Below are 144,179 nucleotides of genomic sequence, written 5' to 3'. Positions count from 1 at the left end.
CTTTACGGCGATAGCGTTGTAGTGCGGCCGTTTGACGTTGATGAAAACGTTGAATTACAGTTGATTGGGTGCAAAACCGCACAGCGATTTATTTTTCGTAAATTAATATTAATGTTAAATATTTTCAAAACAACTCATTTAGTACTATATTGTATCACCGAACTCGTTATGCAACATTTCTGAGTAAAGGAAATTGCTGCTTTGTTTGGTCGTTCCTATAAATAACATCAGATGGTTGTGCTTTCGAAATGACTTTCCCGGTATTTAAAATACTGCTTTCGTGCTGCAGCTGGAAGCACCTTGATTGACCTAATCCATGTTCGATTGACGCAAAGTAGAATGTTCCATCCGCCCGCTGTGGCTTGGAATCGATCCATTGTTTGCAAGAAACGGAACACAATATTTGCATCGTTTCCTCACCCACCGCCCACCCTGCCACATGCCTCACCTGCGGTCAGCATTTCTGTTTAGCTATCGACTGTAGTTGATGAAGTGTCCAAGGGTACGAGGGTACCATCATCGTCGAGAAAACGGAACTCATCACATACAAACCGTGCACCGGTTCTTATTCTGCGGGATCGAGCGCAAAACCGATGATTGCGCAACCGAGCAATCGTATCTACTCCAACCCATCCACCACATCGTTTAGGATCGGATAGTGCGCACGGCGGGAATTAAATTATTCAACGGGTAGCACGGGAATGGCGAACTCCATCCGTACGTCGGGGCACAGTTGAATGTTTGGGGGGAAAGAAGGGGGGGAGGAGTTGTGCATCGGGAACGTTTCGTTTCCCACACGTAGGATACGCTTGCATCGCTTCATCTGATGCAACTTTCGATGATTATTGGCACAATTTGTGTTGGGTTTTGTTTGGAAAACTCGAACGAACTGCGACGCATTCCAGGCGCGAAAGATAAACACGTGGCGACGTGCCGCCGGGCAGGGTTTTTCGAATTATTGCGACGCAAGCTGAAGCGTAATAGCCCACGGGGCTTTGGTTTTGGAATATATCTCCGAACCGGAGCAAGAATACTTCTGGTACTGGTGCAATGCTTGCACCCGGCACCGGCCACAATATTATAAAGTTAAAGTTCTAACCCCTCTAATGCAATAAACTATGCAATGAAACCAATTTTAACGCTCATCCGATTATGCTATTTAAACGGAGCATTTCCACGAGCCAACGAGCTGCTAAATATTCTGCGCAATTAGCCTACCGATAGGTAGCCCCGGGGCATTCCCTCATTCTATTAAAACTTTCAAAAGTACATTCACACCGCGCGCGCCCGGCCCCGGAAGTTAGCGACTGTAGCGGTGGAACCGTTTAAATTTTCGCGTCACGGGTACTCCGGGCACACAACTTGCCATTCCGCCGCCGTCAGAAACAGCAACTCCCATCCGCTATCAAACCGTACCGTTTTGCAGCTGCATCGGGGGTTGACCAGTCGGCTTCAAACCCCCGTTTCGATTAGCCTAATTGTTATTCAATTTAATCACCCCGAGGAGAAATGTTCCGAGAGCGGGGGTGGGGTGGAACAGAACGGATTATTGGGGGAGCGATAACACGCTTATCGCAAGTCAAACCACTCGACCGAGGTGAGGATTTAAGGGGTTGAGTCCTGGCAGGTCCTCGATTTGGTTGGTTTTTCGTGGGAATTGAATGTCTAACACATAGCGGGATGTTCTCTCTCTCTTTTTCCCACACACACATGCTATTGCATGATTGATTTGATTGATCGAGTGGAGTACAGCGTGGCTTTAATTTGCATAAACCACGCAAACCGACTCGTGGCCACCATTAAATTGCCACCAACCGGGAGGACACAAACGTGAGGCGGGAGTTGCATCGAACGGTGCATTTAACGACCGAACGAGAACGCTCTTCATCATGAGTCGATAAGCCAGAATAGATGGACGGAAGTGACCTTTTTTTTTTGTAATAAACACATGTCTGAGGAACTGGTAGCGAGTTGTAGACAGACTAGATGCGCACATGTGTTGCACCGAGCTCAAACCGAACTTATGATCACCATCATCATCAGCAGCACCAACAGCCGGACCGCAATTGGAGAACATAATTTTAACGCAATTGACCGAACTGAACTCGCTGGAACACGAAACCGGAACCGAACGGTGCCGGGAGGGTTGCTCCAGTTTGCAGTGAAATTGAATTATTAACTACAGTTCAGTAGCCCCAGCCTGTCGTGTTCGGTAATTAAAACGATACCATCGGCAACGGAAAAAGTTAACGCACTCCCGGTAAAGTTTTGTCCCGCTTCCGGGGCGCACTTTGCTTCGTGACCTTTGTTTCGTGAGCACGCTAAAACCATAGTTCGGAAATGGCCCCAAATTGCACAGGGGCTAACCGGTAACCGGCGAGGGAGTTTTGGAATTTGGAGAACTTTTTCTTGGACAGCAGACGCGAGAGGTGGAAAAATCCGGAATGGTGAAGGGGAAGAGAGTATGTGGAATAGTTTTCGTACATTGGGTCGACAACATGCAAAGTACCAATGTCATGTTCTACGGCGGACCGCACAGTAATAAACTAGAGTTAGAAACAATGCCTTCGAGCCTGTCAAGTAGATAACTCCTAAATATTTGTTGGTGATTGTTATGAACAAAATAGATACAGCTTTTTGGTCCTATAACCTAGTATTTCTCAGGTAGAATCGACGTTTTCTCCTTGATTCTTTTTAGAAATGTCTGGAGGACGTGTTCCTATGTCGTATTATAGTAACCTAATCAATTGAAATTTAAGAGACTCTTGGACACTCGGAATTAAGGTCAGCAATCAGGACGTATTTTAAGTCTGTTCGAAAATATTTCATGCTCAGCTCTCACAATCAATTCCGACGATATGTCTATATCAATATCAATTCTGCAGATAAAACTACCCATGGCCTCCAAAGTCAGCTCAAATCCACTCCAATGCATCATAAGAAACTTTCAAAAGTAGTTCCCCCTCCTGTACAGTCGATGCTGGTTGCGTGATGTCTCGCTTCCCAAGACAAGACAACGAGGCATTGAACTAAGAGTAAAACCAAGCACCTGAAGGTTATCAACGTGTCCTACCTACCCATCGACTCAAGTGCGAATCGTAATCTTCACCTCTTTCAAACCAACCTTGGTCGTGCACAAGAAGGACAGGTAAAGGTGGTTCACGAAAAAAAAGAAACAATTGCCCACCTACCGATGGCCGCGAAACCACAATGCTTCACCTCTCACGAATGATGATCTCTTGATGATTTATGATCGAGTGCCACTTAAAAGAATTGACGAAACAAAAGCCCCCCAAAAATACACTTGTTTAATATTGAAAAAGAGATAAAAAAAACGTTACTTTTATTTTCATCTTAAAATCGACGAATCTTTTGTAGCCTTGCGTGTGCTGACCGTTTGCTGGTCCACTACGCGCGGGGGGGTGTGCTAGTGACGCGGCACAAAATCTCTTACATGCTTACTCTTCGACACGTGGAACACTTAAACCAACTCTATAGCCTATAGTCTTGAAAAAAATGGAGGGGGGAGGGGGTGCACCATTGTTGCTACACAGCGCTTGGTAAAGTTCGACAGCCAGGTGTAATCTAACCACTGCATGCGAGCCCATCACGCTCGAAGGACGAGTCCAGCTCGAAGAACTTCTCTTTGATCTCGCGCAGGGAATAGGGATGGAAGTCGCGTTCGCGCGACGGTTGACTCTCTTTGGTGTCCCGCCGATGGTCCGGACCGCGCAGGATAACATCCCGCGTGTGCTCCAGCTGCTGGTGGACGCGCCGGCTTGTCGGCATCAGTTGGCGGGCCAGCTCGAGTGCGGTTTCAGCATGCCGCAGCGCCATATCGAATCGACCGGTCGTGTGCGAACGCAGATACAGACAGTGCGCCAGATAGCCCTCGAGGACGACGGCGTGCGGGCAGAGCAGTCCGTACACACGCCCAGTTATATCGAGACACTCGGTGAACGCGGTGATGGCGGGCAGGATGGCATTCATGCGCAGCAGCACGAACCCGTACTGCTGAAGGACGTCCGCGTACTTGCGATGGAGACTTCCGTACACGGTGCGCGCCCGTTGCACCGCCTGGCTGATCAGCATGTTGCCAAGGTCGTGGCGCTCCTTCGCGATGCAGAAGAGCGCTATCAGCTGCAGCACGTCGATGACGTCACCTTGTGCCGGGGCGTCACCGTCCGCTGCGGAGGCGAGCGCACGCAGTGCCCACTGATGGCAGCGGTCGTAATCCCGCACATGGTAGTAGTAACTGCCGAGCTGCAGGTAAGCCTTGACTAGAGGGAGAGGCGGTGCACCGGACACGCCGGCCGGCATCTCGACGAACGTAAGCAGCCGTTGTACGGTGAGTGCTGCCCGGGAGGTCAGACAGGCGCCGATCTGCGCACGCAACAGCCTCACCAGACACTCCATCTGCAGTGCCCGGCCCGGTTGGGGTAGCAGCGCGACCAACTCGTTCGTGAGCGTTAGCACCTCTGCGCCACATCGACACCAGCCCGCCTCGTACAGGTAGTCACCGAAGCGAAGCGATTCCAGCACCCGGGCCCTGATCTTCGACTGATTCTGCGGATCACCTTTGTGCAACACCAACCGCAGCTCGGTGCGCAACATATCACAGTAGTTGTTGGCAAGGTCCCGTAGGACCGCCGGCCGGCCACGGGAGTGGGCGGCCTCCCGCAGACACTTCTCCAGCGTATCATAGTCCGGGACGTAGCCGTTGAACAGCTTCATAAACACCACCGGATCGGTGAGCTCATCACGCAGCATGTCCCGCAACTCCGGATAGCGGCACATGCGATCGAGAATGGGTGTTAGCAACGGTGCCGGTAGAAACTGCAGCTGCATCAACCGGTCCGCACTGTCACCGTTGTTCGTCTTCCGCACACCCTCCACAAACGCTCGTACGCACGATTGCTGCAGAGAGGGCGAGTTTTCCGGCACAATCCGGATGCCGCTGAAGCGGGCCTTGTGCATCGTTTGAAACAGTTCCGAAATCATACTTTGTGTTTGGTGCTTCACTTTTCTTTAACGTTTATCATGTACACACATACACACACAGAACACACGCACACGGGACGGAATTTATCACGTGACGTCCAACTTCCTTTTGACGCTTAACCTCAATATCGGATCGGTCTATCAGTGGGATGCTGTGTCTCTTTCACTCCACCAGGAACAACGCATCGAATGGTCGTGATTTAACTTTTACAAAAACGTACGTTGCGACCGTGTGCAACCTTCAGCTCTTGGAATTCAGCGTACAACTAACCTTTAGTGCGACGCTGGTACAACGCTTTATACTGACGCGTCGTCTGACGGGATCACGCTCACCCGCGACTCGATCATACCCACACACATGCACACACCGTCCCAGGAACGAAGTTGTTTACACGAAGCGGTCCAGCAGGTCGCGATCATCGTGCCGCTGTGCGTATCTATTTGTTAGCCGGTGACGCGCCTCCGCTCATGCCATCTCGTTCGCTCGTAAGCGATCCTGGTCCGGGTCTGCTTGTTGCGTTCTACCTGCGGCGATCGTGTAAACAACTGCACCGTACGCACACATACACACACCACCGTACCGTAACGTTGCGCTGCGACACGCACATTTACGCCGCGGCAACGATCTCGATCTCCTCCGCAGTGCGGATGTCCAGTGTAGGTGAGCCCACATGGATGGCCCACAATCTAGTTTCTGCTCTGCCTTTTGTTTTCCGTTCTCTTTCGATCGTTCGCGCAGTGTTCGCTTGCTGTGTTTGTGTGTGTGTGTGTGCGTGAGGTGTTTGTTTATTGTTGCTGCGTGGTACAAAAGGCTCATGGTGGAATTTTTTTCGGACCATGCCAATCGGTAAACAAAATACCCCATGCCGGGAGGGTCAAAGCACCGTAGCCCAAAACCGTGGCCCTGACTTAGTGCAAAAGTCACGAATAGCGTCGACGTTTCCCTGCAGATTCGTTTAATCATTCGTTATGAAATGCAATGCGTTGATCACCATCACTGTGTAAACACTCGGTCTAACTTTCCTTTTCAAAAGACATTCCAGTGAAAGCGAAATCGATTTATATTTGCGTTTTTAGTTGACTGGTTACGCCTCTGCTTAAAAAATGTACACAAATTGGCTTACAGTGGAAGTACAAATCTTTGTCAAACTTACTGTCAAACTCCTGGCACGATGACTTTGGCCAGGTTATGACGTCCGAGGTCAAAGACACTGTAAAGCGTGGTAAAACCAATATTGAATTTCAGCAGGCCACAAAAGATCGCAATAAAATGTCGCAGGATCCGATTCCGAACCACCTTTAGGGGGTCACTTTCACGTAACCTCAATAAGCGACATTGAGAACGGCGTACCGCCAACGGAACTGCTTGGCCAGCTTTCCCATCACCACACGCAGTTGATAAGTTTAAATCAGCAGGAAAGAAGCTTTGCAATCATTGCAATGGCGCATTACGCCTGTTGATTTGGGTTAATTTATAGCCAGTAACTTCAGATCCGAAAGTAAAGCTAATGAGCAAAAACGGAACTTGTTTTTTTTACGAACAACAAAACAACAAAACTTTGTTTACGCGTCTTTTTACTGAATCATTGGTTGTTTTTGAATTTCCAACGGTCCTGCAGAGGGAGCAAAAAAGAAGACCACTCCACAACAAACCGGGTGGCAAACAACAGTTGGGTCGCTTTTACTGCCCACTGTTCGCCTGTTCGCTTCCATGCCACCACATGGTTCCGGTCTGCGAGAAACACCCGCACACGGGCCAGGTCCAGCGTAATGCTGCGTCACGTCCAAAATGTCTCGCAAAACAAAAGGAAGGGCAAAAAAAAAGGTAAACAAACCAAACGGCCTAACGCGAATAGTACGCCCGAACACGCAAAAAGCGAACCAGTTTGAGCCGGTTGGTAGTGTTGTTGTTCGCCTACCTTCGCCTCGCTTATTTATACTGGGCGCCACGTGGATTCGTGTGATTAATTGATCGGAAATCGTGCTAGTGTGGCGTCTTGTGGGAGTGGGGGGGAGGAAGGAAAAAATATAAACAAAGAGAGCCCCCTACAATTATCGTCGCGATCCGCACGAGCGCCAGACACAGGTGGTCGGGTTCGGTGCTTCCTCACCGGTGGCGCTAGTGTATCGTGTTGATCGTTTGCTCTAATCTCCCGCCCCAGCTCCGTCCGGTTCTTTGATGGATGGCCATTATTCGCATGGTTCGAACGGTGGGGTGGGTTTTCCCTTCCGATAAAGTGACAAGAACTGGGTAGAATGCATGACGACACATTGCCTGGCTGTGGCATCAGCGACAAAACCAAAACCCATTTCTAAGCCGCTCGCCACGTGATAACGGAAGATTGTAGTTCAAACTGGATGTTGCGGCGAAGGGGCAAGTGCTTCCTACTGTGTGACATGTGCCGGTCGTGCAGCAAACTACGGTGCATTTCTAACCCGCAGTTTCAAGCACGGAATAGTCGATGGCATGCTGTGTGCGGTGCGAACGGAGGAGGTGCAACTGTCAAACGACCCGGTCTATGTCTATGTAACTGACCGGTTCTAACAGACCCTGCACCATTTATCACACAAGGGTGGCGATGGGGGCAAGATTAGACATCACGATTTGTGCACACACGAGTGCGAGAAAGAAACGATCGTATTGCAAGCCTTTTTTTTTGTTCCCACCGGTGAGCAGGAGCTTGAGAGTCGCATCGGTGACGTCATGAAGCTGTTAATTCTGACATCTTTTCTAGCTTAGAAGGCAGACGCATTGAAGTTTTTTTTTATCAAGGCATTCATCCAAACGGTAACGGTAAATGAGGTGGTCAAGTGGTTTTGCTATGCAGTATGCTGTCAGGCTTCGTTTGTGGAGACTCAAGAGGTACTTCTAGCAAAGCCCCGTTTGAAACGTCTTCCGCCCATTAGGCATGTAAAATGGTTGCATAAAAAGTGTTCCACGAGATAATTTGTGGATGGAAAGGAAACCCATTTATGATTCTAATAAAGCCTATTCAATTGATTAATATGCCTGTTTGTTGGTTATCCATTAAAAGCTTTGGAAAGGGATGAATAAATACATCTCTGCAATTTACTTAAACCTTTCGAAGATGTGCTATTTCGAATAATATCTGGCAGCTTTGAGTTTTTTGAGGCAATACTTCTATTAATATGCAACTGCTGTAGTAGCTCTCAAGAACTATTCAATCAATAGTTGACATTTTATGAGTACTGCTTGGAATTAACTCTTATAAACCTTGAAAAAAATGCCGACGATCTTCATCGGAGAAGGAGATCATAATATCGCGGAATAGTTTGTCAGAAGAGCCCTTTTTGGTAATGTAGACCTTAGACAGGCTTTGCCGACAGAAGGCTAAACATATTCCAAAGTTGGTTTTTTATCTGCTTAATCTTATTACATCAAGACAAGATTCGTAACAATCATACGTCAAGAAACAGTTTCATTAGAAAAAGCTAGTTTAATCGACCATACGTCATAGGACCTTTTATGGGCACATCTCGCTCGCGATCGGGACGCGAATCAGATCAACTCCGGCCCCCATAAGATCAACCATCGTACAAACAACACCGCCAACTCGTTAACGATGACGCACTGCTGCGAGCAAACGAATGACAATAGACGACACCGGCGTCTAAGAACCGCGTTCGAGATGCGGGCAGTCGCGACAACGAAGGTCAAAAGGTGCTCCGCCACACGAGTTCGCAACTTGCTGGGGATCAAACAATGACGTACTTTCAGCGGAGGCACTGTGGTTAGCGGCGATAGATTCAGCGCGGATTATCGCTGATGGCCTTCGTTGGCTCTGCCCGGGCAGACAACCAGGAATTAAAAGCCGACGCTGTCAGTGTTCAGTTCGTGAGTGGAATATTAACAACGGTTGTTCTTTCCACGGAGATACCACGGAGGTCTAACAAATTTATAGACGTTGATCGGCCACTTTTACACGATCGTTTGTTTCTAGTGATCGATTATTTTTTTTGCCGATGATCGTAGTATTCTGAGTAGACTGTTACTCACAGGGTGTCTCTGCCCGGTGGCTTTAGGTATGTAATGGAGTATATTTTATTCAAGAGTTGTAACTTTAAGATTTAAGAGATCATCTGATTGAAGGGTTCTAACAGACATCAGGCTTCTCAACATTAAAGGACGCGATTTGATACTATTATGAGGCATCTTCGGAACAGTACCTCCAAATAGTAAGCCTCGGTTTCCGTGTTTTTACTTTAGACGCCTAATTTGTAATCGTTACCATGTCCAATTCCACGTGGACACCCAGCAAGGAAACTGGTTCTGGGTGCCAGCAAAACAGCTAGCAATTGATAAATAAAATTACATCAGCCAATCCAGGATTTAACCGGTTCAACAATGGAAGTTTAGGTTCGGTTAGCTTTACATTAAGCAAGGTTAGGTTTGGTACGGTAAAACCCACGGTCCACTCAAACCATCTATAGGAATAGGTCATGAGAGAGTGGATGATTTGCATTGCAGATCAACAGGGAGGGTAAAAAAAAGGTTATGGTTGATTAAAAGGTTAGTTTAACTTCTAAACGAGCCGCACAATTGTGACATGCATTACAAATTGTTGACAGCTGACGACGGGGAGTGTGTGATTTTGTATCATTTTTTTCCTTTGATGCGGTGAGAGTAAATATTGCCGCTAGATTGTGGCGTTTAGGATGGTAGCTAATCAAAACGTTCTATAGTGCGCGAGTGTTAATTTGCATCTGTAAAGATGGTGATTATTACTCGAACAGGTTGTATCAGTACACCGTCATTGACAATGTTAATGAGTCTATCAATTAATGTCATCTTAAGCTCTTATAATTCTGCTAATACGTTATTTTTTTAAACTTTTTTGTTATGAACCTTTAGTCAATACAATAATGAACAACACTCGTGACCTGAGTTCAAATCCCGGAAGAAGCGAGGGCTCTCTTTCTGGGTTAGGCATAGTGTTGTGCTTAATGAATCTTTTGAGAAGAGCTGTTCTATGATGGGGTTTAACATATGTAGCGGCGTCAATCTTCACACAACAGGACTGGGCTATAATCCCATCCGGACCTATCTTCCGTACGCAGGACTGACTCTCCAGCTACGGGTAATAAAATCACAGAAAGCCTGAAATGAGAGGCCTAAGACCTCTTGAAGTTACTTACTTACTTATCCGGCGTTAAAACCGCGCTTCGCGGTCTTGGCCTGCTTCAGGAATGCTCCAAACCGCTCCCGGTTGTTCGTCGTCGTCGGCCAATTTAATATTTCCTCATCCTGGCAGATGCCTCAATGCCATCACTCTATCTCAATTTGGGCCTACCACACCTCCTCTGTCCATGTGGACGATCTAAAATAACTTTACGGGTTGGGTCGTCCGATGTCATTCCCATGACATGACCAGCCTACAGGAGCTTGGTGAGTCTAATCCCGACAGTAAGTTCGCTGTACAGCTCATAGAGCTCGTCATTGTAGGGGTTCCTGCATTGTACATCAACACATATCCTTCTGAGCATCTTCCTGACGAAGGCTGCTAAGAGGGTTTCGTCCGTTTTGGACAAAGTCCATGTGTCCTCTTGAGGTTGGTGTGCCGCAGATTCATATGAATCTTTAGTGAGGAGTCTTTCAAATCAGGAATAGACTCTCAAAAGAAACATGAATCTTCATACCAGTGGTGGTTCATGGTGTGGATTGACGGACAAGCCGGACATATGGGTAAATATCATCTATCTTGGATGGTTTATAAACCTTAAAGAATTCATGAATCTTTAAGGTACAGATACAAACTCTTTTCGTTCAAAGAATCAATCAGATTCATGCATCTGAATCAGCTTCACCCAACACTTGTTTGCCAAGTCAAAAAAAAGGGCTAGCGAAGAATCATTCTGGAATCAAATGGCAATATTCCGGCTGTTAACAATGTTAAAAGACACCAGCAATTATGTACCAATTTCTGTTGCACGTTTGCCTTTTTTCCAGGCAACTGCTCTGGAGGCCTTGTGCAATTGCAATATTGTGCCAGTTGAAGGTAATTGCGCGTCCATTAATGAAAACAAAACAAAATTTCCGGGATTGCCGACCGCTTCCTGGTTGGTTTTCCGTTGTTGTTTTTGCAATGTTGCCACCGCCAGACGACACCAAAACCCAACATGTACCGGGGACACGCTAATTCTATCCGATCCAGTTTTCGGTCAAAATGGCAAATCATTGACCTTTTCCGGGAGTGCAGATAAAAGCGTAATGCGAAAAATAGGTCTACGTGCCATCGGGCAGGGGCGCTCACGTCCCGAAGCACTTTAAGCACGGAGCCCTCAGTCACGTAATTGATGTGCAGGTAGGTTCGGGTTTTTGGGCAAACCAGTTCCGGCTCGCATCCCTCTTCCTGTTGTTTGGCCATATTAGGCGAACTGTCCGTGTCCAACCAATCATGGTGCTCGTGGGGGGGGGGGGGGGGGGGGAGGGGGCAGAAACAGCAAACAGCAAACGCCAAATGACGACCATTGCAAATCAATTAGCTACACACCGTTTTGGCGTACGTGATAAAGTACGCGCACCGACATTTCGTGGATCGTCCAATTTCGCTAATCTAATCTGGCGCGATACCGGGTGGACCAAAACTCGTCCACCGGTAATCGGTGGTGCAGGGTTTGCAATTTTACATACACGGGACCGTACAGGACCGTATGGACCCGTTATGAATTTTACAGTTTTTTTTCTAACCTTACTTTTTTTCCTCCGTTTGTTTGTTTGTTTGACAGGCACTGCAGCATTGAATGAATTACCACGGGATAGAACCACGGCCCAGCGCTCCACAAACCGACGACAGTTTTGGCACACACCATCCCATTCCGACGCTCTGTGTGATTTAATAAAGCTGCCCCGAACCGTACGGGATTGTCAGACCATTTAGAGACCGGACCAACACCAGCGGCCACACAGGCACACGACTCACCCGCAAGCGAGCGTCCTCGAGCAGGACACGTTTGGTACACGCGCGATGGCGATGGCATCCGGCCATGTTCGGTATCTGATGCTTCTGGTGGTTCTCCTGCTCGGCGATGCAGGCCAAGCAGCCGATCCCGTGGGTAAGTCAATTGCTTACTTCGTTAAATATTTATTATCCACAACGCCTGCGGAGGTGGAACTTGTGTGGAGTACGGTGCGAACTCCGTAACTTTCAACTTCCTGCGCGTGTGCTACATCCCTGTGGTGCGTTGTGTCCTGCAAATCCATGCCACCGGTGATGGTGAATCAATCTAAAATTAGCAATTTCCGGCCAGTTCACTCGAGCGAAGGCTGGGAGGCTGTGAGGCAACTGGGCCGGATCGTTACCCGGTGACACTTGGCTTCTTCAGACGGACCATGCACACCGTTGGGCAAAAGTTTGATGAAACCGCGATAACGTGACCGCCCTAGCCCCGGGGATGCTGTTCGGCGTGCTGTTCCGCGAAGAGCGCGATAACAAACGGCACACGTGAAAGTTTTAAGCATCGTGGGAAGCATCCAACACTGTGAGTTGGTGTCCGATGGTGAGGAGAATCTTTTGCCACGGAAAAGTCGTCAACCATGTTAGACGAAGGGCGTTGAAGATATTTCAAACTGCCTAATTATAATCTCCTTTCGGATGGGGCTTGATTGGTTCGCGAAAATTCACTTTAATCATAATTACATTACGCGCTTGAGATTTTCCATACAGCCGATAGTCTTTGTAGGGGTTAGTGGGCTAGTGCTCTGGACCACAATCCACGAATTCCTGGTGAATGATCCGCACTTGTTGGAAAGGACGTTCTGGAAGATTTTCAGCCTTGCACAGTTTGGCTCCTGGGTTCTCATGTTTGGAGGGGTAAATTCTATCAAACAAAAGGGATCAATACCTACCGTAGGTAGATAGATTGCACATTCAAACACTCGGGAAAACCTTCCAATTACCGCACTACGCTACCGTGTATCTTACCGCCTATATATGATCCTGTTTAAACTTTCTCAATTACCAAATGTTCATTTGTGTTAAAAACCATTCCACCGAAAGCACCCGTTTGAAGTTGTCCCTTTTTTTTTGTATTCAAACTGCCAGCATATCATCGAGCATAGAAGTTTCCTTTCCGCACCATTAAAACAGGGGTATCATCCCTTCATATCAACCCCCGGGTCCTGGTAGTATCAGCCAATCAAAAAGTCACTCGTTTCGCGTGCATTGTTCTGTTGCGCCCCACCGTCACACCATCGTTCGATCCGTGGGGTGATGCGCGCACGGTGGAAAAGTTTCCCATTTTACAACGCAATCATTAGGCGACCCGGGACGGATAAACCGTCCACGATGTGCTTTACGATCGTGCCGGAACTGCGTGTAGGAAATTAAAAAACTTTCCTCCCTGCTGAACACTGCTGGCGGTGGGTTCGGGTTAAACAAGTTGTCCACACCTGTGCAGGGTTGGACGGTCAGATTCGGGATGGACAAGAGTCGTCAGACAGCATCAGGAAGGACGTGTCTTGTACCGATCCGATGTTGCATTGTAACCGGAAGTTTACAACAACAGCAGTTTGGTTGGTACGCGTTCACAATCGAATTGATCCAGCGTTGGCACATGCCGCGTATTGCAAAGAGCAGCAGCTTTCTCAGAAGATATTGTAATACACTGACACCACATTCCGGGTGGGTGTCATGTCTCATACAGAAGCTTACTTTTAGGCGAGCCTATCCTGAGAAATAGCGCACATACCGCCCCGTGATATGCACACCCGATTCGTTGCTGTGGGTATTTTTAGTTAACAACTATAATCCCACTTTAGGTGTCTGCTGGACATGTTAAGCTTTGCCATTTTTATACCTTCCCCTCCGCAGCCATAGGTGGCATGGGTGGCATGAACGCATGTTGACTTTGAATGTACACCCTAATTTCCTCGGAACTGTTTGGATAAATTGACCCTCGTCAGAACTGAAATCCCAAACCCACCCGGTCGACACTGTTGTCGACACATGTCCGACGCTGTGGGACTAACGATAGTCTTAATTGAAAGTCCAGAAGTACAGATCTTTCGATATGCCAACCTTAGAAAGATGTTTTAGAAGTGTTTTTTTTTTTTGTGGGTGTGTGGGTGGGAATTTCATATCGTGACGCATCCAAGCGGCTAACCTGGCAAGCATTACTATCGGCGCGTCCTATCAGACGCTCGTCTTTGTAGTTTCAACAAAAAAAAAATCTTGATCGAATAAATCCTGCCGTAGAAAAACAATCCCCACCGGGTCGCTTTCCTTAATGTACAGCCGCTGTACCGTTTGCCAGGTTTATTATGAAGGGAAAACAGATTATCCGGTAGACACACACGTACTGAGAGGCCGCCGGAAAGGGCCCCTCTTCGGGGGAATGCGACTCGAGCCCTCTTCCGGTGTGGAACAATTCGTCCCGAAACGTGGGGGGCGACACAAGCGGGTGAAGCTATTTATGTAAATTGGATTGTTCCCGGGGTCGAACACCCTCAGGATAGTCACACTTACGGCACGCAGATCCTTCGTTATGCGGTGTTGGTGTAAGATCCCTTCGGTCATATGTTAGTTTTTTTTGTACTTCCCCGTCCTTTTGCGGATGTGCGGAGGGTTTATGAAATAGTAATTTGTACTCGTTACTACTTGAATCTCAGCATTTGACTGGCAGCCGTCCCCAGTGGGATACGAAGCCCTCGCGGCGGGGCTTTTGGTGGTCGATTCACAAGTTGGGCGTTACATGTGAAGGGCGCATGTAAACTATTAAAGTGTGGAGATAAAATTATCACGCCCTAAGGGAGCCCGATGCCGTTGTGCCGTTATTTAAATTAGGTTTTGATACTTTTAAATATGTTTTACATAATTTTGTTTATGTAAATCATTTGCTTTCGGTCTTTTACCAATGCTTAGCCGAACGCATATTTTTGGGAAAACGATTTAAAACTTACAGTTTGCTGGCTGTGGTAGGCAATTGGTATAGAAAAGAGGAATAAGTGCAAAGGGAAAAGTAAAGTAAGCTAGAAAGAGAACAAAATAAGAACCAGAAAAACTACAGCAGAGGTAGGTGTGAAATGGAGCAGGTAACAGCAGAGGTAAACTAAACATGAACATAAAAGAAACGACAAGGGAAGGTATCGAAATAGTTTATGTGTACCGCATGCCGTTTTTACCCTGCTTCTGGAGCAGTGGAAAAATACGGAAATTTTTCCATACCAATTGCCACAGGTACGTCAATATTGACTTTTCGTAATAAATCCCCGTTGAGGGGCGTTTTCTTGTGTTACGACCTCTGCCGTCGCTTGCAGGTTTCGTTTGTTTTAATTCCCCTTTTTTCGCAGGGGATGGGTTTTGCAATTGTAATTTCGTTAGAAGATAGTATGGCTTTGTAAATAGTTGCTAAGGTATGGAATAGGGGAAACGATTGCCTGGAAGGACCTAGCATGAGAATATCCCCGGCTAGAAGTCAAATAATTGAACAGAGGAGGCATATTAAGAATTATCTTAATATGCTCGATGGTTATGACATGTTATTCATGGGATTATAATCAAACGATGAAATTATGAACTCACTGAAGTCTGTATCATGCGGTAGATCGAAAGAGATTTGATAAGAGCACTTCTCCAGTTCCTGCAGAGTTCTTAAGGAATTCTGACCTTCTGACATTGTGGTGAGCTTAAGAAGAAATGCAAATTGAAAATGGAAGTATAAATTTCCCAGAGACAGAGAGAGAGAGAGAGCTCTATCTCTGGTATCATCCAAAGTTTACTTCATGCACTCTGACTTCTACTTGAGCTGGGAATTTCATAGACGTCATAAAAATCCAGAACCTGAAGAATAGAACTCCAAAACGTCAGAGATATATTGATAATACAGCTGTTCTTGTGATTCTTGCCGCGGATAATCATATCCTATCGAGCAGGTGTTCTAGAGTTCTTGAATAATGAAGAACAGAGTCTCTTGAAGAATGGTCCGTGTCCAGTTGTCTATTCTCCGGAAACATTAGGTTTTGATGAGTTTATCGTGCGGCAATTCTCAACGCTGGTACTAATAGTTATCTAAGCAAATGAATTCTAATAGACTTGCATCTTACTGTTTCGAGTTTATTTGCTGTCTTTTAATGTTTCTCATTTGGCAATATTCTTCTTTTTTATCGGAACAACAACCTCATGAGGTTTAGACCCGTAGCTGGTTAGTCGGTCCTCCGTACAGGGGGTTCTTCTTGAGGGTTTTGGACCGGTCCTGTCCTGTGGCGCCCCTATCAATACACCTTCGGTCCGCTCCGGGGTAATCTAATAAACCAAAGCATCTATCAATATTCCAATACCCCGGGTTTATTTACTTTTGATCGATAAAAGCTAATGTCGGAGAGGTGACTAGAAATCCTTCAATTGCCTTTTCTTCTCCAACTACGAGAACGAACCTCCTCCAAGCTAATTAACCCACGTTGATGGCAAACATCTTGAGCGATACAACAATAAAACGTTTTATTGGTCACGGGTCGGCTGTTCCCCACATCGTTCCCAATACTCTGACTAATCGCTCGCAAATGATCTTATCTGTTATCGGCGCCTATCCGCAACACTTCCCAGGAAAGGCACCGTGAAGCAGCAAACCCATTACATCATCTAGCGAACCCACGGATTGGCGGAAAATTCAACTGAAGAAAAATCGTTTTCCGGTTTATCACGTACCAGCGTCTTGCGATGGAAATGTGAAAATCTTTAGCAACGGGGCCTTTTACTGCGAACGAATCATTGACGCCCTTGATAGGATCGTTTGATTCGTTTCCGTAATTAGAATGATTGAAAATAACAATTTTCTCTTTTGCGCCACCGCCCTTTATCCTGTTCGTGCACGGTGGCGAGTGGCAGATGAAGGAAATTAGCTGTATTTTCACTTCATTTCCTGGACTTCCGCTAGGGTTGGAAGCTTTGCGGGGGCAGGTTGGTGTATCACATCCGTCCACTGCCCTCCATGTCCCTGCGTTTCCGTTGTTTTCCGCGTCCAAAGTGGATCTTCATCACCGGAACACCAAAGTGGGTAGCGTTCCATTCGGTTGGATATTATTTATGTTCACTCATTTTTCAGTCTGTTCGGTGAGATAAGATTTAATTTGTTATGCCACTCCGACACCGCAACAGCAACGACACCGTCAGATCGGTTCGGTGATGGTGGCCGCCCTTATCCTTCTTTTTTTTGCTGCGCCAAAAACCGGCGATCCTTTTTCCACTTGGCTCGCACTTCAGTTGGCAGGAATGACAATTTCCTTTGCCTGCTCGTTGCGTTTTCCCCCCCGTTGAGGGAACGTCAAGCGATCAGATGAGGCGATGAGATGACAGGGACATGGTGGTGTAAATTTTTAACCAAAAACACTGCTCCGTGTTCGGTTTCAAGCTAGCGGCCGCTACCGGCAGAGGGTGTTGTTTGTAGAAAATGAAAATAAAACATTCGAAACATTTGATTTGGAAGGCAAACAGTGGCGAGGGAGAGAAGGCGACGTAGAAGAAAAACAATGTACATCAAATGGAAAAGTTTCACAGTACGCTTGCCTTGCGCCTCAGTCCCACAGCGAACGTCAATCTTGCGAGAAACAACTGAGTATGCGAAGGGTGCCTTTACAGTTTCCACCGAACGGTGGTACACGTTCGCTCGCGCGTCTTATCAACGGTACGGTAAACCCGTGCGGTGTGTCAGGGATGATATTACAACAACTGTTCCGACTTACTAATCGCTTTAATTTTCTCACAACGCAAACAACGCATTCGTTTGGCTTTTATTGCAAGTGATTTGTATGGCAACCACAAAACGCTCCCGCTTTCTTCACTGTATGACAGCGACATTATGAGGAAAATATTGTTCACTTATGATGTCGCATCAAACTAATGACGGTGATCAATCGTACGATGAGTGTAGCTTTAAAGGGATTAATATTATTATACCGCTGTGGTTTGTTCTTGTACGGACGCACATTCTAAAGAACTCTTTGGACTGTTTAAAGCCAATCTTGGCGAAAATTGTTGGTTGCCCTAGAAAATATACAATTGTTTATGTAAATAGGAATGGAAATACTGTATGTTATACAATGTTTTTTCATTGCAACTATTATAGTTTAATACGGTGACTTCTTAGGAAACCTCAATAACCTAAAATGGAGCATTAAAAATGAGAAGAATCCAGGCGGTTTCTTGGTATCTATTTGCAATTAATTTATTATAGATTAAAGTAATATTTAATATTTTTCAATGTTTCTATTACTATTATTATTGTTTCGCGTATTTTTTTAAATACTTAATTTAATCTTTTTCTTCTGCTACTTCTAATCCTTATTCCTATTTTTCTTCTTTTCTCGCTTCTTCTTATTATTGTTTTGATTTTGTTTTACTCTTCTTGGTTTATCGTTACGACATGTATCTTAAAAATATACGCCTAAATGTATGCAATATACTTTTGTGTCTGTAGTTAAGCGATTTTTCCAGAGGATCCGAGTAACCCGACTCAAAAAGTGTTTCTAAAAGAATTATGCTTATTTTATTTGAAAATTTAAGAAAAAAAAAGATTAAATTGAAATAATCTTAATAGTTCCTTCCTGATGCGGACATCAAATAAAGAAGAAAATGCATCTTGATCTTGCAGATTGTAGGTGTTTGCAGCGTGACCTCTTCTGCACTCAATACTGGGTTTTGGTTGGGAATGAAGGGAAGCAAAGTACGAGCAGCCCCGTGGACAATGTTGACAAGGCCTGCCGATCCAGGGAAAAGGATTTGTGGATTGGTCTGGTGCAATCGGGCCGAGATTCTGGACCTGGTTAGTATTTGACTATGCCGAGGTACTCATGAACCAAGGAACAAGAGGAAAACAAAAATTAAATTAAATTGTTACACAATAGCTACCAGTAACGGACTCTTGGGTGATCATAACGCTGGACGAATCGGGGATATGAACTTGTCGACTCCAAACCGTTTGCCTTAGTCATTTATTTCTTTATTTTTGCTATATTATAGAAAAATACAACTCAATTTAGTTAGCGATACATTCCATTTCCGCGAATTGGGCATCGCAAGTAACGAGTACTAATCGTAATATATACCCAAATGGTAAATACAAGCTTCCAACATTTACATACATTTAGGCGCATTGCCAAAGGTTTTGATTTGATTCCGACAAAGATAATGAAAGCACCCCTGAAATATACTTATGATGTTGGCCTATTACTACTTTTATTATTAGGTAGGGAAGCTACTAGAAATTGCTTTTACCACAAATCTGGAGAAATGAGGCCTTTCTGAGAAGGCCACCGCTAGACACGACCCTTTGTTGTGCTGAAGCTATCTCCAGCATCTCTAAAGTGTCTCAATTTGTTTTAGTACTTTGCAAAATCTTCACAATCGTATAATTTATTGTCTACCGTTCATTCTAAGGTGTACCAAGGTGTATATATTAAATCACGATTTCTTCATTACACCAATTTATTGTCTCATGCGGTATCAAAATATCAACCCGTAAAAAAAAGAACACTGTACGAAGCATATTTCTTTCGTCGCTCGACTCAAAGTACCGTGATGATAGTGCGTGATAGTCAAGAGCATTATTTTCGACGGGAAAGAAGCAAAAACGTACGTGCAAACGTACGGGCAAGTGATTTATGAACTCGTGGCGCGGCGTACGAGAACGCTTTCGTCCCCATAGCAGAGCGGAAATCAACCGAAAGTACTTTTACGCATCAACTCGTTTCGTCGAGTTTTGTCAAAAGTTAGGTTGAGACGGTTTGGCCAAATCAACTTACTTCGCTGTTCGGTGCACGTGTGCGGGGGTTTGCTTTTTTCTCCACACAACAACCGTAAACAGTGCAGCTGTACTTGCGACCGCTTACATCTGCTAAACTTTATCGTTCGGTATGGGCGAACGAAAGCAATTGCGCGCACAAAATACGCTCACACACAAGTCGAAACGGCAAAGCCTTTATCGTTCGTTCGACATTGAGTGAAATATTTCGACAGCTTTGAAAGCGAGCTACCACCTAAAACAGATTTCTACAACATCGACACACGAGAACATGCCCACGAAGTGAATGGTGCCGAAGGCCTCCAATCGTTTCGTCCCGATGGCATTCCTTTGGCACTTCAAATTCCTACAACCCATGCAGGGTTGCCAGCAAGGGGGGAGAAAAAGACGTTCACATATTTCGACGGTAGGCTTTTTGCGCTTGTGGCGAAAGAATTACAGCCTTCTAAACGTCATTCTTTCTGTACCGCGCCGGGACCACTCTCACCACACGTCTGCTTCTCGCAAACCGGGGAAAATAATAATCCTATCAAACGCCGCTACCACACCCCGACGAGAGGAAGACATTTTCCGATCGGGTGTCAGGAGACGGAGCAAAAAAAAACCTTCGAATCATCACCTCCCACAAATGGGATACGGGGTGGATGATGTTGATGCGCAACGGTTCTGGAGCTGGGCACGAATGAAGCGATACACCGAATGCCGATGATTGCCGGATGGTTACACACGGGAAATAAAAAATGTGAACATTTTTGTAGCCCGCTTTCAGCACACGGGGGTTTTTTTTTTCAAATCGTTCGACGATCGACTCCAAATCGGACCGGACCTGTCAGCAGAAGCTTTAGACTGAAGCGTTCTTAAAGCTGTCCGACACTCGAATAGTTGTTCGCTGGAGAAGGCTTTTTGTGCTGCTTTGTGTTCCCGGGTCCTCCTTGGTCTATTTTATTTTCAGCCTGGATCTCTTTCCTTGGCTCGTTATTTTTATAACAGACGTTAGTTGTTCCCAATTTTATTGAGCCTCCGTTTTGTCCAACCATTGTAGGTCTTGGGTAGTAGTTCCGAAAATCATGTTATCATTTTCCACACCTTGACGAACACGGTACCGAGAGGGATCACCAGGTTCGTGACGAGTAAAAAAAAAGGAAAATTACAAACAAACAACCAGAAATACTGCCCAAGACACTGTCCCATGGCTTGGAATTCCCCAACAAAGCTACCACAAAGACAGGCACCCGCCGGTAAGACTCTGTCTGGATTTCAAATACTTCCATCACAGGCCACCGTCACCACCAAGAGCTCAGACAGATCCGATATTAAGGACACTACTGCCGACGGATGCGAACCGTTTTAGCCTTCCGGGCTACCGGGCTCTGGCTGGTGGTAACGAGGAAACTTTGCCAATTTCACGGTAAACATTAATTTTGGAATCAATTTCTCAAACGGCACAGCGAGTGTTTGCCGGTGCCGGAGGGATACGGTTCCGTCGTGGCCGTGTTTGCCGGTATGATAAATCTGGCCGTAAGTTTGGTGAAATTGGTGGTGTCTACACCAATTCCTATTTGTTTCCAAATGGGCCGAGAGCAATGATCGGCCCATTCTTAATCATTTGTTCGGTAAAGATTTTAACTGGAACAGGCGCGTTATGGTTAATATCTGGTCAAAGGAGAGCCTTTGTTTGTTTTAAATAGAAGCGGAACTGTTTCATTTATAGTCTGGTAATCTGCAACTGTTTCAACTAATTGTACCGAAGAGGAACATAAAACGTAATAAGCCGCGTATGGCAATCTGTTGCATATTTCGTTCAAGTTCAAGCAATGTAACTATTTTAAATGTGAGGCTCTATTGTAAACAAAACTTCAACTTACATTTATAAACGTATAAAGTGTATAAAGTTTTCTCCACAAATGCTTAGAGTCACTCAGAAGTAACTCAGGTGTGATTTCAATCACTGCGAGTATTTCTTGTAGATCAAGGTTAATTCATAGGTAGAAGGTAGAGCTTGGATTACTCTACCTTCTACCTATGAATTAACCTTGATCTACAAGAAATACTCGCAGTAAACTGACGTCTAACGAGCAAGATTTTGGGGTTCTAATTTCTTTCCGTAGTAATAAGGAACCTTCTTTATTTTCTTTCACATTCCTTTTCTTGGATGGTTCATACAATTCTCAGCATAGAGAGACAATCATTACGTGTTTGGCGCATTTTTGACAAACTGATGCATGCTATTCGAAGTTTTATAAATCCAACCATTTTGTTACCAAGGTTTGAATTATACGTTCATGTGCACAAGCTAAACCTACTTTAAATGAATAACGTGACATGCCAGAACCAAAAAACAAAGACCAATCGACCAAACTACAACTACCAAAGTGGATAAAAATTCACAATGTATAAAAACCTTGGTAGAGCATTAGATTTACTAAATCTATATGTTCAGTTTGTTGCTTCGAGGTCTTGGTCTGTTGCAGGAGTCCTCCAAACTGCTTACGGTTGTTCGTCGTCGTTGGCCAATCTAATCTTCCGGACATCCTGGCAGATGCATCAACGCCATCACTCCATCTCAATTTGGGTCTACCACGCCTGCTCTGTCCATGTGGACGACCTAAAAAGACTTTATGGGCTGGGTCGTCCAGTGTCATTCGCATGGCGTGACCAGCCTACAGGAGCTTGGCGAGTCTAATTCATTTCTTCTTTATCGGCCCAACAATCTCAAGAGGTCTAGGCCTGCCATTTCTAGCTTTCTGTGACCAGTAGCCGGATAGACAGTCCTGAGTACGGAGGATTGGTCCGGATGGAATTTTGGTCCGGTCGGTTCGTGTGAAGACATATGAAGACACGCATAAGGGGCCAAAAATCCTTCTGAGCATCTTTTTTTTGAACGCGTCTAAGAGTTTTTCGTTAGTTTTGGACAAATTCCATATCTCAGAGGCGTATGTGAGTACTGAAACTATATAAGTTCAGTGTAGTTCCAGCTTCGTTCGTCGAGAAGTTGACCGAAGATGGATGACATTTTGGACCCATCGCTAATCTGAACTGTCAAATATATCCGCATCTCACAAGTTGGGCACTCACTCGAAGAACGAGCACTCATGCTTGGTTTGCATTAAACAATGCTTCAGATGTGATGTGAGCTGAAACCAATTTCATCAACAACAAATACGTTTGTTTTGTTTAGTAAATAGTTTGTCATATCAAATGAATCTTGAAGAGGCGTGAAACAAAAGCTTTACTCTATTTACATCAATTTTGAATTTTCTCTGACCGCCTTCCAATTTCTTAGCACAATAACAATGAAACATTAATGAGAACCCCCCAAGGAGCGATTTCTGGTTGTAGAAACGCAATATTAGCACCCATTAAAAATCGGACACCCGGTCCACTCAGTGCCCCCGGTACTCACGTAGTCTCGCAACCATTTTAACGGTCCTTGAGCAGCCCTGCTTTTGGGAAATTTCGATGAGCCACTGTTAGCCCCGAAGTTTACACCAAACTTTACATAGATCCAAATCACCTCCGCGCAAAGAAAATGGCTGTTCGAGCAAAAATGCCTCCCGAGAAGGTGAATACATTCCCTAGCGGTGGCCCCTAGCCAGGCACGGTGTATACCCAAGCGGGGCGCGGAATGTTGTTCTGTGCGCACAATAAACATTTAGCTTTATAGTGATTGCCGACATTTTTCAGCCATTCAATTCCAGCAACGCTTTGACCCCATTTTTCTGCGTCCGTTCGGTAGCAAAACGTCTAATTATGGTGCACCCCTTCCGATCGTTGACATTGATGTCCTGGTTTTTGTCCCCCCCCCCCCCCCCCCCCCCCTTCCCCTTGTCAGCCAGTTTCACTAATTTCACTTCTCTCTCTCTTGCTTTCGTTCTCTTTTTTCCAGGCACGGGAGGACCCTCGATGGTGCACGTCGGTGAGGACGCACTGCTAACGTGCGTGGTGATGACACCGTTCAACAACGACACCGTCCTGTGGCGCAAAGGACCACACGAGATCCTGTCGGCCGGCATGAACCGGGTTACCGGCGACAAGCGGATCAGCGTGCTGCACGATGACTGTAAGTACGACCATCACCCCGTGGTGGAAAGGAATTTTCCACCCCCATCGAAAGGGTGGTACATTGGGTGAAAACATTGAAAACATTTTTGTCGCTCATTTACGGGAGTGATTATTTCGGTAATAATCGCTTCTCATTATCAGTCACCTTCTTTCGGTGGGCGGGTTTGTGCTGGATTCCACCGAACGACACTGTCGATAAAGCAGGTTAACGAGTGTGCCACAAAGCCCCCCCTCCCCTCCTCGAGCAGGTCCTCTTTAATTCTTTTGTCCCCCCCCGGTTTCTACCCCTCTACGCTTCCCTTCGGGCGCTTCGCTATTGGCAACACTTCCTTCGCCCATTCTCAATAATTCAGCAATTTAATTAAGAAACAGTAGAATACCTGACCCGGGAGCACCGAAAAAAAAACTCGGCTCGGCTGTCTCCGTTGTCTGGAGACGTCTTGGCAGCCGGATTCAAAGGCATTCCAAACAGCTGGAATGTGCTCGCGTACACCTCGGTGTGCGGTCCCTGAACGTGAAGAGTTGGCAGAGGGCAATCAACGTCAAACGATGGAACCCGTTTTTCACAATGAATGGAAAAATATTTTCTTTTACCTTTTCCAACACCCTTCTCTTTCTCACTGTCAGTGCTGTTTCTTTTTTTTGTTTTTGTTTCAGCGAACGCCCAAGTGTTTGTTGCCGGGTGAATTTAGGGAATTTGGCCACATTCCACACTCACTCGGTCGACAAAAAAGGGTTTTCTCCACGGTGGAACGTTTCATTCCTGGGTGTTATGGTATGGATGGAGTGGCGACCATACACACACACACACACACACTCGGCAACTTTTCCTTCATTATGCTGGCAGTCCCAGTGTCTGCTCGGGAGTTGTTGTACGGTGCGCCAGGACATACCGCGTGCGTGCAGTCACACCCACGCCATTGACACGAAACGAGCCAGATCATCTTTCCACCTGCAAAACAACTTACCCCGAAAGAGTAAATAAAGTGAAAACAATTGAATTTAAAATTGTTTCCCAAACCCCGGCAGCCGCCCCGAAACGGATGAATCCTTCGTCAACTATCCGGCATGGGTAGCGAAACACTCCTGGCTGTGTGTCCTGCTTCGCTGGTGAGCGCAAAAGGAACAGTGGTTTGTTTCACTTTCCCGGATGGGGCGGGGAGTGGTGGGCGAAACCCGGTCACATACTCTTAGGCGGGTGTATGCTGTGTGTGTCGCCGGGTAGCATCGTTCCTAATTTTAATTAGAAAGTTTCGAGTAATTTATGCTACGCTCACTTATTAGGGCGTACGAAACTCGTAAGCACAAAAGTTAAAGATACTTCCCCGAGCGTGTTCCCCAAGAAACGGGCACACACTATCGCACACGCATTCGCAAGTGTTGGGAACAAAGCGAAGAAAAAAAAAACCAAACAAACACAAACACCCACCAAAATGGCAAAACGGCACCAGATCCTTCCGGCCATCGGTACCAATTTCGTGAATGTGCTAGATTTGAAGTCGTTGGTATATCCCCCACATTTGCAAACGCACCCAGTGCTGCGCTCCCGTAAGCTTTTGCGTATTCGGTTTGCGAAGGTAAAATTTATGTTCAACTTGCCCGCTTTTGGTGCCAGCGTTTGCGAGCGGTTGCGTATGTGCGATGCAGGGGGAGAATATGGAGTTTCGTTGGATACACGCACGGCATCCTTGGGCCGATCCAGCTGCGATCGATTTCGGGGCTTCGGAGTTGCTCTTGAAAATAGAACCCAATTCATTACGCTTCATTAGGGGGAGGCCACTGGAAATAGTTTTGTTTCGGTGTAATAATTGCAGCAGCAGTGAAAGGGTTCGAAAGTTTCACTGCGCTATAAATTCTGTAACGTACCAATGAGGCACGGACACTGGCGTATTTGTTTGGATCGTAAATATTGCATGGAAGCTGTTCCTAATTGTGCGTTGTGTGTGTGTGTTACTTTAAAGAACTTTAAAACAACATTTATTGCACTACAGATGAATTATAATGGGTACGCTGCACAAAGCTAAGTTTATTCCGCCCAAATGTATGCAACTACTTGGCATCCAATTTTATGAGCATGAAATGTATAAAGGTGTTATTGCATAGCTTCAGGCGTCATGACTCACGTGTTGTATGAACTACCATCAGGAGTAATACTTTAAAAGTTTTTTGAAAAACAAAAAGGTATGAGCAAGCACGAATGGATGCCCTCTCAAAGTGATATAAATTGCAGGAAAATTCGTTTTAGTACATCATTTTGTACCATAGTTTTAAAAACGGGCGCCCGGTGGCATGAGCGGCGCCGGTTTTTACACGAACGTACCGGACCAATACGCTTGGATAATTTATAAGAAAATGTTAGCAAACGCCTTACGATATTACCTATTTTATGGGTGTATCACCTCATCTGGAGTATCTGGCCCGCAGTTTCAGAATTGTTTTTACTATCTGATCCTATTCGTGAATGGTGTGCCGATCCCTGTCCTAGAGAGTAAACTTTTACGTTACGTTCACTAGAGATTTTGGTGGTGTAAATGTAAGACATAATGACATAAAGTAGGCACTTACGTTAAATAATACTTTGAAAATGGCACAAAACGATCACAAAATGTCTTATTCGCCAAAACGTCTTGATTTGTTGTTATGTTACTGTGATTGCATACTTTCAGGCGTTTTGCCGAAAAAAGTAATGTCAACCGGCAAGTTGAGAAGCGTGACGTACAAGAAAAGAAGATTTTGTTATTTAAAACTTTATAATATTATACTAAAATTAGAAACTTTAAAATTTCAAAACCATTAATTGCTGATTTCTAGAAACGATCTCATTGGCATTTTCTTTTATTCTTGTCTCGTTTCAAGTAACGTAACGTTACTCTTATTGGTTAAACGCTATGTAAGCATTGCGCCTGTAAATAGTAACCATGAGGCGGCCGTATCTGAAATCGCTCAAGTGTTTCAATTAATGTTACATCTGCAATGCACACATTTACGCAGCATTCCGCTCCGTACCGAAACGCATAATTTAGTGTCACTTTGAGCAAGTGTAACGACCATTTTACGTTTCAACTCTTCTTTTGCCCATTTTCCACGCCGGCGTGAGATGTTCTGTGGGTGTTTTTTTTGTTCCTATTTCGCCGTACTTCACTTACTCACTGGAAATCACTCATCACTCACTTGAAAGTTTGTCCACCGTCCGCTGCGAGCGACAACTCCACACCCGAACAGATCAAAGGCATCTCCAGCCGTCTAGTCCGGCAATGGGCGGAGAAATGGTGCAACAAACAACAGCAAAAAAAAAAATAATCGACAAAGTTCCTTTTACTCCCCTGGTTGCTTCTCGGTTGGTTACGCTTTGTGTCATTTGCACGGCTTCCGGGCCACCGTTACGGAAAACGATTTCCCGAACTCCGAGCACCGAGCGGCCGTTCCGTTGGTGGGACGGATGATGGTCGGTTGGATGGATTTTACAGGGTTGGGAAGACCCGTTTTGCAACACTGTCCGGTATCGCTCGGTAAATCAACACGTAAGACAGACGGACAAACAGAACGGCGTTAGTAGCGTTTCTGTCCGAGCATGTCCACCACCGGCCGGCGCAGGGCCAGCCTCCAGTGATAGCAACGTAGCAACTGTCAGTGCACGCTACGCATCTGCCCCGGGTTTGTTTATCTTTTGCTTCGCAGCAACGGCTGTAACATGCATGGAAAAGTATAAAAGTTTGCCACCGGTGTCGGACCATCTCTAAGCCAGTCCTCTTTTGTGTCTTGCGAACGTAGCGAGTTCAAACGAAGCTTTTCATTTCCCCCCCCATTGTTTTCATGCACGACCCGTTTCCAATCCTGGGTTGGTTGCATTGTACGGATTTCCCCCCCCCCCCACCTCAGCTGCGTTTTGCGTAGTTACAGTTATGCTTTCGGTGGAAATGAATGAACATAACCGATTGCACAATTCTCGCAGCGCCCAACGCGCTGTTTGTTGCTTTCATTGTGCGCATTGATATTGTTGCTGGGCAGAATACGCAAAAACTAAACAATGTGTAGGAAAATTAGAATTGGTTATTCACAGTACTGGATGCTTTGTGAGCAATTACCGGGGTGGGTTTTATTTCCATTGATTCCTGCAAAAAAAAACCTAAGTGACAAAACAGACTGTTTCAATAGTTTTTCTTTCCATTAAAAATTGTATCTACCATTCAACAATATCAATTTCGCTTAACAGAATTTTCATCCGATCTGTAAAAAATTCTTTAAAAAAAGACAATGCCTCAATTTCATTGAGGGCTTTGTAGGAGTATTAGGAACTGGATATGTTTATACATTTATATTAGATTAACGTAGTAGCCGCACACGACAATAAATACATAAATACCTCATAGACAAAATAGAACCTTCACAAACTCCATCTAATTAAGAAACGAATAGCTTTTACTGGAAAGCTCTAAATCTTCCGCATTAAAACCCATCTTGAATTTGCATCTCAATTTAGACATAACACGTCACTCTCTATTCATTGTCTAGACGAACTTTACTGACAAACTACTAAAAACATGATTCAGTCATGTGATCATCACAATTTTTTGTGACATGATCAGCAGGTCAGACCAGAACTTGCTACAATTTAGGGACACCTCCACAGTCCTTCCAAACACGGGATCCCAAAAACCCTTCTGTGATTGAAGTACATCAGTTTGCGAGTAAAGATAAGACATCATACAACCAGTTTTTTAAGAAGTCCAAGTAAGTTCCAGACATCCAATTCCCAAACCTCATCAGATCCGCATTCTACTGCTTGGGAGTGCCTTGAGAAACGCTTCACGGATTGATTCCATCATATGCTTCCTAATGTGTATTCGTCTGTGCCACTAAACCTTTTTATTTCTGAGCTGAACACGTCATGTTGACTTTGCCAAGTTACCAAGTTACTCGGCCTGGACTCCAATACGATCTGCGACAGGTTGAGCTGGACATGATCTCGCCAAGTAGCTTGCTGTTCTGCTCTTAGCTTCGTGCCGTATGAGTCGCCGACAAGCATCTTCCTAGTAGGACAATGAGTTCAGTATCCTCATCCCGTCTTCCAGTCACTTCAGGACTTCAGGACATCGTTAGGGGTTCTACTCCGGCAAACAGTTTAGTTAGCCCGCAGCTTATTAAAAAATGGTCTGAGCACTAATGTCCATCATCAATATCGTCCAAGAACCAAACAGGTCAGAGTCATACAGCTATTCTGATATTAGTTCTATAATCTTTGATATGTTTTCTTGTGAAAATAAGAGAGGGTTTTCTGAAGTTAAGTCATCAAGGGAAAATAAGAGCAGGTTTTCGGAAATTAAGTCACATCAAGGCTTAGAGTAGTTACATGATTTCGTTGTTCGTGAATCAATATACTAAACATCGAGAATCGATCCTTATCTAGACTAGCCTACATAATAAGAGTTGACCACTTCGCTAGGTCTAGGAATCTATTACGGAAAAGTCATTACCAAATAGACCATTTAGCCAAGAAGCTTTGAGATCTGCGAGCGGGACATAGTGTAAGTCATGAAACAATGGTGTACAAAGCGGATAATAACGAAATGACAACATCCAAATGTTTCGCATTTCACGCACTATTGCAGGGTGGGAAACAACTTTGAAAGAAGGATAAAATTAAATTTCATCCCCATCGCACATTATGTGATTTGCCACGCATTTGCTGCACGTTTCATTGCTCGCTTCCGCCGGCGAACAGTCGTTGTACATCTTCCACGTGAAACCCCCCGAAGAAGTTGAGGTCACCAGTGAGCCGTAAGCCACCGAAACCGGCTAAAAGTTACAAGACGGTGATTAAAAAGCATAACAACATCAACAGCATCAGCAGCAAACATGGAACGGTCGGACCAGCGAAAACCCATGCTTCGTTTCCGTTCATTTTGCTGCAAGAATGTTGTCTACCTTTCGACCAAAGGATCTTAGGCGCAACCTTCGCTGGCGCCGCCTTGTCTGGGTTCGCTAATTATTTTCCTCCGTTTCGGTGAGTTGCTCACTGCACGGTGTGACGGAAACCATAAGCGGACTACCCCGCATGCCTAGTCGTACCTGTCGCCTGTACCTTTCGCATACGAACGACGGTTGACGGTTGGTCGGTTCTCTCAAGCAGCAACAGCGCCATAACAAGCACCTCCGGTGAAGTGATACTTTCATTTCCCACAACAGCTTCAGCACTTGGAAAGCGCTCGCAGCACTGCGAAAGCAAACGAGCCAGAGAGTCAGAGTTTTAGTGAAGCACCGCGTGCGTCCGCTTGCTTCACAGTTTGCCTCTGCTGCTGGGTGCTGGGGACGCAGCACTTCGCGAACCGGGGCCAGTGCTACCGGTGGTTTGCTCTTAAGAACAGAGAAGCGCAACACTGCACTGCCAACTGCCATTACCGTCGAGATGCAGCACTCGAGTTGCTTTTCTGTGAAAAACCGCGAAAAATCTTCCATACTTTAATTTGCCGGTTGAAAATCGTTCACCGTTTTATGTACGTGCCCGGCGAAACGTTTGTAAGGCAGAAGTGAAAGTTAAAATTTTCTTCCTTTGATGTTGTGGTTTTGGGGAGCTTTTTTCTCGGATACTTTAGTTTTTTTTTCCAGTTTTGTTCATGAAGGAAATTGAACAGGGAAGTGTAGCTGTATGTGAATATGTGTTACGTATTTATATCATTTTTCATGATGGACAATTTTTTTCTCGTATATTATGTGGTTATATGCGGTTCTTAATGTCCTTTAACACTAGAACTACCGCACCAGTCACACTGACGGAAACGCTTTACTTTCAGTACGTCAATTTTTAGAGTACAATTCTGCCGTAGTTTATGAGAAAATATTTATTCAGTAGTATGAACTCCCTACCACTAAACTTATCTAAACACAATTCAGGTCTTCGAAAATGTTTGTAAACGCTTGGTAGTTCTAGTGTTGTCAAATGATGTGTCAAATAGTGTTATCAATGTGTTGGTTTCATACAGCTTTAACATATGAAATTAAGGAAATTTATAAAGTTTAAAAAAATAATGAAACAAAATAAGACAAAAGTTACAGTTGTTGTCGAGAGATAAATTATAAATAAATCAATACAAAAATTAATCAATTAATTATGTACGCGTAAGGATGGTTGCTTACCAGTAATGCAATGAATGATTGAAACAATGAAATAATATGATATGATGGTACCAACTCAAAGATGCGTTGGTAGCTTCCAAGTGTTACTTGTTATAACAGCTTTGTGTAGTGCATTGCATACCAACAGGCGTTAAACTATTTATTTATACTTACGGATTGTTGTACTAGCAAAGCATTGAATGAATGCTACAAATAACGAGATAACATGACGCAATGTTACTATTTTCTCAAACTCCTGAAAGTATGCAATTTATGCAAAAAGGCGTTGTATGTATTGCATGTATTGCATACCAACAGGCGCTTTCCAACTGAATCGTCCCGAAGAGTAAAATCTTTAAGAACATGTAACAAAAGAATGAAAGCTGATTTATTATGAAACATTACCTTTTCCATTTTGCATTTAAAATATCATTTTTTAGAATAATCCCATGCTACGAAACATTAAGCCTGAATATATAAATGACGAGATATTTTTAATTACGAGTCGCTAATGTTTTGCGTGGGTTGGAAAAAAATAAAAACAAAACAATGGCACATTTACAATACGCATATGCATCCTGAAGCTAGTTTCTCATTATTGTTTGCTTGTTTTCCCCCCCTGTTTTTCTTTTCTTTCAGCGCCCAAAGGCAGAACTGCACTCGGTGGCGATGTATGGGTGCTTCTCATCAAGGAAACCCGTTTGAACGATTCCGACGTGTATGTGTGCGAGGTGAACAGTGACCCGATTGTAAGGAGCTTCCATCCGCTAACAGGTAATTATGCAACGCCAACCGTGCCCACACACAATGGCGGGAGTACAATTTTGCCACGAGCGAAAGAAAACACAAGGTCGGTGTTTTTATTGTTGCATTATTAGAAGCTTATTACACTGAGCTGTTTGCTCTAGTGGTTGTGGAGGGTGGAACATTATTCCTCAATAGAACTAAAGGAAAGGTGATGCGTTTTTGCTCCCCTGGTTGGCTCGGCCAAAAGCAACCCCCAAAGTGGAAGCTGCAGATAGTGTTTAAACAAGCCGCTTTTAAGCGATAAAAAGGATGTTAATCTATGCATCGAGAGCAGCGCCAGAGTCTCGTGCAGAGCAAGCGCAAACAATCATAGAGAGGAAGGCCATTACCGGCACATAAGTACATCTTAGCTCCACCAGCACATCTTCCCCAGCTCCTTAGGTGTCTAGCTCAAAAATTGCCTCGTAACATACAACGATAAAGTTTTGTTCCAGCGCGGATATGAACTGCTCTCTGCTCCATCATCCAATGTCACGACCCACCGCGGCTCTAAGACGACCACCAAACGCTGACAACTTTTTCCATTAAAACATGCTTTTTTTTTGTTTTCGCGGAACTATCGCGAGATTGCTTGCCGAACACTAATCCTTATACGCCTTTCCCACTTGCAGTTCGGCAGCCGAAGAAGAAGGCGACCACCAGTCGGAACACGACCGATTCCCCGTTCACCACCGCCTCCCCATCATCCGCATCACCCGGCCAGTCAACGTCGCCGGAAACCGTCACCTCGGAGGAGGACGAATCGTCCGACATGTACACCGACTCGGAGGAGGAAGTGAGCCAGGACGGTGTGCCGCTGGTGACGCACGATTTCACCGACTGCTGTCACGCGAACAACGTGTCCGAAGGGTGCATGGGGTTCTGCGTGCTGCACAACATACTGGACGGATCGGCCGGTGCGGAACCGGAGCAGTGCGAGCGAGACTTCCCCAACATTGTGCGCTGCATGGCGGACGGCCGGAATCATGTGCCGTGCTGTGTGGAGAAGGGCATACCGGACCTCTGTCAGGATATGTGCCGCGGCGAGTATACGCCCTTCACCGATCTGCTCAAGTCGCGCGTATCCTGCGTACAGCATACGCTACCGGGGCTGCAGTGCATTCTGGACAACATCCAGCGGCTACCGTCCGAACCACAATCCGTCTCGGTGGAACCGCTGACGGAGCGTTCGCTGCAGGTTAGCTGGCAGGCACCGGAAAAATTGTCCGCCAGCGTAAAGTACTACCAGCTCAATGCTACCCGGCTGCACGCGTTCGATCAGGACTTTCTGGCGAACGCGACGGACGCGAAAGATGGATTGGTCACGCTGCAAGTTTCAGCCGATCAGACGACGGCCGTTCTGTCCAACCTGTCGCCCTTCACGATGTACACCGTCACTGTGAGTGCGCACAATGATCACGGGTCCAGCTTGCCCAGCATGCGCATTCGTGCCCTTACGCTGGAGGGTGGCGTCGTCAGCAAGCAGACCAGTGTCGCCGTCGTACCGGTACTTCCAGGTAAGGCGATACAATTTTAAGCATTCGATCGAACTCCATGGCGGCTGTTGTGCCTAATCTGATCTATTTTGGAGCATCATCCAAGCGTTCCAAGCGTGCGGTGGTACTGAAATTCATAAATGAAGTTGTAGGAAAAAGAGGCTAACAAGGTCGCACTAACTGCTTCAATTACTTGGAACAACTTGGCACTAATGGTAGAGTCATGTTCCGGGCGTGTACGTGAGATTTGACGATGTAAAAAAGCAGGAGGCAAAAGACAAACCACCATCAATATTACTGGTCACTGCTCCCGTAACTCCATCATGTGAACTAGCGAACGGAACGGCACCATCACACTCCATGTCTCCGTGAACACCAACGAACGAAACCATCAAATCACAGCCCAAGGAACCCATTCCTCCACTGTCTTACTTCGCTCTATATAAACTGTGAAACATTTTATTTCACCCACAAAAAAACCTCGTAACCGTCCCTACCAAAGGCACGTATTGACGGGATGGACGACATGACTTTTGCATTCTAGCGTACTGTGCCACAAGTCGGGTGCGAAACCGGACGATAAACATGCGAAAGATATAGGGCGCTCGTCGAATGCAGCGGCAAAGGGTCGATCGATTATTTATCCATTTTTAAGCGTTCGTCCACTTTACTCTGGTTTGCTGTAGCGAGTTTCCCCTACGAGCCTGCTGTCGTTAGTGGGCTCACCCCGAGCTACCGATGATTAGCAATCGATAAGTTAGGTTCCGAAGGAAAATATATTTCCCCTCTTCTGCCGCGTTGTTGATACACAATTTATGCTTTAATAAGTTTTGTATGAATTTCATCCTCTTTTTGGGGAGGTTTTTTTTTGCTCGCTACTGATCCTAATAGACTTTTTTATCCTTTAGAGGGAGGATTTCATTAACGAGTCGTCCTACTTCTAAACAACATTTTAAATTTCATAAACTCATGAAACGAAGATGGAAAATGGGATCAGAAAAAAAATCAATAAATAATCAGCTTTAACAGCGATATTGATTGATGGAAAATGGAAGCTAAAGAAAACTTTTTATTTTGACAAATTTGTTCCAATTCCTTTGTGTATTTGCATGCACCGAAACTTCGGCACTAAAAAGTTGTTCTATTGTTAAAACAACAAGCTTGACAAAGTTGCTATTAAATATTATTTATCGATCGATTCGATTGCGATTGGCTTCGAGCGTTTGACCGTTGAATCGAACCGAGGATAGCCGAGCTAAGAGGACCGGGAGCAAGCGGACTCGATATAGCTAACCCGACCCAACCAGGACTTCATTTTTTTTTTGCTCCTCTACACCGCTAAATCGATTCGGCAAATAAAGATGTGTATTTAGTATCTCCGTGTAGTTAATGTTTTATTGTAATAGTAAGAACGTTGTTGCAACAGTTACCCTACTGAAGTTTTGTTCCTATATTCCAGATGTTCGTGGTTGTTGCATGAAGAAAGGAATCACACATCGCACCTGTCTCGAGAAGATGTGCGATCCGGTGAAGGCCGACTTTACCGAGGTACCGGATCTGATGGTTTGTGCACCGTGGGCTAACATCACCTTTGCCTGTTTGGCCAACAACATTGACCATACGCCGTGTTGCAAGAGCCGTGGAATACCGGAGGGATGTCTTTCGTTCTGTTCCGGCACGGTCAAAGCGATCAACTTCAACTACTTCAAATGTCTGCAGTACATGTCCGAGTACAGCAGCTGTCTGCTGCAGGGGTACGGTGTGCTTTCCGGACCTCCGTCAAAGCTGAAAGCCCCACTGATCGCTAGCCATTTTGTGGTGCTGGAATGGAAACCGCCAAAGATACTACCGGATACGGTCACCGCGTACCATCTGCACTACCGCAAGCTGGGCAGCGGCGAGGAGTACACCGTGCTGGAGAAGGATCAGGCACCGGTGATTGTGGAGGATCTGGAAGCGTTCACCTACTACGAAGCGTTCGTTGTGGCAGTGAATGCCCACGGCAAGGGTGGTCCCTCGCCTCGCTTAGTGTTCCAAACGAAGCGTGACATGCGGATGGAACCGGCCCACACACACTACAACATATCGGCATGTTGCCACGCATCTGGATTGCTACCGCAGTGCGCACCGCTCTGCAGCTACGATGCCAAGATGTCCGACATTCAGAAGCTGGGCAACACATGCCGGGGACAGATTGGTACCATTGTGCGGTGTAGTGCGGGTGGACGCGACCACACGGCCTGCTGTAGTCGCCGGGCCGTTCCGCCTAAATGTCAATCGCTTTGTCGAGGTGTTATTACGAGCTCTCCAGCCGATTGTTTGCCGTTCGCGGGTAACATTATACAGTGCTTTGAGGAGGGCATTGGGCACATTCCGGCCCCGGTTGAGGATCTGCACGTTACGTCTGTGACGAACACTTCCATCTCGCTGGCCTGGGTACCGTCGGAAGTGGATGCAAACAATACGGAAAATAAACCATCCGATTATCTGGTCCAGTACGGCAAGGTGAACAACATGACTATGTACGAGACGGTGATAAAGCTGGAGCATGTAAGTGTAATCATTCTGTCTGCTTCGTTTGTGGACTCTTTTAAGTGGCTTTATTTACCCGCTAGGAACTCAACACAACCGAAACGGATATAGAGCTGAAGGATCTCGAACCGAAGGCGCTCTATCGCATTACGGTGGTGTCTCGCGGCGATCATGGCACGTCCTTGCCCTCGTCGATGCTTCTGATCAACACCTCCCGGACGGATTCTGCCAGCACGGTTTACGGCGCACCATCACCACCCCACTCGCTGTCAGTTTCCGCCCACAGTGCGACCTGGATCACGGTGTCCTGGCAGCCGCCAGAGTTTTCTCATCCGCACGAGAGCATCACCTACCGGGTGATACACAAGGTGGCCAACAACTACACCGTGATCGACACGCGGCTTCTGTGGGTGCGTGTGAACAATCTGCTCCCAAACACGCAGCACATCGTGTACGTGGTGGCGATAGGTTCCAAGGGGACCAGCCTACCGTCCGAAACGCTCGTGGCGTGGACGGATCCAGCCTTGCCCGCCTACGTTGATGTAAGTCAGACGTTGGTTCGTTATCCAGCGAGAGAATAATCCCGGCAACGATCTCTATTCTAAACAGCCTCCAACAGTGCACCCTTCGGACATCATCTCCGAAGGTGGGTCCATGACGATACTCTGCCTAGCAATGGGAAATCCAGCTCCAACGATCTCACTCTACGTCGGGGGACACCTGGTGAGGCAGGACACTTCACGGCACATGATTACCGTGATCCACAACGTCACGACGGATATGGAGCACATTTCCTGTTACGCAGACAACGGTTACGGCATCCCCATGCAGGCGGCCAAGAAGGTCAACATTAGCTGTAAGTAATGGTAGATGCTTCCCGTTGCAAGAAGAACCTCACCTAACCAATCTCGGTTCCCAGTTGCTCCTCGTATACAGGCCTCGGGTATAACGGTGGCATCGGTGGGTGAGTCGGTTGATCTGAAGTGTACCATCCGTGCACGCCCCATTCCAAAAACCATGTTCTGGCGAGATCACGACGGACGCGTCCCAGTGATACAGGGTGGCAATTACGATATGTCCATGAAGAACGATGTTGATGTAAGTGTTCGCGGGAACTGTCCGTTACCACCATCCACTACTACTTACACGTCCCCTTCACCGTTCTCACACAGGACAACTCGCTGTACGTGATGACGCTGACGATCGCCAAGCTTGGCTCGCAGGATGTTGGCGATTACTTCTGCCATGCGGAGAACGCGTTAGGTTCCTCGACGAGGGCCGTATCGGTGCGCATCCGCAATACGGCCGCATCGTCCAACATTTCCGAGTGCTGCGCGGCGCAGAACGTGTCGGCAGCGTGTATGAGCGCTTGCTCGTTCTACATCGACATCGAAAGCGTGATCGATCGGCCGGAGTGTATCGTGGACTTTGACAAGCTGATGCGGTGCGCTGCCGATGGTTCGGACCATCGTGGTTGCTGTGCCTCGAAGGATGTACCGAGACGGTGTCTCAACTGGTGTCGCGGTGAACCGATCACACCACCCGGTATCTGTGCGCTGCAGCACACCCGCACGATCGTGGGTTGTTTCCAGGAGAACCGTGATCGTCTGCCCGGGCCACCACAAAATCTGAAGGTGCAGGTGTTGAGCGATGAGGAGGTGCTGATCCGGTAAGAGTACATAAACCCAAAGGTTCGTAGAAAACGTTGCCAACCAGTTCCAATTTGTTTGCATTCACCCTCAGATGGGATCCCCCGGCAAAGAACCCAAGCACGGTGGAAGGATACCGGGTGTTCTGGCACGATCTCGAACCGGTCACCGATAACCTTTCGAACGTCATCAACGGGCTCGCGACGAGCCGGTTGGATGCGAAGGAGACGAGCATCAAGCTGGAAGGCCTCAAACCGAACGTCATGTACGAGCTCGTGATCAAGGCGGGCAACCATTTGGGTGCTTCGGTACTTTCGGAACCGCTACGATTCACGCTCGGTGATCAGCACATCACTAGCGCGTCGCACGGCACTAACGCCGGTGTGGTCAGCGGCATCATTGCCGGTCTGCTCGCGATCATACTCGCGATCGCGGCCATTTTTGTCGTAAAGCGTGGAAAGTTTGGACCGAAGCAAGCAAACGGGGGCGTTGCGTTCGAAAATCCGAGCTACCTGCGCGAGATGAACGTCGAGCATGTGCAGGTAAGTAAGGTGTTCACCTGTCCGTAGGCTGGCCCGCTCACTGAAACACTGCCATCCAAACGTTCTCCATCGCACAGATTCCAGCCGTTTCTGGACCGGGCGTTGGCAATGGGGCGGACTGGCGGCAGGAATCGTTGCACACAGCGAACGGTACGGCTACGACCGGGCTCACCCATGACAATTCCGTTGTCCCGATGGCCACCGAGGTTAACCCGTCGCTGTACGAGGAGCTCAAGCTTGGCCACGATCGTGCCGGGTTCAAGCGGCTCGTCTCCTAGGATATGATGATGGCCGACCCGGACAAACCGCTGGTCGGAGGTGGCACGGTACTTGTACATACCAGTGGACAGTTTTAGATGTGATCATCGACTCGCGCGAGTTTCGATACGTAGTTGAAAGCCGATTTGTATTTTGTACTCATAAACTCTGTGACACGCGAAAAAGGCAAACCCAAACGGTAGGAGGAGGAGGAGGATGAGGGGGGGAAAACATGGGACAAGCAAGTGCAACACACGGGCAAACACCGTATACTAGAGTAATAAGGGCCCCGCCAACCACTAGGGCTGACACGGTAGATCACCGATCTTCACCAGTAGTCACTCATCACTGTTACGTTTCACCGGTGTGATAGAGTGCTGGTGTCACGGAAATGACACAAAAACCAACCAAACACAACGACAGTGATGCTTCTTCATTGCACCATGCACGACGTGGATGGGTCTGCATGCGGCCACCAATATCCCATTCTGCAGTAACGACGGCAAAGCACAAGTACCGCTCTAGTCAACTCAAGGGAAACGGAAGCGATACTGGCAAAATGGAGCAGAACATCCGTTCGGTTTTGGGCATTACGAATGTAGTACATCGTTTGGACCGAATATCCACATCTACACTGATCAGTTACCAGTCCGTTAGGTTTTTGTTTTTTTCATTCCTCTTATCTCCCCACCATCTGTCCAAAATACTTAAACAACATGACAACATGTGGAGCATGTGTTATCTCAGTAGCTGTGTTATCATTAATACGCGTAAGCTGTCGTTGTCGTCGTGCACAAGTAATTTTAGACTTCTCTCTCTCTCTCATACACACACAAACAACGATACAAACTTTTGTTACACCTTTTTTCTTAGCCAAACCATCTAATGGGCACCGGCACACTATAATAGAACGCCCGAGAGGGTGTGAGTTTTAGGATCGATGCAAGTGTTTAGAATGTTAACAAAAACCGTGACAAAGACCAACGTATATCCCATCACACAATGTTATTTGCGCACGGGGATAAACATTCGCATGAGTGTTTCAGTGTTTTCTTTCCGTTCGCGTGCAACATTATTAGTAACCCCAGTGCGCACCGTAGTTATCGAGAGAGGTATAACGACAGAAGGCAAAAAAAAACTACAGACAGAAACATTTTAATAGAAAGGAAAGATTGTTTGAGCCATTTTAGTGAATGATGTGCGAGCGAACGCGTGTGTGTGTACGTGTGTCTGTATGTGTGTAGTTTGTAAAACGGGGTGGTGTGTGTGAAATTGTGCAGTAGACAAAAAGTGAACGACGATAAGTGCAGAGGATCGGATCGGATCGCGCAGTGTCAGTGTGGGGGAGGGGGCAGAAAGCAATAAATTTGAGGATAGTTTTTATAATAAAAAAAAACATTACACATAGATCTGAACTAGAGGAGCAATGCAGTAAAGTAATGGTGAAAATATCACTGAGTTTAAGTCATGCTTACAGCATCCATTCTGCTCCATTGTTGTGCGCAAGTGTTCAGAGCCTCGATAACATCAGGAGGCACAGTATAACTAGGGGACTCCACGACGACCAAACTGCTTAACGGATAAGCTCGGGTTGGTACACCAGTATGCCATTCATGTTTAATTTTCTTTAAGATTTTCGATCTAAGTTTTCCCCTATCAGATCTCTTTGATCCTTCTCCTCCTCCTCCCAACCGGCACAACAACCTCAAGAGGACTAGATCTGTCATTTCTGGCTTTCTTTGACTTAATTTACCTGTAGCTAGATAGTCGGTCCCGTGTACGGGGTGGTTCTATGGCCCTCGATAACTCCGAAATAGCCGTCTTTAAAGATCTGTAGTCGCTCTGCAGATGTCGGAGACTCAGTTGATGTTCGTCATCTCCAACAAGTGCCCGACATATCTGCAATACTTAGAATTTTATCTATCCATTTTTTGCTCTTTATCGGCACAACAACCTCAAGATAAACAGGCCTACCATTTCTTATATTCTGTGACTTTATTTACCCATACTTGGATAGTAAATCCTGCGTAGGACATCTAGCAATTTACTGAGTCGGAAACATTCTCTCGCTCGGGTCTACTTACTTACTTTACCACACTCTGCAACCACTGCGCGATCTTGCACCTGCAACGAATAATCAGTACACAAGATGTCAGAAGAAGTCAAAAGCTTCATTGTGAGAACATCGTCATAAGAAATGTTCCAAATGTCGGAGTACATCCATGGACACCTTTTGATGAAGGACAACCAGTCTGAATTAAAAACATGAAGTACACTAGCAACTCCCCCTAAATATTGGCGAGCACATCAATCCGTTTGTAGGAACCTCAGTTCAAGGTAGCACTCGTGTTCTTCTTTTAAAGCTGCATTCGCAACTCCAATAATTCCAAGTGCTACTTGATCATATTGTTCTCGACAAGAGTTGCTCACTCGTCCCCTGTCAGCTGCAGCGAAACTCCTGAACTACCGTCCGGGTCATCGTCACTAGTTCGTCAACTTCGTGGATTGTATCACGATCAGAGCTTCGTCTAAACAGGTACTTGGTGTTATTTGCTGGTCATCTTGGGCTTAATGATCCTCAAGCCAATACTTTTTCCTCTCTTTTTTGCCGCAGATAAGAATTTCTCGTCGTAATATGAACAATACTCGGGAGAGAGTCAAGTCCTGATTTACAGAAGAAAACGTAGTCATCGATCAGGATGTTTCACATTGTAGCGCACGGATGTCGCCTACATGTACGCAGCTAACATCAGGAAACAACTCATCCTTCTCGAGCTGGAGTTTTACCGGGAAGGATTGCTCCTCTTGACCGTAAGGAGGAAAGGTCACTTACTTCTTCCATAGCAAATATTGTTAACCTCTTCAAGAAAATCTTGCAACCTTTTGTCTACATCTTGATGCTAGATTATCCATAGCGAAGCGCACTAGAGCATCGAATTGCAATATTCCCAACAGCAAACCGTGATGAGCACGTCGAGTGCCTTCCCGGAGGTGGTTCGACTATCGTCAAAAGTTTTCAATCGTACATCGGTTCGCCCACACACCTTGCTACATGGTGCAGCAAACACAAGCACACCACTCGGTTTATGGTTATGCCTTTCACGACAGTAAAGTTCCCACCCCTCCTAGGGTGATAGTTATCAATCTGGCCGGTGGCACCATGGTGCAGTGGTTTTGCTATTGGAAAATACAAATCTCATCGTGGGCAAAACAATCCAACCGATAAAAAGGTTCGCTGATGAGAGTGCAACACACACACAGCACATGGCGGGGGAAACTTTTCCCATTCACCACAACTAACCCGGTGCACACTGCCTGGGGATCAACAACGATGCCCGATCCGCATTGTCAACTGCGGAACGACCCGGCAAGATGCAACTCGCAATGAAGCACCACTTTGTTGTCTTTCTATTCGATCGTTCCGGAAAGGAAGTGGGCTTTCTTCCTTGTCCCCCTTTTTGTCCCCAAGGCATTCAAGCCAAGCGATGGGATGGGCATTCCGAGTAGAAATGAAACAACCTGGTGCACACTCGTACGTATTAGGGGAATGCTTTCGGTGGCAAAACTTTTCGTTTTAGTAAAATGGAAAGTTGAGGACATGCTTGTTTTTTTTTCCTTTTCCAAACCCTTTTGTGTTTTTACGCTTCTTCTTCTTCTCGTACAGCCCCAGTACCCAGTACACCAGTGCCATAACGTATGTCAACCGTGGGGGGGGAGTTTCTCGGAAAAACTTTTCTGCCAAGAGCTTTAGCCGGATATTCTGCTAGATTTGAGTGCATCTTGTAGTTTGGCAGCACTGTTGCCGCTCGTCCTGTCCTTTCCTTCGCATACATATTTATGCGTAACTTTGGTAGCGAACGGTTTCAGAGGGGGGTTTTGGCAAACAACAGTATTAACATGCATCGAGATGATGCATTCCGCCCATGTGCTTGGAAGCACAATCGAGGGGAGCTTTGGAAGCCTTTCTCCATCGACAATTTTCAAATACCTTGTTTGACCACTTTTTACTTCCAGGGAGCTGATCATTGATCCTGATTTGCAATTGGATTATGCTTTAGCAATTTTTTTTCTATTTAAATTATTATTACTAGTACTTTAGGTTCGCAAGTGAGTAACGATCGTTTTTTTTTTCATACGTTTTATTTGTGGTAATTTTATGTCTAAAAACTGCGTCAAACAAATACTGTTGGATCTGTGCATACGACGACTTAGAACGACGACAGAATGACTTAGTCGTGCCGTGATGAGTATTGAGTATCTCCCGGTTTCACAAGTTCGTCATAGATGATGCCATCGATTTCAAAACGGCCATCTGCCATCGATTTCAAAACGGCCGTTATTTACTTGCGGACCTGCAATGCATAAAACTACCCCAAGCAGCTTTGGATTTTAATCTTCCTTAAAACAAAGGTTGAAACTATTCGGTGGATTGTTGAACGATTTTCATCTCGGAAGAAAACTTTCCTTTCCTTCACGTTGCTGTTCAAAATAATCTTACATTGCATCTCGCAACTTGACCCCAGTGTACCCCTTGGGCTGCTTCTTTTATCTACCTTCATGAATTCCTTACCTTTGGAACGTCTCGATGCTCAAACTATTTCCCCTTTCGCTGCAAGAAACGTTGCAAAAACCACACCTTTGTGCGGGGTGCGAAATGCTGTAAACACAAGGCCACCCCACACCGATAGGCAAAGGACGTGTTGAATTGGGATGATTTGCCGTTGGTATTCCTGCGGTTTCCATTCCCTTCCGCTGCTACGGTGGTGGTGGTACACGGCTGTTGTGCCCGGTTAGAAATAACTTACTTCCATTGGTGGAACAATAAACGAAGCGCACAGTTATGCTCGATTCAATACTATCTTCCTCTGCTACTAACATGTCGGCCCGGTTACGGAGTTATTCCTTGCGCAAGGGTGGTTGGTCTGAAAGAGGTTTTTCGCTGTACATCTCCACAATTTCTATTGCAAACTCCGAGGAGAACTGCAGCATTGCTAGCGGGGGAAAAAAAACTGTTGAAAATCTAATGAAAAACTGCTGCTAAGAATGGAATGGATATTTCGAAGAAAAGTTCTAGAATACCTCTGGAATATTGCAGAAAATTCGGAGAAAATTTGCTCCGATTGGCCGAAATCCTTTAAAAAAGTACGGTGGTAGCAGTATGGTGGAAATCCTAAGGATATATTGTGTAGAAAACTCAGCATTTAAACATTAAAAGATCGTTGGAAAACTTATGCTTAAAATTCACGTCCCATTCTACTTAATTTCCGGAAAATTCGCCTTTAAACAAAATATTAGGAAGTCAGGTGGAAAATTGTTGTAACACTTTTTCCTGGAATGTCTTACCGGAAAATTTCAGGAAAAACTCATGGAAAACGTTTAAAAAGTTCTGATTTAATATCGGAAAATCCCGTGAAAAACTGTTGGAAGTTCCGAATAAAAATCGTTGTATTGCTTTTCAGTGACCGGAAAATCTGTGAAAAAGGTGTCAGGAAAATGGAAGAACAGAAAATTTTTGGAAAATATTTTCTGCGGAAAACCAAAACTCCTGAATATGTACTCTAATCTGTGAAAACTATTGAAAGATCCACAAACAACTGTCAGAAATTTATGAAATACTGCATGCACACCACATAAACCCATCACAATTAATTAATGAACTACATAAACTCACCAAAATTGTGGAAAAATCTACCAGGATAAAACCAGGGAACGCTGCTGCGAAACCTCGTTCAAAAGCTGATGAAAATTCGTTGAGAAAACTGTGAAAAATGGTTGGAAAACACATTGCAAGCAACTAGCGCCTGTGTTTAAAAGATCGCATTAAAAACTGTTGAAACTTCCATGAAAAACGCATCAAAAATGGATGTTACAATTGTTGGACAAACAGTAAAAAAAAGGTATAAACAAAGGGTTTCGTTTAATATAAGGGAACATTTCAACCGTTCGGTGGAATTTGGCTATTCATTGAGAGATACTTTCAGTCGATGAGAAGATTTTTGCAATCTTAAAGGGGAAATGTGCAAACATACAGGGGAGCTTAGCTAAAAACACTTTAGAGAGCTATCGGTCAAGTTTCATAATTCTTTTTTCAAGTAAAGTCTCTCAAGTTTCAAAATTTATATTATAATATGAATAAATTAATTACAAAGTTCCTCTAACACTCTTTTAGGTAAAGACTCAACATGATTCCTCGCCCTTAACACCTCACAATTCAAACTCTTCATCCACTGTATGCGATTGGCTTGCGCACGGTTGTGTCTTAACCCGAACACCGTACCGAACAGTTGTCAGCAGCAGCAGAAAATATAACCAACACGGAACAATCTTCGCAACGAACTTACGTTGTTACCAAGCGTGCGAAAACTTTCCACCCAAAACGGGCAAACCACGGCACGGGATGAACATCTGTGTTCATCCCTCCCTATCACCCCCCGGGAAACGATACACAACAGGTGAGAACGTGAGAAATGCCCCGGCACTACTTGCGGAATATGAATGAGACGCGCGGTGGTGCTTTCGGAAACAAACATTTCCGCACGTTTCGCAGCACTGTGGCGATACGCGAGTTTTCCGCGCCACCGATACACCAATTTATGGGGACGAACCGTCAAATCGTGTTCCGTACGTGAGGAGTGGAGTTTTTGGCCATACGATTGCCGGTTATTTGGATGGGTTATGTTGCGAGTCGAAAGAAAACTACAAAAGTGGTAAAATAATGTTAAAAATACTATATTGGAATTGTAGAATGTGCGAGCAGCATTGTACCAGGATCACCTCAAGGATGCTGCAATGCTATCGCTCCTGTCCTAGCAAACACATCTGTAATACTTCTCTTCAATTGGGAATATTCCCCAGCTGTTGGAAATCAACGTTAATGGTACCAATCTATAAAGGAAGCGATCGTTCAAATTGTTAATAATTGCCGGGGTGTGACGTCCCTTTGTGCTTTGTCGAAGGAGTTTGAGCTTATGGTCCACCACTTAATGCTGACTGCTGCAAAACACTACATTTGCAGGACTTGTATCCAAACGCTTCTTATTCAATGCAGTAACATTGAGATAAGCGCTTGGATGCTGTTCGTCAACAGGGCCTTTTAATGCAACTGAGACCTATAGAAGTTCCAAAACTTATATACACTGCAGAGACATGAATTATGTCCCAAAACCGGCTCAAACCCTCAAGGAACCTCATGGTTCAAGAGGAAGATGTCTAGCTGGATTTTTGGCCACTCTGGGAAATAAAAGGACGGACGAGCCTCTGGAAAATGGAGAACTTATTACACCGAATTAGACTCGAAACGCTCCGGTGGGCTGGTCACGTCGTGAGATTAACACCGGACTACCCACCCCGTAAAGTCCTTTGAGGCCCCATCAACATTGACAGAGAATATATCTGACTGATGAGTGCCTTTGCTGACGTAAATGTTCTAACGAGCCATCCGGAATTGGTTCGGAGGCTTGAGGAGTTCCTAGTCCACAGGCGCTTCGACGAAACGGGCAGTTTCCTGAGGGTGGTCCTTCTTGCATGAGCAGGTCTCCCTGGCGAGGATGTGGGTTCTCTGGGAAGATTCTTTCCTCTGACAATCCAAAAGAATAGTTGAAGAGTGACGACCCAAAACTAACATCAGTAGATCGAACTACCTCTGTGCTACTCAACACGGTTCTCAACTACCACCAACCTTTTGGAAGTTGTTTGGCACTGCCACAGATCCATCGATGCTCCATGAACTTGCTTGCCAAGCTTCAAGACTTCGGACTTCTTTGAACAAATGCTGATCTGAATTATAGACTCAACTCACAGGCCACGGCGAGGTCACTCCGTCCTAGATCGTTGACTTGACGTAGGGGGGAGCCTATTAATGACCTGCAACGAAGCGACGAACAGCTGCTCGAGTGAATCTTCACTGTATACTATTCAGTCTGGCCACTGCAGTCGAGCCTGGGGGAGACCAGATAACGACGGCGTAGTCTAGGGTGGAATCACTGCTTCAGGCTCTTGATTAAATGACCCACGAGCACGCTGTTTGGTGGATCTGATATCCTTGAGGACATCATCATCATGACATCATGAAGATGCCGGACTCATGCCCTACCAGTAAGGTGCTCGAGGCATAGTGGCTGGATCAGGTGGAGTCGAAGCTGTCGGAGATTGGGTGCAGCCGTGGATGGAGGAATGCAGCCCGAGTTGGAGCGAGTTTCCTGGAAACGGATTGGTGACCTGGCCATGTCACCACGACGTGCTCAACCCAGAGCAAGACAAGAAGAGAGAGAGAGAGAGAGAGATAGTCCAAGATGGATCGGATCCAGCAACAAAACAAGGCCATCCGACAGACATCCGACAGGTCTCTGAGTTCGGAGGACTTGGAATTCTTATCTCATCCACCGACACGAATTTAACGCAGTTCGTGATTGATTAAGACAACCCTAACAGGTTGCGTTACGCCTTCTTAAATTGTATTCGTACTGTGCGGCCAACCTCCACTGTTAATTCGTAGTTTATTGACATTATTGCAAAAAAAATACATATCAAAATCGTTTCAATGAGACCGCATGAGTCACAATATCTTCCTCCAGGCCGTGAAACAATGCCGAATGTCTCTCTGCCTCGCCAAAGATGTGTTAAGCATAAATGATAATGGATAGAGTCCTTAAACAAAATTGAGAGCTTTATTGCCGTCGAGCCTTATTTCCATCAGGTTCGATCGAAATAAAAGCGCTCACCAACTCTCTTGACCGATTGATTGGTTTACGGGAAGACGACACCCCCCAGTGGCCCGCTGCAGTAAATAATAAATTCAATTAATGCGCCTTCCATCACGTACGACGATAATGAAATGAAACAAGCTACAAAAAGCAGAGGGAAACGACCACAGCACGCACACCGGCGGTTCGAGTCGTCCGCAAACAAAGCGACCGTGCCAGCGAAGCATTGTGTTTACCTTTCTTTGTTTTGCATTCGCGTATCTTTCACCGTTCAATTCCACTCACGTGTTGCACCATTTAATTTGTTAGCTTTCAATCATGCATTATGCGTCGAGGAGATCCCCATTTTTTTTCACCAATGGTCGCTGCAAAACAAACATTATTCACCAGCTAATCCTTCGCTTGGGCCGAAACGATTGCATGTTTAGGCTTATCGTGCACACTGTAAATCATTTCACCGTTCATTCAACCGCTAATCTGCTTGCAAACGAGTGCATTTGCCCCTACTGGCATACGGTTCGGGGTTTTTTTGGCAATCTATCATATGCTGTAACTGTAGCCACCATTAATCGCAGTTTTGTCGTGGATTAAAGGAATGATTTTTTTTACGCTGCACACTCGAACATTAATTTGGCCTTTCGGATGGAAGCATCCACGTCATTTTAGACCATCCAATCTCTTCTCTGTCCCTGTAAATAGTCTAAAAACATTTTCCTAGATTGGTCGTCCGGTGTCATTTTAATGGCGTGACCAACCCACTGGATCAGTGGTAGGCAAAGAACGGGTGGCGGACCACTGGCGCTTTGACACTTGTGACAGTTTTGAGTGATTGAACCTTTTCGAGTACTAATTGAGTATTCCAAAAAATTCTATATTTTTTAAAGCTTTTTTGCTTTGAAAGTGTTGAAAGAATTTGGGATATCAATATTTGCTCTCTGTGGTGAAGATGAACCATTGTACGGTTATCAATCGTTTAATAAATATGTGGTACTCAATACCCGGTGGTATATTGGTAGAGGCACCGGTTTTCACATGACAGGACCGGTCCAAAATCCCATCCGGACCAAATCCCCCTAGGAAGGACTTACTCCATCACTCCAACTCAATTTGGGCCAACCACGCCTCCGCTGACCATGTGGACGACTTAAAAGGACTTATCGGGCTATGTTGTCCAGTACCATTCTACTGACCAACCCACTGGAGCCTAGCGAGGCTAGTTCGCTGCTTGGAGTTCGTCATTGCAGCTTGAAGATTGTAGCGGCTCCTCCATTGTCCTTCCACACATACGGGGGCCATAAATCGTTTCTGTGCATCTTCCTCTCGAACGCGTTTAAATCTTTTTACTAGCCATCAGTAACTCCACAAGTTCCTTTGGGGTGGGGGGGGGGGGGGGGGGGGGGGGGGGGTTTGTATTCGAGGAGATTCTTGGATGCGGTCTGCTAGAAAGTCTTCGATTAATTATTTTCAATCCCAAAAATTGAGTTCGATGGCCAAGTTCGAAGCCGATTGTCCGTCAGATAGCTCTGAGTTGAGCTGCTTCTAAGTATTCCCTTTCAGACCAAAATGTCTCCAATTTTCCAACATCAACGCTGAGTAGCCAAATAAAAGACACACTCCACACACACAAACACCAGATTATGCTCGTTGAAAGAGGTATTTTATTAGCATTTGCACATACTCATTGCGAAAAACTCATATCGAGCATTAACTTAGTAAACTACTCCTCCCCCCCCCCCCCCCCCCCCCCCCCCCCCCCCCCTTTCTTCCCCACCCCGCATCCTTCTACCTAATAATTAAGCTGCTGAAAATGAAATTAACTTGCTGTTAAACGATGAATGACTCTGCCACTGGAAATCTCGATCCATCTCGATAACCAACACAATCTCACACGGGAAGTTCACATCCAGCGGAACTCGCACACTGATGCACAGCCTGCAAAATCGGTCAAGCTTGCGGACAGACCATGCCCATAATTAAGCTCGCCTCATGGAGACGCCCAGTACTTTGTACGGTTGATTAATAGACGTTGTGTGGTGCATTCGCTTGCAACGGCATTATCCGCACATCGGAAGCCCTCTGTTCTGCCCCGAGTTGGATGCATGTTGCTTTGGCATCAGAGCTCACTCACATTCATAAATTAGCGATTGGGTACGAATGGTAATAATCGCCATCACGAGTTCCCCGTCCGCAACCGTGGTGGCGCAACCATCGGTGAAGGTGAAAAAAGCCATCCAAAGAAGATGCAGTTCGTTCACTCGCCAAGTTTTTGGTTAACTTGGCGCTGGTGTAGAACGTGGCACGTACACGAGACTTTCAAACGTAATTCGTCTTCTCGCTTTCGTTGTAGAAAAAGAAAATTTTGCATTTTGCTTTAGACTGGAGAACTATTTGTTTTCTTCCTTTGCTTTAATAGCTTTCCCCTAGGGGATACCGTTCGATTCGCTTTCCCCTGCACTCGTTCGCCTCTGTCGCTCCGCTCGCTTCTCGCAAGGCAACACAGCAAAGACCGACACGGATCGGAAAAAAGGAGGAGATTGATGTATTTTTACACGTAACTGGCTGGTGGAAAGTGTCGCCGGTGAAGGGAAATCGTGGATGCTGTAGCATTTCCACGCAGCTTGAAATTGCACCAACACAACACAAAAAGAAATATACAAATGCTGCTGCTGCACTGCTGTAAAGTTTGTCTCCCGTACGGACGTACGACTTGTCTCCCCGGGGAGTATGGCAACATACAAATGGCACCGAATACACACACGGATGGCAGCTGGTACGTTTTAATTTATCAGGCTAACAGAGAGAAACGGGGTTATTGGTACATTGATTTTCTTTGCTGATCCGCAAAGTTCAAATGTTTTACTAAGCTTTTATTTAATTCCTAAAGAAATGCACAGTTACAGCGAACAACTGATTTTGTTTCAAAGTAAAGTTTTAAAAAATAATTCCAATTTTATTTCGACGTAATTAGAGCAGTATTTGTCTAGTATAGGAGACGGACGGATATGTTATCAATTAATATTTTTTTTTTTATAAAAAATCTTTTCCCATGTCAAAATACTCATTTTAGAAAAGGAGTTATCAGCTTCGATAGCAGCAGCTTGAGGGTTTTAGATTTTTCAAAGATTGAAGACGCACTGGAAAATTCGCTATTATTTCGCATAATCAAACAAATAAGAGGCTGAAAGTTACAGTCAATCATATACAATTGTTACTACAATTTAATGCGTAAATTTCACCCTGTTAGCGTCGATATTCCAACGGATGCATTTTAAAAACTTGAATGAACTCTTCAACCAGCCTCTATCAACGTGTTTTCGAAATTGTTGTCCGTTCGTTCGAAAACGTGTCATTTTCGATCCCGTCATCGCGTACGTTTATAATCCCACCGGTCGAGTCGAGTTCTTTCCCCGTACACGAAAGCTGCCCTGGTTCGATATCAACAATTCCCACTTGTAGACACTCTTCTCAGGTATAATCAGTTAAAATTCAATTGAAACCTCCACACTATTAGTTACTAACTCTTCTTTTGCAGCGGTAGCACTTGTCCGTACGGTGCCGGCCAGGTTTTCTTTTATACTTCAAGGGCACTGCGACGAACTCCATCAACAAAGATGCATACTGTTATGACCCGTGGTAACGCGATTTTAGCGTACTCGCTGAGCGTTCTTTCCGTGCTTACGTTCTGCTGCTTCGCTTCCACATTCTTCTACGATTATCGTACGGATGCACGGATCAACACGGTGAAGGTGCTGGTGTAAGTAGGAAACCATGCGCCCCGGCATTGGTGCAACGGAACGCCGGTTTGCGCAAACCCCCATGAGCCACGTAATCAAAACAACAACTGTTCACTTTGCAGCAAAAATGTGCCCGATTTCAGTGCATCGCGGGAGAAGAATGATCTTGGATTTATTACGTTTGATCTCGCCACGGATCTGAATCCGCTGTTCAACTGGAATGTGAAGCAACTCTTCCTTTACCTAACGGCGGAGTACACCACGGACCAGAATGCACTGAACCAGGTCGTGCTGTGGGATAAAATTATTCTCCGCGGCGAGAACGCCAACCTGGACTTCAAGAACATGAACACAAAGTATTATTTCTGGGATGATGGAAATGGTTTGAAGTAAGCAAGATGCTCCTAACAGACAAAATTTCACACGTCCCCATGAGTATTTACGATTGTTTCCGTTTGTTTGTTTTTTAGGGGACACCGAAATGTGACGTTAACGTTATCGTGGAACATCATCCCGAATGCTGGACTATTGCCCAGTGTGTTCTCCCACGGGCAGCATTCGTTCAAATTTCCCGAAGCGTACATTGAGTCACCGGTCTAGTCGCGCTGAGTAACCTGGCAAGTCGGCGGTTTTTGTCCGCTGTTTTTCCACATCAAGAGTGTACGGTACCCGTGTCTGAACACCATTTTGATTTCTGAAGTGAGCGAAAACAGTTGAAATAAAATGGGTAAAAAAAAACATTAAAGCGAATAATGTTCTGTATTATAAGGCTAAGATATTGAGTTTACAAATTGCAAGAAAAAGATCTTTCAATTTAATCTCCCACTGCTGTTCGATCTTTTTCCCTCGAAAAAAAAGGGCAGCATATAATTTGCTTGACGGCATCTTCCTATAGCGAATATTTGCTTGCTCCAACTGTCCAAACAACGAGTCGGCTTAAAAGCTCCATTTGTTTTGATCGTGATTTCCACACGCAAATTCTTATGTAACGTAGACAACATAATCGCCTAATTGCCGTGTTACTTTCACTACCGTTGCAACAGTTCACTCATTCACTGCCAGAAAGGTCGTTGTTTTCGTGCTATTAAGTTAACGATACTGTAACTAAAATGCTCAAGTCGGGCACGTTTGCTGTACGCTTTGTGAAACAGAGTTTGGTCGGTGGGAACGGTTTACGCACAAGCACAGTCCCAACGCAACGCTGGTTCAGTGATGATCACGGCAAGGGAAATGTAGGCACAGTCGGTGCGGATGTTGCCCCGAACCAGGAACTACAGCTGACGTATCTCACCGAGGAGGACAAACAGGGGATTGCGGTGCTGGGACTAAATCGCCCAAAGGCACGCAATTCCTTCAGCAAATCACTCGTCAACCATCTGCTGGAAGCGATCGATGTGCTCGCGCACGATAAGAACGTGCGTGTGGTGATCCTGCGCAGCTTGGTGCCGGGAATATTCTGTGCCGGGGCGGACTTAAAAGAACGAGCCACATTTACACCGCAAGAAGTTAGCCGGTTCGTGTCGAAGTTGCGCCAAATGATGGTAAACATCGAGCAAATGCCTACGCCGGTTGTGGCCGCGATCGATGGAGCCGCCCTCGGCGGTGGACTCGAGATGGCACTCGCTTGCGACATGCGCGTAGTGGCCACCAACGCAAAGCTCGGACTGGTAGAAACGAAACTTGGCATCATTCCAGGTGCCGGCGGTACACAACGTCTGCCGCGCATCCTTAATCCAGCCGTAGCAAAGGAACTGATCTTTACCGCAAGGCAGTTTAGTGGTGAAGAAGCGAAAGCTCTCGGCATCGTCAACCATGCCGTGCAGCCGAACGAAACCGGAGACGCTGCTTACCAGCGTGCGCTTAGCCTTGCGATGGAGATCGTCCCGAACGGACCGGTCGGTGTTCGGATGGCCAAGAAAGCGATCGATAAGGGCCTGCAGGTCGACATTGGAACGGGGTATGCGATCGAGGAAGCGTGCTACGCACAGGTCATTCCGACGAAGGATCGTCTCGAAGGTTTGCGAGCATTTGCCGAGAAAAGGAAGCCTAACTTTATTGGAGAGTAACTTTCGGACGCTCCTGAATGTGGAATTATTCCTCCAGACACACTCACACACACACACATCCCGAGATGGTTGCAAAACAGTAGGGTATAACTCTCTGTGATAGACGAAAGTGCATTTATATTCCATTTTACATATTTCTACCGATTTGTTGTTCTTGTTCCGCGTGTGACTCAAAGTTCTTTCCGGTCGAATTAAGACAATAAACCTAACCTAAGATAAACCGTCGCACGGTATTCGTCCTGCACTTATTTACAGTTTCAACAGTTCCGCCAACTGCTTCCGAGTGTCGTCCGGCGACACCACCCGGTGGCCGATTGTTTGCGAGTGAGAAAAGATTTCATAATCGTTACCGCCCGGACTCGTTTTATCGCCAAAGAAATGAATTTCCCGGAACGGTTTCGTACGTTTGGCAATGTGACGCAAACAGAACGTCTTATCCCACCCGACTGGATACACGTCGAAGCTTATCTGTCCACCGATGCTATACGTAAGATCCACTTCCGAGAATTTCTCCCTCAGCCGGTCAATCATCGTCTGACGCACGTGATGCGTTTGATCGTACTCGTAGAACCGATTCCGTTCCTCCTGCGAACAGTTGCGCCCGATCGGGGACACATTCAGCATACCGTTGCGAAACTCGATGAATGTGCCCCGCTTGATGGGCAGCTCCAAATCGGCAATGTAGTGCAAACAGTAGTTAATAAAACGCTTCAGCACGTCCTCGCCAAGATGCTGGCTGATGGACATTTTACCCATCTCTTTGCCCGACTCGTACTGCACCAGTCCATTCTCCGGGAAGACGTAATCGAACTTTTGCAAAAATTCCTGCCCATTCAACTGTTCGCACATTTTCTCCAGATCGGAACCACCCACCACGCCCAGGGTGGCCCTTGGTAACACGGTTTGATAAAGGAAGGTTTTCATCTCCTCCGCGATGGATTGTCGCGGTGGCGTTAGTGTGCCATCCACGTCGAACAGAATCAACACATCGTCACGGTTTAGCTCCATGCTGGGTGATGCACTAAAAAATGAGTTAAATAAACATTAACTAAATTGGGAAATAAAAAAAAAGGCAACACTGTCCCTTTCCGCACTAAAAGCAACGGACGATTGGTCCCGTTCGATTACGATACGATCGCAAACGTAAACATTTGCCGGCTGTCACCAATGAATGTAAACAATCCCTACGTGGAAGGGAAAAAAGCTCGCGGAAAGCTCTGGGAAACGTCAAACTCAAAGAGCGCACAGTGGTCGATCATCGGTCGTAAAAAACGTGATTCGAAATTTAGTTTTTAAATTTTGCATTTTTTCTAAATTTTGTTGCAACAAATTTTTTTATTTTAAGCACAGAATTCTAGATTTAACTAACTTGGAGAATCATATTTAGTCAGGTGAAACATTTTTCTCAAAATTTGCTCAGATGGTAGTTCGTTATTAAATTAAAGAACATACTTGCTAGATATTAAAATTGTGTAAATAGAACCAAATCAGCAGCATTCCATTCTACTCCTTCTTAAACCAACAAGATGTCTTCACATATTGTTCTAAAAGACATGGATATTCACAAGAAAAATACCACGTTGGCACAGTTTGCATCACCTTCAACCACGTAGAACACGCTACACTCACACGTGTTTGTGAGGCATTGCCAATTCCCCGTCATCCGTAGTAGAACGTTTAGCTGAACGCGAATGACAAAATCTACCAACCTATACCATTAAAGTACTTGCAATATCTGTTACATGGTTTTGTCCTTATCCGTTCCGCATTCTCGTACCGTGTTTTCATTTACGTGTCCGCTAAACAATGCACCGTCTGCTCTGAAACTGATGCAACTCTTTTGTGTTTTGTGGTCATTCACACAAGATCTACCTCATAAGTATAATCGACTACTGTTTACCCGTTACTTAGAGAATGATCCCTTGACTTTCTTCGATCGGCATTACGCAAGCTCAACAGTGGCAAGATCAAATCATGTCCCTCCCAGCTTCTGGTATGTTGCAGTTTGCGGGTGTAAAAGCCCATCTACAGTCTGTCGTGTCTCTATTTATGCAATAATTCCGCCCCCTCATTTGAAGTCAACCTTTGAAGCAATACAGTATGTGCCTAGAGGACTTTCACCCCAATATGCTATTTTTAGTCGAACACGTCCAAAGCTACCTTTGCCCCCTCCCGAAAACCCATCTGCTGGTGGGCTCACTAATCCTTACTTTGAAAAGCTGTGGAATAGAAATAGTGAGTACCAGGCGTCAAAACTGCAAACTTCGGAGAATCTGACAATGCATCTACGGGAAGGTATTCGCCAACAGACGCTTTCGTCATCGGTGTTGGGGTGCGTGTTGTACTACCCATTGAAATCTTTTGATCGTGGTTGCATAACGACCATGTTTCGATTTATCATTCAGGCCAAAAAATAATACACGAAGAAGCAAAAACCACAAGACGGCGTATATGGGACAGTGCGGAAAGAAAACTAGTTTTGGTTGAACCGTTTGGAGCCATGGGTTTGGAGAGGGGACCCAATACATTTGGGCTGTTTTGGTGGGAATTGCAACATAATTGGGACAGCAGCTTGTTGTGAAGCAGCAATAGTAAAATCTTCCCAAAATAAGACAACCCGTAACGTGTCACATCTTCGAATGTTAGTTCTGGGGATACATTTATGCGCCATCATGAATTCAAATTGATGGAGTCTCTCATTCGACATTCAAGAAACTCGCATTTACACATACGCTATATTTAGAATACTATTCGAATCTGCGTCAGCTAGCGTTGTGCTTAGTGACTCTTTTGTAACGAATCTTTAGTAAGGAGTCATTCTAATCAGGATTCGACTATCAACAGATTCATGAATCATCCGACCAGTGGCGGATCAAGGTCCTTAAAGCCTGAAGCACAATGGCAATGGGTTTTGGCATATAATGACGGTTTGCGAGGAGGGGTAGCACGTTGTTTGGGATGATAAGCTCCTTGGAAGTCATCGAACTTGGATGACTTATGAATCTTGGATGAGTCATGAATCTTTCATAGGTCATGAATCTTTGGAGAGCCACTAATTTTGGAAGAATTATAAATCTTTGAAGATCCATTAATCTTGGATGATTCATGAATTTGGGATGATTCATGATTCTTGGAAGACTTATGAATCTTTGATGAGAATCTTTGAATAGATGAATGAATCTATGAATCTTTGATAAGTCATGAATCTTTGGAGAGCCACTAATTTTGGATGAATTACAAATCTTTGAAGAGCCATGAATCTTGGATGATTCATGAATTTGGGATGATTCATGATTCTTGGATGAATTATGAATCTTTGGAGAGCCATGAATCTTGTATGATTCATGAATCTTTGAGGAGCCATAAATTAATGGATAATAAAAGAATCTTGGATGGTTCATGAATTTTGAATGAGTTGTGAATCTTGGATGACTCATGAATCTTTGATGCGTCACGAATCTTTGAGGATCCATGAATCTTTGAATAGTCATGAATCTTTGGAGAGCCACTAATTTTGGAAGAATTATAAATCTTTGAAGATCCATTAATCTTGGATGATTCATGAATTTGGGATGATTCATGATTCTTGGATGAATTATAAATCTTTGAAGAGCCAGGAATCTTGTATGATTCATGAATCTTTGAGGAGCCATAAATAAGTGGATAATAAAAGAATCTAGGATGGTTCATGAATTTTGAATGAGTTGTGAATGTTGGATGACTCATGAATCTTTGATCAGTCACGAATCTTTGAGGATCCCCGAATCTTGGATGATTCTTGAATCTTTGTGGAACGGTTGAATCTTTAAGGAGCCATGAATCTTTGAATAGTCATGAATGTGTGAAGACTTCTTGAAGCTATGAGAAGTCATGAATCTTTGAGAAGTCTTTAATCTTTGAGGATTTCTGAGTTTTTGAAACAGCGATTCAGATTAATTCATTCAGTTCAAAGTTTCATTCCGATTCATGATTCGCCCAACACTAGCATCAACCTCTTCCGCAAAAAAAGGCCAACTGTACGCCGGTGTCAGTACTAACGCTCCAAAACAATCGTTTATATTCAGCCAGCTATACTCGTCTCTAATAGTAGAAGTGATTATGTGGCATTTACGTCTAATAATGGCTTCGCTTTGATACACTTATCTGTTTTAAAACCGCACTATGCCACCCATCGCGTAACATCAAACAAAGGTTTTGTGCTATACAGCAGCTTATAATCTCTGGCACTTGAGAAAAGGGTATTTCTACTACACAAGTGAGCATCCCGCAAGCAACTTGAAAGGCGGATATTCACCGTAGCGTGTGTTCGTTGGTCTGATAAGGATCCCCCCAAAGACCCCTTCAGACCCCGTTTGCGTGGAGCGAACGCATGTTGCGTTGCAAATCGTGGCCCTCCCCGCCCCCCCTCCTCTCCCTGCTAAACCAAGCCGGTTTACCAGCTCAAGGTTGACCATGGTTCAGACCACAAAACGGGAGAGGGAGGGGGTCCCAAAAGGTAGACTTTGCTCCTGTCAAGCGCACCACACCAGCTTCCGCCTAACCTGCGGGGGTTCCACATTCGACCACTTCGACGACAATAACTGGTATTCTCAACACACACACACACACCCGCATCAAACCTGTCTGTATGTGTTCGTTTCTTCTGTCCCGAGATGGAGGTACAGAAAACCAGACTCCAGAAAACTCGGTGCTGACGTTGCTCGTCTAAAGCCAAATCAATGTAGGTCCGTAGAGGAAGAAGCACCACCAGCACCACTTCAAACTACCGGGGAGATCCTCTAGCACACGGCCCCACGACCGATATATGCGGCAAATGGGGGAATCCTGTTGACCAACATGCCGATAACCGGTCGATCGCTATCGGACCGACACTGCTATCTCGTCATCTTGGCACTCGGTGACTTCGCTGCACGCTGATTAGATTGGTGACGGCTCGCGGTGCTCCAGATGCACGGAGCCCGGGCCTGAGGTTGTGCGAAAACCAGTTGCGAACGATCAGATAGCATCATCCTGCTTCCAAGTACACCCGAATGTCATTATGCACCAAGTGCGCCCAATGTACCAGGCGGGGAACAACACATTAAAATTGCTTCCTGTCTTACGCATCGGCGATTGTCGGGGCCCGGTAGAGGGAAAATGCATTTTTTTTTTGCCATCCAATCTAATGGAGTACCCTGGGCGGGGCTCGGTGTGTGCTCAATGATTGCGCCGTCGATGGTCGAACGCTTACGTCATGATGGTGGTAGGATCGGACGAGAGAGAACCTACCGAATCGTGGTACAGATTCGCGCACCCGGAACTGATTTTCTTCGCTCCATCGCAGCTTCTGTAGATGCGGAGAGGCGGCAGTTTTTCGGGTCCAACGACCCACCGTTCATGCGATGCAACCAAATGCAATGGGTTTTCGCTGAATTCGAAGTGGTCTAATCTGAAAATAGCAACCACTCGGGCTGAATAACGAGAGGAGAAATACAGCAACGTAACGATGTCTAAACTGCAACCTACAAGCATCTTGCGGGGGGTTTGATTGCAACCCATGGTGTACACGATGTGTACTGTGTGCCTTCCACGCTTGGCTCTCGTGCAAAAGGGAAAGTGTCTGTCCGGGTTCCAGTACTCGCAGCTCGCAGTACAACCACTCTCGCACGGCCGATAGAATGGCTTTCCTTCCTTCTACTCATGTGGGGGAAGCTGCCGAGCCTACTCTTCCGGGGGGCGGTTTTTTTTACCTCCCAAAGATCGCCCCCTTTTGTATCGAAAATCTGTGACAACCCAAGCAAACTGAGTAGGCAACGAACGTGGCTGAACTTTCCGCAATCGAATCCTCCATCCGCCTGCTTGGATTATTAGGTAATCGTCGTCTTCGGCGGCCTTTCTCGGATGACTTTTACGTTGGTTGGTGTTCCTCCCCTTTTGTTCCCCACAGCCCACTCTTCCTCTTCATCCCGCTTCCAGGTAGGGTCTTTCGCCCCCGCCCCGGGTTGGTTGACGTCGGCCGGGTTTCAACCTTTTTGGGCGCCATGGTTTTGCGCTGTCGTCTGGCCGACACAGAAGGTCAGTCAACTATGCTTAGCAAGGAAGCAGGAAGGGTTCCAAATTGCTTCAAGGCTTTCCGAGAGCTTTTCTACGAGGTACCAGAAAGGTGTATCGACCCGTGCAATCGAGCCGGTGATTTTTAAAGGCGGAAGGTTTAGCACGGTTTCGTTCATTTACTTTTAATGGCAAGATTGTGAAGAGTCCATTTCTATTCAATTCTGCAGATAGATTGAGAGGTGAATATTTAACCAGATGATCAGTGTTGGAGAAAGTGTTCGAAAGCTAAGCGAGGAGCTCTGGTTGAAACTAGCTATGGTTAGAGTCCTTTTAGAATTAGACATCAGTATCAAATTTATACTAAATACAGAAGAACAAACGATAATCTTGTTGTTGTTTGATAACTTTATAGAGACTTTGAGCTGGGCAGCTTCATTAACCTCTATATAGTCCATATAGCAGGTGATATATCTCTTACTACAAGAGATCATTGATATAACAGGTAACTCTGAAGAATTCTTATTCGTCGTGAAATTCAGATGACATCTCTTGTTATCCTGATGTAAAAATGTTCGTTTCTGAGAATATACACTAAAGAAAAAAGAAGATTCTTCCAATCAATGAAGAAGATAACTAGCGGATCATTCCTAGAAGAGGTAATCTCGAAGAATTCTCATTCATTGTTAAGTGTGGATGACATCTCTTGTTCATCTCATATCAACAAACATTTTCTTTTCTGAGAATATTAACTAAAGAAATGAAGCGATTCCGGAATCATTCATAGAAGAGGTAACCCTGAATAATTCTTATTCGTCGTGAAGTTCAGATGACATCTCTTGTTATCCTCATATCACTAAAAAAAATCAAAATTCGTTCGATTCTGAGAATGTGAACTACAGAAATGAGAAGATTCTTCCATCCGATGTAGAATGCTGACTATCTCACTGTATGGGAGCTGACTTCTGGAGATCGTGGAATATTGAGAACAACATTCACTAGCGGATGTTGACTTCCGGCAAGAGGAAGAGACTCAGACTTTGAAGAATGTCACTATTTCCATAAGCATGACTTCCACAAATCAACAAAGAATTGTGATCGAATTCTTCTGGAGGAAGTTGGCTTTTAGCAAACGAATATCTGCATATGCGCTGAGGAATTCAGGCTTTGAAGAATGTCGCTATTTCTGTAAGCATGACATCCGCTGATTAACAAAGAATGTGATCGAATTCTTCTGGAAGAAGGTGGCTTTTAGCGAACGGATATCTGAAAAAGCGTTAAGGAATTCATTTGACTTCCGCGAAGGGAAGGTTGATATCTGACGACTAGTATCACAAGGGCACTGTAAGGCTATGATACTGACAATCTTTAGTAGCAGATCTCTAACCATGCTCACTAATGATGATCATGGAATTGAGATCAATGTTACTTCAATAAATCATCCTTCTTTTCATGTTTTTTTATCGTAGTCCTGCAGAGATTCCAACGATGTAATAGCATAAAGAGAGGGTTTCCTCCCCCTTGTACAGAATATCGTACACCGAAATGCTGAACATGCTTCTGTGTTTAATAACTTCATCTCAGAGCTCACGAGCCTGATCAACGATCATTTTTTGCAGTATGGCTTCCAGTTGAGCTAGCTACAAGTGCCGCGAATAGCTCTCCCGAAGACTTACACATTTTAATGTGCTCTGTACCACATGAAGTCAGAATTACACATTTTAAAGACCTAAAGGAACAATAAAATCGTAAGTAATTATAACTTCCACGCCATATTCCAACCATAGACACTTGTGTGAAGTACACAATAACTAATAAAAAAAACCGTGGACATGATGCTCAAGTGCGATAATGCAATTAAAGAGATCATCCCCGAAGCTTGTCGGCAAACAACTGTGCCTTCAAAGCCGGGACAAGATAACGACAGTGCCAGTAACTTTGTAGTACAAAGTCCCATGAAGAACACTCGGATTCTGAGGATGAACTTTACGGCAAGCGCCCCAAAAACGGGCTTTCCTTTTCAATTTGGTGTGCAGTTTGATGCTAGTCTTTACCATTCACTCCGACAGCAACAGTGCCGGTAACGCAAGGTGTCTCAGGGCCGTACCTTAAGACGGTGCGCAACAAAACCGTGCCTTTCGAAATCGGGACCAAACCTTCCCATCAAACGCCCGCCCTCCGTCGGTCGAAGGAGTTGACGATTGTTTCGACGACGAGTGCTGCCAATGTACGTTCTAAATTGGTTCCACTCGATCGCGCACCCATACCGACGCCCGGTTTCACGCGTTGTAGAGGCGGAAACGCTCTTTTTGCACCAGTTAAAGCGGTGGTGTCAGTTATTAGCCGGGGCGTAGAGTGGCTAATCCCGTTTTCGAGTGCGGCAGCGCACCGTTTCCATTCCGTGCCGGTTTGCACAAGTTGGCACGACCCAAAAAGGTTGAATAAGTCGTTCATGTAATTAGCGGCGGTACATGGTGGAGGTAGAAAGGGCAAACAAAACCAATATTTGGTATCAATATTGATCAATTGGGAGGCAGCTTGTGGTGGTGAATATTATGAAGGTTAACACGATGGTACTAGTTTTTTGCGTTTTAATTCGATCAAACTTTTTTCCAAAGTTACTCCAAGAAATTTCACGTTCTTGATGTAATCATTAAAAGTCCTACAGAAAATCCTCTCATTTTCCCAGTAAACTAGGCTCAACTAGAAAAAGTTCCCTCTTTAGACGAAGGGCAATGTCGTGACACTAGCGCTGATGACACATTCGACCATGACGAGCCGAACAATTGCACCAAACATCTTGCAAACATCTTCAGATGTTTGGCAGTCAACACAACTAATCGGAGAGTGTTTGTGTTCCTTTTTATACGCTTACATACTTTTAATTCGCAAACAGTCCCTACCGTTCGACCCGCTCCAGTGTTTGTCACCAGTCAGCTAACCACCTAACCGCCAGGAAGGGAAAGGAGAAAAAATGTCAAGGCCAGCGAGATAAAAGTGAAAAGTTGTGACAGTGGGGGCCACCAACTGCAACGGACACTGTGCACTGGCGGTGAAGTTGCCACACTCCCCAATCGTCCCCATCGGGCCAGCGACATGCACGCTCCCTATCAGAAGGCACCGTAAGTCGTCCAGTGGGCAAGCCACCGGTATTACTGAAGGTGGGAATAATAGTATCACGACAATGGTGAATGATTTGTAACAGGGCGCGACAACGCGACAACGTATACACCCCGAGTGTGGCCAAATGAAACTGAAACTCGAACCGATCTGCGTCACCTCCGACGGTTGAAACAGGTTTGTGGCGCTCATCCTGGATCGGGCTCGAACGAAATGGGCTGATTTGGGCGCGATAGAACTGGTTCTCGGTCCACATGGTTGGCATGATTCTAAAGGTCAGTTGGGAGCGATCTTCAGCTTGGTCGGAATATGATTGTGATTGTCTCTGAAATTGTTTTTTCTTGCCAAAAAAGGAAGAATTGTCTCAACATTTCAGCAGAACTGGCAGAATGAAATTGATCATGAAGTCCTCAGAACCCTACAGTTTGGTGGGACTTGTAATTGGTCGTTTATTATGAGCTATGGAGCAATATTCTCAGCTTTTTGCTTATAGATAGCATAAAGGTTTTGAGTTACATTTTTCTAATCGTATTGTAAGGTATCAATTTTTTGAATATTTAGTTGTGTACTAATTTAGTAAGGTTTTTTATTATGTTGATTAAATATTTGCTTATTTTTGTACTTCATTTGATTAAAAACGTACAACAAAAAGAAAAACCGGAAATTTACTTTAAAAAAAAACATAAAGAATTAAATAACATAATAAATGTTAAGGGAAAAATTGGAACTAGTGTACCTTAGTAAGATATAAAGAAGTTTATTATCATTTAAAGGACACGAATAGTCGAGAAATAAATATGAAATATAAAATAACTACCAAATAGAAATATCGGATTCAATATACCAGGTAAAAACTGAAAACGAAAGGAAGGAAATCACAGGATAAATGCATTAATACTAGTTTTACCTCAATAATGTTCATCTGGTCGTCATCTTTACCACAAAAAGGAGGTTATTTAGCAACTTCAAATTCGACAAAGGTGATGATGCAAACATCCAGTGTAACGATCTTCTGAAAGGAAGCCCCAAGGATGCAGAAGGTAAGTCACTAATGCCCAGAGGAACATCACAGTAGAGTCTGATCCTAAATGACTCTCATTCTGAAGATCATGTTTAGGTCTGATTCCACACGTGTCTATCAAGAAATCTCCAGTCTAGCCTTATATGGCCCTATATGTCCTGAGAGATATGACATCATGTGTTAGGTCTGGTGAACTATTCCATCAAAAACGCATAAACCTGATCCTTAAAGTTCCAAACATTGAAGATCTGAAGGTCTGAAAAATCCCCACAACTTTACCGTGAAGAACCACCTTGCGATCGTTGTTTGTTGGAGATCTTATTGGAGCACCTATTATTTACATCCATTCCATGAATTCGCCATGTGTTCCTGTTAGATCGTCCAAACTTCAGACATCTGACTTTTCTGCTAACGTGACCTATGAGATAAAAGTTCATCATGACCATTACATCATGCAATGGTTGGGGTCATTGTACAACTGATAAAGTTCCTTCAGAAAGTACAACAACAACAAAAATGGTTACAACGATAACAAGAATCACTTTCGTCCCGCTGGAAACATCACCCAAGGAACAAAACCATCAAAAGGGTGACAACCGTGTCCAACCACCAGCAAGCTAAAAGGTAGTTCCACCACCCGGCAGATAACAAAGGTTATCACACTGTACCATCGGAACAACTTCCGCTACAATCCACCTTTTTGAAGAACCAAACAAAAAATGTCTGCCAAAGACGTAAATAACGTACAACCCGTAATGCCCGGGGAAGTCTTCTTGCGCACCAAAGTGTACTCCCGGCGGGGAGAGCTTTTTGCGCCGATCGTACTGCACTGCAACACCCATACAAACACACTACTGGACGAGGGGGTTGTGGATTGTGGTGCGGGGGTTATGGGAGGGAGGGGGCGGTAATGGTAAGCACAACGTGACCAATATCTACGAGGAGGGGGCTAGAAAGGGGGGAGGGGGGGGGGGGGGCTGTATGCACAACATGCCACGAGAAAGGGGTGAGCCTATACGTGCACGGCCGGTTGTCGACGTTCGCGAGCACCGTCGATGCAACCGTAGGAGTAGGTGTTGCAGTCACCGCCGGGCGGAGGAGACCCATTAAAGTTACCGTTAGAGTTCCACCATTAGCGAGTGGCGGGCAGAGAGCACGCAGCAGGAAACACAATCGTGTGTGAAGGTGTGTTGCACTCGGATGCAACTGTACAACTTCAAAATCTTTCCATCAAAAAATATATCTTTCCATGCAAATGCAGTGAAAATAGGTTAAAAATATTCAAAATTATATTATCAAAACAAAACATTATAATGACACACATTAAAGCATAGTTAAACCACCGATAAAACCGAACCGCCCAAAAGGTTAATGGCGGCGCCTCGCAATCGACCTTGAAAGATGGCCGTCGGCCACACACTTTTATTATTATTTTACGAAACATACCTGGCCTGGTGAAGTAACGCATTTTCACTGCCGCTGCGTATTTTGGGGGTGGAGAGAAGGTAAACACCAAAACAACAACGACGGGAAAATAAAAAAAACCCCCCACCTCCAGTTGCTTAACCCGATGCGGTCATTAAAATGGAAACGAAATCAAACCACACACAGGGATGCAAGCGTGGCCACAAACGAAAGTTCCGCGTATTTGTTTTTTTTTTTTGGGGAAGGGAAGCTTGGTGAAAAAAACGCGACATAATACGGGTGAAAGTATGCACGAGGGATGTGGAAGTGGTGACGGGTCTTTAAGATGGCGATGCGGTAATCTTGTTGAGTTCGTTTCCGGTAGTCCGGTTCGTGAGGATGCGACTGTTGAAGTCACTGAGATCGTGGCGCTTCCTCGATTGATGCCGCGATTGAAGTGTAACAACAAAAGAAACCAATGCATTTTCGGGACAGAGAAAGACCAAACGCGATAGATTTGTTTTGTTTTTTTACCAATAAAAAGAAAGCACTAATACTTTATTCACATTACATGGTTACCAAGCGTACAGCCCCGGAGGCGACGTTCCTTATCAACTACTATACGGTGTATCTATATAAAATTGCTGTCGCAAACGCATCGCAATTGGAATTAGTGTGTTGGCTTATGTTTTTCCTCGCCTGTTTTACGGTTTACAGTTCCCCATACTCTGCTCGCCAATGCTATCCATATATACCAACTTCCTATAACTGCGTACAATTTTTGGCTTAAATTTAGTCCTTACTAACCGACCGAAAAAGGGGTGTTTATTCCGAAATGTGGGAGCGTTTTGTTTTGTGTCGATCCCCGGCCTTCTACTGCGGGGCAGTAAACTGTTTCGTCTCGTCGTCAATACATTGTATCTGGCGGAGAAGGACCGCTGGTACACGCTACCGGTGGCTGCACTATGCGAGCGGCACGCCAACACTCTAATCTATCAAAACAATGGCCAATTTATTAGACAAAAAGGGAGACCGCACGTCATCTAATTTAACGATTGTGAGATACAGCTTCTGCTTCGTTCATTATTTGCACAGATTAGGCGCCGCGAAGAATGACAAAAATTAGGCCAACCCAAACATTCAGATACGGCACATGTGCGGCAAAAAAAAAAAAAGGAAGCAAACAGACCAATCGTTAGCGCAGCTTTTGACAGCCCTGCCGGCCACCCTGTCAATTCCCGTGTAAAATGATGCTAACGATAAAGGGGGTGAGGATGGTGCTTATCACCGTAACCGGGCGCCGGTACACACGCAGACAGACACGCGGTAGTCGCGGTTCGAGCTAGTTTTGGTGTGGATCCACCAACCAAACCATAAATACATCCCATCTGTGTGCCACAGGGGTTACCGAACAGGCGTTGGGGGGTTGAACAGGTTGAAAGTGAGCGTGTTTGCGCATATTGGTGACGAGACATCTGCGTACGTGGCGGATCTTGAACTCGCAAACAGACGACCGGTACCGGTTACAATCGCGACGCATTGTTTCGCTGATAGCGATCTACTAGCAATTATAAAATGAGCTTATTGATAGGAGCATACAGAAATAGAGCAGGACGCTTCCAAGATCTTATTGCAAAAACAACAACAACAGAAAAAACGGGTTTGAAATTCATATCTTCTTCACGCGCTTCCAGTGTGATGTGCTGTGTAGCTTTGTCGCTTACTGGAATGGCCAGCGAAAAGCGGCCGAATAATGGTGTAACAATTAAACCGTAAGGGTTTTTTTTTAAATTGGAGCTTAATCAAATGATTGATTTTTCAGTTTCGCGATTTCTCTTAGCGTGTGTGAGAAAGAGAGTAAGAGTTCGCTTTTAGCTTACTAACAACAAAACAAAAGTATTAAAAACCTCTTGGAGAACAACTTAAACGCTACAATAAACGCTTCCGAATAAACATCTTGGCAGCTTTTCTTCTGATATTTAAAATAATAAAAAAAAACATTGCATCAAGCACTAACGTTTTAAAAAAGAAAAGGAATATTCCAGCGTTTCGCAAACAGGACTCTCTCTCTCTCTCTCTCTCTCTATCTCTACCTCCGTGACTCCCTTTTCCATCCCTTCCAAAAAAAACACAACTGTTTCACACGCACGGTTAAACCGCACACACCCGATCACACGATCGCACGCACGCAAACACTGATTTTTTTCCCCTCCGATCGGATCCGTCTACTCGACCGTGACCGATTTGGCGAGATTTCGTGGACAATCGACATTGCAGCCGCGCAGCACCGCAATATGGTAGGACAGCAGCTGCATCGGTATGACGGTCAGCACACCCTGCAGACAGTCGACGGTTCGCGGTATCTCCAGCGCCTTCGACGCGAACGTCATCGTCTCCGCATCGCCCTCCTCGCAGATGATGATCGGACGACCTTCCCGGGCCGTCACCTGCTGCAGCGCGTTCATACACTTCAGATGGACCGGATCGCGCATGATGATCATCACGATCGGCATCGTATCGTCGACCAGCGCCAGCGGGCCATGCTTCAGCTCGCCCGCCATAATGCCCTCGCTGTGCATGTACGTCAGCTCCTTCACCTTCAGCGCACCCTCCATGCAGGTGGCAAAGTTATACCCACGCCCCATAATCAGCAGCGACTTCTGCTGGTACAGATCCTGCGCAATCTCCAGCACCTTCTGGTCCAGCATCAGCACCTGCTTGATGTGGGCGTCCAGATTGCGCAGCCCCTCGATGATCTCCAGCCGGCGACCCTGCAGCGACAGCCGGTCCTCGCTCATCACCAGCGCAAACATTACCAGCGAGATGAACTGGGACGTGTAGGCCTTCGTCGAGGCAACGCCAATTTCCGGCCCCGCATTCACGTGCACCCCGCAGTGCGATTCGCGACAGATCGAACTGCCGACCGTGTTGGTGATGCCGACGATCAGTGCACCGCGCTGCTTGCAGTACCGCAGCGCCATCAGCGTATCGGCCGTTTCGCCCGACTGCGAGATGAAGAAGCACACATCGTCCCGATAGATCGGCGTATTGCGATCGAGAAAGTCGGACGCGAGTTCCACCATTACCGGCAGCTCGGTCAACTCCTCCAGCAGCTGCCGTGTGGCGACCGCACTGTGGTATGACGTGCCGCACGCAATCAACATCAGCCGCCGGCAGCGCTTAATCTCCGGGATGTAGTCCTTAATGCCGCCGAGCGTCACCTTCTTGCTTTCGAAGTTGACGCGACCACGCATCGTATTCACCACCGATTCGGGCTGTTCGAAAATTTCCTTCTGCATAAAGTACCGATAGTTGCCCTTCATGATCTGCTGGATCTCCATCTTGAGCGTGGTGATTTCGCGCGCATGCGGATCATCCTGGCTCTTCTTCAGCCGATGAATGCCCAGCGCACCGTCCTTTACCGCAGCCACATCGTCATCCTCCAGATAGATGACGCGGTTCGTGTGCTCGATCACAGCGGACGCATCCGAGGCGAAGAAGTATTCCACCTCTTCGCCCGGATTGATAAAGTCGGCCGTGTTGTCTGGTGTTGGTTCCACCTGCACATTGCCGGACGAACCGTGTCGGTGTCCCTTCCCGTACAGGATCGGTACGTGATTGGTGGCCAGGCTTGTTTTCGCCTTAATCCCCACCAGCAGCGGAGAGCCACGCCGTGTCACGACACACTCCCCAGGGAAATGTTTCGACTTGAACGCCAGCGCAAACGCACCCTCCAGCTGTACGATCACCTGCTCGACGAGCTCGCGGAACGAATAGTTCGGGTGTTGCTTCCACAGATGATGTACCAGCTTCGCGATCGTCTCCGTATCCGTGTCGGACTCGAACGAGTATCCGCGCAGCTCCAGGAACTTCTTGATGTCCTTATAGTTCGTCACGATACCGTTGTGCACCACGACGAACGCGTTCGTATCGTCCGATCGTTGGGGATGCGAGTTCACCTCGCTCGGTGCACCGTGCGTTGCCCAACGGGTGTGCGCAATACCAACGTGCGTGTCACACGATTCGCTAAAATCGACCACTTGAGCTGCCGCCCGAATCGCATCCTCCAGCACCTTCACCTTGCCGGTGCGCTTAAACAGCAGGATGTCGGCATCGACCGTGGCACCGTCGACGGCAACACCGGCCGAATCGTACCCACGGTACTCGAGCCGCTTCAACCCATTCAGCAGCAGATCCAACACTTCGCGCCGTGTCTTCGGCGTCAGGAAATTTAGATACGCAAAAATGCCACACATGTTGTTGCCTTGCCTTCCGCTTCCAGCTCACCTCACAGAGGGGGGAAAACTGTTCGATTTACCGGACCGGATACGTTGTTACGCTTCGCGGAGTTACGCACGCACGCACGCACGACAGCCAAAACAAAAAACTTCGAGCGGCCACCACACAGACACAATTGGGAATGAAGCGCGACGACGCGAATGTTCCCCGAGCAGCGAGAGACCGAACCGAACCGAGTGGGTGGCGCGTGTGAGCGGTGAGAGTGTGCGTCGTGTTGGAAAACGGTGCGTACGGAGCAGAGGCCAAGATGTTTCCGCGGGCGCGTACAACCGAAGACTGAACCGTTTGTCCGCTGGTCAACACCAGTTTATTGTTTGCAGCGCCTTCGCCGTCTGGTTGGTGGCTTCGCGATGTTGCTTCGTGTTGGTGGTGGGCTCGTTTGACTGGTTCTTGTCTCCCCCACAACGGGAAGTTGGTCCACAAGCGATCGGTTTTCGGTGCGGCAGTGACTTGCGGGCACGTATCCTAGGGTGTGTGTACCTCCGGCACAATTTGATCGTTACTACCACTATTACCACGACGCCACGACGGGATTGCGTGTCGGTGGGGCAGTGGGCACCTGGACGTACGTTTATACTAGAAGGCACAACTTTCACCCGATCGACTTCCTCGATACGATCAACTGCTCTCTCGTGTTCAGGTGTTGCGGTTGCGGTTCATCTATTCAGTATTCAAAGCGACGTCTGTCTCCAAATTCAAACTGTGAACTTCAGCGCCGTGACCATTTCTTCCCAGCGTACGTATGAGCTAACACACGTCTTGTCGATAGATTGTTGACGTGTACTTCTTTCCGCTACTGAACAACTCGTGCTTCGTACTGGTTCGATGCTTGATGCTATTCCCTTCGATGAATTATCAACTCCCACCCCTTCCCGTAAACAATCCCTGTCACGATAAACTGCGCGTATTCCGAATTGTAGATTTGATCAAATAAAATTAAAAGAAAAGCCTCCCACTACAATCACACAGCCGGTAACAAAATGATTCACTGTTGTCACGATAGTTATCACGATGCTAAACACACCACACCTAGGTAAAAACACACTTCACCGTAGACGTCACGCGGTTATAGCGTTAATTGGCCACCTTTAAGACCGAATAGTTCTTTGGAATGGATACGCGTTTTGTTTAACAAGCGCGTGATAAGGGAGTGATGATAATTGTGCTGTATTTGTTGTGTATGTTTCGTGTTGTTTTTTTTACCTCTCTATTTTGCTTTCGACCGACGATTTTGTGCATCCGTCACAAATGCCAACGCTGCTTGTCAGCTGACTGTCAAACGGAGGGGGGCAAGCTCCAAATGTCAAAATGGAGCTTTCGAAGAAAGCTCGGGGCAGGTGATTTTAAATTTGATAGGAAAAGTCCGTTGGTGAGCTGTAAAGCTAGTGAATAAAAATGAAAAATAACAGTACCGTCACAGAAAGAACCTTGATTTTCATACATCTACACTCCAGAGATGAAAAAGATGAAATTCTTATTAAAAATCTCTGTACCCTCTCGATACAATTCACCCAAATTGAGCAGCTCAATCTCCAAGAGGCACAGTAGTATTCCAATGTAGACCGGTCATAACACCAATACCAATGACAAGATCACTGACTTTAAACGACTAACATGTGGAGGAAATTATCAAAATTTAACCGAAAATGGAAGACGCACATAAGAGAACATGGACGATAGTTTCAAAAGAATAACATTCACGTTAATCGTGAAAGATTTCCCAATTTTCTAGACGTATTCTGAGTCTTTGTTTTTCCCCTTCAGCTCAGTTCCTATCGATTTGTTTTGCTACCATTAACGGCAATGGATGATTTTATTCTCTTCATTGTTAGTTTTACATTTCATGCTCACGAAGACACAGTGACAGTGGTGCGTTCCAGTAGCTCCGACTCGACTATACACGAGAGCTAAATGTTCATCTCTACCACTAAACAGATCTAATGTACGTTCGATTGACTAATATCAAATGGGTGATTAACACGCATCACTGGAGATTAATATGGAGATTGTTTCGTGACTTTGGAGGGCAACGGAACGATTACGGCGTACGACTGAAATGAAGTTAATCGACTATCGACGGTGTTTTATCGATTGTTTTTCACTGTTTCATTACAGCAATGATTTTTTTTAACTATTAAACTCCACTTGTTTTGTGTTTCGTGTGACAATCATGTCTGAAATTGTCGTACGTAATATCGGACGCGAAACAAGCGCCCCGAAAGATTGATGCGAGTCGTTCTTCCACGGAGAAATCGCTCATTTTGGCACAGTTTATCGTCGATGACTATTTTGTTCTTCTTATCTTCCACTCTCTACCAAATTTAATACGATTCTTACTATTTTAGTTTAAAAACAAAGCTAAAACCCTGCAAAAAAAAACCCGCATATAAAATAAGAAATAGTAACAGCAACCAGTAACTCATCACGGCATACAAAACAATCATCAAAAGCATATACATAACAACAAAAGGAAACATGTTTTACGTCGGTGTAACCTAGCAGTGTGCTATCCTCATATTCTTTGGCCACGTTTGCTGAATTGGGATTGAGTAACGGGGGGTTCACTAGATAATCTCTCGTACTGAGGTTCAGTCTATCTGAGTAGTAATTAATCTTATGCAGTAAAATCATTCGTGTTCCACCAGCGGCAGGCGTGGACCTTAATGATCAATTCTATAACCTAACACAACCAAAGACACCCATTATTTCCAGTAGTACCAAACATCCATTTCGACAGACGCCATATGTTGCAATGAAATAAATTTCAATGGAAGTATCAAATTGTAAATGTACAATAATGAGCATTTTTACATACACTGATATCTGACAAGCATGCTATTTCGATTGGAAAAAAAAGTTTACGCACAACTTCTCGAGCCATAGCCTTATTTTTTACTGATCCTGCAGCATTCTATGAGAGTAGAGTACTTTTAAGTTTAAAACCCGGAGAAATCCACATAGCTGCATCAGGGAAACAAATAACCCTTCTTAACTTAACGAAATTTGAGACCCCCTTTTTCGATCACGAACTGATCACCAGGAAAAAAAGGAAGCTTCGCATAATAAATTGAGTACCGTCCTGTAGTTTGTTCTAGTACGCGTGAGATTACCGACTCCTTTAAACGCTTTAACGCTCGAAATCGAATATGGACCCAATCCAGCCTAACAGTGAGATCCGATACCTTGGGTAATTGAGTTTTCCAGCACTATGTGAAACTCGTCCAAAGGTTCCAATATTTGACGCAGGAATGTCAGCAGTCCCTTCTTTCGCATGAAGCTCTGCTCCTCGTACATCTCGGCCGTCACGCGTGTATACGCCATCGGCACCAGCATCCGGTGCAGGAGATGTTCTCTGTAAACATGAGAGACGCAATTATTTAAAACAAAAGTACTTCGCTCATTTGCAGAGACAAATAACACTCTCATCCACACAACCACACTCGAGTTCTGGTTAGTTGTATTGGTTTCTTTACCTCAAACTCAAACAGATAAACAATTGGAACCGACCATCCTTGCCCAACGTTTGCTTTACGTTATTGATCTCGTCCATCAGGTGACAGTAGCAGTGCCACACGGCTGACAGTTCCTGCCGCGCGACGGGCGAGAGAGCGACACCAGCAACATTGCCACCACCACCTCCACCACCGTTGCCGGTGCCACCCAGATGATGGCTCCCACCGAGACTCGTACCCTGCGGTGGGGATTCGGGGCTCGAACCACTGGTCGGTGGCGAACCGGTGGCACCACCACCGCGCACCGTTTCCACCGATTCCTCCACCAAGCATATCTCGAACTGTTCCTTCACCCGCACGAAGTAGTCCCAAAGGTAGAAGTTACGGCCGAACAGACGGGACGAGCGGAACCCACACAGGAAGGCCTGCTCGAGACACTTGACCAGCCCATTCTCACCGCACAGCAGGTTCGTTAGTGAGCTGGCGTCCCGATCCCTGCTCGGCCGGTAATGCCACTTTACGATCGCGTTCACGCAATCACCCAGCATGTGCTGTATGTCGGACGGGCGTACCTCCGGCCGCTGTATGCTGGGGCTACGGGTACGGGGCGGTGTCCGGCACGCCTCTACCAGCTCTTCGCTGTCCACGGTACGCGGCACAAGCTGACCGATCAGCAACCTTTCTATTGAACCATCATCGATCCCACGACCAAGCCATCGACCGCATGGAAATCTGAAATGTTTATGTTTAAATTAAGCTTTTGGTTTTCGTCAATGCAAATAAATCCGTTTGTTAAAGATCGGAAAAGAATTCGTAGTCCACAATTAACCTCATTAATCTTATTGGACATCGAACGGAACAAATGGTTTTCTGATAGTCTGATAGTCTGTTGGTGATCTGGATGCATGATTCTGGATGAAGATTCTATTGATATTGAGCAGTGCTCCACTCAATCTCTTTAATTAGTTTCGACAATAGTCTCCAGTGATGGAGATCCAGTCGTCTGATTTCAACAGCTCATAGTAGTGTATTTCGATCTGGTCCCACCAATTCATCATCTTCGAACATTTTTGATTTCAACAACTCACAGTAGAGTTTCTACTGAACTGGTCCCACCAAAGTAAAGTATATTATCCCACAAAAAATTAAAATCAATACTCACTTGTAAGTATGTCCCGTAACTTCGTTTCTTATAACTACATGCTCTACCAGCCACTTCGATGACATTCCCGTATCATCATGCCCAATCCGTAAGGACGTTAAGATGCCGAGGGTTTTATGCTGCAAAAGAAAAACGCACATTATTGCAAGATGTTTATACATTGTCAGCTTCGCCAATTATCGTACATGAAACACAAACTCTAGCGAATGTCGCGGTACGTTGATGATTTGCGTTTCACCCAGGCTGCCCGATATCGCTATCCAAACGTTTGCCGATGTCGTAGCAGCGCTAGATTTCTTCGAAGGGAATATAACCACACGGTACGGCAGCTTCGTTGTCGGGTAAGTGTTGGTGAAGCAGAAATAATCAACCGCATTCAGCGTAAGCAAATGGTACAGGAACTGTTCCACCTCGTCATCGCACCGTACGAATGCGGACCGTTTGTAGAGCTGGCGCAACAGTGCGGCATCCGAAAGCAACGTTCGCAGGTGACGGGACAGTACCTTCTTTTCCAGCGCCAACCGTACCCAGGCTCGGGCGTATCCGATGTGCGTTTTAATGTCCGTCATCGCTAAAATGTTGCTGTGGGGAAAAAAGATCAAGAGGCAACTTTTAGTATACAGTTTTATAAGTAATCGAACGCACTACCTACCGGATGTCAAATTCTAGCGATTCCGGAAGTGGCCGCAACTGCTCGGGACCAAGACTTTTACGTTCCCGAGATTTGGACCGGCCACGGGTAGGGGAAGGCGGTGGAAGTTGCGGTTCGATGGCTAAAGATGAAAGATCTGTGAAGTGCATCAAAGGTACATCTTATCGAATTGCACAATAACATTTGTTTGTCACACCAAGTTAAAACGAAACTGCAACTGAAAAATAAATATGCAATTAAAACAGCAAAGAGTAGTAGTAAATAAATAGGAAAAATAAAATAGGCAAACACACGAAAACAAATAAACCCAATCTTATTAAACAAAACACTATTGAGGATACTCTCATGTGCAATCTCTACAACTTGTGCAAAATGTAACCATTTGCGTTCATTCAGGATGCGAAGGGATTAAATTGTTCATCTAAATAGATCAAAATAATTTAGGATAATGTCCTGTGAGGATGATTTTGTTCCTTCACCTAAACCGTATTAATCCACTTGCAGTTAGATACATACACGCCTAGCGATACCGTACCGAATAGAGACACGCTTCAACAAAGTCACAACACAAGCACACTCTCCTCCTCCTCCTCTCTCTCTGGCCTGGCAATCGGGAAAGAGGAAGTTCGTACGGGCACGTCACCCAGCAAGGACATTACTCACCGCAGTGACTGCGCGTGGCAAACAGGTTAGCTACCGACCCATTACGCATACCGACAAAAGAAGCAACGACATCGGACAACATAAAGTTAGTAAAGCGACCCGGCGACGTTGGTACCGTGTCCGCCGATGATGATGGTGCCGAGTACAACAGCGTGCCGCTACCCGTGGCCACCCGGCCACCGTTGTTGCTACCCCCGATGCCCTGCAGGCGACGTATTTTGTGCGCAATGGTAGTGTGATACTTAAAGCCACCCGTGGTGCCGCCGCTTTTCGGTGGCTTCACAGTGCGATAGCGCGTTTCGGAGTTACTGCGTGCTTTTTATTGCCCATCCATGCAATTTTGGTTGTTTTTTTTGCGTTTCAAGTCGATTGAAAGTCGTTCGAGATTGCAGGTGGGAGCAACAAAGCGCCGAATACGAACGAAAGGAGAAATGGTAATGAAAGAAAATTAGGTAAAAACAATATAAAAGCAATTGCAAGTAAGGTAAGGTGTTGAATAGATTAGGAAAAACCATATGGAGAAGATTATTAAATCATGCAACAACTGCGAAAAGAAGCGTATTTTAATGTAACCATAACGTACAATCCATCCGTTTCCGCATGACAGTCCACGCTAAGGCTATTTGTGTGGAAGAAAGTGTGACATGAATGGTTTTGGGATAAACGATTACATAAAATCTTAGCACAATGCAATGTCGGAAGTACAATTCCTTTCAACAATAAGACCGTTCCGTTCGTTAATACTGAATCTACTTTCCTGCTTCTAGTAAATCATGTCTTACAATGGTCAGCTCGTAGGAGCTAACCTGGACATACACGGACAATCTTCTCTAGAGCATTAAATAATAAGTTAGAAGCATACCTGGGGTGAGATAGCTGTTTTCCATCTGATGTTTGCCCGGGTTTTGACAATCCTTTATCTCCAGATACGCTGCCAGGTGGGTCCAGAGGGCCGATTTACCCTGCTTGCTGATAAGCCCATGTGACCATACTTTCTCCAGTAGATCGCACAATGAGGCAATCATTGTGTTCTCCTCCACACCCGTAACTGACGCTTCCCCACTAAGACCCAGCTCTATTGCCTCCGTGCCCATTTTTTCCAGCAGCATACGTTTCGTTTTGCTCTTGATGTCCTACAAAAAAGGAGAAAAGATAGTGTTTTAAAAGGTGTTTTTGTAAGTTTAAAGCGTAAACCCAACCTCACCTTTAAAAGTTTTTCAACGAATGTCCAGTTCGCTTGTGCCAGCAGAGCCGGACTAATTTCGGCACCGGACAGGTTGGCCGAGTTACGATTAGATTTATTCCCATCCGCATCTTTCGACAGCCCAGACACATTTGATGCACCACCATCGAGGGAAATCTCTTTCACCTTCCATTTCGTGCTGCCATTTTTCACCCGTCGCAAACTGTTGCCTCTGCAAATGAAATGTGCAAAGAAAGGAAAGAGATTGTATCAGGACGGACCGATCGCAGCTGAAGTGTAATCGTAAAATGACCCAAATATTAATGCACCATAAGCCAACAGATTGTATCATTAGTCAAGATGTCACACAGAAAGTAATAGTGTGGGGAAGCGAGATAAAAGTGTGTACAGACAAACCACCGCCATAAACATAGATACGTTGTATAATACAAACTGAGAGTAGAATAAAATAAAAATCCTTACCTGTACAATTTACAAACACTAGCTCATTGCGGAATGTTTTTTTTTCCGTACAGCGAGAAGCTGAGCAAACGACAGACTAAAACTGGTTCAGGGATGTAATTCTTATTTGTTTTTTTTTTTTTTGCTACTCCGTGACACAGTTTTTTCTTCTGCTAAACGTTCTTAAATACATTTAAACAAAAAATAAAAGCGGATGCATCGATTGGTGTGTTTGTTAAAAAGGGAAATAATAAGGATTTTTATTGCATTGTGATTCATTTTCTTTTCCATCTCGCTGTGACACCACTGACACGAACACCACTTGCTGCTGAAGGAGAAAGATGTAAGAATCTGGACTGGTGGTCCGCTGGTCCTCTAGAGCAGTAACAACACATCTACAAAACTAAATATAATCACGAATCGTACAGTTGCATGCAAAACACGTCACATTGTACATGCATCACGCGTCACTGCAAACGCATGTTCTAGAGAGAATCATGAACTAATTACAGGTAGTTACAGGCTAAAGGAGGAGATATGTTTCGTATCACCTTTTGGTTGTGGCCGGGTACCTTGACCGGCGTGTGCATAAAAGAAGCATTTGCGTGCTTGCGTGGTTGTTTTTATGTTTCGTTGTTACGTGGTTTAGAAGACTATAACATTTACATTACACTCGAGTGTGTAAAGTGAGTATAAAAATGTGCAACAGGAAAATATTCCGAAAGATTCCAAAATTGAAATTATGTGGTTTGATACTGAAGGGAACTGTTAAAGAAACTTCACGAAAATTCTGTAAAAAAACTAGTATTCTTTATGCCAAAAATAATCTTCATAATCACACGCAGAGTAATTATTTTTGAGGATTTGTAAAAAATACGCTAATTAATTATCACGTATACAAATATTCTAAAAGTAGCAGAGTTCAGAGTATCCTAGCACAACACACGTGTTGCTTTTTATGTATCTAAACATTACGGTAAGAATTAATGTGGAACACAACATTTGACAATATTAAAAAAGAGAATTGGAAAAACATTGGTCTCGAAACCTATTCACGTACGTTCATGTTTAAAACAAACCTTTAAAACGCTTAACTATTGCATTAAAACAAACTAGTTCATTTCGAAACAAATCTTACGCGAAACACTATCATATAAAAACATATGCACATACTTAAATGGAAAACCATTTTACGCATCTAAAACAACATTTGCAATATCACAACAATTTACACTTGAGGGGTCGTTGGTTTGATACGGGCTTCGTTTTCTCTGTTGCTGTGCGCGTCGTTGGGAACATTCTGCTTTCGTACGTCGGAGAAGCTTTTTAAACCAAACCAAACGCATTAAAGTTGCAAAATTGAGTACCAAAAAATAGAAAGCATCACACCATTGTAATTTGAGAACCGATACCATTGGAAAGCTTTTCAGAAATTAAGGAATATAATAGGATTTCAGATTTTGATTTTCACTCGTAGCATCCGGCAGAATGGTTTGGCTTTGCTCTTTCCTATAAAACCTCCACGTGAAGCCTTTTAACCATAAAACAGCACCCATCAACATCGACAGAATAAAATATAGTAAACAAACCATGCCTCAATAAACCGCGCGCTCGCGCGCATCTGATTCCGGAAGGGAGAAGTTTGGCCACACGCATCCACACACACACACTAAAAAACAAAAGCGTATGTGCACTATTCGTACCTCGAGACGCATTCTTGGTTGAGGACGGATTTCTCCAGCAGCGGGAAGCTCCGGTAATAGGGTGGCCGCTTGTCCAGGATTTCACTCGGTGGCGCCACCTCCATGTCAACTGCCTGCAACCGTTTGTCCAGCAACTTTTGCGTTTCTCGGGCTAGTATACATGGTTCATAGTTGGCGGTACGGATCATACTTTCGCCACCGTACCGTTTACTGCAATGGAAAACACGCAACAAAACCGACAGAAATTAGCACGAGGTCATCCGTGACATGGACCGGAAACTAGTTACCGTAAAATTTTTATCCTTGAATCGAACAGCTTCAAACTGTACTCCATGTCGCCGTTCAAGCTGTCCACCAGCTGACATCCGTTCAGATCGTCACCCCACGAGAGCATGATTTTGTTATCGATCAGCGTGGCAAACATTTGGCTCTCGAGAAAGCGGGACAGGAACGGGCGATGGTGCTGGGGTTGGTCCGAAAGAAACGACGCTTTGTCGAAGTTGTGTAACGACTCTCTGTTCGTCAACCATTCATCTTTGCTCTGTTGTTGGAGGAGAAAACGGCGTTAGAATGAGTCATTGGTGAACAACCTTGATGCGTGTCCTTCGATCGGCTAGTTGAAGCCGTGCATCGAAAACCGCCAGAACCTACCTGATTTGGAAGTATAACGAAATGCTCGTACGCAGCAAACATCTGCACGAACCGGTTGAGGAATATTTCGCGCAGTGCATTGTTCAGTCTCAGATCTTCATAGTACTGCTCGAGCGTCGAGAGCGGCTGCTTCTGCTTGGCACTCGGCATAACCTCGTTCGGTCCCCCACTGCTGTCCACCTCATCGCCACCGCTGCGTCGCACAATATCGACGATCCTTTGCCGAACGTCCGGGCGTGCCGGTACGGCTGTCGCGGGCAGTGGCATATCGGGCGAGTTCGGCCGATCCCAGTCGAGCAGATCGTGCAGCGAATGCTTCCGGCGTACGTGCATCCCGGACGGCAGCGTACAGCTCGCCGTCATCATGTCATGGTCCTTGAGGAGATTCTTTGGGCTGAGTATGCTAGGCGGATCGAGTGAACGGTCGCGCGGCACCGCATACTTATCGAGCACGGCCGTGATTTCCGAGATGAAATCGTGCCGGTACGGGAAGGAGGGTAGCTCCTCGGGCAGCTGTACCGATTTCTTGTCGATGTCCACATAGCACAGGTTCGCCTCGCTGCCGATCCGTACGCTGCTGTCACAGTCGGCATGCAGCCCCATCACGAACGGGACCGGTGCGTCGAGGAAGTGGTGCAGCGAGGCGGGCAGTATTGGGGCGTACACGTGCGGCCACTGGAAGGGGAACAGCAGCGACGTGATGCACTCGGCCACGATCGTTAGCTTTTGATAGTCCGACGAGCGGAGCAACACTTGGCTTTCGAGCAGCACGCACGTGAACAGCTGGATGACACACTCGACACCGAGATAGGTAAATAACAGCCGCAATGGGAAATCCATGAAGGGTAGCTCGTCTTTCTGCGCCGGTCGCTGCAGTATGGTGGCGATGGGAGGTAGGTGGGGTTCTTCCGGGGGTATGTATATTCGTATCGATTTTCCCGGCGGCGGTGTCGACACCTCGTACAGGATGTTGTACACGTAGCTTTCCAGACTTAGCCGGGAACCGGGATGTCGCGGAAGACAACTAAAATAGAATTAATAAACATTATTAGTATTGCATTAAATTTATCTTTCACAGAGCGTTATTTAGATGGATGTACAGTGTAAAGACGTTCATATGAATCTTCATAGTAAAGTCATTAGAACCGCAAAAGCTATTCATAATAAAATCATAAGTCTTCAAAATTGAGATTCAGAGTTACTCATTGAATTTAAACATTCATTTAGATTCATAATACTGAATCAGATTCACTTAGCACTAAAAATTTACTATTGCCTGAATTGTTGTAAAACTGCCGAAAAATACAGATTGCTAATACTTAAAATAGGTGTAATAAATTAAATGTCAAATATAGACAAAAGCTCCAAGGAATTCACAAACCGGAAGTTAGCATGCTTAGCTACTCACGATATAAAAAAGAAATTAATTCTGCTACATTAAGAAATCCTTGAGGATTTGCTGATCGTGTGCATTATTTATTTTTAGAGCACCTGTTCGTATTCTGCTGTTAAATATAACAGCAATAGAGAGTCAACAATACCCGCTTTAAATACTCAAGTCACGAGTCACCATTATTGAACACGTCATAGTTGTGAATTCTGCACGGAAAGGAACAAACAACAGACACACCTTGCACCTTTTACGATTACCGACAGAACACAAATAGATCCATTTCGTTCGCCCTCGTTCGTCCGTTGGAGGTGCCACCCTAAATGTGTTCCTAACGAACCGATCGCTTACCGATAGAGATTCTGCAGAAATAGTTCCGCCACGTGCGCGTACGGCACCTGACAGACGAGCGACAGGCTCTTGGCCACGTACAGCTTATCCTTCGTGACGTCATAGTAGCTGAGCGCGGATGCCGGCGCTTGGGCGGCTATTTTAAAGTGTCTGGGCAGGGACCGGCTGACGGGGCTTTCCTTTACGCGCCTCAGCGTACCCGGCGGTGGCTGCTGCGAGCTGGATATTTCCGTAATGAACATCGACTGGAGCGTGTGCATGGCGCTACATATCTGACGGTTGCGCACTTCCTCGTAGAACACCAAGCTAAAGCCGTAGCACCGCTTGCCGTCCTCGCGCGTCGTCGCGAACGCGTGGAACCGCGGCTCGATGTTGTGCTTTTGGGTGCGAAAGCGCAAACCTTGCGGCAGGGACAGCATACAGATGCCGTGCGCATCGAACGGATTCCACGCGACGTGCTCCGGATAATGGCCGAGCGGTTTGCTTTTGTACGCGCTGTCTAGCGGTGAGCAATGGAGACTGTCACCTTAAAGGGAAAGAAAATAAAAGCAAATTAGTTGATAGAAAATACAATTTTTTCAAACTATTGAGGTTTGTGGCGAGAACTGACGTAAAATGTATTTATCTTCAGATGGAATTGATAAGTTCTTGGCCTGATTAAATAGTAAAAGCTAGCACTAAAACGTATAAAAACTCTTCAAATGGAGTGCCATCGTTTGTGTGCGTATTCTCCTTCACATACGCCATAGACCCGTGGCGTTCCCAACGCCATGACCTATGTACATATGCACCGGGTCCTGCTACTGTGCACCACTTGCGCTGCCTCGTTCGAAACACCCAAAACGGTAGTTTGCCTTTGCTTATTCAACTGCTTTTGCTGCCTCGCCGCCCTCGGGCAAAAGGCCAAACAGAGGGCTATTGACCGAGCGGTACCGCTACCGCCATGGAATACACCGAAGACAAGATCCTCCGGAAAGAAACGTTGCCATTCAAGATGGGTCGGTGTGATATGGTTGGGAGCAGAAACGCGACAGGCAAGCCTACTGGCACAACAGGCCACGCTTCTGTGCCGGAGACACAATTGCCAACGAAATTGCACCATATACAGATCCGCAGGCAAGTGTTGCAAACGCACGCAGAAGCGTTCGCCAACCGGGGAGAGGTGGCAAAGTGATTAGAATCGCTTAGTGCACATCCCACTCATCCGAGCGGCATGGGGGCATTAAGCTGTGCGAGGGCACGCTGTACATATCCAGCCGGTAAACGGTAGGCTTATGACATGCTTCACTTGAATGAGGTCAACTGGTTACTATTTGACGTAATGATGCCTTGTATCGTCATGCTGGAGAGCGTGTGGGATAGCAGCAACGGTTGTGTAAAAGATTTCGATACCTTCTCATCAAGAACGTTGGCGGAATTTTGTTTAATTTATTGTTTTCTGTAATCCCTGCGTGTAGTTGTACTTCTTTAGCAATATTACGCTTTTTATGTTTTACCAACACAGAATAAGAGAATAAGTGTTGATTACCGATTTAATTATGAACATTATGAACTTGTTCCTTTTTTTAGAATTGTTTGAAGAAAAATACACCTGTTTGGCATTTCTTGCTTGTCGGCAATTCATCTACAGTGCATCAAACACGACTCCAAACCGTCTGAAAAATGTTCAACTTATTCATGGAACTTCAAGTCTACGGATGATAATGCATCATTTTACGCTATTTTGACTAACAAATATTAATCTCATCAATAATCGAATATGAAATACAATAAAGCACCAGAGTTCATCCCCCCAAGGAAAGTCAGACATAAGAATTTGAATTATTGCTATGATAGTATACTGAATTTTTACGTCCTGGACTATAGACACGATCTGACCAATGATCTGAATTTCTATTAAACTTTTGATAGTCGATTCCAAATTTGAATGACTTCTCGCTAAAGATTCATTCAAATGACCCTTCTCAAAAGATTCATTAAGTACACCACTACCTGTATTATATTATCCTCAATGAAGTTAAAGCTATTGATTATGTGTGTCAAATGTGTCATAAAACTTCTATTATAAACAAATACTTAACACTATGTTACTAACGTGGAGCACAACTTCAGGCATTTAATTTACAGTCACAACATTTGCTGTCCATCATCGATTGAAACATTGAATGTAAAGCCCTATAGAAAAACAAAGAACGTAATGCTAACAATCGACTAGAAATAGAAATTATGTTACATAAAATCACATCCTTTAATAATTTATGAGGATTTCTTAGAGTTATCATAAAACACATGTCAACAGAGTAAAGAGCTCACTTTGAGGATATTTTTGGGTGAATTTGATGCAGATTCATGAATCTGAACTGATCTTTTAACTGGAAAAATTATTCTCTTATTGAAACATTCATAAATTCCCCCTTTTTCGATTATCAGTTGATAAAAACTGGCCCAACCACCATTCCGTCACTGCTCTGGAGATTCATAAATCTTTAGAGTCGACTCCTGATTCGAATGAATCCTCACTAAAGACTCACATGAATGACTCTTCTTTACGCACTTCAGAAAAGCCAGAATAGAGTCCATTTTTTCGTTTAGTCTGGTGAAATCCTCACTTTGTGTCTAATTGGAGTCTGATTGCTTGTCTTCTTTATGTAAATGCATGTCTCGAAAATGTGATGATAACTTTGTTAAAGGAAAATCGCGAATAACTGTGCATTAAAAACAAAATGCCCCTATTGGTCCACCTTTCTATTTGACGCACTGTAAATAGTGGACAGCGACGAAAACAACGAAGCATAATAAAACAAAACAGATGCCATTATCAAACCAAAACAATTTAACACGAAGCACTGGAACGATAATGTCCGGCCAGGCGAACTTCGAGCCGCAATGATGCTGACGGCAATTGCCTGTCTGACGTACATGGTGCTACAATCAGCTGGTTGCTTATCAGAGACAGAAATTTTGCTTTATGGGAAAAAGCAACATCGAACAAAGCATTCCGCTGCAATAATTCGAACAGGACATTCGGATGAGATGAAGCACCAAGAGAATTATCGGTTTAATAAAATTATGATCACTCCTTAAACCGCTCGCTTGCCGGCCCAGTTGTTTCGCTCAACTTTCTTCTAATTTTATTATCCTTCGTTCTATAAAAGGATGATCGTAAGGGTAAAACCCTTCCCCAACGAATCGAACGCAACAGGTCTTGCTTAGGTACGTCGTGGGCCCATCGTCGAAAGGTACGGATGATGCTACCGATGATTAAATTAGCACCGGCTCATTACGGTCGAAAACAATACGGACGATAATGTTTTATGATCAACTCCGCTTTTCGTGGGTTATTGTTGAGGAGGAAAGTGTTGAACGAAAAACAAAAACAACCCAACACAGTGCGCTCAGTTGAATGGGTTGGTTTTCTACGATTTTTAGTACCGAACAATGTTTGTTTCTATTTCACGATTTACTCGAGTGGGAAAACAAACCCCCCGATGATGGTTGGTAGTTTTTTGAACGATCGACTTACTTCCTTCCATAGTTAATTAATGCAAGACAAAATTAAAAAAAAACAACAACTAGCTACTGGAAGCAGCAAGAGGAAACCTATGGTTCAGAGCAGGAAAAATACTTCCGATTTCACTTTCGAAGGTGGCCAGTCAAGCGTGGACTATTTTTGCCCTCTCCCATTCCCTACCGCTGCACCGATGGGCTTCGTGTTTCAGCATACTATTTGCTGTCCGCACTACCTCACTACGGGCAGAAGACGGTGGTTATGGACGAATGCACCCGTTGGGTTTAGATTCGAATGTACTGAGAGCCACATTTCCGCCCAAGACCCAACACCGTCCGTCAATGCTTGCACATTAAAGCTAATGGTAATTAATAACCAACACACACACACCGATGGGAAAATGGCTAACCATTCCCTTAGTGCAAAAAAAAAGCCTTAGTTATTAGCGTGGTCTAGTCAAGAGTGGTACACACCAGTACGGCAACCCCAGTCGAGCCGGTGCTTTAAGCTTCCTCGCACGCAGTTCAAAGCGTTTGTTATCTTCCAATTTTGCATTTAAAGGAAGTACCGCCGGTTTGCGTTGCCAATCACTAATAGTGATTAGCTGCTTTCGCATCAACAAGCTACATTTATCGTCTTTCAACAGTGTAATTGTTTCACCCGGTAAAGAAAATTTACGCAACGAATAGAATGTCATGTAGTTTCCGTCAAGTCCTTTGCGTTTGATCGCGTAAAACTTACATAATTACCCAAGTCATCGAGATCATGACTTTGCTATGAATTATTGATACACTCTTTTACCGTTTTAGTGGGGTGATTCACCAGCAGGAGCAAACTTGTTTGTTTCCTCCATTTTTGTTTTTTTTTTTTTTGTTTCAAGGCTCACATACTGCCGACCTCCAAAAAGTCATGGACGGCGACGCAATATTGGTTCTTGACATGAAATGGATCCTTCGGTACAAAGCCACAACCGTGAGGGTTGACGAACTTGGTTCGGAAGCCTTGATCAATTTATTAGAGCAAAATGCTACTCATGGTAGAACTTTTTATTGGTGTCTTCAACAGCTGGCCGACCGTTTGATACATTAGTTGATTAAAAATACTTCTGGGTTGAGACAACCTTTTGGAGTTATGTGTGTGTATTTGGAGTGTTGGTAAGCTTTTATACAATTATAAAATGTTACATACTTTACAAACAGGTTTTTTTAAATTATAAACAAACGATGTGTATGCTGTCAAAGTTAATAATGGCCGATTTTAAATTTGATACCAATTTGGTGCTTCCTTTGTATTTCGTAATAAATGATAAGGGGTTTCCAATTTTGTTTACAAAGCTGGGTCCAAGATTATTCGAGATGTAGACAGCAATCGATTAAGGAGAATGTTGGTACATACGTCTGACTATTTTTTGTCGTATGATTCGTTTGATTATCGAAGGCGATGTTAGTGGATTTGTACAACTTGTCCTTCTTCCATTTCGATGTTTTAAAAACAAAACTGATATAATGGGACTGTTATATATTTTTTAACGCATAGCATACAAATCTAAACGAACCGGTCGTGCTCACGGAAGGGAAAATAACACAAGTTCTATATAAAATTATGTAAATGACGACATTCTACAATGGATAACTGTAATTCCTTTAAGTATCTTTATCGATGGATTTGATTGGCGGACCACGGCACTGGAGGCCAAGACCGCGAAGTGGCTGTAGCGCCTGATGAGTAAATATCTTTGTTGAAGTATGTACAATTGCAACAGTTTAGATCCTAATAAAAGCAGTAATAAAAAGCGATATCAGACAACTTATCATACAACACCATCTAATTTACATAAGATTAGACTAGCAAAATGGGAAAAAAACAGATAAATCAGACAACTGATGTAAACAAAATAACATAAAGAAAAAATCGAAAAGCACATAACAAAAATGTTACGAAAAAGAATCAATAAAAGTGAAAACACTATCTGAAAAAAGGTTGTAAATCTAATCTAAACAAATTAAAAAAAAACATAATAGAAGAATAGAATCAACATAAAAATAAAAGATAATAAAAAAATCTGTAGCATTGTGGAAAAAGACTATAGTAAGCGATACTTATAGTAAGCGAGTTCAAACAAACAGATATCAAAAAGATAAAAAGAACAGAAACAATATATAACCAGAGTTAAACAATCTAAAACTTACACAACATATGTGGAAAACAGAATGTCAGAACTACAGACTGAACTGAGAACTGTCAGAATAGACTTAAAAACATGAACAGACTTCGATTAAACTTGCAAATGAGGGAAACAAACATGTGAAGTAGGAGAGCAAAGAACAGTAAAAGAGATAACAACAAACTTAAAATTCTACTTCTACCAGGGAATGTCAACCCTGATTATGGTATAATGAGCGTTATCTTGAGAGGAAAAAAAATCCACCTTAGAAGAAGACAACAACGCAGGAGTTTTATTCAAAGTATGAAACTACCAAAGTATCCCAAGCTGTGTCACATTATTACATTGTCAAACACCTACTAGAAGCGACACAACTACTCCGACCAACGTAACAGCCGCAGAATATGGACATAGAAACAGTACAAGAAATGGAAAGCCTTACAAAGGCCATCGACAAAGCCACCACACGGTCACGTACTGGGGAAATCAAACGTCATAAATCACACCTCAAAGCAGCAGTTAATAGTTTTACACCCAAGTAGCAGTGTGCCAATTCTCTTCCGAGCGGTTGACGATGACAGCATCACTATTGTGGGCGTTTGGGGGTTGAAAATCAAGAAAATAAAACCACAATCGATGAAAAAAATCAACTGAAGTGAGAGATAGATAAGTGACCAAAACGGAATGGGATATTTGTTCACTCACAGATGAGCGCATCAGTATGACTAACAGCCAAATGCACTTGAGGTGAAAAGAAAAACAGAAACTGCTTCAAAGCGTGCCAAACACAAAGCTTCAACATCACCCGAAGCGTTTTGGGCGAAATCGAAGTTCCAGTTCCTATTTGCTTCGGGGTTACAAATTCCGCAATGGCGGGGGAGTAGCGGGTGTATTTTGCCTTTCTCCCTCAATCATCAAACCTTCTGCGTATTAACGTTCCGCTGCCCATCGGGAGCAGACATGTGAATTTTCCTACCTTGCAAAAGTCGGTCACATCGGTCACCAAACCGAACGGCAGCCAAACCACTCACCACACACTCGGTGGGAATTGGGTGAAAATAGTGTGCGAATTTTATACGTGATAGAGAGAAAGGAGAGAAAAAAATGGAAACCATCTTATGGGAGCAGCGACAGTCACGTGATCTTCACCGTGCGCCGGTATCCATACATAATTCGATGACGGTGGATAATGTTGTGTTAATGAAGAAGGCGAAAAAAACACAGCTTATCCTACACTTGTCACACCCATTTGATACCAGCAATCGGCTAAATACAAACTGTCCATATCGGATGCAATTGAACCGTGCGGAAGTTCATTAGCTTCAACTTTCTCCTGGCACAAAGCGAACGGGCCACAGTAGACGAGATTCATTGCAGCTATTGCAAAATTGTGAAAAAAAGGCTTTGCTTGCCGCGCCCTGACCACACACACCTCAGATAGGCGAAGGAAATGCTGGTTTAAAAAATGCAGCTACACGTACGTGCCCATTATCCATATTAACGTCCCATATTATTAAAAAAAAGAGGTCTCTTCAAATCTCAGCTATGATTGGGCAGCAAAAAGGCATAATTTTGTCGTTGTTTTGCATCTCTTCGAACGAAAAAAAAAAAACGGTAAAGCTTTCGGTTTTGCTTCCCATAGAGGCCCCGATGCATGAGCACAATAAGAACACATAGTGGTGTTGTGAACATGAGCTGATGCTTATGCGTTTTCCTGCACGAAACTGCGACCCTGCTTCCCTTTTCCTGCACGGGAAATGCATATTGTACAACCACGGGAACGGTGGACGATAAAAAAAAACGCGCGCGCACACACGTAAGAAAGCTGCGAAGAATTCGAAGCTTTAAAACCATTTACAGTGCCCAACCGATGGAACGAAAGGTTGAACATCAGGTGGAGTGGGAGTGGGTGGCTTGTTAAAATTGCGACCAGGTGCACGACCCATCGCACCGGTGCAATTGCCCCGCAAACAGACGCACACAAACTCAGCTGCAAGCCGGCGGAGTGAAAATAATGCTGAATTCAGCTAAGCCAAGTGCAAATGCGAAGCGTGGTGCATCAATTGCACTGCACACTGTAAACGGTGTCCACCGTTGAATCGCCCAACGGGAGAGGGATGCATGCACGGTCGTGCAAGTTCAGTGAAAGTTGCACTGGAAGCAGTGGCGGTGGGCACGCTGAAGGTAAAAGTGAAATCGAAACTCCGAATGGCAAAACGCGGAGTTTGGTCAAAGGACGGTTCCCAAGCTGAGGTGGTAAAGCGTTAATATTTCAAGGTCGTTACCGTAAAGACTCTTATTCAGAGGGGAGGGGCAGCCGATAGCTTTGCGAACAAATGGAAAATAATGCAAAAAGCACAGCTCGATGCTAACCCTGGCTGGATGGCATGCGCAGTAGCCAGCCAGCCAGGCAGGAGCAGCGGGCACCAGGTGTCCCTTCATTAGATTTAAATAGCCACTAGTGAGGTAAATGCGGTACAATTTTTAGTATCGAATTTCTTTTATGCAATCATATTTATAGTGAATTAAATTAATGAATTGCTTTGATAAATAAGGTATAGGAGATGTGAATAAGATATAGAAGATGATGATATTTATTCTCATAAATATTAAATTTTTATACCTTTACTTTACATTTCAACTATATTGTTTTTAAATAGTTTAATTAAAAAACCAACGGTGAAATATTTTCCGCTCCTTTGTTTCAAACTTAGCATTACAGTCGTTGCCGCTAAATTTTGTCTCTAACGCATGAACTTTTGTCTCGTAGTCACCAACTTTTGCCTAAAGTTGTCTCAAGCACTCCACGTACATGCAACATGAAAAACAATCAATTTTGATGTTATGTTTTAATTCGGCGTAAGCGAATCTCACCTGCTAAATTGATAAAAAAAAACGGCAAGACTGTTTGACTGTACCGTAAAATGTTTGACTGTACGTAAAATTGGCAACTCCGGGACAAAAATTGATGCCCACTGTCAAACATTGATAGCTAGTAGACATTATTTAGCGGCAATGACTGTAACTATACAGCTACGAGAGCGAATAACGTCAAACAAATAACACAAGATTCATCAATATTTTTAGAGACGTTATTTTAATGAAGTTTAACCTCTTACTGATTGCCTATTCAGTGACCGGGAATACTAGACGAATACGACACTATTCGAAGGGTGCTCTATTAACAATCGATAGTCGACCAAAATCAAAACAAACTACGACTGTGTTGTTTGCCAAGGTATACACAGCTTAAAGGCTTAAAGACATATCAGACACAATCAAACGTTCTTGTTCGATGTCGTGTTTGTATGGCACGTTCCATGTGCAGTCTGATACATCTGACGAAGCAAGTCCATAGAAATGTGTGATTTTGCTTTCGATGCATGTCTTGTTCGATCGGTTCGATCGTAGAGCACTTCCGTCCGAGGTATATAAAAAATGATGAGTATAGATATACTAAAGAATTTGTTAAAAATATACTTTTTAAATCATTTCTCATAAATTACAAGCTATGACAACGTATTGGAGCAGCCCGGTGGTGTATTTGAAAGAGGCACCCGGTCTAAAATCCCATTCGTACCAATACCCCGTACGCAGGACTGACTATTCAGCAGATGAGAAAATAAAGTCAAAAGTAGCCAGAATTCGCAAGTGTCAACATCTTAAGGTTCTTGATAAAGAAAAAGAAGTAAAAAAGTACCAAAGAGACAAAGTGCACACTAGTATGCTTTATTAGACGTTATTCTAACTCTTCTTACTTACACCTCAGATATAGGACAGTCTCATATTTTGGTACTTCACCTTTAAGTCTAATACACCGTAGGTACCGTGACACCATATTTTTGACTAAGGAATTCTTGAAAGAATAAAAAATACATCAAAACTTCTCGTCTAGACAATCTAAAATAATTAAGTAACTACGAAGTAGTGTAATACCCTGTCTGGCTACTCAGCTATTATGATAGATATCTCTGATCAAAGATGATCAAGTAGATCGCTGTACAAGACTGGGAAATCTATTGGAAAACATTAAAATTTATCACGATTAAGTTTACATTGGTAAACCACAAACACAGTCAAAAGAAGCAGCTTAGCTGGACATATAATGTGCTTACATAATCGGCACCTTAGATAATTCAATAACTCAATAATCAACACCGATAACAGGACCTTACATGGCCGAACGGGCAGAATCAATCAACGTGACTCTTCGTTACAATAACGGTGGCAGATTGCAAACTAATAAAACGATACCACTCGACCAAACATTACACTGCATCGCATTCCATTCCACCGGTAGCTCGGTGCAGCCGACTGCCCTTTTGCCGTGACGTACACAGCCGGGTACTTTCACGAACGGAGGTAATTCCCTCTGCTGCACCATCATCTGTGCCAAGATGTTTCTGATTTCTCAACATTTGCTCAACACGCATCCATCACCGATCGTAACCACTCTTACATCAACGTTTGCCGCTGCCCAACACCGAAAAACTGTTCAATTTTTATGAGCCTCCAACAACACGCCGATGCTGCTGCTGCTGCTGCTCCATGCGGTCGTCGGCAAGGGTTGAAATTTGTGCACCAATATCACATTGCCCCATACGACGGAATCGGTTCGGCGCGTAGCTTTAGGGGGGGAGATGTGCAAACCGACCGATGTTTCGCACTTCGCCTTGAGACTGTGCCGGGCAGTGGCGAGGACAAATCCAGCAACGAGTTGAATGATGCGTTCGTCCAAGGCGTGCACTGGGTTCTAGTCGTTACTTGACGCGACACGTCTTAAGTAACAAGCGTCCCCGCCCGTGGTACATTTGAGAGCAAGATTATTTTGGGATTTCCCGTCCCAAAGTACACAAACATCCGCGAGCATCCAATCGCAGGCAAGTGAACGGACCAGCATTCCTGTGCGGGGTGTGGCGGTGAAAACGATAAACTGCGCCAATGGTTGTGTACACCTCCCGGGGGAAGATCCGTGGTCCTCTCACCGGACGAAACGCTGCATAATGTATGCGTTGGACGGCACTTGCGTAACACACCCGGAAGCATGTCGGGAGGCAAATGTAAACATACGGACGTGAGGTTCGGTGCCTTCATTCTATGTTTCTAGCCAGATTTCCCGGCGGACAAATATGTAGTTGGTCAATCAAATTACCCAGGGTAAGAATTTATGAGCGCTCCCGGGGTCAACTCCATCCGTGATGTTAGACACCATACAAGGGAAGGAGTTTCGGCACATCGCAATCCGTTCCTGATTGCCACACATCTTGTAACAGATTCTGATTCTCATATACTCCCGTGAGTCGCTCTTGTCCGTTTGCAACTTGTTCCGTTTCTTTCTCCTCCAAAACAATAACTGGAAGAATAGTTCGCTCCACGAACGTGCCGGGTGGAGTGATGTCTAAAGGTAAAGAAACAATATCGGCAAACAACTTAATGTATCGCAAATCAGAACGATCGTCTGGGACGATTTATCAAAAAACAAACGTTGCCCCACCAAAATCCCTAAATGTCCCTCGTGTCTTAAAAGAGCTTTCGAGAAAAGTTGCACTTTATCGTTGGGAAATAGACAAAGATGCCGCGAAAATTCCCAGTTTCTCCCGTACTCGGGCGACCACTTGCAACAGCACGCACGGGAGAATGGAAAATCGATACTTGGCACCCGGGCGCTTCTTGCGGAAGTCGTGTTCCGGAGTGTCTGGAAGTCATTTTTCCCGCTGTCGTCACGGTTGAGTCAGCCGGCGGACAGCGACCGGGCGCCGTTGGGTCTGATGTCTTGGGCCCACAAACGTTGGACGACGACGTCATAACGACAATAGACGGTCTGGGCTGCCTGTTTCTTCTGGCTGGGTTGTCCAACAAGCGTCTACTTATTGTGACTTCCGCACTTTAAGGGTGAAGCTTGTTTTAAACTCATACATGTATGTGCAAAAGTAAATAGATTCATTTGCAGAATAGAGCCGTCACCGTTGTGACTAATACGGATGGTTTAGACATTTATCCAACACTGTGCCGGCAAAGCGGCACATCATAAAGTCTGTTTATATTATGATAATAATGCCTTTTCCCAATGTGAAATAATCAAGCCATTTAGCTCGAATCTCTAGGCTCTGGGTTCGGTAAACTCACCGCTACTATAAAGATTGCTTGTGTTTGATTGAACATCATTAATGTCAGACGAACGGTTTATCACTATCTCTGGTGCATCACGGTGAATGTGACATGTTTGTGTTGTGTTGCTGGCGTTTATGTCTGCATTCGTTACGTCAAAATATGTCCATCACTTTCCACGATATATCGACGAAACCATTTGCTGCGCCGCTGGTGGAACAGCTCTTACACTGCCAGACTTAATCGTCCCGAGAGCTCACATATCAATTCAACATTTATGTCACTGCACTTCAAGTGACTCATGGTGGTACAGCAACAACAACGAAACTCGCGTGCCATCGCTTGATTTCACTTTTGGGTTGGGGGGGGGGGGGAGGGCGAAAGCGTCCTGATAACGAACAGTGCCGTCAAGCAGTGACGAATGGTAGATCATTTATCGTACCGGTGTGGTTTAATGATTTTAAATATGATACAGTGCCTATCATAAGTACAGGCAATCCCCGTGATACTCTTTTATAGCGGACGGTCATCATCGAAGAGAGATCCGCATAAGGCGAATCTGGGACTGAAATCGTTTATATTTGCAAAATAAAACAGTGAAAAAAGTGGATATCTCCCGTTGCGCGTAACACATTCATCATTTTGAGCGACTTTTTGGTAGGAAACATTAGCAAAAATTAAAACAAATGTATTGTATCGAATTAGAAGGCATTATTAATTTTTTTTTTCACTCTTATGCATGAATTTTGTGTTATAAATAAAGTTTTGTAAAAATTTTTTTTTAATTTTGTATGTAAAATTTCAGAAACCTTGCATCTCCGAATATTCTTATAAGAGGTACCGATAAAAGATAAACTCTGGGAATACTTGCAGTTTTCTTAAAATTTTTTTTTTTCGAGATTAAAACTTAAATTAAAAGAAAATCATAACGAACGACACACAATATGGAAGCAGAAGGAGTGTTTAAAATACGAACTACAGGCAATTCCCGAAATACGTCATTATAGCGGACCTTTATAACCCGGGAAAGATCCAAGTACATCGAATCCTGGTGCAATATCGTTTATACTTCAAAGTTACAAAGCCGACTTCCTACTCTGCTATTATTTATTCATCAAATCAGACGACTTTTCGAAAGAATACTATAACATAAATTAAACATTAATGTTTCATATGACAAAGGAAGGTTTTATCGATCAATTTTTTACCTTTTTGCTTAGATTTTGTGCTATAAACAACTCTGCTGTCAAATTTCCACGAATCGCGTATCTCCGAAACCGCGTATAAGAGGAACGGCGAATCTCGGGGACTGTCTGTGATTTTAAAAACATCAAAGTATCAGAAGGGATTATCAAGGGTTACTGCTATTTACGTTTTATTGGCATGAATTTTAGATGTTGTTGTTATTGATTAGAGAGACTTTAAGCCATTAAGCTGCATTCGTCTCTACAATATCGAAATTTAGACGATAAACTCACTAAGCTATCAAAAAAGCGAATGTAGCCACCTTAGCTTATAAGGCTTTAAAAAAAACTAAGCTGTCATATATCAATATCCACCATCAATATTTAAAGACTTAACGATCTAAAACGAAATAATTGCTTGGCATCGATCACCAGATACCTTAACTATCCGTCTGCTTATAACGAACAAATTTCAAACTTAGATACGCTTCGAAAAAAGAAAACATTATTCGTTTTTCTCACAAAAATTTAAATTAGTCTGATTGTGTAATAATTTCTTCATAAAATGCCGAAAGTATCTTAAACAATCATAATTTGCATAACTCCAAGTTTTTGTTTATAATTCCAAAAACAGGTGCACTTTAAATTGTATTACGCATTTTATACGTTTAAACACGATAAGACACAATTAAACAGATATGTTCTCTTATTGAAAAATAAGATAATATATAAGTTTATGAAGTAATTTCTAAAGGAGATAAGCTGTAGAATAAAGGAAAATTTATTAAAAACCAGAATTGTGTCACATGTGGCAAACCCCATTACAGAAAGTTGCAACATTGCCTTCCCTCGGTTTGCACATACGGTGCTGTTGCAATGCTGAGCACGACGGTTTTATGCGTCGAGCATAACGTTCGGTAGCAGAATATGTTCGCGGTTTTGCATAAATGAATACTTGCAGGTGCCACCAACCCAATCGGTGCCACCAACATCAACAATCAGAGAATTCTTAATGCCAAATACCACAGAAGGGGCATTACAATGCAGTCGTCATGATACAGCGCAAGTGAACCGTGAATATGTTTCATGCTGTGACAAAAAGACAAATAAAAACAAAACATTTACAGTTCCCCAGTCTCATTTCAGACTGTTTTGTTTGGTGTTTTGTAGTAAATACTAAGACTACAAATAGTGGAATAAGATTTCTATTGCGTACATTATTAAATCCTCTCGGTAACGGAAGGTCGAGAGTTGAACAGATACGTGCGACTTATTTAACTCTTCCCACACATGCCACCATTTTCCAAGACTTATTGTACCCCTACCCCAACCAGTCGCTGTCGTGCATCCGCCACGAAACCCGCGTACCCAACGGCATTATTTCAGCATCTCACACGAGTTCAATAGCCGCACACACACACACACACCCACAGAAACCGCACGACATACATGTCCGAGAGCGCAATTGAAGAATTAACTTCAAACTTGAAGGCGCCCGCAAGATGAGAAGCCAACGGCGATCCAACGGCACCTCTTACCGTGTTCTACCAAATAAATGCGCACCATACCATACACCATGCGGCAAAGTAAGTGTTGTGGGGAGCGCCACAACATTCCCCGGAGGTCATTTGTCTGTTCACACTGTTGGTCAATAATAGTTGGTCCGCACCGCAGTTCCCACCAGCAAGCGCTCTTTTATTAAACCACCCGCCTAAGGAGGGGTTTCTTGCGCACGTCAATACCGAAATCGGTAACGCTCGGTACCCATTTGCGTATTTTCACTACCGATGCGATGAAAATTTTGGAGTGACGCACTAGTTCGATGGAGAAATTTCGCCAGAAAGGTAATTCATGTGAACTTTCTTATTAAATTAAATTTTTCCACAAGGAGCAGACAAGAAAACCAAGACTCATTTGAAAAAGAATCAAAACCTCTTCCTCATTTAAATGATTGAAAACCCCGCAACTACTACCGACTCAGCATTAATTGAGGCTCGTTTCCACACGCAGCAGAGCAGTGATATTCAAAACAACAACAACCTTGCCAGAGTACACCACGCACGTGTCAAATACCGGAAGCCCGTGTGCAATGATAGCGCGTATGAAAAGGAAGACACCTATCAATATCGCGTCAAATGTGGCGGCGTTGTGTGCCACTATCACCCATCAGGGACCTAGAAAATACGCAGCTACAAAAACAATGAATTAGCATATTAATTTAGCGCATGGGTCAAATCACCGCCACGGGATTTGGCGCGTGAAATTCGATCGAAAACACTGCGTGTGCATAAAACAAAGCCGACACGAACCACCAATGCACGGAAACAAATGCAAAAATGCAGAAGAGACTGCATATTCACTTCAATTGACTTAATTTGTGTAAAGTTTCCTGCTCGCGCCGTTGTTTGTCTAGTTGACGATCTGCTTAATGCGGTTTGAAAAGGGGTTCAACAAGAACCACCGACAACACGCTGCTTATGGAGGCTTTTTTCGTTTCCTTTCTGCGGGCACGTACTGCTTCAGGGTTACAACGGGACGGGAGTCAATTGATATTAATTGACAACAATTGATATCGTCCGGGACGTAGAATGTGGGACATTGACTCAACGGTAGTCGCTGCACTTGGGCTTATAATCTTCGCAGATGGTTTGAAGACTATAGACCTCCAATTAAATAATATATAACGATGGAACTCTCATGCTGGTTTGTGATGCTTTAACACTAGAACAACTGGGATTTTTATGCGTTATTATTGGTGACTATTTAATAAACAGTTTCGAAGAGCTAAATCATGTAATTAATGAGTTTGCACTATAGAATAGATATGAAAGAGTTATGCATGAGCTACGGAGCACGTCAAGATGAACTCATAAGAACTTGTTGACACAAAAACAATTCTTTGGCCTCAGATACATTGGGCAGATGAAACGTGACACTTCTAACGGCAGCATAGAACATCATAGGGACCGCAAATCATCATTAAACGAAGGATTTTATTGATCTCTTGGACTTCTTGATAGTTCCAATGGTTGTCAACTTTGAAAATCGGTTTTGAGATGATCGCTCTTAAACTTTTGAATCTCCGCTCGGAGTCCTCGGAATCCTCGCTTTTTGATCAGCTAACATTGGAACTGAGTGTATCAACGAACACTTGCTTTAAATATTTTCTTGAAACCTGAAAAGTGCCCTTACCCCCTACAAAACAATGAATCAATCTTACCTGCAAATAAATCCGGCTCCAGCCCGGAATCCAGATCCAATCCGCAGATTACGAAATAATCTGCAAAGCGTGTAAACTGCTGCTGTACGATGTCATTCTGCCCCAAACGTTGGCCGCCAGGGCCGGGCGATTCGGTGAGACTTCTGACCGATTCCGCCGACGTTCCGCCATTATTCGTACCAGCTTCGATTGTTATATTGCGACCACCAACACTACCGTCGGCCATACCGTGACCGTTTGATTTATCACACATTTTGTAACCGCGAAAAGATTCCCCAAAGCAGAACTGGAAGCAAAATTTGTTGGATTTTTTGTTAATATTTAGACATTGCGTGGGCAAAGGAAGAAGGGTTGACGATTATGGGAAGATTTAATTGTTTTGTGTGGTTATAAATCATAACATCATCAACACAAAAACACACGCATAATTTCATCGACACGATACAATGGTTGAGTAACTTGTTTCGCAAAACAAAAACGCACACTTCAACGCCTCCTTGGTATGCCAAATCCGCGATTCAATTTTGGCTGAATGATCTTACCGATCTTGCCAATTACGATCTCCCTTTTTCTCACTCTCTCTTTCTCTCTTCTCTCACTGGCTCACATGCAATGAACTCGCGATTTTAACCCGCAACCGATTTGCGTCGCTGTTGGTAAACATCGTGTGGAATGTGGCCCCAAATTGCCCTCCACCACGAAGCATCGTGGTGCGAAGCGAGAAAAAGGAACACAAAACGGGCGCGAGAAGAACAGCTTGACAACAAAAATACCCAACAGCATCGAATGAAAAGGGTCTAAGCAAGCGACGCACACACTTTTTCGAAAGAACGAAAACGTATACAATCATGACCTTGCTGCTTCTTCAACCAAAACAGATCCCGCCCGTTCTTTTCCCTTGGCATCTTCTACGCACTCCACACTCATAGTGACTTCTTCTTATACTGGTTGTATTCCTGTTCAATAGCGCACGTTTTGCCTGATTATCAACCGACCGCATGCTCCACTTGAAGACTTGCGTGGTGTATTTGCTTGCCAAGTGCAATTCGTTTCAACCCTTCTCGATACGTTGCACGTGTCGAGTTACGGTACGGTGTGTGGTCACCTAAAAGGATAAACGAATGGAGGTGGTTTACTGCTCTGTTACCAATATAGGAATAGAATTGTTTACAAGGGACCAGCGTGCGCGCGCGCAGAAATGTTTACAAACTGTGCACAGGACGACCGTGGCCCCAAACTTGCAAAAATCCCCCTGCTATTGGGAGGCCCTCGCGAGGTGTAGCAAATGAAGCTTTCACCCTGCGTGTGTGTTATGCCTGCAAGTGAAAGGTCGGGTATCCACCATTATGAGCGTCCCCTTGATGGCGAACAAATCAATTACGAAAGGGAACAGCACAATTTCAATATCGTCTCAGCACCCCGGAAAGAAACGAATTGATTGTACAACGCTTTCTAACGTTCTTTTTCTTGCTTGCAGGTCGCAGCATCTTCTTCGCCGTTTGGCCTTCACCCTTGGAGCTTGAGCGTGATGAAGAGAGAAAGACGGAGAGCAAATGCCAATAGCACACACGCACACACACTCAACTACACCAGCGAACACATTCTCACGGGAGGCTCTTTTTGATCTACGCTGCAAAAGCAGCAATGAGAGCGTTGGACTTTTTTATTTCTTAAACAAACTACACCAAATCGCACTTACTTTATTCTGCACAGCACGATTCTTTAGCGAGATTTAAACGATCGATTGAGGATTTCTTTAAAACATACACACTATCAAACGATCTAAGATCTATGAGGGCTAATGGCTTTTTTATGAAGCTTCGAAGAAACACATCACATCACTATAGAAAATCACGGTTGGCCACGGTCGATTGATGGATGCTTCCTGCAGAACGTTGCCCTTGCATCCATTTTGCACCGTTTTCAAACACTTTTCACGAACAACACGTAAATTTGGCGCATGGTGCGTGCCAAATTCCAATCGTTGAGCTTCACAAAATATCCGCACGGTACGGTAGTTACGGTTATTCGAGGATATGCTTTCCGTTTTGGTGCTTAATGCACCATCAGCGAACTTTCCTCGAACGACGTTGCTCACGCACGCAACCTGCTCGCGTTGAAAGACAAAGAAAAACAAACGGAAAAAATAAATACACAGCCCGATTGACTGTCCCCGAACCGAACGCAATCCGGTTTGGTTTACTACGCACGGTTAAGTACTTTTACACATAGATCGGACGGGCTGTCTGTTCTAAGCAGTAGGGAAAATCCGCATCAATAAATGTTTTGATAAAATTAAGAAATTGACCTTCTGTTAATTTCTATAAACGATTTTAATCATATTTGAATTCTTTAATTGTCTTATTATAAACATAATTTTGCGGTAAAATTTGGCATTACCTTTCCCTTGACATTTGTTCTTGACATTGCCCAATGTCAGATTTGTTGCACAAATAAATTGTTTCTTTTCCTCTCCTAGACGACGGGTTTTTATTCAAGCCCGAGTTGGTAATCTCTCCTGTTTGTGTTTTATGTGTATTTTAACAAGATCGTACGTATTCGAGGCAGTGCTACGGGGAGAACTGCGTCCATTACTAATGAAAGATTACTCCTTTTAGCTTCCAACATTTGTCCAGGATGTCCAAATACAGTGGTCAAAGTCTTGCTTCCCTTTCACCGGCTGAGATTAAACAGTGGATCGATTCGTTCGATACGGTGCTGACGGATTGCGACGGTGTGATTTGGGTGGATAACAATCCGCTTCCCGGTGCGCCGGATGTGATAAATCGTTTCATCGCGAATGGCAAAAAGCTCTTCTTCGTGACAAACAATTCCACTAAAACGCGTCCCGAATTTGTGGAAAAAGCTGTTAAGCTAGGATTTAATGTTACTATCGTAAGTAGCTGAATGCCAATGCGTTTGGGAAGTGTGGTACTGAAGAATTTCTTCTCATGTTGCAGGAAAATATAATTTCAACGGCGTACCTTGCCGCTCAGTACCTGAAGAATGTGGGATTCTCGAAAACCGTCTATGTGATCGGTTCAACGGGTATCACCAAAGAGCTTAATGCCGTCGGTATACGGCACATTGGTATCGGTCCCGATACGCTCCAGGGCACGTTGGCAGATGCGGTTGGCAACTTCGTTCCCGATCCGGACGTCGGTGCGGTGATTGTCGGCTTTGATGAACATTTTAGCTTCGTGAAGATGATGAAAGCCGCCTCGTATCTGAACAATCCGGACGTTATCTTCATCGGAACAAACACGGATGAACGTTTCCCGATGCCGGACCGGGTCATTCCCGGCACGGGCAGTATTGTGAAGGCCGTGGTAACGTGTGCCGAACGTGATCCTATCGTGATGGGTAAACCTAACCCACACATTTGCGACATTATCCGCAAGGAGTACGATGTGGATCCGGCCCGCACGCTCATGATCGGTGACCGGTGCAATACGGACATATTGCTTGGGAAGAATTGCGACTTTCAGACGCTTTTGGTCGAAACGGGTATACATAATGCGGCCGATATAGGAAAGTATGCAACATCCGATGATCCGGCCGTGAAGGCACTCGTTCCCGACGTGTATCTCGCTAAGCTAGGAGACTTACTGCCGTACTTGTAAGAGGTGATTGTTTGTGCTTAGCATAAAGCGCATAGAACCATTGTCAAACGATGGTTTTGCTAAAGTTTTCTGAAAAAAGTGTACCTCAATGAATGTGCTTTGTACATCGTTTGAACAAATGTGGTAATAAAAATACATTTCATTATTTTATGGCTTCTGCTATTAGTACAGGTCATTTACTCTTAATTGGTTGCTACATTGTGGAAATGTCAATGAGCAATAAAGTAAATTTATCATCTTTTACACGTGAGGCACGTGATTACGGAGCTGTGTTATGCTCCCTCATTTTCTTACGAGATAATTCTACATTTAAGGTGAGATAATTGCGTAAAACATCACCATTTAACGCAAAATTTTCTGTTCAAATCATTTTCGGACAACTGAAAACCACATATACGCAATGAACACTATTGGTTTTATTTCTACTACTTCCGACACACATCCAACATCGTTTACTATGGGCAATTTGTTTTAAGTTTACGATAAATCTCTGCTAGTGGTAACGTTTTGCTTTGCTATCAACTTGTACTGCGGAGGCGCACTCATCCGCAAACCATCCACGGTGGAGCGAATGCCCGATAAATTGACCAGAAACTCCCTGCCTTTCTGTACTGATGCTGTGCATTCACTAATAGTGCCGCCTCTCCAAAACTTCCCAAACCCACCCTCGTGTCGTGTAATCAATTCGTTCTAGTAAGCGCATCTGGTCCCAACGCGAATTCTAACTGTCAACTGAATATAGTAATGTTCTCTGTTTCTCGGCTTCCATCGGTTTTGCTCACGGTTTGTTTCTTAGTTTACCGTACTCACATACTCACTATAGTTTTTGTTATGCATCTTTGACTGGCTCATTTATAGCGTTTTGGGTTTTTACTTTCGACATTGGCACATGCAATTGTTAGCAATTTTACATTCACTACACTACGCGTAACCGGCTGATTCGCTTACTTATAATGCTATAAACACTGTTAGCTCTAGCTTGTTGCTCAATTTGTTTCGTTTCCTTAGTATTGGTACTACTTACATACTGCTTTGACGACTTCTTTGAGCGGCCTTTTGTGGAGGGCACAGATCAATACACTACTTTCTTTATTTGGTTTTAGATTTTTTTTTTCGTCGTTTTCATCTCTATCCCGTTGCATCTCTATCTTTCTAATACCTTCCCAGGAAGGATCGGCAGCTTCGGAACACTTTGTCTGTTGGTGTGAAAACCCCCATCTCTCTAACCGGTTTTGTGATGCTGTTGTGGTAGTCGCTCGCTGCGTGACAGATACAGATACCAGTAGAACACATTGATGGCCAGGAACAGCAGTGGGAAGAAGATGCGCGAGGCACGATCGATCTTGGAGACCGAATTGAAGCGTGGCGCTCGTTTCCTACGCCGGCGTGTCCGATGTCCATTGGCACCGTGTATTTCCGACGCTGTCAGCGGAGCATTGATGGTAAGATGCTGTACCGTCCCAGAACGGTTTGTGGACGTCCCGGAGCGCCGTCGATGTTTACCACCGAGCGACGTGGTGGCCGTCGGTGTGGACGTAAACGAGGACGAGGTAGTGGCAGTATCAATGGAGGCCCCGAACGTACCCGTCCGCTCCACCGTGGAGGACCCGCTCCCGGCATGTGGTTCATTCGCGGGGTCTTCGATACCACACGAACCTCCGCCAAAGCACGAAACATCCGTCCAGGATGACTTGGGCGTCTTGCGCATGGGTGTTAGTGGGAAAGAACACACGGACAGCGGTATGACCTCAATGATACGCGAATCCGTCGAGGCACTACCCTGAGCTCCACTGATGGAGGTTATCGTTGAGCAACGCTTGCCCACACACCGGCTGGACGTGGAGGGACCGATGTTGATGGAGTGATGCTGGGCGGCAGACGAACCGGGCCCATTGCGACCCGGCACTTCCCGATCGCTATCGTCCTCATCCGAGCTGGACGTCAACTCGTCCACACTGAAGTAACACTCGCCCGAACCGTACTTGGTGAAGTAGTGTACGATCGCGAACTGGATGATCGTTGCGAAAATGAACGCGAACGAAAGGAACACGAAGAAGTCAAGCGCGGTCGGGTAGGGCACCTTTGGAAGGTCCGTACGTGCCTCCAGACCCAGGAACGTCATCGTCAGTACGGTGGTAATGCCGAGCGAAACCCTGTAAGTGATTGGAGAAACCGAACAAACGAACCGTTTTAAGTAGCTGAACCTGTCTGTGACCCAACACGCAGATACTCACCGATCAGCCGTCGCCTCGCGGTTCAACCAAAACGAAACCCAGGACAGGACGACCAGCAACACGCACGGCCCGTACACTTGTATCAGAAAGTTGCCCATATGCCGCTGTAGATGGAAGCTCACCAGCAGCATGGAATATTCCGCTGAAATAACGTAAATCACAATCGCAAACCCATCTTATCAGTATCAGTACTCTGCCGTATTCTCAACCCAAAATGTTTTCCCCAACTCCCACACATTTAACCTCAATTTTGAGTCAATCTTCTTCAAAATGATTCTATCCTGGTTGGCAGCTATCGCCACAAATCCAATTCCCCTTTCCCCCGGCGGTCTCCCACTCCTGGTACATAACAAACCAGAAACATGAATAACAATATGTCGTCCTGTTATCAGGACGACAGTGACGTCCCATGAAGTTGTGCGAGGGCGTCATCGCGCCCTATACTAGCAAACATGTGTTTAGTTATTGGGGCCGCTCGAGTGCCTTATTTGAATAGATGATTCCCTATTTATCAAGGTATTAATATTCCTACGTCAATACAAACGGGTAATAATCGAACGGGTATATGCGAGGGATGAGTGACGCGCAGTAGGGTAATGTAGGAAGATTCGCTACTGTTTTTAAAGAGTCTTTGGGATCAGAATTTTAAATTTTAAAGGTATTTATAATCTTATTGAATGTTGTGATGAGTATGATTATTACGATATCAATTTTACTGATGCATCAGAGAAAAATAATATCTACAGCACATTAAAGTTCAATTAAAAATAATGTTTGAATTTTTTGGCGCCTAAATGTATGCAAGTTGCATATATTTGTCATCTTTCGGTTTATTTTGTGGTACTGTCGCATATTTAGTATACTTTGAAGATTTTTTGCATACTATTAGGCGTAAATACATTATAGACAACCCGAGGAAAATGTTTGCGCACAGAAAAATGTTAATGCCAAGTAATGTTTTAAATTTGTTATCCTTATATCTTAGACTCTTTAAAACCAGTAATGAATTTGATCGTTCTAGAAACTTCTTATACTGGATGTCTCGTTATTACGCGATTGAAATTCTTCCTTAAAAGACTAACTCAAACATTCCGCTGTATACGTTGCCACGCGAATTCTTTTCCCTTGCTAGTGAGTTACCCTCGAATAAAATTCCCATCGAGACACCATACGAGATGTGTATTTTCATCACCTTTACACCGTTTGTCGCACTGTTTGACAACAGAGTAACTCTAGCATGTGTTACATCCGAACGGAAGTGAAGTTTAACCAACCGTCATAATGACGTGAGATGTGTTCCTTCACTGCTAAAATTGGATATACTTTAATTTGTTTTGTTATCAGATATTTACTCATCACAATATAACGTTGCAATTATTTAATGTACTTTATCAAAAATCACGGAAAAATCCTATCAGGCTTTCTTCATAAAGCTTGCATGATCGTCTACCAGTCGTTGATTGTACACTTCCCTCGCTTGTATTTATTTGTTGTATCATCTATTACAATGTTTGCTTAGCTGTCTTGATTGTTGCGTTCTCTCCCGATTGGTTGATGAGCATTTCCTGCGAATTTCACAACTTCGCCGGAACACTTTTCACAAACCAATCAACCAAAATTTGCTAACAGCTCCCGGTACGGCGTACTTGTAACGAACCAGCCCGCCGACGTGTTGTTCGGGGTAAATATGGTGTGTTTTTTTTTTAAAGCTCACACATTGTATGTTCTGTCGAGCACGGTTCGATTATGATACCGATCGAATCGAGACAACGAGGCTTACGAGGCTTTTAATTCAAATATCCTCACTTCAGAGGCATGAATATGTCAGCCACAGCCATTTCGAGTGAACAATTGTCCGCGCGGATTATAAAATGTTCACCAGCATCATCATCATCAACAGCATACTCACTTGTTTAGAGCATGGACAATCCTCACAAGCTGTGGTTATTTGAGAGGATTTTGAGATTCTACTCATCCTACCGTGTAAATTGTCCAGATAGTGACAAAAAGAGTTAACAAACAGTAGATAAATATGTCAGGGATACAAGATACGGGTTTGTAAGGCTACGTGTATGTTTACTGAGTGTAGTGAGTGAGTGTAATTGCTAGGACTCGTTAACGATCATACACGAATTCGAATTATACCAAAGGTGATCGTTATAGAAAACTCAAGAACAAATTAAAGTATCCCTCTTTATGAATTTAATATTAATAGCCTGTGTTCCCTTTGCAATAAACCAGCAGCATTAAGTGGATAAAATTATGCCAGGCACAACGTTTTAATCTAGCATTAAGATGTTAGAACGAATGATTTATATCATCTCATTTTAACGGGGGAAACATTCTTAAAGCTCACTTTGTATGTACTATTTGCAAAGTTCTGCTCACTAAACCATGCAAACTATTTTCCCTCTCATCAACCGCTTCACACCCCGTTACCACACCCATCGCTATTACTTTTCCCGCTGAACTACAGTCAAATTCCAGCCACACAGTTGTAGCGATAATCTGCCGTGGCCACAAAAACCACCCCGTGAAGCGTTCCCTCCCACGTGGAACGCGGTGGTATTTCCCGCTTGACAAAGCTAAATTGATTCCTAACGAGATTTATCCTTTTACACAGCGAAATTGATCCACTCACGTCGGGCAATCGTTCGCCGAGCGAACGAATCAGCTGTTTTTAGCGACTTGAAGTTTTGTTTTTTGCTGTCTTTGTTTGGTTTCTTGTAGCGTTTGTTTATCTTAGCGCTACGCAAGAGGCAGCTGTGAGAAAGATATTCTCGGAAAACAAGCGAAGTAAAAAAAAAAATAAAAGATAGACAACGAAGCGGGAAGCGGCAAAATGCCACCGTTCGTCGAGAAGAACGAATTGAATTATATCACCGTCCGGAAGTTGAAGATAATAACCTTGTGCTTGAGGGTAGGGAAGCACAGCGGCTGGGTAGCATGATGCTAAGCTAGCAAAACACTGATACGATTGCCACGGTGTATGAAACAACTTGGTTTTTATTTGCCCAGCAAAATGGTAATGCTACGTTGCTTGACGATCACTAAAGTGGGTACGAGAAGCATATTATACACTTTCATGGTGTTACAAAAATTTTCCTACTTATAAGAATAAAATACAAATGAACATATTTTGTAAGATCATGAACTAAATCTAATTGCTACAAATTCAATCAGCTTTATGATAATTTATTTCCTCTTTTTGTATTTAAAAGCTTCCAACTGAAATCAAAGGGAAAATTATGTTATACAAATTGCATACTTTTAGGCGGATATTTTTAAAATTCTTGAAAGCCTTAAAACATAACGAGACATAACATTGTCAATGAAAGTAATTTAGTAAAATTAAGATAAAAAGTCATAGATACATAACAAATCACACACACACACACTGAAGGAAAAATCTTCCATTGCGGGCATGTATAACACATGTTTCTGCCGTGTGATCAGCACGAGCACTTGCCGACCAGCCTTCCCACACTGCTTTATCCGACGAGATAAGGATTATAATCCTCGGCACTTAGCGAAGATTTGTTCGGCAATTTGGATTATATTCCCTTTGGAGCGCACCGAGCACCAGCTCGTCTGTAACGATATCCACAACCCATTATCGAGCCATCGCCTGGCATAATGAAGATTCCATTGAGAAAGTAATTAAAAAATTTAATTCCCATCCCGTTCCGTGATTGGTGGGACGTGTGTGTGTGTAAGATATGGAAGAGCTGGATGGAATTATGTAAAATAACTTGAGATGATGATGCATGGTGCATGGTGAAAGCCATGGGATAGTCTTATCAACCGCCCGTTTTTGTGGATACGAAAGTTTTCACCAAGGTGCATCATCTTCTGACCATCGGATACCCACACACGTGGTTCGGGTTTTGGTGCTTTCGTGTCTATCCCACAGCGCATACTTACACATGTACAGCTTGCCGTTGCCTTCGCCACCGGTCGTCGTGCGTCCGACGCCACCATCGAGCCCGAGGCCCAGCTCCAGATCGGCGTTGTTCATCCCGTTCAGGACGGTCGCACCAGCGCTGGCCGTGTTGTGCACTACCCGATCCGTCACGTTTCCGGCCGGCCATTCGACCAGATCGAACTGGGACAGCTTCATGTCGTCAGCAATGGAAACGGCCGTCCGGCCACTGTTCCACCGATACAGGACATCGTTCGTGGTGTAGCCGACTGGTGTACCGGAAACGAAAGGAAGCGAAAACGGTAGATAAAAGTGCCACTCCGGTCGGCAGTCTCTTGAGGGACATCACAGCGTGTAGCTAGCCGTCCGTGGAGGAAGATGCCCGGCCTGACGATACTGCCATGTAATTAGTCTTGCCCATTTGGCGGATAATTCGGACGTAATCGTCAGGACGAAACTACTCATTAGGCTGCACATCTTTAATGTAATTAGCGAAAGAAGCAAAAATGGTTTGCCTATTTGATGGGGCGTTCCTATTTCCGATTGTATACTTGGCATTTGGGCGTTGAGATTGCAGTTTTCGTTTCTCAACTTCATGCAATTTTTTTTGGAGAATTAATCAGTAAAGTTTTAACTCAATTTTGCTTAGGGAATTTAAGAATTTGACCAAGAATTCCGGAAAGGATAGAACATCTCTACAAAACTTTGATATTTATTATTATTTAAAATTAAAGTAACACAACATTTTAATACACAGCCAGTCCCCAAGTTACGCTACCTTTTCCGTGTATGTCAAATCCTGATGCACAATCGTTTACACTTCAAAGTTACAGAGTCGACTGTCTTTTCTGTACTTCATTTAATGAGCAATTCAGGCGACTATTCGAAAGAAAACGTTAACGGAAGATGTTTTCGATTAATTCTTCACCATTTCGTTTAGATTTGGTGCTATAAATTAACTCAGCTGTCAAACTTCCAAGGAACCGCGTAACTCTGGGACTATCTGTACTAAACATTACGTGAAGACACTAAGTAGTGTATCGATTTAGACTGGGAATTTCAAATGTGTTTCAAAAAAGGGTATTGAGGCTTTAATTGATTACGTCATAAAAAAGACAAATTGTTGACAAATTGTAATTGTAAAATGTTAGAGTGATTTTATTTTCAAAATAAGATGTGGTTGTTTATTTGATATCTGCCAAAAATAGTCGTGATATTTGCATGCAATCTTTTTGTTGCTAACATGTAGTCAGCATTCGTTCCACAAGCAAACAATGCATTAAGATATGCTCCTATTAGAGCAGTCCGCAATTGTTATGCATATAATCCTTGCACCGGGCCCGATGAAAGGCAGTTGTGTCCGAATGTTACTTCACCGCCAAGCGCAATGGGTTTGATTCGAACGTTTTGATTCAATTAGCCCAAGCAGTTATGCTGGTCGGTCCCGACCCGACCCGTAAGTCAAGCCGCCGTGCACTGCTGTGGCGGTGTGGATGGGAAGCAATGGCAAAATTCAATCCGCTTGTGCGGACCCGTTTTATAAGAATTTAATCATCGCAGGCAGACGTAACGGCCGGGCACAAAGCGTCGGCATAAATCGTGGACGACGACCGCTCATAATCCACTATTCGCTTCATTTCTATGCAAATCCATTTAAAGATCTAATCACTACATTCACACTGTCTCTAAAGGGAGGTGCGGTGCTCGGTGAAGATGGCAGCTCGTCCTAGGGGCGGTGAGAGACAAAGTGTCGTTTAGTGAGAAACGACATTAAGCTGTGCAGATCGTAAGTTTATGCGGTGAACATTGGATGGCACCTATAACACACCAACACAAACACCAAACGTCAAAGATGCACCAGAAAGCGGGGCCGAGCGAAAGTGCATGCGGATGCGTTTTCTGGCCAGTGAGCATAATTTCTCGGCACGCCGAAAATCTCCGCCAGACAAACGAACGCAGAACAAATCGCATCAAAAGTGCAGTGAAAGTTTTACAAAAGCATATCAATGGCAGCGTTTGCTTGTCGGCATTGTGGTTACAGCAGTGCTAAGGGATTGGATTGCGCGTTGAATATTCATGAACAGCAACGCGGAAAGCTTGTAAAGCAGTGCAACGAATCGCTGTGGTGGAAACGACAGATAGCAGAAGTGTGAAATGGACTGACGTTAGCTAGCGGAAGGAAAAATCGGCTTTCCATCAACTGACGGCATAGGAAATGTGCTTTTTGCGCACGCTTAAAGATGTCGTTTTGCTTATGAAATCCGCATTTAAAGAACACAACAAGGTTGGAAATACTTGTTGTTTGGTTTTGGATCAATTGTAATTTTAAAAGAAGAATATCTAAATAATTTAATTAATCACCACCAGTAATGAAGTAACGTCAATTATTAAACCAATTTTACCTAACTTTCAACGACATTGGTTTTTGCGCCTCAAAGTATGCAAAACAATTGCTATTATCCATTTTTAAAAGAGAGCGACAGAGCTTTCTGTTAAAAAAAACCAAATTAATTACTGCAGCTGATTAATTCTACCTCAGAAGTGTCTGTTGACCTACGACTACCTGCACCTAGTAATACATGCTGTATGCAGTCAAACATTTTATAACGATGACCGCCTTAAACGACGGTTTGTATATAACGAGCAACACTACAATCTACCTAACGTTACCCCTTGCAACGAGCAAAATCTCGCACTAATACCAATTGAGTTTGTGAAACTCTTGTTATTTTAAGCTCGGGACCAAAGTCGAAATATTGAAGAAATTTGAGCCTGATGTGAGATGGTCAAGGCGGCTTAGAACAATGCCATCAGAAAACCTACCGGTTATCAATAACAATGGCCACTATGTCACGATTGGAAACTGAAAACCGTGAGGTGTTATGATTCAAGTCCGTAGTCAACTCTGAAGTGATTCGGAGTCAACTCCAAAGAAACCCAGAAAAGTCCAGAGTCGAATTAGGTTTTTTTATTCGTAGTTCGGAGTGAATTAATGCATCCGTTCCAGATTTCCCATTACTGAGGTAGATCATCCCAAAAGTTAGAAAGCTTAAGCTTAAGCCGGTATGTGTCAAATAATCGAGCAGATTTCGAGCGGCGAATCGGTAACGGGTTGCATCAATCACATACGGACATAGATTTTTGGCATAAAGAATGACATTAGGTATTCTGTACCGAGATTTTCAGGATATTTATTTTTTATTTTAGTTTAAAATTGTATCTACATTTTTTATATACATAGATACTTATAATAATTAACCTTATTTATATATCAGTCAATTGAGCCGTCTCAACAAGAAAAGCCGGTTCAAAACCTTTATGAGCTTATTAATCCTACTCGGTATTTACATGTCTTTCAAAAGATTGGTTCAAGCATGTTCAAACCGTTTTTTATACTCATACTTATGGGAATACGTAAATACAAGCTAAGAAATTTCCTCAAGTATCGTGAGTCAAAAACAATTTTATGTAATTTATAAAGGATGAAATTCCTTTATTTCAACATTAAAAAAAACATTCAACTTAAAAAATTATCAATTGTTGAGTCGAGCGAAGAACTCAAGAATTCAATCCGATGCTGACAACTAACCCGTCACCCGTCACGCCACATGTTAAAAAAATCAAAGGATTATATCTCATTCGCGCTTTCGTTCTCATTCGTTTGAATACTGTGATTAAAGAAACATCACAGTTTTGTTGTGTTGTGTAAGTTGTGTTCAAAGTAGGCGTTGTAGTTGGTATGCGATCCGTATGTAGCTAAATCTGGTGTATAAATAAAAGGAGAAATCACATGCATGTCGCATTTTCGAGTGTTCAGTGTGTTAACTGACAAACGTTCGAGTTTGAAGCATGATCCTTAGAACAACGTTGCGAATATATCCGAAGCATTTTACTGTATCAACGATGAAGAACATGGCAAGTGGAAGACACTGATACGGCCGGACTCGAAGAATATAATCCAGATCGTGACGGTCATGGTGCGGCACTAAAAAAACTTTTTTAAACAGTGATTGACCATCGAAGCAGCCTATAATGCTGATAGATTGATGAGAGCTGGACGAATTATTTGCTGGCTTCCCGTCAGTATGGTTATGACGTTCTCATTACGAGCGATGATTGCTGTACCATGAGTAAGCCAGAGATCGAGAAGTATAAGGAACGGACGTTCATGGCTTTGAAGAGAAGAGCTATAACGAACTAACTGGCAACGCTTAGAGTACTGAGGTTTTGTTGAACATGTATTTCCATACACCTTGCGCTGTCGTGTGAAAACTTCGTCGAATCATTCCCCTCGTGCTATAGCTGTATTAAGGAAGGACACCAATCAAAGAAGCATACTTCAGCCAAAGAAATTGTATAGCACTCTCAAGCATCCCATTATCCAAAACTGACAATCCAAATGGTGCAGGTAATTAAGATCTCTGTTTATTCTTAACAGCACATGCTTAATTTTAAAGCAGTCGGTGAATCTCGAATCTAACAGAATGCCAGGGTCTTTTATATAAAATTCCATGTACAACGGTAAACCGCAACGGGTTTAATTAAAGTAAAGGACTACAAAATGTTAGTTACTCTAGATCGCTTAGTTTGGGTTCCGTGTTGTTGAAGTTTGACATCAAACAGTAAAAATGTATAAATGCACGAAACAGTTCCATGAAGTAGAAAGTAATACATCACCATATTTTTTAAAAGGATAGAAGCTACGAGGGTGAGCTAAATTAAATGAGCTTGCGCATCACAACGCAACAACAAACGGTATGTTCATATTCTGTATGCTATTATAATCGAGAGAAATAATCGGAGGACGCAAACTTCGGTTCAGTTTTAAAGCATAATTTATGTTTCGTGTTATTTTCAAGGCAATATTTAAGTGATGTTTAGACTTTGTAAACTGTGAACTGGAAAACTGCAAGTAAATTGAAATAATAATTTACCTTTTTTGATAATTTTTTTTTAACTGATTTTTTTATAAAAATAATAATTGTTAAACACCAGAACACCAGAAATTAAAAAAAAAAAAAAACTTATTAATAATGCGTATTTATGTATTTTTTTTCCTTTTTTAACATCCTAAGCCTATGGGAAATATGGCCTAACCTAGTTTAAACCTGCTAGAAAAATGCTTTGTTTTGATATTTGTCGAGCAGCTGTCGAGCACTTTCATAAGCAAAACAATCTAACCATCGATTCCCAGGCTTATCTGGCTTGGCAGTTTGTATGGGAAGCTGTAAGCTTATAAGCCTGGAAACGTCAAAACGCATACAAAAAACTGGCTTATCCCGTGATCTACCCCACTAGTTGACAGTATTCAAAAAGCATCGAATGCATACATTTAGGCGCTTAAAGCGTAATCAAATTCAGCGTTTCTCCATTGATGAGATATACAAAGAGGCACGTAAAAACAATAATTGACGTAAGTTATAATCCAAATATGACGTCAAACCTGTTTTTAAGGCGCTGTTCTGTGGCCTTTCGCAAATCTTCAAACTAAACACACACTCAATGCAAATCGTCGTGATGGTAAAGTGTACACACTTTCGCACGCAGATATGTAAAATACTCACGGTAACGGGTACAGTTTACCAACATCTCTTCCTTCCTCTCCAGGACATTCTCATCCTTACATACCGCTACCATAAGCAGCTTGCACACGGTGAATCCGTCTCTGCTAAGTGAAACTGCATGGGAAAGTGCATCCAACAAAATAAACCATGCACAGACAAAATCGTGTACGGTGTACACACACACACACACACGCCCAATAAAACACACAAATGCATCTAGCCGTACATTTGCAGAGGCACACACAAATATTCACAAAGTTCAGGCGGGAGCGGTGGAAAAGTTTTTAACCTCTCCACAAGTCCGTCACCCTTGGTTTTCACTCTCTAGCAATCCGATAGTTTTCGCCATGTGTTTGTTTGTGTGCGCTGCAAAACAACAATTTTGTTCGAATTGGAACACACGCGTTCCGGTTCGTTGCAGTCGACTTCCGGGTCGGGTGGGCATGTTTGCTTCGTTTTTTTTTTGCACTTTTCTTACCACTTGTGCATTCCCGGGCTGTCACCTTCTGGGCCTTCCCAGCATCACCTTTGCGAGATGGAGCGTGCAGCAAAAGTTTACAAAACCCCGGAAAAATCATACCACATCCGGATCGGGTTTTTGTGTTGCGGCGCGCACCTCCGTGAGCTCCACTGATGGAGGTGAGATTTATTGGCTTCCGGTTGCCAAAGGCGACGCCGATTCTTGCGGTTTCCGAGACGCTTCAACGAACCTCGCGTACATTAGGTATGGCAACAAGCATCCCGCAAAATTTAATGGAATGGAAAGGAGAGCCAACGCCACACCGCTAACGACACGTCCGACATCAAAATCCGTGTGTTATTTTTCGTTTGTTCCACCTTTACACCCGGTGTATCGGTGACACACATGATTGGAAGCCGTTTAAGGTATTGGCCAGGTCGTCAATACGGTTGACCGTGTGTTTGCGTTGTGCGACCGCAACCACAATCGATCAACTTTCCGGGCCGATGGGTTGGGGATTTAAATCTAGCCGGCAAACAAATTGTACCCAAAACCCCGGGAGCACGCGCGGGAACGTGAACAGATGTTCCCGGGGCGTAATATTAACCGACCCTACCGGCGTGGAGTTGCGAGTTGGGATAATGTGTAGCGGTACAGCGAAACACAATACAATAATGGTTGGGTTTTAGGGACGAAGCATTTGCCAAACATTACTTACACGAGCCAAACTTCAGCGGACAGCGCTGCGTATCCATTGGGAAGTCCTCCAGGTTCATCGGACAGCCGGCCTTAATGGTGAGTCTGCAAATGAATGCCAGATAAACAACAGATGCAAGGCAAAATAAAAGAAAACACTGTATCAGAAACATCACACAGTTGAGTGAATCGCACGGACTGGAAAAATCTTAACCACACAAAACCACACACACACATTACCATTCGTATGCCGAAGTATCGTATAACAAGAGCGCGGACAAGATGCTTTAAATAGGATGCACCGGACGCTGCCACAACCACCAGTCGACGGAACAGCTTGGACAAAATGAAACTAATGGAACGATAATTGCCAATTTGGTCCAGTGTGCAGATCTCGCCGCTAGTCCGCCCAAGAGACGCAAGGCAGCGAACCCAAGAAGGCGGCCAAGTATTAACTCAATTGCTGGAATTTAACGGCGGAGATAGGAGCCGAGTCGAACCGGAAATAGTACACCGACGTACTATGGGCGCTGTCTGCAAGACAACAGCGGCTCAGATGAACAAGCGCGAGAGGCCCATTTCTTTGCGATACGACGGGATGCTTTTTCGGGGAAAAACACAGCCTTCAAATTGGCTTCACTTGAGCGAAGAGCGAAGAGCTATACGGATGTTTCGTAGAGTTTTCGGAATATGAAACCGATCTTGTACATATTTTAATTAACGTATAGAAAAAAGCCTTTCCTAAAGCGAATCTGACTAGTGTTCCAGTAGTTGATACTTAGCCGACTAACTCAATGCTATTTTATATGGTCCTTTGTTTTGAACCAATGATGCAATTGTTAAAAGCTTTATTTTTTTGCTTTTAAACACTTATCAAACTTTTTTTGATTTTTGACATAAAAAGCTACTTACACAATTCCACCACAGCGATTTAATTGTGTGAATTGTGCTACATTCTTTACGCCTAAATATATGCAATGCACACGACAAAATTTTAAATTTTAGTTTTGTCAAGCGCATTGCATATCTTTGAGCGTAAAGGATATAGCACAATTCGTTGTTAGTGGACAAATTTTTGTCCTTATTAGCATAAACAATGCCACTACAGGTTTTAGATAGAATTTCTACATTGCTGAAGTTGGAAGATATTTTTTATAGTTTTTTACATATCGCTTCTCGTTCTAAAAATTAGCTAATTTTCAAGTGCCTCATTGTGAATGGAACTATGAAATGCTAACAATATTAAATTAACCTCAGTTCCAAACGTTCAACAGGCACTGCGCGCACAAACCGTCAGGCTCCATTTCGCCACTTCGTTACTAAAATGTAAACCATTCCCAACCAACGAAACCACTTGTCTATAAAATATAGTACCAGCATTGCCCCACCGTCTGACCTTCAACCTGACCCACTGGAGGTACAATTGCTGGTGCTGTTTTCTGCTTTTTCTCCCAAAAAAGGCAGGGCAATGAAATTGAATTCCCCAACACAGTCCACCAAATTAATCCCTGGAGCAATATTAACTGTGGCGAGTGTTTCGCTTGCGCGGTGGTAAAAGGTACCGAACCAGGACGGCAATCGCGAACCATTAGATGGTTGATCAAACTGCTCGTTTCGCATGCAATTTGGCGGTATTTAACGAAGGATTTAAACCGTGCTGGGTCACTGTGCGTGTGTATTCTCTCACCTGGTGCGGTTAAACGAAGGATGGTTCGAACTTCGCTATCGATAGCTAATGGAATGCAGTGAGTGGAAAAAAGTATCGGGAAAACATCTACAATGAATGGTAATATGGAAAATTAATAATTAGCATACTTTTACTAAAATTTTTATATTGAATTTCAGTCCTCTTTTCATCTGTATCATTATTTAAGAACATTTTTTCTTCTTTAATTAAGCTCTTCAATGGATTATTTTACTCTCACTCTTATTTGTTTATCAAAAAATCTACATTTTTTGAAACTGTTAAGTTTCTATATTCGTTAACTGATAATATTTATACTACATTTACTCAACAAATTTATATTGCAAACAAATTTGCTTAAAAGCGATAAGGTGTCATTATAGTAAAGTCGTATTAAATGCAACAGAATCAAACGTAATTGTAACAATCAATGCTTTCATATTAACAAGCTACCGACATAAAACGATCGTTTTCGCATTACTTTTAACTATCCACGTTGGGCAAAACCCTATCGTGTGATGTTGCGGTGCATCCAGCAATATGTTTCCCGCACACATGCGTCTGAAATCCAAACAGACAGATACATAAGCTAGCACAAAGTTAATGAACCATAACGCAAAATGGCTATTGCAGTGCCAGACCGACCCGCAACCTTTTTGCCGACCGATCAAACTTTATGATTGTTTATGGAGCACTGTTGCCATTCGAGCTGTGATTTGCGGTGCGCAAAAAAACCCCATCCGAACGCAAGGAAACAGCATCACGCCAACGGACCAACTTTCTCAAACAATCGATTTCATTTCAGTGTTCGCGTTTTCCGTTTTTCAACACCACTGCTGCTCCATAATGTGTGCCGAGTGCCCACGCCCCGCAGGGAAATAGTGCGCTTCAGAAGTAACTAACACTGGTGGCTCCTTGTTGCGTTCTTACTGCGATACAAAACTAGCGGCCCCCGGTAGTTGCGCTGGCCGGGATGACCGACATAAGTCCCACCGTGCCATAGTTGAGCGAGACGATTTGTCTAGCACCGTTTTTCACACCTTACAACCCCGTCCGGGTTTTCCTTTCCACCAGCAAACGCTCAAACAAAACACCACAACCAGCCATCCCAGCAGAAAGTTTACCGATTATTGATGAATTCCGATCCGCACTTCGACAGCGGGCAAACAAACGCCCGGAGTGAATTTGATTGGGTTTGCGTTTCGCCAGCCTTTGCCGTCGTTTGTTCCTTTCCTTTTTCCGATCCCCTGTATTTGCTAACCGTTTCGTTCGCTTTCGTCGGCGAGTACGCAAACACTGGCTGGTGCTGGTTTCGATGATCGACGGTGTCGATACAGCGAGGCAGGATGCTGTTGCTCGGTTTTAAGTGGAACCGGATTCAAGCGTAAGTAAGCGATCATTTAACCAATGTGAAATGGCCATCGACAGCGTTCAAATCGGTGGGGATTATGTCTTTGAAGGTGTATCATACCGTACGGGAGCAATGATCATTTATCAATCGCTAAAGTGGCTTTTTAACAGGATGTGGCCTAATTCCTATAATACAATAACTCTCTAATCAGTTGTAAAATTAGAATCGGGTTTCATCACATCACAAAGATGACATATAAAAGCAAGAAATGACTAGTAAAGTTGCATAATATTAGGCGTTTTATTTCTCCATAATACTTCAATCTTGGTTAGTCCATTGCATAATGGGCTAGATCATACTTTGAAGTGGAAGACTTTAATCTTAAAACATCTGTCAAATAAGCCTGCCACAGGGTTGTACAATTCTGAACGGTTTCACAAGCACAGTGCGTTTTGACATAAAGTTTGGCATTAGGTATCATTTTATTTTCCGAACAATTAGCGCATTTCAATTGCATTTAAAACAGCAAACAAATGCAATTAATAAAATTATCCACAATTATAACTTTGTAAATAAAGCTATGTAAATGGGGAAAAAACATGTTTAAATAAACCTCATAAATATGATTGTCCTATGTTGTTTAACAATACCAAGATTTTGATCTTCTTAGATCTTCTTACATACAAAAAGAGTTCATGGGGTTAAAAGTTAGATATCCTCATCAGGAAGTGACTGTAATTAAAACGAAAATACAGGAAAAACAAAATTTTGCTTGAAAATTAACCAATAGCTAACATTTAACCAACAATTCCATCTAACTCTTTAACAACTCTAACATAGCAAAGGTAAAAATCGATTAAAGAATGGAATCAATCTATAAATTAAAGAAGAGTAAAACAATAAATTTATATGGATGAATTTGTGAATTGTACATACACTATTTTTCATCAATTAAATTTTGCACTTGTTTTTTTAAAACAAAATTTAAGATGTTTTTATTCGAGAGGAACGGTCAGGCCGTATTGCTGATAATTAAGGACTTAATTTTAGTTTTATGTTTACATTTATGGCATACGAAAAACATGGCTTGGTTCAGAAGTAATGCTTTGTTTTGACATTTGTCGAGCAGTTCTACGAGAAGCTTTGTTTTATTAGGACAGTTCTTTTCCTAGTCTAGCTTGGCTTGCCAATTTGTGTGACAGCGAATAAACCTCCAAGCGTCAAAACGCATATAGAGAAACTAGTAGAAAGTATGATCTTACCCAATAAATTGGTGTGATGATTTACCATCAATTCGAGTTGACTTTAAAACGATATTGCATTATTCTTATAGAACAACGATTTTCTGCAAAAATGTAAAATTAGCGACGATTTTTAAACCATACCATTGATGATCAAAAAAAATCCCTAAAAATAATAGCAAATTGCATAGGTTTAGGCGTTTTATAAATTAAAAACTAAAAACAAAATAGCATTAGATAGCTAAACATATTGCACGCTGAATGGAGCAAGTTAATCAGATGGGAAAATAAATTACAGATGCTTCTGCTAAACATTCCATGACCATATTCATCTACTGGTCAAATCATCGAATGATTGTAGTTGAAACGCCATTCGTACAGCGGTCTTTCGCCTAACCGACCCCGGAAAGTTGTTGCGCTAGCAGCAACACACTTCAACGCTCTGGTCAAATATTGTTTCTCTATTTGCCTTATCACTCCTGTGCGGCACAGCGCACAGCTACTGATGGCTCTTTTCTATTCCTATCACGATTTCTTCCATCGTCTCTACCTACTTTTCGATTAGCTCCCGAGTGTATCGTGACACCCGCTTCTCACCATTCAAGATATCCTACCGCTCGGATGATGAGCTTTTCGTTGTTTTTGGTTTCCTCTTATTATACGAATATCCTGCACACAAGTTTGCTAACTTTTTTTTGTTTTTTCCATTTTTCAACCCATCCCGTCCTGCTCGCACGCACACAATTTTTCGCATTTTGCCATTTTTACGCGTTTCAGATATCGCACCAGTGCATTAATAGAAATCCGAAACGATGAAAGTGCGTCCCCCGGTTTTTGGCTGTTGGTTTTCTCCAACCTTCGTGGCTCCATTCCCGGGTGCGGATGGAGAAATAGACCACACGAAACGGTCGAGAGTCAATTAATGGAAAACTGATGGGTTTTCCCGTTGACACTTGCAATGAAGCGTTTGTCGTTCGACCGCGTTCGTCAATGCGTCGGCTTGGTTCTGGCGAATGAAAAAACCAGCACAGCCACGAGTACGAATTTTCTCCACCCGTGCACAACCGTGCGGGCCTAAAAAAGCTCTCGGAAACACTTTTCGTTTGGTACAGGAGCGAACAAAACCGGGAACGGGAGAAAGATGAAAGCGAACCAAACGGTCGCTCCCGTCGTTTGTATCGCTAATTGACGAAAAACGAACATTGGTTGTGATATTTCATCCGGCTTACGGCGTTGTTAGTAATGGTGGAATAAAAAAAAATGGTTTGGTTATTCTTTATCATAAAAAGAAAATTGAATCAATCACTGCCCGACTGCAGGATGATAATGCTGATAGATTACGATTGTCTATTAATAAGATTAATACTGTAAAATGAATAAATAATAATGAAGTGGTTTTACGCTGTTCCAGTACATGATGGTTGATGGCAGTCTTTTTCTGTATGTAAAATAAGGAAAAGCATTGCTTGTGAATTTAAGAAAAATATAACAATTGTTAATAAATACGATAAAAAGGATCGAAGAACAGGCTTTCAAACTACATCGAGGTTATTAAAACAAGCGCCTAAAGGTATGCAATAACCTGCATCAAGTGTAAACATATTATGTACAATATCAATAGTATTACAATTTACAATCATAAACTTATTATGTTTTAAAACACACGAAAATACGTCCCTTTTTTAAGCGAATGTTATGAAGAAGGTAATTCATTATGCTTCATTGAACGAAGCACATCCCTTATTAGGCGTCTTTTGCCTACCTTTGGGGGTATTTGTAACAATCATCCCACAACATAAACCCTCTAGTGAAATTCAACGAAAATGATAATAATATCTTCGTTGCCTCTTTTAAGAAGCTTTTTTCCTCAAGTTATTATAAAACAAAAGATATTTCCACCAGACCGTACGCCATTAGGGCTTTCGAAAACAATGATTCGTACTGGCAGGTTGATCAATTTCACTACCACTACCAGCCAACGCACGGAGTTCGGGTCAAGTGCGGAGAAAAATCTTCACACTTCATCAATTAGCACAACGCTCAACAGCTGTGCGATTAGCTCAAACTGGTACCGGCAGGTAAATTAATAGCAATCCATTTGCCCTTCAGCGATGCACCCTTCCCACGCGAACGGCACTGGAACGACTCATGTGTGGTAAAGATTTTTCCCTTCGTAGCGCTTGGAGCACGCTGCCACGGTGTTGCCACGGTGCTTCTCACTTACCGGCTCGAATAAAGCACGCGCCCGTCCTGGTAGAGGCGCACGAACTTGTTCGGTGTCGTGATGGTATGCAGATAGCTTTGCTTGCCGTTGTAGAAGTACGTATCCGGCTTCCAGATGCGCCCGAGCATGGAAATGCTGAGTGCCAACGTGTCCTGGGCGCCGCTGAATGCTAACCGCCGATCAACCCACGACTGCCGGAAGTAGCAATCCATCGAGTACGTCTGTGGAAAGGAAGGAAGTAAAAAATAAATCAGAAGAGCGACACATGCTGTTACACATCCGACTGTACAACAATTATTCGGCAGGATTGCAATGGAAAAGCGGCAAAACAAGAGTCGGCCAGCACTGTTGGTCAGTAATTCGTTAGATGGGAATTCTTTTCGCAAATTGATTTCTAGTTGTTTTCCACCATTTACTCCAACTCTAAAGGTACTTCACAGACACCTTAACATCTGGAAGGCACTTCAATTTAATGAAAGTTAATAAAATCCATTTGAAGTGAGCAGTTTTAATTTTGCATCAACTAAAATCATGCAACGTAATTGTAGTACCATTTAGTACAAAAACGAAATCTTTTCAAGTTGACTTCACCATTTAGACGCATCTTTTCGTTGAGTTGGCATTTGAGCGGGCACGCCTAGAGGTATGCAAAATGCTGTTTTTTAATTGTCCGTTCCCTGACGCGGACTTTAAAACTACTCAACCATCTAATTGAAGCTTGAACAACAGATTTTAACACAAGAACTGTCAATAAACAATAAAAAACGCTAAAAATACTTAGTGCTAAAACTATATCGAATGGGAATTGCATACATCTAGGCGCAAGGAATTAAATATCGTAGATGGTAAAGAGATGCAAAACTAGTAGAAAAAATTACCTACTTTTACACATTTTTGTGTCGAAATATCCAATATTTCTTTAAAAAAAAAAGCATATTTCTTGATTGATAGTGTATTGATAACAATTGTTTGAGGTTGAGTCTTACTTTTTTTTGTTGGTAATATTTGTCAACGGTTACAGTGGAACTAGGTTTTATAGCATTTATGGCACTGCTATAAAACCTAGTTCCACTGTAACCGTTGACAAATATTACCAACAAAAAAAAGTAAGACTCAACCTCAAACAATTGTTATCAATACACTATCAATCAAGAAATATGCTTTTGATGCCATTGACAACAAGGTATCCACTACAAAGGTGAGCGCTATCGCTTTTGCGAAATATCCCTCCATACAATGACTTAAATCCACAGCTCATCCATCGTGGTCGGTTTACCTGAGCCTGCACACACACAATAAACATGCGAGACAGACAGGAAGAAAGCATGGTAAGTGCTAGCGACCAACACACAAGAAGAAAAAAAACAGCATAAATCAATATCTTCTCTCGTGCATGCAAAAAGGGAAGAAAGCAAATCTGAACGGATTCGACGAGAAAGAGTTTGCCGCTCGACGTATACCGATAAACTCCTTTCAACCTTCATCTTGAGCACTATATTAATAATCTTGCAAACACCGACTGCGTTGGCTTCATAACCTTCTGCACAATACAATACAGGAAGGTCTTGCTTTTTCTCGCCTCACCTGCCGCTTCATGAAGGTGGAAGAATTCTGGTGGTTTGGCGACGTTATGTTACACATTGTTGATGTGCCGTGCCTTGTAGCAACATCCCTTACCCTGCGTGGGCAAAAAGGGTTCCCTTCTCTCTTTCCGACTGTTCGCAAGTGGTCGTGTATGTTACAACAAAAAAAAAACGATGTGCACCAGAAAGGGGGAGAAAAGGCGTCCACAATTATGTGGCGGGCAAACTCTCAAAAGAAAGTTTCGTTCCGGCCACGAACTTGCACACGAACTATGGCGGCAACTATGCAGATGAAGGTTTGCTTGCTATTTGATACCGAAAGTTGTGCAGCTTTATGGGGCAATTTTTCACGTAGTCGATCCATCGCATTGGCGTTAGAATTAGTGCACAACGAAAATGTTGAGCAAGCTCAGTAACAAATTGCAAAACGGAAGAGATAATGTCAACATAAAAATGGTACAAAATCGTCAACTTTAATCTGACGCTTAAAAATAAAGCATTAGAGAAATAAAACAGCGCACAACACGCTGAACATATTGTAACGATCTTCAGGGTCGCAATAAGAATGGTGCAAAAAAACACCGGACGAACGAGAAACAAGTCTCAAATAAGCAGCTAAGTAAACAAATAAAGCAGAGCATAACAAACCGAAATCGTCCCGAACGAACGTCAAAACTAACCCTTTTGGGAAGTATTTTAAAGTGGCACACGGACGTTGAACCACTGACCACAAACGCGAAAAGGGTCCCCGAAATATCCGACTTTGTCCAAACCCCGGATCGGGTCGGTCGGATCTTCCCGTGAGGTTTTTCTTTCCGTCGGTTAGACAACTAACAACCTTTTTTTTTGCTGATCTGTTTCCCGCATTCCTCTTTCATGTGGTTTTTCCCGCTCTTTCTTCGGTTGCAACAGCTTCATCATCCAACCGAAAGGGCAATAGAACGACGCAAACGAAACGTTTAATCAACGCGCGTAACACACGTCCGCCGCTAAATGCCGTAGGAAAACAGCATCATCATCGTTTTTCATAGCGTCGCGACCAGTTGGTTGGGGCTTCACGTGCTGAAAGTTTTTTCTCATTTTCCCCGCAAACCGAACCGTTCATCATTCAACTTGGTGGGTGTGTGTGTGTGTATGGAAGGACGATTACTTCTCACCCCCTCTCTGTTTTGTTGGTCCGTTTTCACCTTCATCATTGCAGTGAATTTGTGTTTACTTCTTGGTTCAATAACGACGTTGTTAGCATGGAAGAAGCGAAACTCCTGACACAGTTCTTGCCAGCGCTCTTGAAAGAAAGCGCACCCCGCAGTAGCAAACTTTCGTTCGGTCAATAGGTACACCAGCAATAAATGATCGGTTATCACTTACCATATCCACCTCGGAGATTGGCCCCATGCTGCGCACCATAATATCCACCTCGATGACTGCCGGTGGCCCTGCGTAAAAGGTAAAAGCGGAAGCGGTCAAAGTACAATATGATGGAAGTTAATAAGTCATTCATCTGCAACAGCTTAGCGCGGTGAATGTGATGGCGCTGATCTACTTCCTCGCCATCAACACGAAGCTATCCTCAGCACAGGTACGCAGCGGTTTGGTGTCAGCAGCACGATACAAAGTTATATTGGCAGGATTACGGTTCTTACCCCCGGAGCAGGACCTTTGGAGGACGGTGAGTACGTTACTCGGGCGTTGTGATTGATTTGATCGGTTGCGAAGGGGCAAACTAATTTGTAACCAATATACTTTTCCGTCACGGGGAAGGACGCTTGCTAATGACACAATTAATAAGCCAACCAAATAAGTTGATCGTTGCTAAGTTTCCTGCCAGCACCGGCGTTCATTTAATCGAGTGTGTGATTTATGAACTTTTCGCTAGTCAGCGTTGGGGAGAAATGGAGGAAATTTCTAGCATGATTTATTTTCGATATTTTAACGTTTTGATAAGATACGATCAGATTACATATTGTGAAAGTGGCTCAGAACTAGTATCGAACACTAGCGCCTAAAGGTATGCAAGTATTTTAATAGCTGTATTTCGTTAATAGCTGCTTAATATCACAGCGATACTACTAATACGGGTCAAACAGACAAGAGATCGTCTCTATACATCTCGTCGCTTTTGAAGCAATGCCAAAACATTGACAGATTGCTACAAGCATTATGAGCCGTGTATTACTTCTCTTCATTGATTTCCGTGCTGAAATGTTACAGTCGTTGCCGCTAAATTTGGCTCTAACGCATGAATTTTTATCCCGTAGTCATCTATTTTTGTTTCAAGTTGTGAAGTATTCTACGTCGGAAGAACATTCGAAAGATTACTCACTTTTTACCTTACTTGGAAGCAGATTTAACTTTTTTTCTAATCTAATCGATATGCTAAAACTGATGAAGATTAAGTAAATATTTACATTCCTTCACATGAGAAACCCCTCAAATAAGAGAGAATTGCCGAAATAAATTATGCAAACCGCATAACAAAACTTCCCTAACTATGTAAACTTATTTTAATTTTATCTGTAGGATTAGGAAGTATTTGTTATCGAAGTACATAAAAGTAGCAAGCATCTTCCTATAATAAATATAAAAAAAACAGGATCTCAACTCTTAGCCAGCAGCTGGCAACAAAAATTGCACGCCAGAAGGTATGCAATCTGAATGCATAATTACTACTCTTGTTCCAGCATCTAATTATAGCCTACTTTTAGGCGTTAAAATTCACCACAAACCATTAAGTAATTATATCTCAATGGAAATAGCACGCCACGTATGTCTTTGACTTTTTTTTTAAGAAAGTCTAAACCTTTTCGTCCATGAGTCACATTTAGCGAAACCATTATTCCCTGCAACTGATCGATGCATTCACATTTCGAAACATCGCTTGCGCATTGATGACGTTTTCAAATCACACCACCGGAACCATCGTTCAAACGTTCGTAGGGCATTGGAAGAAAGCGTAAATCATGTATTTAGGCACGATTCGTCTCATTCAATCGTGAAGGACGAACTGGTCTCGCAAGCCACCGCCGCTTAATGACAATCGTCTGTCAAGCGTGTGATTCAAACACAGAGCCCACCACCAACGGTAATGAATATTGATGGATGAAAAGCTTTGGGTGTTTTTTTTTTTTTTTGGCGTTGGTAGGTTTTGCGCGCGTAAATATTCCTTTGAGGCCCTGTTCCTACGCCTGTGATGCTTTGCCGGCTGGAAATCGGAATCGGTTTTATCGTTCGACGAGAAAACACCATCGATGGATTACGGTGGTCCCACCGTAGTACCATCCAATGGACATGATTAACATTTTGATAGCATTTCCGCTAAATCTTTGCCGCTCGTGGTACGGACCGGTGCCGCCATCTTCCCGCTGCGAACAGGGAAGCACTCTTTCAATCGGACGCTTACCTCCAAAGTCGGGTCGAATGCTATTGTCGTAGCCCCGCAGCAAGTTGTCGAGCAGTTCCGATATGTTCGCATGGTTGTTGCGCTGGGTGAGCCGGATCGCACCGTGCACCGGACCGGTCGGGGCAAGAAAGTAGCAGGTCCCGATGCCGATCGCAATGTTGCTGAACGACCCGAGTATGATGCGATTGATGGTGATGAATAAATTTGCTCCCACCAAACCGACGGCCGTCGTGTGCGCAACGGCCATGGTTGCGTTCGGCCCCGCGGGAAACGACGTTGAGTCGCCGTTTCTGACGGGCCGTGCGGCGTTATCCTTAATCAATCTTACGTCCGCACAATGGTGGCTCCGTTGGTGGGTGTTCGTGGTCCGTGGCTTACCGCGTGGGACGCGTCGGTCCGGTAGGATTATTGCGTTTTTTTTTCTGGGTGAAGGTGGGGCGTTCTGGGGGTGGGTGAAGTGTGCAACCCTGCACCGAAAAAAACACGGATCAGTTCCCTCCGCGACACGATCGCATTTTGACCTGCAGGTTTATTCACAAGTCACCGGTACAACAACCAATCTACGTCATTTGTTCGGTTCGGCATTCGGTGGGATGCAATCTGGTGCACATCTTTCACTTGGGGCACAGTAACGCCAACATTCGATTTACCACCAGCAACCGAATAAACGATTGATCAGAAACGGTTCGATTGTATCCAGCCTTCATCCATGTCTGTGTGGGAACTGGCGCACTGGCGTGTTGCCCTGCAAAAAAAGAGAGGAACAAAGAGAAAAATACATTCATAAGCAGATGAAGAAGGTCGCGAAGAAGGGGGAGGGGAGCGAGGGGAAACCCCCTGTGTACATCGACAAAAACGGTTCCTCGACAAGGTACATCCGCCCGCGAACGACACACAGAGATAAGGGATGAAAGTTGAAAGGATTGTTAGTGGTTTTGTGGTGGGCTGACGTACTCAAACCCCTTCAGGGAAGGAACGAACACCGTAAAGGCGTTCGACTAAGCTACACTGTTTTCTGCCCCCGTTCCTTGATGGGCTTCCCGATGTTTTGCCACACCGACCGCCCTTCTTTCAAGGATCTTTTTTGTGTTGGTTTTTTTTTTTGGCCGCTGCTACTACGGTGGCAAAGCTCGCTAAAGTTTTAAACCCTTCGGCCCACCGAGCCGCGTGGTCATCGGTGTGTGTGGTGAGAGTGTGCGTTGAATATGACCTGGACCACCCCGGAGGGATGCTTTCAGCTTGCATTACAATGAACTTGATGCTGGCGAATTTGTCTCTCGCTGTGTGCGCGGTGAGTGCCCTAAATGCCTTTCCGCACACGCCCTCTCACCAATCTGAACCACAAAAGGATGTAAAATGGAACTAAAAAATCCCTCACCAAGTGACTTTCCACGCTCGGCCCATTCCAAACAAACATTCCAAAACCAAAGCAATAACACACAGGCAACAGAGAAAAAAAACAAACCTCCCAAAACAGTTCGCTTCTAAAGCGAGTTCCTACACGTGCCGGAACTGGACGAAGCGCACTCACAAGCGACGTATTTCATGCACCAAGATTTATGCTTTTTCTGATACGCCGGCCCAGTTGCATAGTTTAACACTTTTGCTACATTAAATATCTCGCATCGGGCGCACTTGGGTCGAAGCACGGCGAAATGGAACAAGTTTTTTTTTTTTAACGGGCAACTTGTCTGCTCTCTTGATTCTATGATTATGTTTTGTCGTTTGGTACTTCACTCTTCCCTTCTGTATGTAAAGTGTTTTACCTTTTTATTTATCTCTCGCTGCCCGGTAACTTTGTTTGTCAAATGAAAAGTTTGCTTCCCGTGGACTTTGGTGCAAACTCTGGTGCTTTGAGCTATAATTTCTCGCATGTAGTACGGAGGAAGTTTTGCGCATTTGGATGGCCCTGGACACGTTAGGAAAAACTGATTTTTTAAAATGGAAATAGACGAACATGTTAAATGCAAAATGATGTTATATTAAGTGCTAGTCGTCGACTACGTATTCTCAATTTTTCGAAGAACCTTCTTATCGGAAGATAATTATCCGGGAGGAAACTGAGCACAACCAGGACACTCATCCATGTCTAATGGAAATCTTAACTGACAAAATGTAAAGAAACGGTTGAGCAAGTGTTCGTCCTTCATAAGCTTATTAATTGAAGCCAAAACATTGCTAATATTTGGAAGCTTTTGTCTCACACTCTTCAAGATTTGTGATGAATTTCCCATTCGTTCCGGTTGGTGTCCATTTGATTACATTACCAAACCATAAAAAATGCAGTAAACAGTGGATTAACTGGCACAAAAACTCTTCACCAAACCCCCAGAACTGTAGGTAGTCGGTGGAACTGTAATTTAGCATAATCATATAATTCCGAAATAAAATCAGCTTGTTACACCCGGATTAACAAACCAAAAACACCCACCGTATCGTGCTGTGACGTGTACACTTTTTTACATAGGACACATTACACACTACCCTAACTTTTGGGCCAAAAATGGTGGTTTCCCAAAGCTCAACAAACTCGCGGCAGAAGGCACAAAAAAAAAAAGCAATCCCACCCGCTCCAGGTAATACCTTCTGGTGGCTTTGCGGTAATTCGGCTCTACACCCAGGCAGTGGTTATTTTCCAAACAACACCTTAAACAACGCCATTTTCTTCCCTCGCCAAGAGATGCCTCCGGCTGACGGATTGTTTTTCTCGCGCACCAAATAAATACGCAAAGAGGATTTACGGCTTATTACCGGCTTGGGTAGGGTGTTACCCTGCGGCGAGAGTGATATTTATGATAATCGTTTTATTGCTCGCGGAGCATTATAAAACGACCGGACTCGAGAGTTAAGCCGCCATAATCATACGTACAATTAAAAATGTTTTAAGTCAAATAGAAATGAATTATTATATTAGTCATAGGCATCCTTTGTTTAATATAGAAGACGGAGACATTTTTAAAAATATTGTAAAATGAAATTACAATTTAATAAATTTAAATGATAAATTCAAGGTTTTTTTTCAAAACAATCAAATCTTGATGAAAAATGGGTTCAAGGAAAAAACCACCCGACACATTATATTAGATTTACTGCACACGATAACGGCGATTAACTTCAATTCATTAAGCTGCCACTTTCAACTACACATGCCACTTACCACAGCGAGTATACAATGCCATCGACGTTATTGCCTTCGTCACAGAAAAGAAGAAAGGCTGAACAAAAAAAAACGTCCATAAAAACTCATATGCAATTTTCTCACACCCTTGAGGGCCTTCCCCTCTCCTACCAGTTCGCTTCGCAGGATTTCGAATCTTATCATACGGTTTTAAATCATGGTTGACGATGGGTTAAAAATGTGTGCAAAAGCAAAATGAAAGTGATGGAAGAAACCGTTCCCCCTCCCCCCCACCCCAAAAGAAGTGGTGGCATAATTGAGCATGGCATTAAAATCACCGCAAGGGGCTATAAAATGCCGTTTCTACCTCCGCTTTCCATTTTTTTTTGTCGCTTTCTTTTATCCTTTTTGAATTAAAATTTGCCCCTACATCACCCGAACAACCCAAATGCCCCCCAAAAACCGCACAGCCGACAACCCGGGTAGCCCGGATTCAATTACATTTTGCGATCGCATCTACCGGAAGAGGATCGCAAAATGGGGGCGATAACAGAATTATGATGCTTTATTGTTTCCAGACGGGGTTTTTTTTTTCTCCCTTTTACAATTCGCTCTCTTTTTTCCGCTAGCCTGCTTTGTGCGGGACTTTGTTTGGGCTAGTGAAATGGGTGGTTCTTTTCGCCCAGTTTGAAGGGTACGTCTTGCATGACAAATACCGTCCGGAAAAATCATCCCCAGTTTGAGGGAGAAGAAAACATATTTTAAGCGGAATAGCGTTCACTCATCCTCCCTCCCTTTGCTGAAGGTCAATTGCGCTTCAGTGCAAAGGTTCGTCACAATGCCCTTTACACTACTTAAAATTTATACACTCACACAATCGGTTACCAAAGCTCAGAAGCAATCACCCAACCCATCGTTAGGCGTCGACCGAAAAACGATTAAGCTATTCTAGGAACCGAACGAGAACCGTAGACAGCGGAGCAAAGCAAAAGAAAGCGAAACACATCTTGCGACTTGATTAGAGTTTGTTGATTCCCTTCCAGCACAACATAATCAAGGGAAGGCTCGCTTCAAGGGTATGACAAACATCCTCCACCGGGCGCACAGCACCCTACACACGCCCCAAAAGTGGAAACGATCCGGTGATCCTGTTTGCACGACTTCAATCCTTCGGGCGAGCTGGCGCAAGAAATTCGGCGTTCGTTGAAATCGGCAATGGTCCCGATGTGGTGCCTGCCACTTTCTTCGTTTTGCTCGAGCGAGCAACAAACTTTCACTCACAACTATCTCCCACCGTACGCTCCTGTAGGCCCGGGAATCGGATACCTTTTTGGGCGAGCAGGACGAGCCCCAAAAACCACTTGTTTGTGCACGCGTTTACTTCGCACTGGTATGACCGATGTGGTGATAGGAGCAAGGGGGAGGGGGGGGGGGGGGAGGAGACAGCATCACTCCGTTCGCCAGATTTCCCAGAATCATCGGCGATGTTTATCCCGCAGACGGGATGTCAGGAATTCTGGAATGGAATGTGCTACGGTTCAGTACACTGACGACACGGAGCAAAACACTTCCGTGCGAGACGGAGCGAGTGAGGTAGTGAAATTGTGTGCTAAAGAGCTCCTTGCCGTGGGTCAACCGTAGAAAAACTACTGCAAACGAAACGAAAACCTAACTGACCAGGGGGCGCGATATTCCGATGGAATGGTGGCTTCAGCGGAAGGAAATCGCTCAGAATCGGCGCTCGTCAAAGTTTGTCACGGGACGGAGCGGATTTTTCTCCCCAAGCATCACAAGTTTGATGCAAATGGATGCTTTTCGTTGCAGGTAGAATTGTTTTTCAAATTACTTTACCACCTCCACCCCCAAGTTTCTGTAACTGACATTTCTATTTTGAGTGTGCTGATGTAGTTGCTTACTATTTTTTGAATGTTTTGATGTAGTTTTTGGTATATATTTATAATTATTTACATTTATACATCGCTTTTCATATTTCATACCATTTATACTAAGACGTGTTAAGATTTTTGTTTATTTCAATTATTTCTTATATGGAGTTGTTGTAATAATTGCATGACTATTGGTGTATTTCATTAAACTTTTACTCAGTCTTGTCCTTTAATCTCTTTCACTTAATTTTCTTTATGATTTTTAACAGCTTTTACAGGTTTTAATAGCTTAGTTTGATATGTTTTTAGCTACTTTTTGAACAAAAATACTATTTTAGTACTCTTCTGTATCAATGTCATCTAGCTACTTTAGTTTTCTTTTTTCCTTTTTCCTTTTTGTGTTGCTTTTGTTCGTGGAATAACTTGTTTTCTTTTTTAAATTGCTCTTTATTTTTAAGTTTTGTTTCAAATTAATATTCGTAAAATGTTTTCATTCCATTTTTATGTTTCATTCTAATAGTAAAAAACCCCTAAAAAACATCAACTTTAATCTTTTTTTAATGTTTATTCATTTATTGTTATTGTAATTATCAAATAAAAGTAAAACAATAATTCTTTACTAACAATTTTCTACTTTTTTATCACAAAGTTTTATCGCTATATTTGTTCTTGTAAAGCAGCTCAATAGCTTAAACTCCATATTGCACACATATACATCGTTTGTGTACGAAGCGAACAGTACCCAATTGGGTGGACTGCCTGCGAGAGTATCAACAAAATACGGTGACACTTAATGAACTTATCGACTTCCGATCGCAAGCGCTTTACCCTCAAATCCTACGACCATTTTCGTTCGTCCATCGTTGCCTGTGTCCATCCTTTCCAGCACGAATCGTCTTTCGGCACTCACCCAATCCCAGCAGAAGCCAATCGAGAATCGATCCCTCTAATCAATCGTTTCTTCAGCCATCCGGTGACTGGTCCTTGCATTCCATGGCAACCTCCAGCGACAGCGTAACATCTTCGACTGTAGTACGGTGCCAAGCAGCGGGCAAGCAAAAAAAGACAACCTCAAGAAATTTATCTTGTTATCCATCATTTCCTTTGCACGCTTGTTTTGCTTTTATTTGACGGTCTAGCTACCGCTTCCACCCAACTTCAATGCACTTACCCAACCCGGAAGGGGGCGAAGTGATGTTCGTGTGGAAATCTCTCTTCCCCCACTCGATACCAACGGCATCATGTTCCAGCCGACGTGGCTGGGTGGCTCCCAAACACGCAGAAATTGTCAACGATTTTTGATCCATCGGTTGCGAACCCCAAACCCATTCCGACAGTGCTTCCCTTTTTTGACAAATCGTCTGCTCAAATATTGACTGCGCGGCTCCATCAGACCGTCTGACGCGCGGATTGCCAAGCGACACTCCTGGTGCTGGCTCTATCGCTTCACTGCATTTCCGGTATTTATTGCATTTCGCCTGTAAAACACGATCCCACGGCCCGCTCGTCTTCGTACCAGAGAGAGGCCAGGATATTTGAGCAACCACTAACACTGCCGATCGGAATTACGTTTTCGCTTGTGCCGGTGCTCGATGCTCAGGCAGGGGCAGCTGCGGAAATCGAAACCAACGCGCTGGCACTTACGGCAAGCACCCGGACCACATTCCGAACGAGCGCGTGAAAGTTGAAGCGGTTGAATCGATTAGATGGCTTGCTTACCATGGCAGTGTCACAACCATCGGAGATTGGAAAGCGTCACTTGCCCGCGTCTTATGCAATCTGCACGTACAATACCGATTGATGTGTGTGTGATTTTTCATCAACTTACGCAAATTGTGCGATGCAGATTTATACGCTCGATGTAAAGGGATGTATTGTAATGCAATTACGAAAGTGATTTCTAATCATTCCGAACACAATCGAGCAAGGGATGGCTTACGATAAAAAAAAAGAACTCGTATGGTGTGTATGTGATGTATCTTTTATTGTTTTTATTACGCCTAAATGTAGGCAAAATTAAAAACAAATATTAAGCAATACAGACAGTCCCCGAGAAAATTTCCGCGAATGCTGAATCCTGGTGCAATATCGTTTATACTTCAGTGTTGCAGAGTCCACTTCTTGCTTTAATCTTTACTTATTTAAATGAAAGCAATTTCAACTAATTTTCGCTTAGAACTAACTCACACGTCAAATTTCCAAAAAGCGCGTATCTCCGCGTATCGTAGAAAAAAATATATATATATAATTATATTTAAACTAGCAGGAATTCGTAAATACAAAATCATAAAATAGGAATAATAACAAATGGTGAGTCCATCTTTGCTCGCAACTATAGAAAAATATGATAAAAAAGGATCTGAAGTAAATTAGAAAGATTAACCGAGATAGCAACATGTTAAATGTAGAAAATAAGAATCTAATTTTAAAAAACCGAATAAAAATTTCACAACATACTAACAATACAGTGAAACACAAACAATAGGATTTATCATTAAAACTTAAAAAAACAATTGCCTTCATTTTATCGTTCGTTTATTCAAAATAAAATCTACTTCAAATTGCAAAAAAAGTATTGAAAGTTTAATGTATTGTTCGAAGCAACACTTAAAAATGCGGATTATTCTCATACGACTGTTGAACACAGTCATTTCAAAGAATGGGAGAAAGTAGTTTTGGAAAAGCCTTACCCAGCGGACGATTATATGATTTTTTATGAATTATTATGAATTATTAATTAATTTTATGATTTATTATGAAAAACCTTAGGCATTTGATTTGGCGTATAAATATTACTAAAAGAAGTCCTTTTTTGTGTTTTATTATGTTTGTATAGGTAATGTTTTAATGTAGTCTAGTGGCAACATTCAGCTAACCGTGTTGTTTATTTTCTGGTTTGTAAAGATTTTGCTATTAGATACTTCTTTTACTAAGTTGAAAATTCATTACTGTACCACTGTCATAAAGTTTTCTACAATTATTATCTTGAACTGTTCGATTATCAACACACGTAATGCAACCGCAATGCACACAGAACAATATTTTCCACTGTTCTGATTAGCTGGAATCATACTTCTAATCCATAAACTTAATCAATTTCCAATCGAGTGCAGCAAAACTCAACCTTCACCTTCTCCTGTTCGCTATTTGCCTGGCTGGGCCAACACAAATTTTCCATTTTCGATCCTTTCTGCACAGTAAAAACACTTCCTGCTGATTGACATTTTTCACCGTTGAAGTGATTTGCAAATACAGTGGAAGTAAAATCCACAAAACCGTCTGCACTCGCTCGGTGTCGTGTTGGACCGAGCCGGTGTCCCAGTGTCCCAGCGTCTAACACGACACGCACCACCATCGACAAACGCTGTCACCTCGCACGGCTGCTTAAGTGGTCTACTGGTGCGGGGTTTGGGTTTCTCTCCAGCCACTCGTGTGGCCTCGTTCCCACCGATGACCCCTTTGACAGCGGAGCGGAAGATGAAATCACAGTTCATAGACTTGAGGTTAGAATTGAGGTTAGGCGAGCGGGAACCTTGCTTCAACGCGATTTCCTGTGCTCCATTTACATGGATGGTTGGATAGAGCTGTAAGTTCATCGATCCGCAAGAATGCCGAGGTAATGAATGTAAGGGGCCCAGCGTGGGAGGCTGCTTACTGGAGATCATTTGCCTTGTCGTGATTGTTCTGATGCCCGGAGAGGGAGGAAACAAAAAAGAATGTAAAACGTCGATAAGACACTGCCAGCACATTGTCCCCTCCCGTCTTAAGCTGCCTTTCATTAGCACATAACGAGAAGTACTCCACGGCGCCTCGTGCCCCGAAGGCAGGGTTGGACAACTCATTCCGTCTAACCGCCGGGTATGAAAGCGACTGAATTCCGGGACCGTGGGCAACATTCTTGGCTGCAAAGTTCTTCGGTACATACACAGAGCGGCGGAAGCCAATGGCAGTGAGCAGCGGTTGGTTAGCATCTGTTGCTGCGGTACCGAAGCCACCACCCCATCACGATAGCATGAAGCACAAATCGCAGATAATGGAGCGTGGGTTGGTACGAGTTCCCCGTTTACCGTACCATTCCTCCGGTGGCTTCCAATATCTCAATGCCATTTCATCCCCCTCGGCGGCCGGTTTGGAAGCGGTTGGTAGGGTTTTCGAAAGAAAAGAAGATGGGAGGTCATGATAAAATCGTTATGTGATTTTCATGTGACATTACGGATCGCAATGGACAGGTGGTTTGACGGTGATGACGATGATAATGGCACGGTGACGGTTGGTCGGTGGTACGTTGGTCGATGGTGCAGATTAGCCAGACGCCTGGCAGGATAACTAATGATGCCGGATTTTTCCCGTCGAGCTCATCCAAGGATTTTATACCAAACGCCCATTCTTGCCATTCTTTCGCTTCGCCAACCTCCTTTGCATCACCCCCACCTCGTTGGGGCCCGATAGTGTGCAAAGTTCGCGATAGGGCTCGAACTGCCGCGGGCAATTATCTGATCTGTTCCCGGGAGCACGAAACCCAATAACTTTAACTGACGTGACTGCTTGTGTGCCACTCCCGGCTGGGAAGTATGCCAACCCCTGGCGTGCGTGTCGTGGGCCGCATTAAAGCTCTGCACTCTGACACTCGTTATTTTCTCTCCACATTTACCCGAGGTCGAGTGCCGAAACACTTTAGCTAATGTGAACCCCCCTTCTCTCGGTGTTGCGGGAATGCCATTCTGTTTGCGGGAAGCGCATTGATGGGCCCGATAAAGATGATTATGATGAAGATGGTGCTAAACTGACCTTCGTATTGTTGGGTTTCATTGTGTTTAACGATACGGTCGAGTTGCGATGACCTCCCGATCGATCAACAGTGTTTGCACTTAACCGATTCAAGTGACGGAACGATGCTTACAAATTGCAAGGGTACAATGAACACAGGCACATAAAGATCGATCGTAACGATGACGCTATTCTATGGGCGATGGTACTCTGAAAGAAAACTGTTTAAGTGCAGTTTGCAGGGAGGAAGGTAAAGCTATTTTCAAACAGTTAACTAAATTTAATGTCAGTCTCTTATACGATCAAAATATAAAAGATGAAAAAAAAGAAAACTTTTATAATTATCTTACTGATTACTATAAATTATGTCAAACTGAAACAACACAAGGTGATTAATTTCTGAATCTGCTAAATGCTACGGAAGTTTTTTTTTTAAATTTACATTCAAGTTTTTGCTAAAATTTTTGGCTACAATTTGTGTCACTAAAAATAGTCTGTTAAATGGAAGAGTCTGCACATACTTCACAAAAATTGAAAAAAATGCCAGATGTTTCGAACAACTCATTTATTTCTGCAATAGAACTGTACGTTTATCATAGCTTTGGGATTATCTATTACAAGAATTCTTAAATCATAAGAGATTCTAGAATCCTGTGAAATTTTTTTATCCTCACAGATTAACAAATTCTTATAGAGTCATGAATCCCCTAAGATCCAATCATTTTTGAATCCTTAAAGAATCCTCAAAGATTCAAAAAATACTTAGAATCATGAATACCGAAAATATTCATGACCCCTCTCAGCTCCATGAATCCTCAAGATTCGTAAAGGTTCATTAGGTAAGATATAAGATTCTCTATCCTATCAATTGAGCACTGTCTTTTGCTCTTTATTTTGACGTAATCAAGCTATCATGTTGATTATTTCCATAGACATTCCATGTATATTTTTATTAAATTCGCCCCGCTGGAGAATATTATATTAGTTGACATTTTTCTGTACAACCAGAGACTTTGTTAGGTCCATTACAAATTCAGCTTTAAGTTCAAAAATTGCATACCTTCAGGCGCCTATAGCCATATTCCCTTTTTTAATTTTAATTGTGTGATGATGCGTCAATAAACTCATTTCAAAACTGTTGCTAACTGAAACATCCTTATTAATACCCCATTGTGGCATTGCATCAAAAGCTAGTTCGAACATTTACTGAAATCAGCTCCAAATAATTAACGGGAAGTTTTTGTTTATGAAAAGATGTAAAAAACATAAATTTAGGTGACAGCAATTATACTTCAATCCATGCATGCTAAACAGTAGCTGCCACCACTTCATATGCTGCTCAAACGCATAACGATGTACACCTTCAGTTTAGTATCACATAAAATCAAGTTAAACAGAATTTAAATCTAATGAATCTTAATTACAGTACTTTCCACCAAAATAAAAGGAATTGAAAGTTCACTGGTTTAATTATGAAACTCGTTGCGTCACCATATAGCTTGCACGAAGCGTGCGTTCAAATTATTACGTTACATTACTGTACTAAATTCTACATGGCCCGATTTTACACCTCGCTAGAGAACCCGTCGTCAAACATATTTTGTTTCAACCGCTTCTCAATAATGATGTGAACGTCCGTGTCCTACCGTAAAGCTAAAGCTTACATCCCTGTGCCTGTCGCCGCGTACAGATGGCAAACCAATTAAAAGTATGGAACTTTTCCTTTCGTGTACCATTTTACCCGTGTCGGCACAGGTGTTGGCTAAGCCTGAAAGAAGGAAACACTCTTTTATGGCTACGTTGCCTTGTCGACGGTTTATGAGCTGCAAAACAGCTAAATTATTCACATTTCATCGTTAATGAGTTTAAATGAGCGAAAATCGATGGCTGTGAAATAATTAAAGTTGAGGTGAAATTTTTGTTTTTGGCTCATCTACATTGTGATGTTGTGTATAATTATTTACAAATCAGAGCGCGGTCATTTCAAATGTTTGTCCAACGAGCGTTCTCACTCGCTTTAGACATCATGCCGTCATGTACAATGCGTTTCCGCCTTCAAGCACTCTTCAGTGGAAATGGGTTACGACCGAACATTACCATACGAGGAGCAGCAGAAATCATCCAGGCCCTCTTTCGAAAGCGAAAATAATCACACCACTCAAATCTGGACTCGTGCATCCTTGCAGGCGCACGGACTTCTCCCTCACAGTCACAAATCCGTCAGCTCATCAAAATTGAACCCAAATCGTTCGCAGCAAAATGGAAATGACGACATTAATGTTTTATGTATTTCTGGCACCCAGCACACAGCACGACTACCCGGGGGGAGCAGTTGTAGGCTTTTATTTATTATCTTTTTCTTCCCCCTTTCACACCGTTCAAGTGACCGGAAACCGTCTGGACCGTCCGTGTTGACATCGGAAGACAAAAAACGGAACGCGAAACACTTCCACCATCGGACAAACGCGGGACGTTTCGCATTAGAATAAATATATGTGCTACGAACGTCCGCTTACTGCTGTGTACTTAACCTTAGCTGAATTTCAATAGCAAAACAAAGGGAGGAGGAGTGTTTTTTCCCCCTTTTTTTGTTTTCCCCGCAACGGTGGGTGGTTCAAATTAAGGCACAACATATGCTTTTTTGGGGTATTCGTTCTAAGGAAGCTCCCTTTGTGCTTTGTTTGTTTGCGCAGACAATCTGCTACTGGGGCAGAAATGTTAAACATCAACATGGTGGAACGCAAATAAAACGCGTCTGTGATGTAATTGTGTCAGTTTGGAAGTATTTGTGAACGGGCTTTAGTTTGTCTTTTCGAAAAGATCGTTGTAGTACAGAAGAATATTTTTCTTTGCAAAAATGTTTTATATGAAGCACATCAAAATTTTTATTAAAGCATTCTAACTGTGGGCGATCAATGTGTTATGTCTTAACGCAAAATATTTGTTATTTTATTTAAATTTCCTCATTAAAATATTCTTTAAAAAATATTAAATTCCCTTAATTATACCTTTTCAACTATTTTTATTTTGTCTGATTTAACCCAAACATGAATGACGGTGGTTGTTTCCAGAAACCTGCATCACCCATATATGGAGTGACATTCCTGCACAATTATTAGTTTTTATTTTAGATAGGATATCAGTAGAATAAACTCCTTTGTGTAGATTGGAAATGAACAACAATACAATAATTCTTTAAATAAGTATAGTGCATCTAGTAGCAGCACCAGTTCCATCCATAAAGATCCAAAATTCCGTCCGAAACAATTTCCCATACGCAGTGCAGACAATTAAGCGACAGCTATATACAATTTAACAAAGCTATGAATGACAGGCTAAGGCTTTTTGAGGTTGTAGTGCCACTAATGAAGAAGAAAATACGTGGCAAAGCATTTTACGGATATTGCTGGAGGCGCCCAGTACTTCATGTAAAATTTTATAGCACCATTTCTTCAACCAATTTAAGATAAAATAGGTTAATAGGTTAATAAGAATAAGATTCATAATTTACGCATCTTTAACATCTATCAAATACACGATTACGGTGGATCTTGACATAGTTTGTTTGATGATATTACCATCTAATTTAAACCCTTCATACATTTTATAGCGCATTATAGCGTGTGGAATCATTGTACAATGATGCTATTGGAAACACCTTATATCATTTATTTATTTACTAACTACAAGAAAAAAAAGTGTTAAAACATCGTATGGATATTACTGGAGGCGCCCAGTACTTCATACAAAATATTATAGCATCATCAGTTAAACCAATCGAATGCATTAAAAATAATCAAAATTTAAGAAAAAAAAGGTTGAAAGGTTTATAATAACTCGATGTATATCTTACACATCATTTGTATCTATCAAATACACGATGACGGTTAGTTTTAACAGAGCGTTAGGACATTATCAACTAATTTATTCCCATCATACATATTATAGCACATTATAGCATGTTAAGTATTTCATCGATTATACTGTAATGCTAATGAGATATCTTTATTAAAATTAATGAACCACTAACAACTGGTACAAATTTTCAACCTATTTTACTTAAAAACTGCTTTAGAGAAAAGATAATTAAAATTAACATTGGTGCACATTGGTCCTTAGCTTCTTTTATGTCGCATAATAATCTTTCCAAGCAATCCGTTGGCCGTTTGGTAATTTTTATTCAATTTATCCCATCAATCCCCAAGCCACCATCAAACCTCAGATGGGCTGGTTGCAAAATCCAATTTCCATTCCTATAAAGAGCAACCAAATCACAGCCCCCGAAAGCGCACCGTTATTAGCACACTCGGCTCGCACGTAACAAGGCCCCCGGGGCGGACGGCAGCACATAGATCAGATCGGAAAAATATGGCCCACCGGTACGTACATCACACCTTCTGTTAGGCAATAAACCACCGTTCGCGAACAAAATGGGACCCCATTTGATCCCGAACTGTCGTCACTATCACGTGTGCTGATCGGGGTGAGGCGTTCATCCTTTCGAACCACTCAACCGTGTTCGGTTCCACCCCGAACCGAGCCGGAGTGCAGGAGGTAAGTTGATTTATATCGAAGCTTCATGCCGATAATGTAGCGTGTGACACGAAAGCATCCGACTTTACGACCCCCCCTGTAGCGGAGTGGCGTACGGAAGCGGCGCGTGGATGGACCGCCTGGCATTGCGGGCGGTGTTTGGTGACAATTCGCAATCTTACGAACCACCCGACCGGATGTACGGTTGAGCACATCAAATACCGAAAATCTACCGATTTTCTCACCTTGCACGGCGTACGGCAGCATCGGCAGCATCGTAAACGTCGTCTCGTCGACGTTCACACGGCACAGGAAATCGGAACGTTTCGAGTGGTTCGTGCAGCATTTTTACATTATTATCACCGTAAGGCATTCGAGCAACAACTCCGAGACGCGCTCATGTGCCGCACGGTTGGAAGCTGGGTTGCCCGATGTTAACGTGTTGGAAGGAGTGCATTCGCGAGTGAAAACACATGCGGAGCGAGTCTTTCGGTCCGAAGCATCCAGCACGATTTGCCGTTGCCGTAGCTCATCCAGGCGCGAAAGCGAAGAAACCAGACATGTGCCGGGTTTTTATTTTTTTTCGCTTGCTGTTTGCGCTTCTTATCCGATGCACTGGAAGGACAAAATGGAAAGTGCACCATGGAGTGGAGAAATGTGGTTGCAAGCTTTACAGTGAGTGGCATTTGCATAAGCGCTCGTAAAGCTTTGTGTAAGGGTGGATTGAGAGTACAATGTAACTTACAGGGAGAGACATCATTATAGGAATGTCGTTAACATGTTGGAGATTTGTTAGTGGCTTTCGATGAGACACAGATTTGACAATTCATTGGAGACTTGTTGAATTTGTAGTAATACACTGATTTAACAATGAATATCTTTGTACACGAAATTATTGCAAAATCTACGAATATTACATTTTATTATTTGAAGACAACAATAGGAAAACGACAGACCTTTCTAAGGTAAGAAAAATACCAACAGTGATAATCATTATTCAATCCCTAAAGTTCTCGGAAAAAAATGTATAAGTTCTCCAGTTCTTGTCCTGGGATATTTATTTTTTGCGATACTTCTCCCTTTCCATACACCAAACTATTTCAATACTTTCATACGTCACAATCACCATGGAACAAGGGTTCCAAACAAAAAAAAAAGAAGGAACACCAAATCCACGGGAATGGAAAACCAATGACGACAGAAGCTTCTGCATCCGGTGGATTATTCAGATTATGCAGAACACAAGAAGAAGTGACTTTTTTTTTGGTTTATTTGTTTGGTGCCATTTCCATCTTTCGAGTTGTTGTTATTCAGGGCAAACGAATCAAAGCCAAACGCGGGTTGGTTGAATTTTTCTTTGCGCGCCATTTATCCCTGGAATAAATGCATGCAACTTAGCAACAACCTTGACTGTTGCAACGAATGACCTGCATTGTTTTTTTCTTCACTTCTACATAGCACTAGCTTTTTTTTTGGCAACCGTTCCGTTCATTACCCGGCGTTTTGATTTATGGCGATGGAAATTGTATCGATGAATGCTATAAGTCATCATTTGTATGAAATCAATACCGATTCAAATACCGGATGGGACGAACGTAAGAAAAAACGCTCAAGTAATCCCAAATATTATTCCAGTGGATGGCAATTTTATCATTGTGAGGTGAGTTTTCAATTACTCACCCAAATGGTAATCAATCAGCGGCATCATGCATTGATATCACCTACACCTGGTCATCCTTCCAAGCAAACAAACTAGGAACGATGTGCCAATAGTAACCCACTCCTCCAGTAGTCCCAAGCCCTTCCCGGTATGCTGAGCCCTTGCCGGTTGGTCAGCCTGTTGGCAGTAATCCAACGATACTATCCGCCGCGATCGAGGATTTCCAAGGATGAGGGTTGTTGAAATTATCGTTATCCTCATGCTTCGGTTGGTTTCACGCGACAATGTAAATTACTACCACTGCTTACCAACCTGCCAGCGCACCCCCTGGGGCGTGAAAAGGGGAAAGTACTTTTTTCCTCCCTTTGGGGGAGCAAAAAAAAATGATGGCAAGAGAATTTGGATCCACCGCAACAATGCGACACCAAAAATGGGACCGTTAAATAATGCTTGCGAAGCACCATTCCGCTGTGGGATTATGGCTAGCGATTTTTTTTTATATTACGATTCCTGATCAAAATCTGAGCACTATTGAGCTTTATAATCTCGTATTAAGCGGAGTGAAAGCGATCGATTTTACTTACCCTTTTCAATTGATTTTTAAGTTGTTGCATTCATGATAAGGCATTTTTATATTATTTTAAATTGACTCGAGAAAAACTACTGTAGAGAGCATGACGAACATACACATATTTTTTATTCGCTATTAAACAGATTGTAAATATATCTAGAACCAATAAATCGAAGGACACATCCAGCCCAGCACCACCATCAGTCAATCACTGGGCGCCTCCATCTACTGTCTTATTTCTTATTCACTTACGCATGGAGATATTTATTGATACGATTAATTAATTAATTAATTATTTGTTTATAAACTTACTTACTTGCCTCCATCTCAAATTAGGCCAACCACGCCTCCTATGTCCATGTGGACGACATAATAGGACTTTACGGGCTGGGTCGTCCGGTGTCATTGTCGGTGCAAAATTAAAAATATATTTGATCTCAGTCGCCGTCCACTGTGCACTGTTTCATAGAGTGACAGTTCGGCACGACTGTTGACAGTGCACCTATAGAACATTGTCGTGTTTGTCGTGTTTGTTTGGCAACTCACAGCGCGCTACCATAGACATTGCACTCATTAAACTACTATTTTTGAGATAAATTTAAAGTAGCTTTTTCCTAATTTTCAGTAATTCTTTCTATGATATTTTATCCTAAAGTCCTCGAAAAGTCCTCAATCTGGACGAAAATCAGACGGAACCTTCGTCAATTTGACATCTACACATTTTACGATACAACCACTTACACGACACTTTGATACACAATCTGGCCACGGACAAAATCTTCATGTACGCTCATTAAATTGGCCCCCGCCATAAAACATCCGGAACGTATTGCTTTTCCCACGCTTCTTGCCGCCAGGAGGAAAAACAAACTCATAAAACTGGCGTAACACCGTTTGGTGGACATAACAGAATGTTTCACCAACTTCCGGCACACCATGGGCAGACGCACGAAATGGCCGCACGCAATAAATCACTTATTTATTGACGCACTTGCCGGACCGATACGGCCAGACGAAAATGATTCCTTCACCTCCGTCGGACATCATGCGGTGCAAAACTTTTCCAACTATTATTGCAGTAAACGAGCGACTCTAGCGAGCGGGATGATGTATTTTTTTTGTTAAGGCTTTGGTAGGATTAACGAGCAGTGAAAGCATTTGTTGCTCGTCGGCAGCCAACGCGCAGCGCTCCGCTAACGATTGTCACGATTTATGTTGGCTGCCCTCCCATTTGTGCCGACGGATGTGCCGTTTTGTTTCGGCAAGAAATCATTACCCGAAGTGCAGCTGTGGTTGCTGTGGTAACTTGTTTGTGCAACTGACCGCACGACCCCTCGAAACGGAGTTTGCCTAAAACAAAGAGGGAAGAACTGTGTCAGGGCTTTCACGAGGAAAACACTCCTTATGTGTGTTTGTGCGTGTGTGTGTGTGTGCACGAGGACACAGCCAGAGAGACTAGAATGAAATCTCCACTTTGGCACTGTTCCTTGTGTGCAGTTGGTTGTGCATCTTTCTGGACATCTTGCCCAAGGCAAGGCCAACTAGACGAAGAAGGATCGTTCCGAACGGTTTTGGTAATTAAAAGCGAATGTTTGTTCGTTTCGAGAGTAAATATTTCAGGCACAATGTCAAGAAATATTTTCCGAGCGCGCGGTAAAGGTTGGCTTTACAGTGGCAACAATGATAATGAAACTGCTTTTAATTATGAAACACGTTCACAACAAACAGCGTTTGGAGTTGAAAATAACGTCCACCATGCAACGAAATCAAGTGCAGCAATACAAATACTTGCCTAGCCTGTATTGTCTCAGGTTCGTAAACATGTCGGTTGTTTACGAGGTCAGTGGTGAGTAAAAAAATATCAATATTATTTATATATTTTAAAAGGTGCTCAGATCCCAAACCACACTACCAGTATAAAATCCCTTTGAGACCGTTCCCTCGTAGCAAGGGCTTATTACCCGACTATGTGGTAGAAATAACTCCATGCAGACTGGCCATCCTTACGATTATAAATGTATTAAGTAACTATAGAGTGACGATTTTATAGAATTAGATTTGTATTATATTCACGATTTGTAGATACTAATTATCTTTTTTCTTGTTATGTTGATATTTTTTTTCCTCCTGTAAGAAAAGGACCATCCACGACTCGGGGATAGATACTTCGAGGACCATCTTCTATAAGTCAATCCAGATCCTGACATACACTGATGACATAGACATCACTGATTTACGGCCCTCCTACGTAGCGGATGCTTACCAAAGGATTGAGCTGGCGGCAGAAAACCTCGGGTTGGAGATTAACGAGGCAAAAACCAAGTAGATGTTAGCACCACCAGTGGCCCTGCTAACAAATAGGTGAGTGTTTTTTCGAAGTCGTCCGAAATTTCACTTGTCTTGGGTTAAAAGTCAGCACCGACAATAACATTGATGTTGAGATACGCGCCAGTGTGCTGTCTACCAACCAGTCTTTCTACAGTCTGAGAAAACATCTCCACTCAAAATACCTGTCGCGACGAACGAAGCTGGGACTATATAGAACCAGTACTCACATACGCCTCTGAGACATGGAATTTGTCCAATACGACCGAAACCCTCTTAGCCGCGCTCGAGAAGAAGATGCTCAGAAGGATTTTTGTGTGGAAGGACAAAAGAGAAGCCGCTACATTGACGAGGTCTACAAGCTGTAAGGCGAACTTACTACAGATTCGCACAGCACACAGTCGTACAACGGATTAGACTCGCCAGGTTCCGATGGGCTGGTCACGTCATGAGAATGACACCGGACGACCCAACCCGTAAAGTCCTTTTAGGTCGTTCTCATGGACAGAGGAGCCGTGGTAGGTCCAAATTGAGCAAGTCCGGAATATTGGATTGGTTGACGACGGCTCTCGACCGTGAGTGATTTAGAGGACTCCTACACAAGGCCTAGACCACGAAGCGGTTATAAAACCGGATAAGTAAGTCTCTTTCTCTTTTCTTGGTCAGACCTGCCATTTCTGGCTTACTAGATATATTATTACCACTTAGCCGGATAGTCAGTCAATTCTATTGGGGATGGATCCGGATTGGATTTTGGACGGGTCCAGTCGTGTGCAGGCCGACGCCGCTACCAATACACAACTGACTGCCCCGAATAAGTAAGTAAGTAAGTAACTTCAGGTAGGAACACATCGAGAGTCTTGACGCGCCGTAAACTATGGACTTCTGTCTCTTCCAATTCAACTTCCAGAATTC

At 43.8% G+C, this 144,179-nt stretch overlaps 9 protein-coding genes across 9 annotated transcripts; 4 read left to right on the top strand and 5 right to left on the bottom strand.

Annotated features, from left to right (window-relative positions):
• Positions 1 to 3,585: 3,585 nt before the first annotated feature.
• Positions 3,586 to 5,001, bottom strand: LOC128706821 (amyloid protein-binding protein 2-like). The gene has a single exon (XM_053801762.1). The coding sequence runs from the start codon at positions 4,999 to 5,001 to the stop codon at positions 3,586 to 3,588; it is 1,416 nt and encodes a 471-aa protein (XP_053657737.1).
• Positions 5,002 to 11,987: 6,986 nt separating this feature from the next.
• Positions 11,988 to 38,213, top strand: LOC128719325 (Ig-like and fibronectin type-III domain-containing protein 1). The gene is made up of 11 exons (XM_053812950.1): positions 11,988 to 12,075; positions 23,642 to 23,815; positions 31,570 to 31,704; positions 32,349 to 33,233; positions 34,672 to 35,762; positions 35,828 to 36,286; positions 36,354 to 36,600; positions 36,664 to 36,842; positions 36,917 to 37,413; positions 37,488 to 37,935; positions 38,013 to 38,213. Exons 1-11 carry the CDS (start codon positions 11,988 to 11,990, stop codon positions 38,211 to 38,213), a joined length of 4,404 nt encoding a protein of 1,467 aa, XP_053668925.1.
• Positions 38,214 to 50,506: 12,293 nt separating this feature from the next.
• Positions 50,507 to 51,229, top strand: LOC128719577 (signal peptidase complex subunit 3). Its single transcript, XM_053813203.1, has 3 exons — positions 50,507 to 50,649; positions 50,752 to 51,018; positions 51,100 to 51,229. The coding sequence occupies exons 1-3, from the start codon at positions 50,507 to 50,509 to the stop codon at positions 51,227 to 51,229; spliced, it is 540 nt and encodes a 179-aa protein (XP_053669178.1).
• A 509-nt stretch (positions 51,230 to 51,738) lies between these two features.
• LOC128719885 (methylglutaconyl-CoA hydratase, mitochondrial) lies at positions 51,739 to 52,695 on the top strand. The gene has a single exon (XM_053813524.1). It carries the CDS (start codon positions 51,739 to 51,741, stop codon positions 52,693 to 52,695), a length of 957 nt encoding a protein of 318 aa, XP_053669499.1.
• Positions 52,696 to 52,944: 249 nt separating this feature from the next.
• LOC128707096 (phosphomannomutase) lies at positions 52,945 to 55,017 on the bottom strand. Its single transcript, XM_053802043.1, has 2 exons — positions 55,003 to 55,017; positions 52,945 to 53,697 (listed from the first exon to the last, which is right to left on the bottom strand). Exons 1-2 carry the CDS (start codon positions 55,015 to 55,017, stop codon positions 52,945 to 52,947), a joined length of 768 nt encoding a protein of 255 aa, XP_053658018.1.
• Positions 55,018 to 66,495: 11,478 nt separating this feature from the next.
• Positions 66,496 to 68,526, bottom strand: LOC128709713 (glutamine--fructose-6-phosphate aminotransferase [isomerizing] 2-like). The gene has a single exon (XM_053804723.1). The coding sequence runs from the start codon at positions 68,524 to 68,526 to the stop codon at positions 66,496 to 66,498; it is 2,031 nt and encodes a 676-aa protein (XP_053660698.1).
• A 3,205-nt stretch (positions 68,527 to 71,731) lies between these two features.
• On the bottom strand, positions 71,732 to 96,675 carry LOC128718970 (DENN domain-containing protein 5B). Its single transcript, XM_053812587.1, has 13 exons — positions 96,423 to 96,675; positions 80,239 to 80,764; positions 78,498 to 79,521; positions 78,134 to 78,387; positions 77,847 to 78,056; positions 75,703 to 75,913; positions 75,361 to 75,631; positions 74,499 to 74,819; positions 73,836 to 73,971; positions 73,369 to 73,765; positions 73,184 to 73,302; positions 72,043 to 72,753; positions 71,732 to 71,921 (listed from the first exon to the last, which is right to left on the bottom strand). The coding sequence occupies exons 1-13, from the start codon at positions 96,673 to 96,675 to the stop codon at positions 71,732 to 71,734; spliced, it is 4,623 nt and encodes a 1,540-aa protein (XP_053668562.1).
• A 2,180-nt stretch (positions 96,676 to 98,855) lies between these two features.
• On the top strand, positions 98,856 to 100,045 carry LOC128707146 (glycerol-3-phosphate phosphatase-like). Its single transcript, XM_053802094.1, is given in 4 exon segments — positions 98,856 to 98,882; positions 98,885 to 98,973; positions 99,041 to 99,317; positions 99,383 to 100,045. Coding segments are annotated over 4 exon segments (1,056 nt in total).
• A 1,222-nt stretch (positions 100,046 to 101,267) lies between these two features.
• Positions 101,268 to 124,651, bottom strand: LOC128709038 (gamma-aminobutyric acid receptor alpha-like). The gene is made up of 7 exons (XM_053804023.1): positions 124,405 to 124,651; positions 122,373 to 122,440; positions 119,422 to 119,642; positions 112,944 to 113,026; positions 106,204 to 106,470; positions 102,280 to 102,421; positions 101,268 to 102,198 (listed from the first exon to the last, which is right to left on the bottom strand). Exons 1-7 carry the CDS (start codon positions 124,649 to 124,651, stop codon positions 101,268 to 101,270), a joined length of 1,959 nt encoding a protein of 652 aa, XP_053659998.1.
• Between the last annotated feature and the right edge of the window lie 19,528 nt (positions 124,652 to 144,179).

The sequence above is a fragment of the Anopheles marshallii genome, chromosome 2, assembly GCF_943734725.1.
Source record: "Anopheles marshallii chromosome 2, idAnoMarsDA_429_01, whole genome shotgun sequence".
In the NCBI taxonomy this organism is placed as follows: Eukaryota; Metazoa; Arthropoda; class Insecta; order Diptera; family Culicidae; genus Anopheles; species Anopheles marshallii.
The sequence above is the reverse complement of the archived record's forward strand: the minus strand, read 5'-3'. Positions and strand labels throughout refer to the sequence as shown.

What these genes read in the sequence shown, in the direction of transcription:
- LOC128706821 (XM_053801762.1), bottom strand. Translation starts at nt 5,001, where the DNA reads ATGATTTCGGAACTGTTTCAAACGATGCACAAGGCCCGCTTCAGCGGC.
- LOC128719325 (XM_053812950.1), top strand. Translation starts at nt 11,988, where the DNA reads ATGGCGATGGCATCCGGCCATGTTCGGTATCTGATGCTTCTGGTGGTT. An exon ending in CCAAGCAGCCGATCCCGTGG is followed by an intron (nt 12,076 to 23,641) that starts GTAAGTCAATTG and finishes TCTTTTTTCCAG; the next exon opens with GCACGGGAGGACCCTCGATG. An exon ending in CCTTGCCCGCCTACGTTGAT is followed by an intron (nt 36,287 to 36,353) that starts GTAAGTCAGACG and finishes TATTCTAAACAG; the next exon opens with CCTCCAACAGTGCACCCTTC.
- LOC128719577 (XM_053813203.1), top strand. Translation starts at nt 50,507, where the DNA reads ATGCATACTGTTATGACCCGTGGTAACGCGATTTTAGCGTACTCGCTG. An exon ending in AACACGGTGAAGGTGCTGGT is followed by an intron (nt 50,650 to 50,751) that starts GTAAGTAGGAAA and finishes TTCACTTTGCAG; the next exon opens with CAAAAATGTGCCCGATTTCA. An exon ending in GATGATGGAAATGGTTTGAA is followed by an intron (nt 51,019 to 51,099) that starts GTAAGCAAGATG and finishes TTTGTTTTTTAG; the next exon opens with GGGACACCGAAATGTGACGT.
- LOC128719885 (XM_053813524.1), top strand. Translation starts at nt 51,739, where the DNA reads ATGCTCAAGTCGGGCACGTTTGCTGTACGCTTTGTGAAACAGAGTTTG.
- LOC128709713 (XM_053804723.1), bottom strand. Translation starts at nt 68,526, where the DNA reads ATGTGTGGCATTTTTGCGTATCTAAATTTCCTGACGCCGAAGACACGG.
- LOC128718970 (XM_053812587.1), bottom strand. Translation starts at nt 96,675, where the DNA reads ATGTGTGATAAATCAAACGGTCACGGTATGGCCGACGGTAGTGTTGGT. An exon ending in TCGCTAGAATTTGACATCCG is followed by an intron (nt 73,766 to 73,835) that starts GTAGGTAGTGCG and finishes TTTTCCCCACAG; the next exon opens with CAACATTTTAGCGATGACGG. An exon ending in GTTACGGGACATACTTACAA is followed by an intron (nt 72,754 to 73,183) that starts GTGAGTATTGAT and finishes TAAACATTTCAG; the next exon opens with ATTTCCATGCGGTCGATGGC.
- LOC128709038 (XM_053804023.1), bottom strand. Translation starts at nt 124,651, where the DNA reads ATGGCCGTTGCGCACACGACGGCCGTCGGTTTGGTGGGAGCAAATTTA. An exon ending in TCCGCTGAAGTTTGGCTCGT is followed by an intron (nt 106,471 to 112,943) that starts GTAAGTAATGTT and finishes CCGGTACACCAG; the next exon opens with TCGGCTACACCACGAACGAT. An exon ending in CAACGGCAAGCTGTACATGT is followed by an intron (nt 102,422 to 106,203) that starts GTAAGTATGCGC and finishes ACGTTATTTCAG; the next exon opens with CGGAATATTCCATGCTGCTG.